This window comes from Lemur catta, chromosome 12 (assembly GCF_020740605.2).
Source record: "Lemur catta isolate mLemCat1 chromosome 12, mLemCat1.pri, whole genome shotgun sequence".
Taxonomy (NCBI): Eukaryota; Metazoa; Chordata; class Mammalia; order Primates; family Lemuridae; genus Lemur; species Lemur catta.
Genome location: NC_059139.1, coordinates 1,297,278 through 1,441,456, shown reverse-complemented (window position 1 = coordinate 1,441,456; position 144,179 = coordinate 1,297,278).

Genomic DNA, 144,179 nt, shown 5'->3' with positions numbered 1-144,179 from the left:
TCTGTGCTCTGGGGGCCACACGGCTCCCGCAGGTGGCATCAGATCTGAGGGCAGAAGACCTGCCCCGTGGCGTGACTGGCACCAGCTTGGCCAGTGGTTCCACCAGAGAATTGTCTTTCTAAACACAGGAAAGAAACACTGGCTCACAAGAAAGATTTGTGAACTGGAAAGGGAGGTGAGACCCCCAAAGTGAAGATGGAGTTTTTGTTAATTGGATGGAGATTTATGATGCCACTAATGTATTTATCGGCATTTTTATTTTTCCATATGCTTAACTCTGAGTTAATTAATTTACACAGCATTGCGCTGAAGAAGGATGCTCTTCTCATTTTTATTTCACAGATGAGAGCCATAAAATTAGCTAAATTCAAATGGCTCACATCAGGGGAAGCTCACGCATTTCCGCCTGCGGTCTGTGAACACAGCAAGAAAAAAAACAAACTAGGTGTGACTACCCCGCCAATCAGAAATCCTGTAGTAAATTTTAGGTAGTGATGACTTTTGTATCTGTCTTGGAATCTAAATTATGTGGAGTCACAAATGACAACTTTCTCTAGAATCTGTTTCCTTGTGTGAAGAATGCACACTCTGCTCCCCGGGGCCCGGCGGGGCTCAGCATTCTCCTTGGGTCACAGGCTGGGTCACCGGCTCCCAGGTGAAAGGTACATTTTCACCTTGGATTTTAAGACTCTGGGAGGGTTCCCAAGTGTGGCAGCATACACCAGGAAGAGATTCAAGTTGCTCGAGGTAAGATTGACATCTGTCCTTGACTTCTTAAACCATTTTCAAATATGTTGCAAGAATAGACCTTACACACACACACCACCCACAGAACACAAGGACGTTTTGGGAGGTGAGGGATACGTTTAGCACCTCGATTGTGGCCATGATATCACAGATGTAGGCGTTTTTTCCGAGCTCATCAAAATCTCCCCATGAAATGTGTGCAGCTCTTTCATGTCAATCGTACCTCAGTAGAACGTAACGATGAAAAAGGCACATGACCCAAACCTGTGAGGATACTCAGCGAAACACACCGTGGCTTACTTTGCACCTGCTCAGGGGATGTTGGCTGCCAAAGGCTATGATGAGCTCCATCAGGGCAGTTATTATGCTTGGATGCCACCCACCACTCTCCTGTTCAGGACACACGTCTTCCAGATGTCGTGTTAAATAACCGGAGGCCTCCTTGTCCCTCAAGATGGGAAGAGCTTAGGTGGGGGAGGGGCACGTCCAGCCCAACTCGCAGGGCCAGTTGCGTGTGCGTGTGCCACGTGGGTCAGGCAGACGTCCCTCCAGGCGAGGGCCCCTCACACTGACCCTTGACCTCGTTGTAGAAAGGCCAGCTGTGTGTGCCTGAGCACATGTCCCCGGAGGGCGTGGCCTGGCGCACCGCACCCCATGCGCCATTTCAGGGCAGGTGGAGATCGGGCCAGTGGCTCCTGTGCTCACTGCACAAGGATGACGTATCCTGTCAAAACTGAATCCCGCAAAGCAACACATGGCCCTAACTTTCCTTCAACTGTGTGGAGGGACAAGTGGGGACGGGCAAGGACCTGTTTCTACAGGAATTCCTCCACCAGGAATCGCCTTCTAAGAGCCGTCCCTCCATGGGCTCTTGCCCTCCAAGTGCAGCTCAAAGAGTGTCTGCAGGTGAGCCATCTCCCATTGGACTGTCCCTGTGGCCAGCGAGGCAGACAATGGCATTTGAGTCCAGGACAGCCGAGTCCCCTCACTCTGTGTCATTCTGGGCCTCACGCTGCTGGGCTGAGGCTTCCGTCAACCTTTGTGACAACACAGAGGAGCCTGCCTCTCTGTCCTCCGGCATCCTCCTCTCCAAGACGGAGTAATCCCTATTCTTTCTCCTCCTCCCAAATGAGATCATAGTGCACAGGAGACGGAGCAGCCGTGACCTATCCTCAATGAGGTGCGGGTGTGTTTCTGCATGCCCCGGTTAGGTGCCCCGCAGAGTGACTCAGAGGGGTGCAGACCGTTCCTCCGCCATCCATCTTTGTGCTCCATTGAGAGCTATTTCCATTTTCCTGGATTCCTGCCTGCAAAGACGCCAGTGGGGCAGCCAACCTGCAGTCTCAACGGGGACGTCTTGCAGTTACCCTCGACGACGATCAGAGCCCGTCTCCAGCGCCAGAGGAGCTCCCCGGGGAAGAAAACCCTCAAGGTAGCAGAGCTCTCCAGACGGAACGCACCCCGATCCCACAGTCCCGCAGCGCGGAAGGAATCCGGGCAAGGCTCTGAGCAAAGGGCAAACCCTGAATGGAATCGCAGCACTGTGTCCCCTCCTGGGGTGGACAGGCCCTAATGACACAGAGTCTTCTGGGGACGCACTGGCCCGCAGACATCCTGGAGCTGTGCATTGTCCCGCACTCTCCGGCTTCGTTGTTTCCCAAGACAAAGGTGCCACAGTGACTTTGACAGTGCCAGCCCCACACAGGTTAACAACCACCCAAGCCAAGCTCATGTAGTTTATGCCGTATAATGACGTCGGTCGGTGACGGACACACGTGGACTGTGGCTCGGTGCGACTGTAATCCCTCGCTCTCACTGCGCCTGTTGCAGGTTTCGCAGGGAGCTGCCGCCAGGTGGGCGGCCAAGACAGGGAGCCGCGGGCGACCCCGGAGTCGCGCACGCGGGCGTCCAAGTCCTGGGAAACATCCGCGGAGGCGGCTGTCAGAGAAAATAGCCCCACGTCTATTTTGTCAGACAGAAGTCTGACCCACGACAGAGGACCACAGGGAATGGGACCCAGGCAGCCACCCCCAGGATGGCCCAGGTGGACCATGCTGGTTCCGAACGTCAGGTCCTGGCTACAGAGCTGCTCACCAAGCCCAGGGGAAGAAGGGAAGCCGCAATCTTCAACGAGCTGTTCCTGCTGTTAAACATCCACGTAGCGTAACCCGAGTTTGACTTTTATCAAAATAAACTAAATTATAAAGAGAAAAACTAAAACCTGGTCTCCATTTACAGATTTGCACTGACTTACACGAGACAGTGATTAATACACAGTAATCTTTTGTCTCTCGGGTAAAGATTATACATTTTTCATACGTCATTCTTACTCTCTCTGATTGAAGACCCGAGTTTGTCTGTAAATCACCGTTAAAATGTATATTGTTAGAATGTGATTATTGTTGATTTTGCAATTCGTCTTTGTTCTCCATTTCCTTATTCTTTCATCCCATTTATTAATTTATTATTCAGCAGTCATTTATTAAACCTTTTGAAATTTCTAATCTACCAAGGGAAAATCACAGAGCTGTCTGGTTTCTTTCCTAAAGTTGTGAAGTGGAAGCAAAGTCCAGGGCGGGCACCTGTGAGGTCGTGTCACAGTGACCAAGGACTGTCAGTGTCTGAGGTCAACACACCGGGCAGGATTTGTGGCATTTGGTGTTAGTTTACCACGTCTCTCCCAAGCGTCCTGCAAGGAGAATTACAGCAGAGCAGGAAGGGCCAAGGAAGGGCCAAGGAAGGGCCATGCTGAAAACACAAGCCCAGCTACATGTCCCAGGGATCTCAGAGCCACCACTGAAGCCACGTGGGGAGGTGGTCCAGGCCTGGACCCACTGGCCCTGCTGAGTCTCTGACCGGAGGCCGTGGGAGGATGGAAATATCGAACACGTCTAGTTTTGGTGTGAGGCTGAGTGTGTGCTTCCTCTGCGGGGCTCCCTGGTATTAGCACCAGGGCACCCTTGCAGCTTACTCTGGGACGCTCTCTGTGCACAGGGTGACCCGTAGCATCTAGTGCGTACAGTAGCTGGAGTTTTGGTTTGGAAAATCCAGATTTTGTGTGGGTGAGAGTGCACAGTTGCAAAGAAGAGAGCCCATTCCAACTTGTAAGAGCAAAAAACGGGTTTGGCAAATGCTGTCAGTGGCCCCCGTACCTTTAGGACAAGTAAGAACCAGGCTTGGGTGCCAAGACCAACAGAGTTGGAGGCGACAACCACTGGGCAAGATTCTTCTTCTATAAACGTCCCCACTGCTGCCTCCAGCTGCTCGTCCCGCCACCCTTGCGTTGGCTGCAAGACGCTGCACGGCCGGTCCAGGAGACGACACCCGCCGCGGTCTTCCCGACCGTCCCCTCACACGCAGCTGCAGACGCCAGCCTGCGTGCTCCGTCTCTGGCTGTGAAGAAGTCTAGAAAAGGTTTCCCCTCTCTCTCTCTCTCTCCATCAAATATTGATGTAACAGAATCCATAATGTGGGAGGCTGTCGCCCTGCTGAAAGAGTGTTTAAACGATTGTGGAGCAGCCACCAGGAGCCTCCCATCCTTTCTGCTTGGAATTATTTGCACTGACCACTTTTATTCAGGATTGAACACCTGAAAACAAAAAAGACACAATCCTTTGAAATTATATATTTTTTTTATTTCACTAGATGTAAGGGGCACAAGTGTGTTGTAGTACCTGGGTGATGGTCCAGTGGTGAAGTCAGGGCGTGTAGTGCACCCATCACGCCAACAGTGGACGTTGTACCCAGTAGGCAACTTTTCATCCCCCACCCCCCAGCCTCCCCCGTCTTAGTTTCCAGTGTCTGCTGCACCCCTTCACGTGACCACGCATGCCTATCCTTGAGCCCCCACCTACTCGCGAGAACACACGGCATTTGCTTTCCCATCCTTCACTTAGGGTAACTCTTCCAGTTCCATCCAGTTGCTGCAAAAGACATCATTTCACTGTGTTTCCTGCCTGAGTGTCCTCCACGGTGTGTGTAGACCACGTTTGCTTCATCCACTCGTCAGCTGATGGGCACTGAGGTTGATTCCACATCGTGGCAATTGTGAATTGTGCTGCGGTAAACATACAAGGGCAGGTGTCTTTATTTTTGGTAAAATGATTTCTTTTCTTTTGGGTTGATATCCAGTAGTGGGGTTGCTGGATTGAAGGGCAGTTCTACTTTTAGTTCTTTGAGGAACCTCCACACTGTTTTCCACTGAGGTTGTCTTAGTTTATATTCCCTCCAACAGTGTATAAGAGTTCCCTTTTCACAGCATCCGTGCCAGCATCTACTGGCCATTCTGAGAAGGGTAAGGTGGTATGTCACTGGGGCCTTATGGTACGTTATGGATTACTTGAGGAAGTCATGCAAAGACTGGGTCTCTCTAAAATTTGCCTGTGAAACCACAGCCACAAAAGACGTTAGACGTCTGGAGGGAGCATCGTATTATTTGGGCCCATCACAAATTAAATTTTTAAATTTTCTTCTTAGAAATAGTCAGCAACTGCTATTAGATGTAGGAACTTCAGAACAGATAAGGGTATGGATATATTCCTAGGATGAAATTATGTTCACCAAACCTAGAAATAACTGTTACCATCCTTGAGAACCTGACATATAAAAATGTAATTATTTGAAGTTTCTCAGGGTTTGAAAATATTCAACCCAAACTTACCACCCCATGCTTTCTCCCCCACTTCAGTATCTTGGAAGAGACTTTACAACCCTAAAGCTAGCCCAAGACGCTCAGACTGGGCTTGGGAAATCAACATGAACCCATGGATTTCTATGGGGCACCCCAATTCCTGCAAGTCAAGACTGTGGCTCACAGAATGATCGGAGACAGCGTCTGTGCCTCCCTGCAGGGCGCGGGTCTGCTGTCGCCACTCTCCACGCCAGCCCACGTGCCAGCTGTGCTGGGGAAAGGAAGGTCCTGGCAGAGCTCGTCTGCAGCGAGGAAGGGTCCTGGCAGCTCTGGGGTGAGTGACGGGCTGCCCCGCACCTGAGGCTTGAATAACTACCAAGGAGGCTTGAACAACTACCAAGGAGGCTTGAACAACCAGCACTTCAGCACACCAACACTGACCCAGGGCTCCACAGGTTTTATGTTTTACTGATTATTGTTAAAAAACACTCACTTTACATTTTAAAGTTTCCTTATCGTTGGATAAAAGACCCAGAGATTGAGTGGTAGTCATTGAAGGGGAGATGGTGGTTGATGCAGAATTGGCTACTTAATAGAGCTTTGCCAATGCTCTTCCAAAATTCAGTATTAATGCAGTTAGGATGTGAGGCAAGATTAATGGGAATCCCAAGTGAGTTATTCTTCTTTAAATGCACTTTAAAGATCATGGGTTCTTTTTAAACCAGAACAGAGTATTTTAACTGCCCGTATTTTGTTATTCTCCTTAATTCACAGTCTTTACTTCATGAAGAAATTGGTCTTTCACCAGAAGGGCTAAAAAGAGAGTAAGAGACCCCTGGCCCCGAAGGAGGGCTGGGAACGTTTATGAAAGTGCGTGTCTCTAAATCTCCCTGACTTCTCCTTCTGTATAAAGATGGCAAAATAGCTATTTCCGAATGTGTTTCTAAATAAAGTATGTGTAATGTCTTCTTTGTAAGATAATTTAGGATGATCTCATTATCTCCTGGATTGTCGTGAACAAACTGGACTGATCAGATGATGTGAGGGGAGAAGCAGAGACTTGCAAGGGCCTGATCTGAGCCTTTCATAAAACACTTGCGTATGACGGCCCTGGCTGACCTAGCCGGTGATTTGCATTATAATAGTTACACTATAAGTGCACATTTTTCTCTGTCACTGTGATATAGAAGATTTTAATACCACAGTGAGCGTGACATAGCTGAGCCTGTGAAAGAAGACATTGAAAATAGAGTCATTTCTGAAGGTTTTATAAATGCCTTATGATTCTTTTATTTGAAGATTGCCAATATACAACCAGAAGTTAATGTGGCAAAATTTTAAGTTGTAGCCTCCTTTTTTCCTCCACCATTTTTCATCTTTAAGTCCGTGGTGGCTGCTCTTGGTGAGGTGCAGGGACAGCTGCAAAGCCAGTCTTCCCACAGTCACAGTGGCCGGGCGGAGCACAGTGGGGACCCCAAAAGCCCGTCCCCCTGGAGGTGCTGCAGGGAGCAGCAGGGCTCGCACACCTGCAGCCGTCACCTGCCTGCGCCCCACCCTCTCCGACTGGCTGACGGTGACAAGCCCAGCATTTCAGGCAGGCCCAAGTGTCACCCAGTGCTATGCACCTCGGTGGCCTTTCAGAACCTAGCTGGTAAGAAGGTTGAAGTTAAGATAGATTTTAAAAAGTTCCCACAAAATGAGCGGCCTGAATTCCTTTGTTCTGGAAAGTTCCCCCGCAGGGTGGAGACGAACCGCCATTGCTCGCATCAGAGTGCAGCTCCACTGACAAAGAGCAGGTCTGTTTACACACTGTTTGCCCGAGTGGAAACCGGACCCCCGCAGGGGTCCTCAGCCAGATTGTTTCTCACCTTAGTTCTATGGAGTTCGGCCACCTCACTTCTCACGTTATGATTTGGGAGGATTTGGGCACAAGCACGTTGGGTGGGAGGTTGATTTTTCCTTAGGAATGTGTGCAGAATTCATGGTCACTGCAGAGCATCCTTCTGTGCTGCTGTAGCAAATACCGCAGACTCGGTGACTCACAAACAGATTCACTTCTCACAGTGCTGAGGCTGAGAAGTCCAAGATCTCAGCACAGCAGGTTCAGCCCACTGCGAGGGCGTCTTCTCGTGGCATCCTCACGTGGCACAAAAGGAGGGAGGGAAAAGGGGTGAGGGCTCCCCCAACCTCTCTTATGAGGTATTGGATCCCCTTCACTGGGCTCCAGCCTCATGACAGAGTCACCTCCTACAGGCCCCACCTGTTAGTGCCAGCACATGGGAAATCGAGTTTCAGCATACGGACGTGGGGACACACATCCGGACCACAGTGAAGGTCTAATTTCTTCCATGTATAGTTTAAATTCATACTATCCAATCATATTAGTGAGACGTATGTAAGGGTTTCCTAACTTTGCTGAACAAACATTTATCAGCCACCTCCTACATACCAGACACCCTACCACGTCACTGGAGTACAAAATGAACGTGACGGCAAGCCCAGGACTTTGTTTGCATCCTGGAACAAGACGGTGGGGGGCTGACGTCTACGCAGCACTCCCCATGCCCAGGCATACCCTCTGGCCTCTCTTGTCTATACCCCATGTGCTGCTGTGCCAGTAGGTCTCCCAGGGTTTGCTGCAGTAACAAGCAGCCTCCAGCGGTCAGAGGTTTGGCATAGCAAAGGTGTGTTTCCTGTTCATGCACCGTCTTTTGTGGGCTGTGGTCTCCCCTATACAGCGCCCTGCACAGGCTGGCCTGGCACTCCTGGCTGGATCACCTTCCGGAAGCCTTCTGTCTACACAGCCTTCCACAATGTCAAGGGCAGGGGCACATTAGGCTGGAAAATAGAGCAATGACAACTAAATGCCTCTCCTCAGAAGTGGTCCATGTTCCTTCTGCTCACATTTCATTGGCCTCAGCAATTCTCTAAAGGGACTGGGGAAGCACCATCATCCTGTGCACACCTGCGAAGACGAGGGAGCCTGCCTCGTGCTCAGGCACAGCAGTGCAGCCCCCAGGTGTGAGCCCCTCTCGTGCTGCCTGATTGAGAATGAGCTGCAGGCAGCTCACACTGCCAGCCGCTGACTGTGCCAATCTTGGAGCCAGGCAGCCCCTCTCTGGAATTGTCCACTCACCCGCTGTGCTAGATTGCACGTGGCATCCCTCCAGAACCCACCAGGTGTCTGGGGTTTTCTGTCCTGGCTCGAGGAGCTTGACGAGGGTGCCCTCCGACGTGGGGTGGCCGTGGTCCCTCAGAGGCGGGGGAGGGAATTGGAGTCGGTGCTCGAGAGCTGTGCCCAGTACAGGGCAGTGTGGGAGTCAGTGGGGATGCAGGGGGAGTGGGGGTTTCTGCATGGCCACATCTAGAACCATCTGTGGGGGGGCCCTGCTCTGGCCACTGCCTCTTGTAGACTGTGAAGCAGCCGCGGTGAGTTGAACTGGTGGACACGCGTAGACTCTTGAATAAAGCTGCTGCTGCACGGCAGGCAGAGGACGGGCCCTGCCCCAGGCTGGGTTCACCTTCTCAGGCTTGTGTTGGGCTGCAGGGGACAGCTTCCCTGACAGGCCAGACACATGTACAATGTTTTTTCATTAGGTTAGATTTTTTTTTTAACCTGATTAGTGTAATTTGACTAATTTCGATAATTATATGTTTCCAATTTTTCCTATATTTGTTACATAGTTTAAAATAATAGTGCTTGAAATTGTAACTTAAAATCCATTAGCTGTGCCTCTGGAATTGGAGTCATTCCTACAGACTGTTCACTTGAATTGACTTTTATTACAATGTTTCTAAATATGTATAAACACGAGGTGGGTATAAGTGCCTTAAGCTTATGTCATCCTCACCACCCTCAAACTAAAACAGATTTTTACATTAAACACAAAATTTCAAGTCCTATATAACTCAAATTGCAACACAGATCTAAGGTGACAGATGAGATTGTTTTGCCGAAACACCACTGGAGAAGGACAGGAAGGTCGGCCTAACCTGTAATCCTGAATTAGTCGTCCACTGCACCTGTAATCACATCTCAGAGAGTAATACAACTAACATTCAAATGTCCAAGGAGAGGGAACACGTTAACTCATTTTCATCAATCAATGTCTCTGCTCTGTAGTTCTGGGAACACCCAGGGCCTCTGGCTCCACAAATGTTTGATTCTGACTTTACCCTAAGAAAAAATGTTTTTTAAGCTCTAGATTTAAACTAAGGCACAAACCAATGCATTGTAAACAAAATAGAACCCACCGGGGAGGCTGACGTGTCACCGAGCAGCTGCGGGCACCTGGCTTTGTCTGGATATGCCACTTCCTTCCTATCTGTGCCCACAGTTAGACTTGCCCGTGTGATCAGGAGTGCTGGGGGACTACTTGATCACCTTTAAATTAAAGCCTGTGTCTATCTGCTAATGCAAAATCGCATACACTTCTTGTGTCACCTAATAGTTCTGCAAAAAACAAGTAACACATCCCAAATAGTACAGCACACATTCATGAATTTTTGGGAGCGTTAATACCTCTTCTTTGACCTTCAATAAGCAGAATCAGCTCAGCTGAACAACCTAGGGTCACAATGTCGCGATGCTTAGACCCATGCTGTAGGCTAGTGGGGAGATGGAATTTTAAGAAACAAACAAGCACAGATTCTGTTTGTTTTGAAACTCTGAGCAAATATCGGAGCAAGGTCAACAGTGAAGTCTCTGAGATTTATTAAAATGACGTTGGATACTCGTTAAGCTACATCTGATAAATATTTTATATGAAAGAATGAAGATTCAAACTGACTGTGGAAATACATGTCAGATTCGTGGACTCACTCTAAATCATGTACTTAAAAAACACAAGAAGTTGTTTGGTGCTATTGGTATCTTCAGCAATTTAACGTTGGAATGGGAATATCTCTCCATTTTCAAGCTTCTACATTAGTTCAGTTGAAGCACAGCTAGAATTTGCAATTTGAGCAATTGGAAAAGTTGCTACCAGCTGCAGCTGCTTATTTTCATAAGTCAGAAGATTCTTGATCCTGTGCAAGCTGAAGAAATTACCATAAAAATGAGTGATAAGGCATATAGGAGTCCAATTAATAACCCTAATTAAAAATTTGTATTAATCAAAACCTCCCAATTTTCTGATTGATTGACTTTTGCTAAATGTTAATATAAACTTGAACATGTCCAATTAATTTATATGACTCAAATACCATTTTTCTCTCTTTTTTAATATCATGGGGCTTTAAGAAAAAATGATTTTAAAAAAGTTATGCTGCAAAAAATAAAGTTTGAAATACGCTGAAATAATGTCTCTTGAAAAGCAAGGACAGAGGTAAGAGAAATGAGGTTTAAAATAAAGAACGGGGTCATTTTAATTAGAGTAAATGAAATAAACACAGAATATTATGGAGAGAGCAAGCTTACGGGCAGAGAACCAAGAACTTCTTAAGACAGCATGTGGGTACTGGATCCTGGGGTGGATGCTAGGTCCTCCTGAAATCCACATGTTGAAATCCTGACCCCCAAAATGATAGTATCAGGCTGTTGGGTATTTGGGGAGGTTATTAGGTCAGGGGGATGGGGCCGTCATGATGAGATTAGTGCCCTTATAAAAAGGACCCCAGAGAGCTGTCTGCCCCTGGCACCACCTTGGGACACAGCGAGAAGATGCTGTCTAGGATCCAGGGAGCTGCCCTCTCCAGACACCGAGTCTTCCGGCATCGCGATCTTAGACTTCCAACCTCCAGAACTGCAAGATATAAATCTGTGTTTTTTAAAAGGCACCCAGTTTATGGTAATTTGTTATAATAGCTTGAAAAGGCTAAGACATTGGTAAGAAAGGCAGAAGCATCAGCATGTAAAATACCCTCTACCCATATCTCTGAGCACGTTGAGATCCTAACAGAGACCACCCAAGCCTAGACCTCGTTTGGTGGTGAGCTATAAACGCACTTGACGCAGTTCTGAAATTAACAAAGCCCCAGTGAGAGAATGTGAGATGGCGGATACACCGTGGTAAACTGACTTCATTCTAGGGATGCAGCTCTGTTTAATATTAAGAAGACTATTAAAATAAGTCTTCACATTAACAAGTCAATAGGCAAAACATACAAATAGATGCTAACAATATGTTTCAAAAATAAATCTTGTTTGTACCCCCATAATATTCTGAAATAAAAAAAAAATCTTGGTTACTAACCCAAAATTTCTCTTACTAATCTACAAATTATCAAAAAGACACCTGCACAAAAATGTTTATTGCAGCATAATTCACAATAGCAAAGATGTAGAATCAACCCAAGTGCCCATCAATTCATGAGTGGATTAACTCATGTGTGGTATAGGTACACTATGGAACACTACTCAGCCACGAAGAAGGATAAATTAAGGCCTTTGCCACAATTTGGATGGAACTGGAGACCATTATCCTAAGTGAAGTATCTAAAGAATGAAAAAATAAACACCACATGTACTCACTATTAAATTGGAATTAACCAATGAGCACATCTGTGCACAGAGGGAAGTAAATCTCAGTGAAAATCAAACAGGGAGAAGGGTAGGAGGGGAGGGGAGTGGTGAAAACCTACCTAGGGGTACAAAGAACACTATCTGGGTGATGGGCACACTTATAACTGAGTCAAGTATAACAAAAGCAATCCATGTAACCCAAAACATATGTACTCCCATAATATTTTTAAATAATAAAATCTTTATACAAAAAAGGAAATTATAATCTCTTAATATTTTTTTAAAGATCTCCATCTAAAATAGCTAAGGTCAAACATGTTAAAACAAGAGAAATTTATGTTAACTTTAAAAACAAGACATGATCTCAGTTCATAATGTCACTCTTCCTGTCATTTCAAGCCAATGCAATAAGGCAAGAAAAAGACATGATTTGTGACTAGTGGAGACAAGGAAACAACTTGTAAGTATTTGCAGAAGATAAAAAATGTCTACCTGGAAAAAAGACTTTACCAAAAACTATTAGAACTAAAAGGAGAGGTGGTTTGTTAAGATAATTACATATAAAATTTACATGTTAAATCTATATATCAGCAGATACATAAAACATGTGGAAGAAGAGATAGAATCAGTAAAGATGTACATTCATGCGCAAGTGTGTGTATGTAGGAAAAAAGAAAAAAATTCAGAGATAAATGTAAGGAAACTGAAACAGCTTTACTGATGCACATTAAAGGAGATGGTAAATAAGTGAGAAGACATAAATAAGCTTATGAATGCACTGTCAATATTTTTAATGTTAAATATTATAAATCAGTTTATATAGCAAGTGCTGGTACAACATAAATTTTATCTAAATTTGCTGAGAAGACGACAACATTCCTCTAAAACTTACTTGGAAGAATAAATACATAGCAAATTTTCACTTTAAAAAGCTGAATGATAAAGCACCTTTCCAGGGCATGGTAATGAAAGCATGGAGGGTGTGTGGACAGGTGGGTACCTGGATGGGTGGATGCGTGGATGGGTGGATGGGTGGATGCATGGATGGGTGGATGGGTGGATGCCTGGATGGGTGGATGGATGGATGGGTGGATGCCTGGATGGATGGATGGATGGGTGGATGGGTGGGTGGCTGCGTGGATGCCTGGATGGGTGGATGGGTGGGTGGGTGGATGGGTGTCTCCTGAAGCCAGGCAGAGGCCAACCATCAGTGAGCACGGGGTGTATCTCGAGTCAGCTTGCCGATTGTAGGAAACAATGCACTATTTAAAAAAATGTTTGGAGCTATTGTCTAATCATTTAGAAAAAAATGAATAACAAAACAAATTTTAGATGATGCATATATATAAATTCCAAATTTACAAATGAAAAATAAAATACTCCAGAAGAGTTGTGCAGTAGAAATGTAATGTAAGCCACATGTGCAATTTTAAATTTTCTAGTGGCCAAATATAAAAAATAAAAGTGAGTAGGTAAAATTAATTGCAATAATACATTTTATTTACTCCAATAAATTAAAAATTGTCATTTTAACATGTACGGAATATAAAAACTATTTTTAAGTTTTTTTTACCTTCTTTTGTTCACACTAAGACTTTGCAACTCAGTCTGCACATCTCACTTCAGAGTAGCCACATTCTAAGTGCTCAGTGGTTACATTGTATTGGGCAGCAGAGGCTGGAAGATAAAAACAGGTGAGTAATTGCATATATGATCTTCTGTAAGAAAAGTCCTCCTAAGCACAACACCAAAAGCAAGAAGTACAAGGTAAAAGATGAATATACATGTCCATATTCTATTAAAATCATCTCTATGTAGAAGGTTCTGAAATGACACAAATATTTATAAGAACAAGTAACACTTTGACAGAAAAATGAGCAAAGATCTCCCAGCAACTCACAAAAGTAAAACACAGTAAGTAAGTCAATGAGCAAATGAAATGACAAAAAAAAAAAATTGAACAAAACCAAAACTAAAAAAGTCATGCAAATTCAAATTCTGGACACCTTTTTCAAAAATCAAATTACTGACATACATTTGAGAAGTCCTAGCATTAGCCAGGTTTCAGGGAGAGCAGCTCCTGCACCCAGGTTCACCACTATGCTGGGGGTGGGAGATGCTAGGGGTGGGCTTGTCCACACTGCTGAGGGTTGTGGAGCAGCCATCTTGCCAGCGTGGGCTTGGAGCCCAGGGCCCCTCACATCTGGGTGACCTTAGACAAACTAGTTAATCTGTCTGATCCCCTCTTGCTTCCTCTGTAAAATGAGAACAAAAATAACAGTCGCACCACATGGCTATTGTAAGGATTAAATGAGATGGTGCACGTCTAGAACCCTGAATACAACAGGCAAGAAATAAATATTACCTCGTTACCAGAGACTTTTTTTGATAACTAACATGCATTGAGAATAATCACTTGTAAATTAGAATTATTTACCTAATCATTTAGCCTATTAAAATAATCTCCTTTTTCTAGCACACTGCTCATTTTCTGTAGGTAACAATTTAATTGGAAAAAATAAATGTGGATTGCATCCTCTTATCTATCTCTGGGTTCTTTTCAGCCATTATTTGTGAATAAATATGATTTTAGAGAAGCCTTAGACTGTTCAAATTCACCATCATGAACTAATGCATTTACGGAGCCTGCTTTCATCAAACCTGACAGCAGGTGGGTGCCCGTGTGTGTTCCAGTTCCTCTGTCGGCTGAAGACCAGTTATAGGTGGCCGACCCTGTAGCTGGTCTTTACAGAGAATGATCACTATAGCGACTTCTCAGAGCCAGCTTACGGCTGGATTTCCACACTCACGTGCTGTTTCCGCTCCCGTCCTCAGTGCTGTCCGTGAATGATAAGGCACTGGGATATTAAACACGTTTGAATGTCACACAATGTGCAATTAACTGTAAAACTCGCAATTTAATTATTATTCTATCATCACACACTTTTGGAACTGAGAGGCACTTAGAAAATATTTAGTCCAAAAATACCTTTTTAAAACAAATTTGGGAAGCAAATCTCTAGATGCACCGGGTGCCAAATCCGGGGCTCCCCGCACCCGGCAGCGGCTCTGTGCGGCACTCCCTGTGAGGAACATCCTGAGGTCAGCAGCCTGGGACCCTCGCAAGGGGAATTCAGTTTCACTGTCTCTTTAATACCTTGCGCATCCCCGACGGAAACATTTGCCACCGGGATCTCTAGTGTGAACCTGGGCAGAGGTGCCCTCATGCACACACTCAGACCTGTGCCCACATCCACCTGACTTTGTCTGGGAAACATGGGTGAGCTTTCAAACCTTCACGATTACGGAATTACTAGACCCTGTCAGGGGCTGGAAACAGAAATTACTACCTTGCAGGTGCCCACATTTGGTTAAGTCTCCAAATTAACTGCTTCAAATAAGGACTTAATTTAGGTTTAATAGGACAGCCAGTGTATGCTAATTAAAGACAAAATGATTCTTGAAAAGGCATTTACTGAGGGTTTAACAGCTATGTAATGGAAGCAGGTCCGTCACATACTGTGGCTGCTGAACTTCCATAGCCAGGTTTTTATTAATCAATTGAGGTTTAATCACCAGGAAAGGCCCGTCCGGGCGAATCACAGTCACCGTGCAGCGCGGACTCCCAGCTACCCCAGCAGGTGTCTAGGTTAATTGTTCATCTCGCGTCACGGGCACTCAGGAGGTTATTCTGCCATAAATCACGGGCGTTTTACTAGTGGATATTCTTTTTTCCTTATCTCTTTCTTTATTTTAAATGATACCTTTATAAATTCTTGTACTTTATGTTGGTTTCTATATTTTCAATTTATATTGAGAAATTGAAATTAAAATTAAAACTATTTAAGTAGATTTGTATTTTTATGGTATGGATATTTTTATCTGTTGTGCAAAAATCCATGTTGAAAGAAATGATGCATCCTCTAAAAGTGTGGTCCCCAGCCTTGGGCCGTGGACCGGTACCCATCCGTGGCCTGTTAGGAACCGGGCCGCACAGCGGGAGGTGGGAGGTGGCAAAGTTTCATCTGCACCCACAGCCGCTCTGTGCTGCTCCCAGCACCTCTGAGCTCCGCCTCCCAACCACACCAGCCCTGGAAACCGTCTTCCATGAAATCCATCCCTGGTGCCAAAAAGGTTGGGGACTGCTGTTCTAAAATACATTCAAATGATTACACTTTTGTGAGTCAATAGAAACATTGTTGAGTGAATAAATCAGAACGTGGTTGTCTTAGTCTGCTTGGCTGCCCTGACAAAATACCCCAGCACGGGGGCTGAGCAGCAGAGGTTTGTTTCCTCCCGGCTCTGAAGGCTCGAGGCCCGTGGGCTCGGCTGACAGGTGGACGTCCCTAATTCAACAACGACGTTAACGTGCTTAACTTTCTGTTGTTTTCAGTTGAGCAAAACCAATTAGCTTCATGAAGAAGTTTTGCTACTTTTTCAACGTGAGTGAAGATTTTAAATATTAATATAATTTAATTCATCTTTAAACATAATAACGGTGTTTTGTTAACTCATTTGTTTTTGGAGTCTGTCGTAGCTCAATCTAATTATTAAAAATCAAGTTGCAGGATATTTGACTTAAGGAAGTGGGGTTTTCACGCATCCTTACAACTTGCAGCGGGGCCAGGGTCGTGCACAGGCCGCGGGCGGCGGCCTCCTGCCCCGCCTTCACTACCGTCTCCGCGGACCCTGCGGGGCTCGGACCTCCCACTCCCGCGGGTCCGGACGGGAGAGCGTGCTTCGCCGAGGGAGCCCGGGGTTCTGAGACCTCGTCTGCTGCCCCAGATGTCACCTCGCTGTTAATCTCTGCTGCATGATCCCACACTTTGTCATCATCTAATAATGAGCGGATTTCAAATATGCGGAATTGCATTTCGCTGCGGATGGCCTTCAGAGCTACAGCAAAGGCGTCATCTTGCCCGCGCCTGGTTGCTCAGGGTGCGGGGAAGAGCCTTCCTGGCGCGGTTCAGTGGGGCACACGCAGCGCTGCGAAGATTTCAGAAAACCTGCGTCCGCCTGGGGAAGCAATAATGCCATTTCATCCCGGGGCGGGGCGGGAGCTGGCAGTCGCCGGGGACATTCAAAGGCTGCTGTCAGCCAACTCATGCGTCCCCGGTGGGTGAGGCTCGGGGCTAATGGGAACATCTGTCTTTAGAACGGAGCCCACCGCAGAGACTAAAAGAGACGTTTCCCCTGCCGATTGCTCGCGCGAAAGCTGGCCGGTGGGCGTTCTCCTCTTGCCCCTCACTCGGAAGGCTCAGCTCACGCGTCTCCTCTGCTGTCAGCCGAGCAACTGAGGCACGCTGCCCTTTTCTGCCTCGGAACCCGAAGCCCTGGGAGGCGACGAAGCGACGTCACGCTCCGTGTCGGGGCCGCGGAGCTGCGGCCTCGCTTCTGCGAGGAACTGGGGCGCACAGCTGGATCCCAGTGTTCCCTCCTCAATTATTGATGACGCAGCTATTAAACTTTAATGGCGGGTTGGTAAGTAATGGCTCGACTGCCATGTCACTTGATCGTTCCTAGAGCAAGTTGCCCGGAAATGTTTGGGATGTTCTATCCGCACCAACATCATGGAGTTAAAGGGATGCGAAGGAAAGCGGGTTTAAGGAAGCTTCTCCTCACTGAGAACTAAGCAAAAAAAAAAAAAAAAAAAAAAAATTTACTTGGAAAAGGTTAAAATTTATGGAAACATGACAGGTCTGGACACGACAACTCAACTCACTGCCCTGCACCCCCAGCCCGCCCTAACTGCCAACGTCACGGTGTCTTTGGACGGTTTGCCTGTTTGGGCAGCTTTGGTGGAGAAGGAAGAAAAACAGGCACATCCTGAGTCGGTGCAGAATTGAGAACTAGGGCAGGGGATAGACGTTTCCGGAAGGCAAATGTGTCTCACATTAGAAGACTTTTCTGATACAGTCACCCATGAAAGCATGAGCCCCTCAGGGGTGGTGCCCAGCGAGGAGGAAACTGAAAACGTGTTCGTGGAGGGTGTGAATCCGCGTGTGCGGCTCCCTGGGAGCTGGCCGTGCCAGGGGTCCTCCGGCCGCCGCCGGGGCCTCACCGCAGGTCGGGGGCTGGGGCTGCTCGTCCCGGGGCTGTGAGCACTTGGCACAGGCAGGGACTGCAGGGGTGGGTGACACTGCAGGGTCAAGGCCCCCACCCTGGGTCTCGGGCCTTTCTCAGGTTAGAAGAAAGATTTCGGTATTTTACCTTTACATGTGATGTAACCTGTAGGGTAATTTTTTATACCATTTGTCAGTTTAAAAATGTTTCCTTCTATATCTTAGTTGCTGAAATTTGTGTCAAGAAGATGTTAAACTTTTCACATGCAATCTTTACACCTTGTGAACAGGTTTACATTCTTCCCCTTGCTTTCGTTGAAGTAGTGCAGTGTATTGATTGGCTTTCGTATGTTAAACTCAATCTTATACTCTTGAAATGAACTAAACCTCATTGTGGCATTCTCTTAATTTTTTGTGTTGATGGATTTATAGATAAGGCTATCTGGGGCTGAGATTTCTTTGCCAGAAAGTTTTTAATTATGTATTTAATTCCACAGTAAATTCGGGGCTATTACATTTTTCTGTTTTTTCTTGGGTCACTTTTGCAAAATTGTGCTTTTGTAGTAAATTAACTGTTTCATTTAAATTTTCGAATTCAGTGCCTTACATGGTTTTTCATTCACTCTCAGGATCCCGCAGAGTCTGTGGCATCTGTAGTGATATCACGTTTTCACCACTGACATGGGTTCTGCCTTCTCCATCCGGACTCTCCTGTCCCCCTTGTGGTCTGTTTGCTAAGTGTCTGTTAAGTTTTTTTAGTTTAGTCAAACCAACTTTTAGTTTTAATAATGTTTCTATCATATTATTAGTTTGCACTTCATTACTTTTAGCTCATATTTTTATTATGCCCTAATTTTTTCCTAATTTCTTGATGCACAAATTGTGAAAAATATAATAAATGCCATTCCTTTTCTGTAGACAACACTTTAGATGTATTACTCAGATTTTGACACAGCATTTTTATTTTTATTTAGTTGAAAATATTTTAATTGGCGTCATGACTTATCCCTTGACACGTCAGTTATTCAGGAGTATGTTGCCTAATGTTAAAAGTGGGCATTTTCCACTTTCTTTTTCTCATTTTTGATGTCTGGTTTGCTTTTGCTGAAGTCAGAGTAGGCACTGTGAATTCTCTCAGGTCTTTGAAGTTTGCTGAGTGCTGTTTTATGGCTCAACATGAAGCCAGTTTTGTAAGTGTTACCTGGTCCCTCAGAAGACAGCGTATGTTTCTGTTGCCAGTAGCAGGTTCTGTGTGTGGTTCGGGACGTGTTCCTTAGTCGCCTCATTCAAATCTTATTCTCTACTGATTCTTGCTGCTTGTTCTATCAATTACCGTGAAGTGTGGTGCACTCTACAAATACCATTTTGAAGTTTCCTATTTCTCCTTTAAGCCCTCTCACTTTCTTTTTTATATACTGAACCTTAGCATATAAAAGGATTGGAAAGTGATCTGTCAATTTTTAAAAACTTATTCTTTCAATTTCTGCTTTTCAATTAGAGGGCTTGTCCTTTTACTGTTAAGATAATTACTAATAAGGCAGGACTTATACCCACCATTCTCCCATTTCTTTCTATTAACTCTTGTGCCTTTTCCTTTCTCTCTTCCTCCTTTCCTGCCTTCTTTCATGGTAAGTGGGCGTTTAATACTCTCCTAATTTCTTTTACCATATATTTCCAGTTTCTTTCTTTCTTTTTTGTGGTTTACCTAAATTATAGTTAACATATTAATTTATAACAATTTTGTTTGTTTTAATACCAAGCTAACCACAATAGCAACTAAAAACTTTGCTTCTATTGTTGCTCCATTCTTTTCCCCCCTCCTTTGTCCTGTTATAAATGGCATCTCTATACATACACATGCATGTACAACAAATGACAACTTTGTGCACTGCATGTCTACCAAAGCAGATTTTTAATTTTTTGCTTTAGGCAGTTTTTGTTTCTATGAAATAGAAAAATGGAGTTACAAAGTGTCACACTCAGTTCAGGTTGCTATAAGGAAGTTCCATAGGCTGAGTGGCATATTAAAAACCACACAGACACCTCTATGCCACAGCTCTGGAGGCTGAAAGTACAAAATTAGGGTGCTAGCATGGTCAGGTTTGGGGAGCACCGTCTCACAGATGGCGGACTACCATCTTCTAAATCATACCCTCACGTACAAGAATGAGGGAAGGACAGCTCTCTGGAGCTCCTTGTAAAGGGTACCAACCCCATTTCTGAGGGCTCTGCCATCATCACCTAATACCACCTTGTTTGGGGTTAGGCTTTCAACATGTAAACTTTGGGAGGACACAAACCTTCAGTCATATATATTCAGATAAATTCAGTCATTTTCTTCCTTCATAGATTTTAGCTTATTGTCTAATAGCCCTTCAATTCATCCCAAAGACTCCTGTTAGTATTTCTTATAGATCAAATTTGCCACAAATAACATTTCTTCATGCTTTTTAAAATTTTTTATTATTTCCTTTTCACTTTTGAAGAACAGTTCTTCAGGATGTAGAAATCCTGGTTGACAGTCTTTTGAATATTTCATCCCACTGCCTTCTAGCCTGCATGGTTTCTGATATGAGATCAGCTGTTATTCTTACTGATAGTCCCTTGTACACGATCAGTTACTTCCTTGCTGCTGAAAGCAGAAGCTCTTTGTCTTTGTCTCCAAACAATTTGATTATAATGTGTCTTGCTGTAGATCTCATTGAGTTTATCCTACATGGAATCTTGTTCAGTTTCTCGAACATTTAGATTAAAGTATTTCCTTGAAATGGGAAATTTGGGGGCCATTAATTCTTCACATTATTTTTTTCTCCTTGCTCTCTCTCCTCTCCTTCTGTAACTCCAGTGATGCCTATGTTAGTACGCTTGATGGTGCCACAGGTCTCTAAGGCTCTTTTTATTTCTGTTCACACTTTTTTCTTTCTCTTTCTCATATTGGATAATCGCAAAGGACCTTTCTTCAAATTCATGGATTCCTTCTTCAAATCTGCTGTTGGAACTCTAGTAAAATTTTCATTTCAGTCATTTTACTTTTCAACACCAAAATATCTACTTTTTTTGGAATTTATACCTCTTTTTAAAACATATTATCTATCTGGTAGGCATGATTCTCATGCTATCCTTTAGTTATGTAGACATGGCTGCCTGTAGTTCTTTGAACATATTAAAATGGATTTTGAAAATGCTTTGTCTATTATGTTGCACATCTGGATTCCTCAAGGACAGTTTCTATTTACTGCTCTTTTTTCCTTCATGTGTGAGCCATACTTCCTTTTTTTCCTTGCATGTTTCATATCTTATTGTTGTTGCTGTTGTTCTTAAAAATTAGACATTCTATATTACATAATGTGGCAACTTTAAAGATTAAATCTTCCTCACCTACGTAGTTTTATATTGTTGCTCTTTAATGTTTTGTTTGTTAATTTACTTTTCTTAACTAATTTTGTAAAGTCTGTATTCATCCTGTGTGGCCACTGAAATCTTTCCTCAGTTCATTTGGTGGTCAGCTAATAACAGAGCAAGGAGGGGTTGGGAATTGTGGAAATTAAAATGCACAAAGCTCTTTCTTACTGAGGTTCAGCTGTTTTTCTTGAATAAACACCCTTTGGATTGCTATGCACCTTTGGTTAATTTCCAAAGTTTTGAAAAAAATTGATTTTAACCAGTCTCATGCAGTGTTCTCCTTAGTTTTATGAATGAGAAACTTTTGAGAGGTCCTTACTTTGCTATTTTCACTGATGTGCTCTTTCCTCACTTGACTTTTAAAGTTATGTCCATGGCGTAGAATTCCAGTTTGCCAGTTGTTTCCCTCAGTGTTTTCAGTCCATCACATAGTGCATTGCAGCTTCCATTGTTCCCACCGAAATGTCAGCCACTGGTCTCACCATCTCTGTAGTTTTGCAGTTGGTGTGACCTTTTTGCTCAGAGTCTTTTCAAGATTTCTTTGTTGCTGTTGCTGCTGGTGGTGGCCCTCTCCTCTGCCACTAAGAGCTATTTAGATTGTATGGGAGCACTTTTTTTTTTTTTTTTTTTTTTTTTTGCTGTCACAAACACTGGAATCACTACCAGCATTTTGTTAACAAACACCAGGAATAATACAATTTCTGTAATGCATGGTAGAGTCCCCCAATGTACCAAATGATTTTCAACTGAAGTTCCAACGATGCTTCATTAAGAAATTATGGTGAGGAGGGTTAAGGAACTGGAAAGACACCTGCCCTGGCACCATGGCCTCCAGGCTGTGGCATTCCATGATTTGGACCCTCCACTGATGGGGCAGAGATTCTTAACATTCCCTTTTTATGGACAACATGATCTCAGGAGCTGAAAAAATCCAAGACTCCAGGAGAAAGTCCACAGAGATGCCTACAGCTGGGTATCTTGGGATGCCCCCACTGGACCCCTGACTCAGAGAGAGAACTACAGAGCAGGGAGTAAGATGTGTTTTCATTCTGAAATTGGCAGTCAGATAGAGTGAATGATAAATTCTTGTCCAGAGGAAGCAATACATCAATTAAATTCAGTAAGGAGCTTCAGTTTTGAGGTGTCTTTATAGATTCCACTGTGGAGAGCTTGGGTGGTTGGATCTAGAATTCAGGAAAACATGCTCTGTCCAGATTTGCTTTTCAGAAAGTTACTCTGTAACAATAGTTTAGATGGACTACAATTGGAATTATTCTACCTGTCTCTGAAATAAAGACTAAAACTTGGAAAAACTGTCCATAGTTTTTCACCAACCAACTCTTCTCATTTTTCCTCCTGTGTAGGCAAAGATGGACACTCTTCACATAAATTGTTCAATTTGAAGAATTCATAAGATGTCAAGTTCTAAAAGGGAAGGAACTCATGAAAACCATTTCACGCCTATTAAAAGTCCTAATTATGAACTCAGGGTCAATTTACTTCCTCCTTGTGAAATCTAGTGTCTAGCTAAACAGAAATTTGGATGATGAGGTACTTTTTGTCTGCTGGTAGTGAGGCATTCCTTTTCATCTCAACCTTGTCCTTTGGTTCAGTAAATAGAGAACATCTAAGATGCATAAAGTTTTCTCACTAATATAATTTTGCAAGGGAAAAAGCAAATAAAAACTTCCTGTGCAGCCAATATACAAACAGAGAATCCAAGTTAGTGCACCCCTGCCTGATGGGTTTCTGTAGATAAATTCTTGGGGACATAAACGTGCCCAGTGAATTATTTTAGACTGATACGGTTATGGTTTTGTGGCAGCCTAAGTACCCACCCACGTATCAGGGTTATCTCAAGGAATTATGCACTCTGCATTGTTGGTCTTCTCAGCCCAGATATATTTTCTCAGTGTTACATAAAGTCAACCTATTACAGCATCCTCTGACCCCACTCCCAAGCAAATTCCTTTAATTTCTGATGTCTGAGCCAGTCACCTGAAATTCACCACACACGCTCCCCCTTTCTTCCCGTAGCAGTCTCAGTGTCTAGAAACTCAATTCCTGCTGCTTTTTTAGGAGAATGAATGTCATATTCTATGTCCTGCAAGACAGGATGGCAGGAACAGCCCCTAGAGAAAAGGGCAGCTTTTGTAACTCAGGAGTGCTCCAAAAATTTGCATAGGTAATTAGATTCTATTGCTGCGAGAACAACATGGCCATTTAATGTGGAGGACAAGGGTTTTAAATAATAGAAACTCTTATTAGGTGAACTTATGAAGAAACTGTGAAAAGTTGTAACAATAACATGTGTCCTTCAATACATTCACTCGGTGAATGCATAAGTGGTCCTGAATCATTTATGCCAACATGCAGGAAACTGATAAATTTTGAACAAATTAAATTGAAATCACCCCTGGAGAGAGTGTGAAGGCAGGATTAGATGTAATGGTCTCACCGAGCATCGCGGCACTAGACTGCTCCCTTCTGAAGTAGACTTTTTTTCCCTAAATAAAAGATTCCAAACCTCAATCAAGAATGAATGTGAGTTTAATCACATCTTAGAAATGAAAAGCGTGTTACTCCACCATGTAATGAGACTTAAAGAAGATGTTTAACCAGACAAACCACAAAGTGTAGCTTTGCTTTAGTAGCAGGACACAGAGAAGCATCTGCCCCATTGGGAAGGTGACATCGCTGCCTTCATGTCCCAAGCGTGGGGGTTCCGCCCCGGATTCCCACTTTCAGAGGGACGTCTGTGTCCCAGGGCATGACACTTGCGTCTCCACGCAGGCATCACGGCTGGGCCCAGACAAATGGCTCATTCAGAAAGTGCCACCTGTCAAACCTAGTAGTTACAGACCCCAAACTGACACACATCTGAGTGGGCAGCGAGGTGGGCTGGATCTTCCAAAACACAGAAAGGTCAGGTGACAGAAATTCCCTGAAACCCAAGCACTCCACCACGTGGGGAGCCCCGTGTGGTCTCCCGGGTGACCACAGAGCCAGCCTCAGCTGGAGTGGGGCTTCTAATTCTACGACAGTCATTTGTGCAGCACGATGGGCTCACTGAGCAGCCTCCATCTCTTGTGGGGACCTGTGTCCTGGGAGAGCAGAGTTCCAGCTGCCCACTTGGCACATCCGGAGCTTTGCTCAGGGGAGGAGGCGTCTTCCGTCTCGCCAGGGCCCACGGGAGGTGGGGGGCTGCCCTTGGCTGGCTTGTGTGCGGCTGGGGACCAAGACCTTGCCTCGTCACCTTTCTGACAGCCTCTAAGTGGGATGCCAAGACCAGGAAGGGGCAGGAGATTTGTTCACTCAGTTTATATTTTAGAGTGATTTTTGTAACACCAGCTATGTGCCTCCCAGCCTGAGGGCACCAGGCCAGCAGGGCTGGGCCTGTCCAAGAGATGGCGTGGGGGGAGGGGCCAGGATGCTCCGTCCTTCACCCTCAGGGGTCCTGGGACCCTCTGTCAGAGGAGCCGGCCTTGTGGGACGCCGGATTTGCAATCCTGAAAAGACCGTCTGTGCTAATAGGACATCACGACCAGGAACGAAACTTCTTTACACGGGAAATGGCCGTTCTAGAAAAGGTAGACGCCAGCCGGAGGTTTCCGCACACACAATGCGTCATTTCCACACGAGAACAGAGTTAAAACATAAAAACCAAAACCAAAACCAAAACCAAAACCAAAGCCCAGTTGTTGCTGGTGTCAGGGAGGAGGCAACCGCTGTTGTTTCTCTGCCCCTGGCCCCACGGGTGGCTGAGGGGCTGGAGGCCTCAAGCACCCGGTGACGCCTGGAGCAGGAGAGAAGCCGGAGCCCAGACTGGGGACCCCGGGACCCTCAGTCTGGGCTGTGCCCCGCGGGCAGTGGGGAGGGCGGCTGCCTGCACACAGAGGTCGCATCCGCCACAGGTGAGGCTGAGTGCACCCGCCGTGCGGGACGGGGCCAGCTACACCCTCACCCCCGATCAAATAATCCTAATACTGAAACACCAAGGAGAGGGGCCCAACTGCTGTGGGAAGAGCTACGGACCTTTCTCATTTCAAGGAGAACCTCGAATCTCAGTTCTACAGAAAAATAGGGAAACGATTGCAGTCCCTGCCACGTCCTTGCCACGTCCTCCAGGTTTTATTTTCTGCAGCTTCAAGTTCCATTTTACCGATTCTGCCCCATAAACACGCATCTCTCTTCCTCTCTCTCCCCCGTGTCTTCTCCCCCACACCATCAACCTGTGTCATCTCGGGTTGTCCGGTCCTTCGAGTGAGCACCGTGCCTGGCAGAGGCCAGGAGGTGGCACAGCAGAGCGACCTCCACTGAGTCCACGTCCTGCCCTGCTGCGGTGGAGCCAGGCAGGGAGTGGGAGGCCAGAGAACCCGCAGGGTCCCCTCCGCACGGCTCGGGCAGACCTGAGCCAGCCGCAGTCTGGGCCCCCTCCACACGGGGCTGGGCCTGGCCCAACTCAACTCACCAGGGCTTGTCCTTGGAACCCGGATCCCGCATTTTAACTTCATTTCCAAATATAAAGCCGTCAGCTGTGGCAGGCACTTTGATTTCCCTGGATGTCAGCTCGATTTCCAAATGTAAATGTGCCCCAGGTTAGTCTTAGTAAGTTACCTGGCCGGGGACCAGGCGCACACCTGTCAGGTGCAGCGCCTTGACCTTCCACCTTCATGTAATCCTTCATGTTCCGCTTCAAAGACGCCCTCCCGCCAGCCCGGAGCTGAAGGCAGAATTATTCTCAGAGGAATTTATGACAAATACAATAATTCCTTTTAATGCAGGGACTGTTTTATCTACCAGCACATTAAGCACCGTATACCACCAGGAAACAGCCATTATGCCCGCGATTACCATATCGTATTTAGGGAACACAATTAATCCTTTAATTGGAGTGAGAAGTGCCTGGTTCGCTGCAGCTCCTCCAGCGCTGATCTGCGGAGAAGCACAGATGCCCGAGCGCCCGCGCGGGGCTGACCGTTCCCTCGCAGGCCTGTCCAACGTCCCGGAGGCCGTCTGTGGGGCTGTGAAGCAGCCACTAAGACCCCCGCCCCCCACGGAGTTTTCCTTCCTGCCTACATCTAGGGCCTCCCACTGCGATGTTCTAGGTCAGAAGTGCGCGATTTCTCAGCCTGGTTCTTCTCCTAATACGACGGCGACGCCCATCAGACGCTCCTACGCCTCGAGTCCTCTCCACGCCGGCATCTCCTCCCCGTGAGGAAGGGTCCCAAGACCACCCCCGGAATCCCACGCACCCCGAGGCTTCGCAGTCAGCTCGCACTCTCCCAGGACCCCAGGCCACACCCAGGTCTGGGAACTCACAGTTGGTCACTTCAGGAAGAGAAACGGGTGCCCCAGGGTGGCAGACTGGCCTCGTGACTTCCCTTTCGTCACAGATGTGTGCTGGGTGCACTTCCACACCACCCGTCTCCCTCCAGAGCTGTCTGTGCCGTGTCCCATGGCAGGACGGGCACCCCGTGTGACCCCCCTGTGGTCACGGGGCTTCTCAGTGCGCTATGGACTGACCTGTGTCCCCCCAAAGTCTCATGAAGCCCTGGACCCCGAGTGGATGGTATTTGGAGAAGGAGCCCCTGGGAGACAGTTTGGTCCCGATGCAGTGTGGGGGTGGGCCTCCCTGTGGCACCTGTGCCCTTGCATTAGAGACACCAGGGGCTCACTCCCTGCTGTGGGGAAACAGCGCGGCGGCCACAGCCGGAAGCAGGTCCCCCACAGACCCCGGCCACGCAGGCACGCTGACCTTGAACTTGCAGCCTACAGAACCCTGGGAAGATAAGTCTCTGTGGTTTGGCCCCAGCTTAGAGCACTATGCCGTGGCAGCCTGAGCTGACGGGCAGAGACGGTTCCGGTTCCTTGTCACTGTGAGACATGGCCCAGTGCATGTACGGCCACTGTTTTCGGTTTACAATCTATCAGGAGCATTTTCCCTGGCAATTAATTATACTTAAATATAGGATCTTAAGGGGTTTGGTTATGAAAGCAGTTCTTGCAGCGATTTGTACAATTGAGAAAAATATTTTTAAAAAGAAAAGTAAAAGTAACCCATAACCTCACTTCCTTGATTTATTTAAACACGTGAGGACGGTTTTCTCTTTAGTCTTTTTCCTTCTGTACAGAGATTTTGTTTTCTTTTATAAGTTGGAGATCATTACATCATTTTTTTAAAAAGTCTAATTTTTTAAGTGTTCATGATATGGGAAAGTCTGCCTGCCGTTATGCAGTATCTCGTCGTATATTCCCAGCAGGCTGTGTCGGTTCCTTTCCTGACCGGTGGGCCTGTCCACGTCTGTGGGTTCTGAGCTACACTGCGACGTGCACGTGGCCATAAACCCACTTGGGCTTCCCGGTTACTTTCATAGGCTGTATTTCGTAAGAGGCGATTCCGGAATTTAACCAAATAAACTGATACAACAACATTTTAGGTATCTGCAGTATCTTCCACCCTCTGAGAAGAGACACTGAGCCAGTCAATGATCTGGCCGGACACGGCTTCCACCCGGGCAGCAGAGCCGAGCGGAGGGCTGCTAACCCCGTCTTCTCGCTCGCTCAGACACCAGTTTGCTTCTAAACCAGAGGATGGGGAGACCGAATTGTCAGGACTTGATCCAGGTGAGACTAAGCACCACACCAAAACAAACAGACAAGCAGAAATAGGACGTAGCTATGGCACACTCGTCTGAGGGCTTTGACACTTTCACAGATGAAGAATTGGGGCTACCTCGAAAGCTAAGAGGAAAGGGGGCCATGGGTGGGGCCAGAGGAGGTGGAGTGATACTTTCTGGGGGCCCTTTACAAGGATAAGCTAGACTGGCGTAATTTGGGGGCGGCCTCACTGTGAATTGCACAAGTCAACAGGGCTCGTTTGCCTCAGGCCCGGGACCTGGTCCTTCCGGGCAGTTGTCCCCAGGGGCACGTCCCAGCCGCCCGGCCGTTCCCCCTCTCTGCCACCTGCTGCGGAGCAAGAAGTCCAGTGTCGGGTCTGAGAGTTACTTTTGGTTGCTGTTTGTGCACTCACTGGTTTTGAAGTTTCTTTCAAGATTATTTCCTGCATGCGTAATGAAATGGAACTAGCCCTCGGCTGTTGCATTTGGAAAAAGAGAGGGTTTGGGTAATGAAGGTCAATGGTAAAGGTGATTGTTTTCTCCTGGAAGAACATCCTGGTGAGGTGGCCCCTGCCAGCTGCTGTCCCCAGGGACGCCAAGTAAGAGCCGGGGCCACGGAGAGGGAGCACCACAGATAAAAATCTACGCTGCGAGAGGTTTGATAAACGCCTTTTTTTCCTCTTTATTGTACAATTGCAAGTTCATCTCCACATGAAAAATGCAGCATCGCTTTGAAAATGTTCAAAGACATTCTTTCCACATTCTCAGGCGGTCTATGAAGGATCTCTATTACCGTGTGCTGTGGGAGTGGCGTTTTACCGGGGGCTTCATGTTAAATATTACAAATATACAGGAGAAATACCGAAAAACAGATAGTTATGTTAGTTATTGCGTCAAGCTGGACTCTCCAAGAGCCCGTGTTTGGGTGAGAGTCCAAGGTTCACGACTGAGAAAAACGCAGCGTGGTGTAGAGGTGGGAATGGAATTATAAAGAAAGGGCTTTTTTGATCTTTAAGTCCATCCATGTTAGTGATTCTTGACTGTAACAAAATCGTTTCCATGTACAAATGCATATAACGCTTGTTCTTACCTTTGATTTTATTTAAAGATTCTGTGGGCTTTATTTCACATCAGATGACTCTAACGAGTTTATGCTCGCAAAGTATGCGATTAGATGAGATTCTAATCTTTCTAATTAATTGAGTTACCACCAGGGTAAGAGTAATGTTGTAAAAATATGTGTCTGTGGGTGGTGTTCCCTTTGGCAACGTACCGTGCACACAAGACAAAACCATGATCAAAAAGAAAGAAACATTTAATTTGAAATTAAAACAGCACATCACATTGTTTAACAAAAAGAAAATGAAAATCCCATAGAGCTTGCATTCTCCACAGATATGTTTATGTTTATTAGGTATGATTTCGCCGACAGCAATTTCAGACGTGAACACCTCCCGATTCGGGCCTTTTACTCTCTTCACCCCTCTGACCCCAGAGGACGAGTCAGGCAGCACAGACCTCTGGGCAGTGCGAGTTCGGGCTTGACCGGGCAGGGGCCACAGTGCCGCTTCTCTGCCCAAGCACCAAGTGCACGTAAACCCAGGCTAACCCCTCCTGCAGACGGTCTTCTCTGCATAGGTGCAGGGACAGGAACCTGTCAGGGGCAGGAGACTGCCCTTGGAGAGCATGTCTGTATTTTTATTTGTTGTACTGTATTTGCTTGTTGTTGTTGGATCTGTACACGTTCTAGACATGATTAAAAAGACATTGTCGAAGTATTTTTTTCTTCTTGTCTCGTAGCTAGACAAGACATTCGTCAGGCTTGGGACGTTTCTGGCGTGCAAATAACATGCAGCCGGTGCCGACGGCAAACCTTGCGTGCACTGCCAATGTGGGTGGTTGTGTCCCACAAACAGCCACATCTAGTCACAGCACGGACTTGGCCAGGTGGGCGCTACTGCCATTGTCTCTAGTTGACAGAGGAGGACATTGAGGCTTTGGGAGGTTGGCTGACTTTTCAAGGTCCCGAGAGCCAGGGCAGGGTGACAGTGGGACTTCGGCGGGCCCTAGAGTGCTGCCCCTGCCACCCCGGCGTGGCGCAGCCACATGGTGCACATCTGGGCTGGGCCGTTCCTCGTGGGGGGGGCTGCTCCATGCATTGTGGGTTGTTCAGCAGCATCCTGGCCTGCACCCTCTAAGTGGCAGTAGTGCCCACCAGGTCTGACAGGGAAGAATGTCTCCCACCGTCCCAAGGTGCTCTGGGGCGAGGTTCCTGGCCTGGAACAGTGGGTGCCTTCGCTGCCCGCAGACCTGCAGGTGTTACCTCTGACTCAGGCTCTTCCTCCCAGTTCTGGGACCTGGCCCTGAGCTTCAGAGCCCGGATGGCGACCTGACCGTGGTGCTGAGTCATCCCCCCGCCTGCCACTGTCCTCAGGCTGGAGAACGGGCCTTCCGAGAGCCACGGGCCAGTCCCCAGAACAGCTGCTAGGGCTGGAGCCTCCTTCACAGGGACAGCTCAGACCGGGATCCCTGGGCCAGGGCGTGCTCCTGCGGCCTAGAAATTCCCAAGTGCTGCTCTTGGTGGGAAAGTACAGCCAGGAAAATTTGGACCAACAATCTGAACAGAAATACAAAAGCTACACGCATTGAAACAGGACAGTTCATGCCCTGACTTGGTGCCTGGGGGACAAGGAGCAGGCACCGATGGCGCTGACAGAGGGTGGCCGTGGGAGAGGCAGGAGGACAGGGCAGAGCGTGGCCTCCCGGACAGCAGCAGCTGCTCTGCCCTCGGGGCCTCCTGCCTGGCCCCTCATCACGGACCGTGGGAAAAGGTGCGGAACCCACGGTCTTGCTGGAGACGAGCAAAGCCCTTTCCCTCGAAGGCGCGGGGCTGCACAGGGCCTTGGGATTCTGGCGACACCGCATCCCAGGGAAGGGTTTTGCACACCACGGTCACCACGGATACCTGGGCTGAGCAGTGGCCTGACCGCCACGAGGAGAAAGACATTCATCTGTGAGCCAGAAACATCACCGACATGGCGTCACCTGAGCCAGAGGCGTGAAGGGATTGACAGCCGCCGGACCCCAGGGAGGGGCAGGGGGCAGAGAGAGACACGGGGTGCGGGGGGCGTCCCCTGGCGGGAGCAAACGGAGCCACGCCGGGTGTCAGGCTGCAGGGAGAGGCCCTGCCCTTTCCAGACAGCCGTTGTCAATGCTCTTGGCTGTGATTATTGTTTATGTTTTTTATTTCCAAGCTCCACGTTGACAGCACCGGCTACCTGGCTCTCGTTTTCATTCACCAGTTTTTCCTTCCTCCCACCTGGCACGCAGCAATTACAGAGAAATCCCCGGGCCTGGAAGTAGCAATGTTGGGGTTAACGCCCCTGCGGTTTTCAGTGGGGTCATTCAGGCCCAGCTCGTTTTCTTAGTCAAGGACACCGGGCAGGCAGGGTCATGTGACTGGCTCAAGGTCACACGGTGCCAGGTGGGCAGGGCCCGGGATCCAGGCAACGGCCCCACTCACGGGCTCACCGAGCCCACCTGAATCAATTGCTTTTTAAAACATGCATTTCCATTTAGTGATTCATGCTGGGTCTAATTCACTTGCTGTTTAATGTCACTTAGAATCGTCCAGGGACTAAAACAGCCCCACAGAGAACAGATTTTAAAAGTATATTTTAAAGATAAAGATGGGCTTTAATATTCTACAGGATTTCAAATCCCTGGACAAAGAATGTCAGCTTACATTTGAAAGGAGCCCAGTAATATCTGTCTCTGAGAAGAAAAAGGCAACGTGGGCCCTCAAGACAGCAGAGGACTCACCTTTTTCAAATTACAGTTTTCAAGTCTGATACAGCCAGATAATCATCAGCGGCTCAAATAAAATCATTATTTTGTCAGAGAGAAAAAGCATGTTCAAGGGGAAAATTAATGACAGCAGAGAAAGAACAAAGTTGAGTCCTAACAAGGAGACTTTTTCCAAGATTAAAGGAGCACTTGCACTTAATTTTGCTTCAGGTGTTAGCCAGAGTCATGTGAACGACTGCGGGGAAATCTTGCCCCGACAGAAGCGGGGATTGGGAAACCCTTTCAGGACGATGAGACCGTAGCCCCTCCCCCAGCATAACTTCAAATGTTCAGGTAAATCTATTTATTTTCACAGGCTGTTAGTTCCCTTTTAATCTTAACTATCACAACATTGTTCTAACCCAGGGGGCAAACTCAGAAGTAAAATTTATGGTGACCCCAGAACAGCCTGCCCTCCCAGGGGAAAAAAAGTTCATTCCTGATGATTCAGAAGGAAATTTAAAGGGGCATCTAAACGTTTTTAACCCAAATTCAAAGTGCAAACTCTTTGAAGTGCTGTGGCCAGATTTTGGCAACCAGCTCTTCACTACAACATCCTCTGGTTTTCATTCGGTGACCACAGATTGGGAGGGGTCTGGGGGGTCTTTCCCCACGGGCCCTCCCCCGTGGCATCTCCCTGAGGGTCCCACACCAGGAAGGGTCTCTCCAGGTGCAGCGGGCCGGGGGCACGCGGCTGTCTGAGCCCCCGCAGACCTGCTAGTTTGCCGACACTCCTGCCAGGACTCCGCTACAGGCCACAGTCCGTCTCCAGGAGGTCACATTTATTGTCCTGGCCACACTGTCACCGTCTCCATCATCCCCTCCTCCGGCAGATGACCGGCTCTCCTGGCCTGGGCCTGGCCGCCTGCCGCTGTGTTGAAAGCTGGAGGCCGATTGGGCAGGCACGAGGCTCGCGGTGGGTGGGGGAGAGTGACCTGGGCAGGGCACAGGGGGCGTCTGGTGCCTGGTCCCCACGGTCCCTCAGCGGTTTCCCCACTAGCATGATCCTTGGCTCCTCCAAAACCTCGTGGGGGACCACGCTGGGCCGTCGTGTGGTCACTGCTGGACAGCTGCCGGGTCTACTTATTTTATTTTCTGCTAAGAGGGCAAGGTTGCTCGAAGAGACACAGTGCCAGGATGTCCCCTTTCAGCACCTTGCGGAAGCCGAAGCTGCCTGTTCCTAACCCTCACGCCTCTGTGCTCGGCAAAGAGCATGATCCGACACGAAACTATCCTAAGAGGGTGATTTTATTCCTTGCTTATATACTCAGATTTGGGACAAGGAAGCATATCTGATATTTGAATCTGTGAGTGCACTCCATGTGAACAGAATAAAATAATTATTATCATTATAAGATGGAAAACGTGAGCGTCGTCACTTTGAGATGTGTGCACTGTTCCATTTCATTTTTCCGCTACATTCAGTGATTCGGCCTCTGTGACCAGCACCTACGTGTCCCGCAGCTAAAATGGTTTTGGGTAGCCCAGTTTTCTAGACTTTTGACTCTTGGTAACATGGAAACATTTATTCAAAACAGCTTCTAGAGAGTTCTGGATCTGCAGGACGGAGTTAGAGCCTGAGGATTTCTGCTCCGTTAGTGCAGAGGCCTGTAGGTGGCCGCACACCCAGACACAGCTGGGCGTTAGCACAAACACCGGGAGCAGCACCCCACATCCTGCCCATGCACGGGGCTGAGCATCACTTAACGTCCCCGCTGGGGAAGGAAGATGTGCAGAGTCACATGTAGAAACTCGCTTGTATTTCTAGTAATACTGGACAGGTTAACTCGCACTCGGGTCCCAGGGATGTTACTCAGGGTCCAGGTTGTGCTTCCACCCGGAGGATCAGTGAACTGACTGCTGGGGCAGAGAACTGCACCGCGGGCTGTCCAGGGAGGAAGAGGAGGAGGAGGGGAACAGGGGGAGGCAGCAGGGTGCCCGTCCTCCCCCCGCATGTCCCCACCATCAAGGAGCTGGACAGGTGCACCTCTGCACGTGCAGACCTCGGGGTCCAGTGGGGGTCAGTCACGGAGAGGCTGAGGCCCCGGGGTGGGGAAGCGAGTGGCCCCGAGGGCTCGTGTTCATTGCACAACAGGCTGATGCCTGTTCCATACGGGATGGTAAGTTTAGACATATTTCACATCTACTAAGTTTCTTCTGAAAGAAACAAAAAAGCAGCTTTAATTTTAAACCATATTTGAAATCTAGTCCCATTTGCATGTTCTTTATTCAAATGTGAACAAAGTAGCCAGAGTTGGATATCAGCTCGATTGCTTGCACAGGAGAAATTTACTTCTCATGAAAGATTTTGGCATTTATAAAGAGGAGAGAGAGAGGGGGAGACAGCACACATCTTACAAACAAGTAATGAGCTTGACAGGGGCACAGAGATCAATGGTATGCAAAATACGGCTAGAAGTCTAGAGTGCACCCCAAGGCTGCCTGCTGGGGCCTGGGGTGCTTCACCTGGGACCAACACTTCCCATATCTCAGCCCGTTAAAACAGCTTTTCTGACCTGCTGTGTTTGAAAATGGGAGCTCAGAGGAGGCGCTGGTGGTTAATCACGCTGTCTGCTCTTAGAATACCAAATGAACAGAACGAAGGAGGAGCAGATGTGCATTGCAATCCGGAAACACGGACGTTAAACCAAAGGGAAGGAGTGCCTGGGAGAGACCGGCCTGTTCCGGAAAGTGTCCCCTCGAGAGCTTCCGCGCAGAGGAGGGGGAGCTGCCACAGAAATAGCTGAAAACCTTCCAAAGCGTGAGCCAGGACCACGCGTGTAAGTGTGTAAATGTGTCCAACCAGAACCCCTCTTCGCCCCCAGAGAGCTACTGGGCAGACTCACCCCGACATGTATCCCGTCCTTGCAGGGCTTCCTGGGATCCGAGCACAGCACACCGACACGGAATCCTCAAAGGCTCTCTGGGATCTTTAAAACCTATGGCACTTGATCACTTGATCTACGCAGCAACGTGCTGCTAGCAAGCTTGTGAACAGTGGCAGGTTCAGAACGGGGTTAATCCCAACACCGTTCACACCCATTCTTTTTAGGGGATTATTGCCTTGCCGGGCACTCATGGCAAACATCCTAGCTAACTCAACGCATTCCTCCCAGCCTGGCGTGTGATATTTTGCTTGGAACTGACACACGGTCGCGTCCTAGGAGTGGTGTGTGCAGAATGCTACTTTACTTTTGCAAAGCAGCCATAATTGTCACCAGTTCCAACTGGATGATGGATATGCTTAAGGCTCTTAGCAGGCTTTGGCAGGCATGTTTACTTTCCGGGTAAGCGCAAACATCATGCCATTGTCAGGACTATGAATAGAGCTTTTGTGAGGGTGTTATGGGAATTATAGTATTTAATGAGACACATCTTACTCAAAGATAACTTTTAAATGTATTTAAAGTGCATTTCTTGACAGATTGTTATTGTAAGTGGATCTGGGTAAATCGCCCATACTTTTAAGAATTCAGCATCATGAGAGGCTGCTTTGCAACGCGACCCTTCTGTGGGAGTGCGGGAGACCACAGGAGAAGGTGGAGGGGGAAGAGGTGTCTGTCCTCTCTCCAGCTTCTGCACAGATGTAGGACCAAGTTTAAAAGTCTGGGCAGTGGATTTAGAGCAATGGGTTTTATGACTTACTAGTGGAGCCACAGTCCCCACACACCCAGGAAGAGAAGGTGATGCGATACCTTCTTGTTGATGCGACCCGTTTGGGAACAGAGCTCACCCCACGGAGGGACCACCCCGTCCCCCCAGGGGAAGGATGATGCAGGCTGGGCAGAGGCGTGGCGTGTGGGAGCCAGGTGGACGTGCAGCCTGACTTCCACACGGGACTTTTCCACTCCGGAGGGACACAGAAAGTACTGTACACATTTCCATAGCAGTGAGGGGTGGGTAAGAAATTGAAAACAGAACAGGAACTTTGAGGGAAGCTTTTAAAATACCTGAATTACTTAACTGGATAGAAGAGAAAGTGCTGTCTTCCTTCTTTTAACACATCCAGAAAACTGTTCCGAGAAGGATCAGCTCTCCCTGGCTGCACGTTCGAGGGAGGTTGTGAGCCGCATCTGCAGGTTACGAGAGGACTCTGCCCGCATGTGGCTGTGGAGGCAGGAGACAGTCCCAGTGTTCCTTCAGACCCTGAGTTATTGCCCAGTACTACCAGGGTCCCCATCTTACCCGCACTGAACATCAGCCGGGTGTCACTGCGGCAGGGGGCTCAGGGGAAGGGAACTAAGGGTGAGTCCGGGAGAGGGGCTGGGGGGGTGGGACGTGGAGGGGGGTGAAGAGCAGGTTTGGGACAAGTTGCCGTTTATTACACCAACCCTGACGACTTTACCACCAGGGTGAGGGCAGCCGCTGCCCCCACCTGCAGGGCTCACACGGACACAGCCTGGCACCTGCCAGGCGCCCCGGGAGTCCCCACTCCCACGCTCACCCCTTCCTGACCTGGGTGTCCCCACGGCCACTCTGCCACCTGTCTGAATTACAGACTTTAAAATATTTATTCCATATGGTTATGAAAACCCGATACTGGCATACAACATTTGATCTTGTTCTTTAAAAAAAAAAATCAAAGGATTAGAGAGGAATGGAATTGCATCCCGGACGGCTTCCTTTAGGAAGCCAGTGGCCAGGGAGGTCACTGCCACAGCACCCTCCGCCCTGTCGAGGTCCCCAAGCCCCAGCTCCTATGACAGGGATCGGGTTAGTGAGCAGGAGCTGCGGGGTTGTGTGTTAGATGAACGTACTGACAGCCAACGTCAAGGCAAAAGGGTCCCTTATTCAGAGCAAAGAGCCAAAAATAGGCACCGCTCAAGACAAATGGGGAGGCGTGAAAAGAAGAAAATGAGCAAATTAACAATTTGGCATAAAAATGTACAAAACTCGGTTCGATCCATAAATGGAAAGGGTAGATAAAATGCCATCGGTGCAACCAAAGAGTGTGTAAGCATTTGCGAGGACAGCACACACCATTGCAGACGTGTGACTGCAGGATTCATCCCTGCTGTTGCTGCTACACGTGGCCCTGGAGGTGACGGGACCGGTGGCAGCCTCGACCCTGTGACTGTGGCCCCCGCGGCTGTGGACCTCCACTCTCCACAATCACGACATCTTTGTAACCACTGTGCCAGAGAGAAACCATGACCAGACGAAACAGGAAGTTTAGTGTCCTCTAAGGGGGGTGCACATCTTAACAGCCAGGGCTGGGGACATTTTCATGTTGGAAGCCACATTAATTTGGCTGCAACAAATAAGGCCCCATTCAAGAAACTTCAATTGGATACACTTAAAAATGTACATTATTTTGTAAAAATCTACCTACTGTGTCCTTAATAATTTCAAAAAATGAAAACTGTAAATTTTAAAGTTAAATAACCTTTTAATGACTTTGTAGTGTCTGCTTTTTGTTGGAAAGCCTTTGAATATTTGGTTGCAGCATGGAGGTCCGCAGGTTCAGTTGACCCTCTAGGTGGGTATCAGTCATCTGTGACCTTAAGGGCACCTTGATTTGGGTCAGGTAGGAGAATGTAGATTCCCAGCAATAAGGGGTTGAAAAGTAAGAAAGCTTTTTTCAGGCATGTTGCATAAGGCATGGGTGTTCTATTGCATTTTTCCATATTTCGATTGCATCTTTCTTAGCCTCAAACAATGACTTCAAAATGTCATCTACTGAGAGCTCAATCAATTCCACCTGTAGTTCTTTAGGTGCCTTGGTGATACCAACTAGGGGAGGCTGAAGTGCTAATTTGAGTGTGATGTCATGATTCTCAAAGTCAGTGAACCTTTCATTGTATTCTCTAATTAATAGTCTATAACAGCTGCATATTCTTCAAATGACTCGCATATATCATCCTGGTCATCAGTGACCTTTGCTACCTGGGGAAAATGTTCATCCGAAATTTCCTTTTGAAGAAGTGTTTTGAAAAAAGATAGCTTTTTTTTTGAAATGCTTGGATTTTTTCCCAAGTCATATATAGACTTAATTTTGCCTTGCTAAGAAAAATTCAAGTCTTTTTGATTTGACATGATATCACATAGAAATGCCACATTCCTATAGAAATCTTCTTTCAACAATTCACATTGCTGATTCTGTTCTTCATAAAATTTAACTATCTGTTCTCACAGAGATAAAATTTCGGCTAACACCTGTCGTTGCAACAACCAACTCACTTTAGAATGATACGGCAAATCCACACTAAATACCTCATCATTCAACTTTAACATGTTATGAGACTGATGATGCCATGTTGCATTTGCATGAATATATGTAACAATGCTTATAACTTGTTGCAAAGTGTCACTTAAAATAGTAGCTTTAGCACTAATTTTATTGCTTTTAAATACTGCACTCAGTATTACTCATCCCGAGACTGAGTTTGTTGGTGTCCCTTACACGTCCCCACCTGGTCCTGGCTCCTGCAGGATTCAGTCTGTGGGGACAGAAAGATGGGCCTGACCGCTGAGGAGGCTGCGTCAGAAGGTCGTTTGGTTCACAGGTAACGGGCTCTCCCAGGCACCCCGAGAGCTACGTCTGTCTGGAGATGCCGACCTTGGGGGGTGCAGAGCTTGGCGGATGCCCAAGGGCAAGGTCTGCCCAGCAGGCAGAGTCAGACTCTCTTCTGTACAGGTGCGGGGGGCGGGGGGGGCGCCGGGGGAGGGAGAGGAGAGAAATATCGTCTCCAGGAGCCAGGCTGGACCCCAGACTGCTGTGCTGACAACACGGGACAAGGGGAGACCCTCCCCCATGCAGCCCCCCACCCCAAGCCATCCTTCCTGCAGGCACTGGGCTGAGAGCAAGTGCCCCCAGGAGGGGGACCTTCCCTTCTTCTCCTCGTCTTCTGTCACCTGCCCAGGCTGGGCCCAGGGAGGTGCCGAGTGACAGTGTGACGGAGTCACTTCTCACACAGCCTCTCCTTGACCCCTGCTCCCGCAGAGCCTGAGTCCCCCTCCCTCTGTCCTCACATGGTAACACTAGCCCTGTGGCTGCACCGAGGTGACCCCTGGCCAGGATCACCAGCATAAGAGTGACCCGGTCACCGCTGTCCCTGGAAGCACATGGGCTCCCTACCTGGGAGCAGGGCCGCCGCTCTGCGTGGCCGATGGGCTGCGGGTAACAAAACCTGCACCGTGCTGAGGGCCCCGACTGCATGAGCTCTGCACTGGCTCCCGGCACGCAGCAGCGACACGGGTATTCGATAAAGCATCACCCGCTTCCCGCTGACAATTGTTGAACTTTTCTCTACACCATGAGGCGAGTGTTCTTCCCACGGTGTGACAAAGCTCCACGCACGCGCTGGGAGACGCTGCCACTGAGTGTCCGCTCTGATTATGGCCGCCCTGCGAGGCACAGTCTTCTTCTACGCGAGCTTCCTCCCTCCAAGAACACGGGTGTAAGTCAGCGATCAAAGAGGAGTGAAGACAGGCGTTGTGTATCCATAAACCCAGCCAGGAGGGGCCTCGTCACGCCTGGCCAATTTGGAGTGTCCGTGTGCGACCTCTCGACATACGCTCGCTCAGAGAGTCCCCATCACGGCCACCCGCGGCCCGTGCTGACCACCTTAGCAGATTATTCTCCTCTCAGCTGGCCACGTTTTAAAAAGTGAGTTGCTGCAGTCTCAAGGCGAACACGGCATTTGGCTACTGTGCTCGTCCAGTGCAGCTGGGACCTCAGCCGCAGCTGCGAGGGCTGCAGGCCTGGCCACCCTGACTGCGACCATCCGCCCTGGGCTTCCTGAGTGAGAAGTGGTGCGTGCTCAGCGCTTCAAAGTCTGTTCTCTCTGCTTAAACAGTATTTGTTTAACTGATTCTAATCGTCTACGTTACATGGCACAGAAAACTGTCGCATCTGTGCAGGGACATAGCGAACCAGCTCACGAGATCTCCAAACTCTGCCATCGACTGGAAAGACACCGTTGGATGGACAGTTACTCTGAAGTCTCAGGAGGGGCTGGCTGGGTCACCCAGTTGTTTGAGCCTCAGGTTTTGCCTATTTTAAATATTGTAATTTCAGCCTGCGCGTTTAGAGTGTCTGAGGACTGATTGCATTGTGCACTGGAGTCTCCGATTTCGAATGTTCTGGGTAAAGCTAGCAGAGAAGCCATGGGCCTTCACACCAGTCCCCTCCCCTTAATCTTCCCCTTAGGGCTGGAGTGTCATCCAAGCCTCCCCTGTTGGCGCCAAAGACCCCCAGGGCTGCAGGGAATGTCTGCTCCTGACAGCTGGGTGGGGGTCACGGAGAGAAATGAAGGGCACACTCGTCCCTCGGATTGAAGGCGTCACCTTCAACCTGCACCCATCAGACCCCCCACCCATTCGATGCAGCACCTGTGGTTGCCCTGAGAGCCAGTCGCCAGCTTGCCCTCCTGCCTCAGCACGTGTGCGCACACACACACACATACACACACACACACACACACACACGCATGCACACACACACGCACACACTTGCAGACTGAGCTCTGCACCCCCTCCCTCCCTCCTGCAGGGCTGGTGGGGGGCTGCCCCGCCTGCCTCCTGCCCTGCAAGAGGTTGCACCCAGCCCTACTCACATAGAGACGTGTTTTCTCCAAAGAGGCAGAGCCGCACATTTAATCTGACAAACACACAACTCTGCATTTGTAAAAGTATCTGAAGTTCTTAAATGAAAAGATTTCTACTAATTTAAAATGCAAAACAGATTCCAAAATTTCCCCTTTGATATGTGTTTTTTCTGTGCGGCTGTGTGCATGCCCTTCTTTGTTTCTAGAGGGTTAGGTGATGTGTTTCGAAGTAGCAGCACGAACAATGACTGAAGAACTTCTGCTTCTCTAACTGCAGTCTCTGAGATGCTGGAGCACCACACCGGGCTGCCCAAGCAGTAATTCTGCAGCCACTTTCATGCTCCTGGCATTGAACACAGGTCGCTCCGCATCAGCTGTGCCAGAGCTACACTGTAAAGTCTTGGGAAACTTTGCCAACATTACTCAAAACAGGCAGCTAGGTTTTCTTGTTTGTTTGTTTTTGGGTGTATTTTTTTTTTATCATTTCCAGGTGCATTTGGGGGATAAGAGAGCTCTGATGGATCTAAATTGGCTGTATGTTTCAAACTCCAAAAGTTATACTCACACGTTTCAAAGAGCTGCTGCGTTGGAGACATAAGGGCAGACGATGAGTCCCCAGATCAGGCGCACAGATCCGCAGGCCTCTCCGCGCACTTGCAGCGATTGCCCGAACACTATTTCCTTCCAGATATCCTTATCTCGATGCTACTTTCTGATCTCAAACTCTGGGAAGGGGCGGCCCCGTCGCCAGCCAGAACAACCTGCAGCGTCAGGTTGCACAAATGCTACAATGTGCCGAGGACCCAAGATCCAACGTAAGAACCTGAGCTGGAATGTCACTCGCCACCCACAGGCCCTGAGGCTCCCCCAAAGCTCTGGGGGGGCAGGGCACAGGCTCGCCCAGGGTGGCAGTTATGTTTTCCTGCTTGGGAGACAGGTTCGGCTAACGGTCCTCGTTTTGGACAGAGCACTGAATCCTAACTGAAAAGTTTAAAAAGTTGAAATTTAACAACGAATTATTAATAGCTTCTCACGAAAATGTTCCCTGGAATAGGTCCATCAAACCAAAAATGTGTGTGTGTTTGTACGATTTTTGTTTAATTACGAGGAATTTAGCACAAGAAGGTTGAGATCTTTTATTTCGATACTGGGTCTGGGAGTAGGTAGATTTCACCACTGGAAAGGTTGTACCTTCCCCTTGGGTTCTCGGGAGCATGAGCCCTGGCACAATTGGTGTGTTCAGAGACAGTCTGAAGGAGAAAGTTCAAAACCATAGTCTGGTCTGTCCCTGCTTCCTGGCCCCATAATTTGGGGAAGGAGGCCCAGCATGTTCTCCTGGGCGGGCTCCATCTCTGATGAAGGACTCGGGCAGCCCATGTTAGGAATGTACAGTACAATTGCTGGGGTTTTTCCAGTAATGACAGGTGAAGTGTGGTTGGTGCATGTTGTCAAGAATCCCATCCTGTGATCACACGTCTGTGTGTGGATAGAGCAAGGTACCTTATGGATGTCATTTTAAGAGGAAATTTTAAAACTGATTTTTTCAGGAGTTTAGCAAAAGACAAGATATTTGGGGAATGATCTTGAAAAAATAATGCTGAATGAGCATCCAAAAGACCACATCATCTATGTGGAATCCAGACACTGTTGAGTGTAAATGTATTTAGTGTGTGTGCACGTGTGACTTCCATTCACCCAGCGAGGTGAGCGGTGGCCAGTGTGACGCAGTCTCTGCTGGGGACACTCACAGTCACATGCTGGCACCACAGGGCACAGCCTCCCTTTTCCCCTCACTAGAGAGGGGAGTTGACCAGACAGACCCACTGTGACGGGGGCACTGCAGCCCTGGGACCCACAATCAACCAAGCCGCCATGCCGCACCCTGGGCATCCATTTGGATGGTGGGTGCGTGTTTGACTTCCAGCCTGAATGTCCTATTAGAGAGCGAGAGCGAGAGAGAGAGAGAGAGAGAGAGAGAGAGAGAGAGAGAGTGTTTTTGGTTTGTTTTTACTGAATTTCTTGCCAATCCAATAGTGAGGTGAAAAATGGGCCTCTTATGTATCAGAGATGGTCTATTTGTGGAAAATATATATATATTTTTGATTCTAAGAACTCATGCAAGGACTTGCAACAGCACAATGCGGGTGTCCATTCAAGAGCATCTGTGGGAAATCCTTCTACCTTCTTTTCTGTCTTGGACTCCAGTGTTCCCTTCATCTCGCAAATAACATCAAACCCACCTATAAATACCGGCAACGTGACAGAGCACAAAGAGCACGTGACATTTGTCAGCCTGTGCTGGGCTGGATCCCCTGGAAATTAAACACTGAGTTCACAAGACGATCTCATTAGTGGGCGGATTGAACCACACGGCAGCCCCAACGTGAATCCCGAAAGAGCGTATTCAAGAGTGGTTGAGTGTATTTTGTTTCTTAGGAAATTGAATTAATCAAGTGACAATACACGTATCAGGAATGAGAACAAGTTATTAAAAATATCCTACAAGGATTTATTGCACAGGACCGTGCACCGGCACGTCTGGGTCCCGGGATGCAGCTGTGTGAATGCCAGGGCGAGTTCCAGACCTCATAGTCCTCGTCATCGAGCGTCATTTATTTTCCATTTAGAGTAATTCATCTCCTCAGCTTCTTTATTACCAGTTCTTTATTGTGTTCTTATGGTTATTATACTTTACATTTTAAAAAACAATAACATTTAGCCACACTAATTTGGTGTCACTGCTTGCTTGGTGGCTTAGAAAGCCCAGCTGTGTCTTGGAAATGACTACAGAAATTCGTGCTGCGCCCTAGCACGCCTGACGTTCTGAGGCTTCGACCACATCCAGGAAATCCGATGTAAGTCAAATTTATAAAAGTGTTAAGGAGTAAGATTGCCACTTTTTTATCAAAATATTAAACATAGAGTTTCTTTAAACAACAATGCCACAGACTGGACTAACATATTATTAAAATTGTATAAATTTATGTAAATCGACTCCTCCCAATTCCACAGCAGAGACTGTCCAGGTCTACACCACCATCCATGGGGGTCCAAGTGCCCAGGTCTGTGCCACCCACGAGGAGGAGACAGAAGGGGCTCGTCCTCGCAAGCGTGTTAGCGTGTGCGGCTGGGGTTTGCCACCAGGGCTCAGCTCGGGCAGCCTCCTGTCACAGGCAGGTCCCTGGCCTGGTCTGGGCAGTGGCAGGATGACCTGCTGACCCCTGTCCACAGGACCAAGAGGTTTCCCAGCCTCCACCTGGGAACGTCCCAGGCAGATGGGGCACGCTCCCTCTGCCCCCACCACGTCCTGCAGAGCAGGCAAGTGCACAAAGCCGCCCCGCCGCAGGAGGAGAGGAATCGAGTCCGTTTCTCCGTGGGAGGAGTGGCAAGAACTGTGCAGCCACCTCTGCTCCACTGCACACAGCACAAAGAGAGTCCTGAACACGGGGAAATACATGGAGGGGAAGACTCAACTACTGCCAGGAATTTCTCCCCAAGTCATTCTATAAATTTAACACAGTTGCAATTCAAATCTCTAAACTGTCTTTTGGGGAAGACTCAAGTACAAAAATAGCTGCTAGATGCATGGACACATCACATAAAAACAGAAGGGCACTGCCAGAGTAGAGACGGATGAGTTATTACGCCGTGTCTAAAATTCATTACCCGCGTGGAACAGGACAGTGAGATTAGATTCCATCGCACACAAAACCACACCACGGAATCTCAATGTGCAAAGCAGCATCCTAAAACATTTTGGGGAATGTGTAGGTGGTTACCTTTATGATTTAGGAGCAAGAAATGATTTCTTTTAAAAGACACAAAAGCAGTAAAGGGGTAAAGAAAAAGAAACATTTCATTGCATTAAAATTAAGGACTTTGGGCAAAAAGAACAAAAGCCTAAGCAAAGAGAAAAGTCATAAATTATATCATAATTACATATGTGAAAGATTGGTTTCATGAATTAAAAAAAAAGTTTTTCAAGATACAGAATCTCACAAAACCATCTGAAGGCAAACACAAGCAAACAGAGGAGGAAGCACAGAAGGAAAGTGTGCAGCACACCGAGGAGGACCCGTAAGACTGGATACACGAAAACTAAGAGATCAGACCACGCTCTTCAGTTTGGCAAAAAGGTTTCAAATCTGACCCTAGGAAGATGTGGTGAGAAAGTGAGCACCCGAGCATCTCACACTCTGCTGGTGGAAGGAAGGACAGCGTAAGTTGGTAAAATAGCTTCCAAGGCAAATACAGGAAAGCTGAGGATATCGCTCTACGTGAGCCTACTTCTAGGCATGTGTCCTAAGAATGTTTATTTCAATATGGTTTGAGATGGAGAAAAAAACTAGAAACAATGTAAGTACCTCACAAAAAGAGAGTGGATAAATAAATTATGCAATGTTCATGCAACGGAGTACTACTGTGTAGGAGTTTCAATGATAGACTTCATCTACAGCAGAAATCTGTAAACTATAGCCCACAAACCAAATCCTGCCGGTCCCCTGGTTTTGTAAATAAAGTTTGACTGGAGCAGAGCCGAGCCCACTGGTTTGTGTGTTATCAATGGCTACTTTCACATCAAAAAGATACAGTCGAGTAGTTGCCCACAAAACCTAAAACATCCATTATCCCCCCTTTACAGAAAAAGTCTACAGCAACATTTCAGAACTTAGCATGGAGCAACCCCAGAGCAAATTGCAGAAAGACATCTACAGTATGACGCCATACATAAATAAAATGCAACTGTATGTAAAATAATATGCTACAGTGCTCACAGATAAGTAGATGTGTAGCAAACCTTTAAAAAGAACAACCGCCCCCACCCCACCCCCAATGAGGAACACCAATCCCTGGTGGAGCAGCCTCTGGGGAAGGACAAAGGACACTAAGGTGGCAGTGGGGAGCCCAGCGTGCTGCCACCGGTCAGTCACTTTCTATGTATTTTTAAATGATCTGGATAATCTGATCCAATTCCAGGGTGAAGGTGGAAGTGTGTTGGATATAATGCGTTCGCCACGTCATTCCCCAGCCAGTTCAGGAGAAACTACACAAGCAGAAGACCGCGGAGAAGCACGGCCAGGCAGTGCACAGTGGCCACGCCCCCTGTACCCCCAGTAAGACGTGCTCACAGGAGGGACCAACGAGCCCTCAGGGTGCCCTAAATCCCCACCAGGCTTCCTTTTGTTTGTTTCCCTGGAGTAACAGGGAAATAAGTTTGTTGAAGATGAGAAACATGCATAGATCGGTAACAAAATACAATCAGGCTATAAGCTGGATTAAATAAAACGATTTCTACAGCACCTGGTCTGTTTCATTTAAAAAGTGTCGATGATGCTTTCGAAGTGTCAAAGAAAAAAATAGAAGTGGCGGCCGCAGTTTGAGCTCCCCAAGGCCAACCAACCACAGCCAGGTAACCCAAACCTAAGTCATCCTGATTTCCCCAAAACTGTAATCATAAACAGAACATGAAACATAAATGTTACATCCTTGCCTGCATGATTCAGTGAAATTAAACCAATCTGCTATAGACAGATTAGCTTAAACAGTTCTGCTTGCCTTAAAAAACAATGTTAGTGCATGACGGCCAGTCACAAAAAGGTCAAAATGCCTCCTCTGTATGTGCTGTGACTTCGAAAAGAGGAGCTTCTTACCACTTTTGGTTTGAAGTCTCTGGGTTTGCAAACTGTTCTTTTGTGTGCACAATAAAATACACTTTATAAATTCGATCTGATTATATTAATATTTTTTGACAGAGATAAATATTTGCTGGAAAATGACCTACATTCTAAGCAGGCTCATTTTGGTTAAACATTATTTATCCTTTTATCCACAGATTGATGTATATTTCACTTCTGAGATGATTTTGCCGTGGGAGGTGGGCACATAACGGGCAACATGAGGAGCTTAGGCGAGAGAGGGACGGTGCTGCGGGTTGGGACTGAGACAAGGGTGCAGGCCCGCGGCAGGGAGTGCTCTCGGACTGGCACCTGCCAGGAGGCTGCAGAGCTGTCTCCACAAAGGCCGGGCTGAGCCCCTGCCAGATCCAAAGTGAGATGGCTCTTTAGACTTTTCTCAAGTTGGGGTTAGGATGCTGGTTGCTCCTAGAAGGGGGTGACTTGGGGCGGAGCGGTTCTTTGCATGTGAGCTGATCCGTGGGGAAGGCTGACTGCTGGCAACCGTGTGCTGGCCTCATTCCCAGCCACTGGGGAAGTTGGTTTCCACCCCTGGGGGGTAGGTCTGGATGGCACCTCCAGTGCCACTGTCACTGGTCTTATATAAACAACAAACCTCCGGGCTAGCAAAATCCTAGAGCACTTTTCACTTTAAAAACACAAGATTAACGACTTTCAGTAAAGGTGAAGTTACCGAAAACCAAGGCTCCTCTAGTTCGGTATATCTTCTAGACTATTTTATTAGGGGTTCAATTTTGTTTTATTGAGCTTTATTGGGTAAGTTGTTGTTTGGAAGTAATTTCGATTATTAGAGAAGTTAGATGGAGTTCATATCTTCCTTCCTCGAGGGGCCACATGATTCAATTGGATTCCGCCTCCTCCAGCTCGAGCGCTGTGTACTGCGCATTTCACTCGGCCAGGCAAGCCTCGCCCGCCCGCCGCACCCCCGGGTCTCCGTTCTGTTCCCAGACCCAAACTGGGGAGCAAAGGTCATCTCCTGAAGGTGCCGTCCTGTCTCAGAGCTCCGATCAGGCATAGCAGAGAGGATTTGAAAGGAGACCAGCTGCAGCTTCAAACCCTCGTCTCTCTTGCAACAGTGCTGGACTGTCTTAGCCCCTCTGAAGTTTTCGTTTTCTTGGAAAAATTTGGAGTCGATGCTCCTTTCTTCATGGAGCAGTTGACAAAATCATACTAGATTACACATATTCAGTGCCTGGAAAGAAGTGCTGAAATGATACAAGTTTTTTTTTCTTTTTTTTTTTTTTATCCTGTTCCTTTAAAATTCTACTGGATCCCCCTGTGACATTGGAGACAGTTAAGCAATTGCCCTCACATTACGTTCTAAATAGATCTTTCCCCAAATAATTGCATATATTTTTAAATTTAAACATAAAGAACTTACACACCCTGGGGTCAGCCCCTGGCTCTGTACCCTGCTCCCCTGCCGGGCTTGTCCACACCTGCGCCAGCGCCGCACCCAATCCGTGGGTTCCCTATTGTTTCAGTCTGGTCCGATGACACATGGGAACTTAGTTTTGGGGCTGGAATTTTCAACAGAGCCTTGATCTTGGACTCGGGTGTCCTCTGTGCCTCTGGGACCATCCTGCCGGTGCTCAGGTCTGCGCTCTCTCTGCTGTGGCTACTTTCTGTTTTCTCCCCGGGGCCCAAGGGCGTCCCAGGAGAAATCCACGACAAGCTCCGGTTTGTCCTCGCAACGTGCTGCTCCAGCTCTGCACTGCCGCTCATGTCCCCGCACTGCCGCTCATGTCCCCGCACTGCCGCCCATGTCCCCGCACTGCCGCTCACGGCCCCCGCACTGCCGCTCATGTCCCCGCACTGCCGCTCATGCCCCCGCACTGCCGCTCATGCCCTCGCACTAATGCTCATGCCCCCGCACTGCCGCTCATGCCCCCGCACTGCCGCTCATGCCCCCGCACTGCCGCTCATGTCCCGCACTGCCGCTCATGCCCCCGCACTGCCGCTCATGCCCTCGCACTAATGCTCATGCCCCCGCACTGCCGCTCATGCCCCCGCACTGCCGCTCATGCCCCCGCACTGCCGCTCATGTCCCGCACTGCCGCTCATGCCCCCGCACTGCCGCTCATGCCCCCGCACTGCGCCACCGCGAGACCAAGTTCGCCAGGGACGCAAGCGCTTCCCTGGTGTCTCCTCCGTGCCCGGCACGTGCGCAGTGCGCGGCCTCCAACTTTACTAAGAAAAGTAGGTGCACATTTGTCCTCCATTCTCCAGGTCCTCCCTCAGAGGGTCTCCTCCGTGCCCCCATCCTTGCGCCCCTGCCCTGCCCACGCTGTGCGCTCCCGCCCTGGGAAGGACACCCCTGCGGAGTCCCCCACGGACGCCCCGGGAAGCCTCTCCCACACTGGACCCCTCATCCCACCGCGTCTCCTCCTCCGGACACCCGCACCACCCCTGCAGTCGGACCCGCCCTCTCCTCTGACAGACGGCCTCCCTGTGCTCGGGTCCGGTCGGCCTCTGCCCCACCACCCTCTCCTCGGCTTCCTTGGCCTCCGTGCCTCGCCTTCCCCTCCTGAACTCTCTCCATTTCTGCCCCGTGGCCGCCCCATCCCAATCTCCCTGCACGTGCTCTGCGCTGCAGATGCGACACCCTCACCATGGACGACGAACCTCCCTGACCCCAGGCCGGCTCCCAGACTGAAGCTTCTTCCAGCGTCACTTGCGCTTCTCTCTCGTCTAAGTGCACTTGACTGTCGCCATCCCGCATGGAGCCCCCACCTCCCCGCAGTTTGGACTCCACTTCCGGTAGGAATGCTTCCCCCACCTTCCAGTACTAGTGAAATGAGTATTCTTGGGCTCATACCTCCAATCCCGGCCTCTCTGTTCACTTCCAATTCCCTATTTGCAATAACTCCCGGACATTTTCCTTTGGATGCCAGAGCTTAAATTCAGCATGTCAAAAACAGAATATATCTCCCCCCTTCGTCTAACCTGTGACCCAAATTCCCATTTCCTTTAATAGGAACAAGGTGCCAGGTGTGAAAGTGTGACCTGACCTCTAACACCTTCTTCCTCCCCTAGATAAACTTTCCCTCCCCCAACAGAGTGTGAATTTCTGGAAACAAGAGATTATATCCTTTCTCCATTTTAAATGTATAACAGGGGTGTGTGCATAGAAATATCTTACTCATTTTGAGCTGTTGAACTAGCACAGTCAGCACAACTTGCTATGTCTTCTTTTCCACTGTGATGGCCCTGTACCCGCCCAGGAAGCTGGGGATGCTGTCCTGCTAACCCCACCTCTGGCCTCTGCTGTGTCTAATCCACAGTGTGTGTGTGTGTGTGTGTGTGTGTGTGTGTGTGTGTGTGTGTGTGTGTGAATTTTCCTATAAGGACTTTGCAATTATTTATATCTATATAATTAATTTTGAAACTAAGCCACAGTCATCCCCTCGGCCTATTGTGAACTGTGTGGGCCTTTACTTTGTGTCCTCCTGTGATAACCACCCTTTCGCAGTTCTGTGTCATCGGAGTATCCGCTTGAGATGCCACCAATTCTCCCATCCAAGACAGTGATTGTTTTTCAGACAAAGTAGAACCTAGGACAGAGCCAGCGGGCGTCCCTGGGGATTCTTTTCCAAGGTGGCACGGATCCACTAGTTCACACCCTCTATTTTGTCAGACGATATGCCGAAACCCAGATCCTCCATTAATAAAAGATACTGTTTATAACAAGCTGATTGTGTTGATAATTTCATATACTAACGGTATTGAATTCCTAAAAGAATTGCTGACATGGATATTATTGTCCTTTTCAGATGGAGAGAGAACCTCAGGAGTGACTTCAATAACACCATGGGCAGGGACAAGTAGAGGCTTCTATTCACTTTCTTTCTTTTCTTTTTTTTTTTTTTTTCCTTGAGACAGGATCTCTCTGTTACCCAGGCTGGAGTGCAGTGACGTCATCACAGTTCACTGCAGCCTTGAACACCTGGCTCAAGTGATCCTCCTGCCTCAGCCTCCTGAGTCACTGGAACTACAGGTAGGTGCCACCACGCCCAGCTAATTTTTTTTTTTTTTTTTTTTGTAGAGAGGGGGATCTTGCTCTTGCTGAGGCTGGTCAGTTCCCTAATGCCACGGCACACACGTCCACCTCTTCAGCTCTGTTCCAGCCACTCAGCATGTGCCCCCTCTACCCACCAAAACTGCATGAAACTCTCTACCTCCCGAACACGTGCCCTGCCCAGCTTTGCCACATCCTCACAGTCCCTGCTTTGACTGTGAAAGAGACTGGCTGAGATGATATTCTGGGGCTGTTACGAGAAGGAATGAGACAATTTATACGCAGCACTTGCATCGCCTTCCTGGTGTAGATGTTCAGGGAGGGTGACCACGTCGCCTTTTCCTGTTCTTCCTCCACAGCTACTGTCACTGCAGCCTGTGCCGTTCGCTCGCAGATAAATCATCCAGTAACTTTGTAGCATCGGTTTTCTGTTGTCATGAACTCTTATTAAAGCGTTTTATTATTATGGGGGTTTTTCCCTAAATATTTACGGCTTTGACAACTAGAGTAGAAGCTTCCTGGAAGCCAGAGGAAAGAAAGCGCCCGCGGTGGCCCTGAGGGTGCAGCGCAGCACTATAGCAGCCAGAGTCCCAGCCTTTCCCTGCAAGATGATGCCAATTTTTCTGTGTGTGCACCCATGTGTTTACGCACATGTATGTACACACAGCTTCCTAGTTCTGCAGTGCCTTTTCTGAAGTCAGTTATAGAATTAGAGTAACCTGTATTTAATTATTCATGCTTTCTCTAATTTTTCAAATTTACATCATAAACGGTGCCATTTTTATAATTATAATGTAAGAACACATCCTGACATGGAAAAGCATAAAATTCACTATGTCTAGCTACACCGTGTCTGACTATTTGCTAATGAAAAGATGGAGACGTAAATAAATGTCGATTTGTGACAAAACATGCTGACAATGCTGAAAAATGAAAAAGAAAGGAAGAACAAACAGTGCCCTTTCGGCTCCACGCTGTGCCCCCGTCTCACTCAGGCCTGCTGGGCGTCCGGCAGCTCCCGTGGTTTGCTAAGCCCCGTGAGGAGAGATGCGTCACCAATCGGCTGGGGCTGGCTGCTCGTGGACACAGGGCCACCCTTCCAGGGCACCCTGCCCTCCGGCATGAAGGCTCCACTCCTGAACGTGTCTGCACTGCCAAGCCCCGAGCCTCTCTGGCTGTCAGGACGCGTTGTCCTGCGTCTAGACAGGGGATGAGGGCTCCGGGAAGGTGCAGTCTACAGGGGAGGGCTGGTTTCTCTGGGAACGTGCCCTGAGAGAGCACGGGTATGCGTCTGCCGCGGTGAGACAGGAAGAGGGACGGGAGGAGACGGGGCGGGGGGCGGGGGGTGCTGAGACCTTGGGATGTGGGTGCCGTCGGCACGCGTGTGGCAAAAGCAGGCTCTTGCCATTCCCCTGGACCAGGGCAGGGTCCCCAGTCAGCGGTCGAGCGGGCCTGCCCAGGCTGGGACAGCAGAAAGAGCATCTCCCCTGGGCCCAGGGTTATCGCCTCCCTACCGGCAGCTGGGCGTTCTGCACGGCAAAGAGTGTGGATGGAACGTAGCTTCTCTCGACAAATACCTGCATGAGTTTAGGGGTTACTGTTCACGTCATAGACTTCGAGGTTTATTTTTAAACTTATATTTCATTAATAAATCTTCATAGAAAAGGAACACAAAGTGTTTTCCTTGTCTTTGCTCCTTCCTGGCCTGTGTGCGCTGGGGAGACCGAGGGCAGCCGGGCCCACACAGTGCCCGAGCCGCGGGTCCGGCTGGCAGGGGCTGCTCCAGCCAACAGACAAAACGCACTAGCTAGTCCTTACGATAGATCCTGTAGAAGTCTGGCACGATATTTTGTTCTAAATTGAGTTTCCTGATCTCAGGGTAAGTTCTCTTGGTTTTCCAAAAGTTTCTTTTTGTTATTTCTGGTAAACATGAGGTGCAAATGCCAAGTTCTCGGGCTCCGATGTGAGGGCATGCCATGCGCAGCGCAGAAAGGGCAGGAGGGACAGCAACTCTCCAGACCAGGGACAGCTGCGCCCAAAGTCTGCTAGGAGGTGGGTGTCACCTGTCCCCAAGCCAGTGCCCTGAGGCTAAGGATGGCTTTCTTCTTCTGCAGTGCAAGTAGATTGAAGCTTGACTAGGTGATAATATTTCTCTCTGGTCTGCATTCCAGAATGTTCTAAAGCATGAGCAAGGAAGAGGTGGAGGGGAGCTACATGCCTTACCTGTTGAGGGTGCTGAGCTGTGACGGTCCCTCAGTAGACGTGTGTCTCCCCCACCCCCAGCCTTTCATCCCTCCGCACGGCTCCTCTGGTGTCATCCATGTCTGGGAACTTCTGTGGCAACCAGCCTGCCAGCCAGCTCCATGCCACAGGCCCGTGGAGGTCCCTGGATGCTCCTGGTGGCACTTCCAAGCTGCTCCACAACCTGCACCACTGACCTGAGGGAGGTCTGGGCAGGGGCTCCTGGGCAATCATATCTTTTTAAATAATTTTCAGTTTTCACTGGCAAAAGTATCACTCCATTACTTTTACATGTACATATTTGATTGTGAGGCTTACATATTTGAATAATCATATATATACAGATATACATACATATGTGCATGCGTACACATATATACACACACATATATATATAAAACATATATATGTATGCACAGGCCTATGTGGCATATATACACGGGCAGGGTGCTGCCTCAGACAGCAGTGCTGAGCATGAGGGTTATTTCTCCCCTTTTAAAATATTGCGAGCCCTTGTGTACTTGACGTCAAATAGACCTTCATTTCTAACCTGCATTGGCTGTGCAGTGGCCTCTCGCCATGTACTCTGCTCTGTTGAAAGCCACTGGACCCGGCAAGGGCGTTTCTTCATTTGCTGAGACAAGAGCCGGGCTGGGGCGGGGGTGGGGGGCCTACCCTGGGCTCAGCCCAGCACCCCTGTGACCGCCGCCCCAGGCTCCTTTCTCTCCCCCGACCCGCTGGCTCGCGCCTCCTGACCTGTGACACCCTCCAATTGTTATCTAATCAATTCAGCTGAAATTAAAAAGGTGTATTTGTATTTGCTTTGACACCCTTTGGCTCGGGTGTTTGTGGTGGTGACCTTTCGGTATTGGATTCTGGCTGCGGAGAGCACACTGCCTGCCAGATTGCCTGGCTAATAAATAATGAAGCACCTTCTGCGGACACAGAGGCTGCAGGGGCTGAGCAGGGGCTGCCCCCGCCCAGGCTGCGCCCCCCTGGGGAGCGCTGCAGCCCCCGGATGGCCAGCGCAGTCTCAGAGGGCTGCTCGGGTTGCTGCTCGCAGTGCATTCAGCTGATTTGTGGGAGGCTGGTTTTTAATTTGTTTTTATAGTGGTAAAATGCATAGAACATAAAAATTACTGCTTTACCCATTTTTGAGTATACACTTCAGTGGCATTAAATTCATTCAAAATGATGTGTGACCATCATCACTATTTCCAGAACATTTTCTTATCATTTCAAACAAAAACTTTGCACCCATTAAACAATACGCACCCATCTGCTCCCTCCACCAGCCCCGGAAATCTCTAGTCTACTTCTGTCTACCTCTGTGAATTTGCCTATTCTGGACATTTCATACAAGAGGAATCATAAATGTGTCCTTCTGTATCTGGCTTCTTGCACTTGGTTTAGCATGTTCAGGGTTCATCCATGTTTTGGCATAAATCAGTACTTCGTAACTAGGAGCGTGAGTTTTTAGTATTTTCACTTCTTCTGCACACACAAAAAGTTAAGAATTATTAAAGAAAAATGAAAAACATTTTTAATTTGTTTATTTAGTTAGTTATTCTATGTCAAAATATTACAGGGATACAAATGTTGTTGGTGACAGGGATCGCTTTTGTAATGCTTGAGTCAGGGCTGTAAGTGTGTCCGTCACCCAGATAGTGCTCACTGTACCCGATAGGTAGGTTGTGGCCCATCCCACCCTCCCCCCTCCCACTATCCCTGCTTGATTTGTCGTGAGTTTTTCTTCCCTCTGTGCACTTGTGTGCTCATCAGTTACTTCCAATTTAATACTGAGTACATGTGGTATTTGCTTTTCCATTCTTTAGATATTTCACTTAGGATAATGGTCTCTAGTTCCATACAAATTTTTGCAAAAGGCATTAATTCATTCTTTTTTATGGCTAAGTAGTATTCAATGATATACATATTCCAATTTTGTTAATCCACTCATGAATTGATGGGCACGTGGGTTGATTCCACATCTTTGCAATTGTGAATTGTGCTGCAATAAACATTCAAGTGCAGGTGTCTATTTTTTAAAAATTCAGGATATTATGAGGGTGTCTTTTTGATAAATTGACCTCTTTTCCTTTGGGTAAATACCCAGTAGAGGGACTGCTGGATCGAATGGTGGGCCTACTTTTAGTTTTTTGAGAAATCTCCAAGCTGTTTTCCATAGAGGTTGTACTAGTTTATATTCCCTCCAACAGCATATAAGTGTTCCTTTCTCTGTGCATCTATGCCAGCATCTATTGTTTTGGGGCTTTTTAATAAAAGCCATTCTAACTGAGGTAAGGTGATATCTCATTGTGGTTTTAATTTGCATTTCCCTGATGATTAGTGACATTGAGCATTTTTTCATGTTTGTTAGCCATTTGTCTGTCTTCTTTTGAAAAGTTTCTATTCATGTCTTTTGCCCACTTTTAAAGGGGGGTGTTTATTTTTTTTCTTGCTGATTTGCTTGAGTCCTTTGTAGACTCTTGTTATTAGCCCTTTATCAGATGCGTAACTTACAAATATTGTCTTCCATTCTGTAGTTTATCTATTTGCTCTGTTGATTATTTCCTTAGCTGTGCAAAAGATTTTTAATTTAATCAAGTCCCATTTATTTATTTTTGTTGTTGCTGTCATTGCCTTTGGGGTCTTTTTCATAAATGCTTTGCCTAGGCTGATATCTAGAAGAGTTTTTCCAACATTTTCTTCTCCAACTATGATGTTTTCATGCCTTATATTTAAGTCTTTATCCACCTTGAAATGATTTTTGTGAGTGATGAGAGATATGGATCCTGTTTCATTCTTCTGCATGTGGCTATCATATTTTCTCAGCACTGTTTATGGAATAGGGCTTCTTTTCCCCAGTGTATATTGTTGTCTGCTTTGTCAAAGATCAGTTCACTGATGATTTGTGGATGATTTTATATCTGTGTGCTTTGTTCTGTTCCATTGGTCTATGTCTCTGCTTTTTGTGCCAATACCATGCTGTTTTGGTTACTATAGCCTTGTAGTATAGTTTGAAGACAAACAATCCTAAATATTGTATTTATTTACCTAACACAGGCACACAAAGATTCATAAAGCAAATTCTACTATATCTAAGCACAGAAATAAACAGCAGCATCATAATTGCTGAGGACTTCAAAATCCCACTGACAGAACTGGATAGATCATCCAAGCAGAAAATAAATGAAGAAACATTGGACTTAAACAGGACTTTAGAAAAAATGGGCCTAACAGACATTTATAGAACATTCTACCCCAAAACTACTGACTATATGTTCTTTTCAGCTGCACATGGAACACTCTCCAAGACTGATCATATCTTAGGCCACAAAACACATCTCAACAAATTCAAAAAGTAGAAATCATAGCATGTATCTTCTCAGACCTCAGTGGAAGAAAACTAGAAATTAACTCCAAGAGAAACACTCAATTCTCAAAAAAATGCAAATTAAACAACCTTCTGGTGAATGATTATTGGGTCAATAATGATATTAAGATGGAAATCAAAAGATTCCTCAAACTGAATGACAAAAGGGACATAAGCTATCAAAATCTATGGGATTCAGCAAAAGCAGCCCTAACAGGAAAATTCATAGCCTTAAATGCCTACTTGAAAAAGACAGAAAGATCACAAATTAACAATCTAATGACACATCTGAAGGAACTAGAAAAGGAAGAGAAGACCAAACCCAAAGTCAGCAGAAGAAAAGAAATAACTAAGGTCAGAGCAGAGCTAACTAAAATGGAAAACAAAAAATCAGTACAAAGGATCAATGAAACAAAAAGTTGGTTCTTCAAAAAGATAAACAAAATTGATAGTCCTCTTGCTAGATTAACCAGGAATAGAAGAGAAAGGATACAAATAAGCTCAATCAGAAATGAAAAATGAGATATTACGTTATCAAGTACAAAATGTCTGATTTCCTTAATTGCTAAGTTTGACAGTTGATATCTCTGACATTTCACTTTGACTTGTTTTATTTTTATTGTGAAGGTACATCATCATTCTTTCAAATGCATGGTGTGGTTTGTGATTGTCTTTCAAATTTTTTAGAGCAATTTTTGTAAAACTGTTGGTAAGTCAAAAACGTGTTATTTTCAAATATGAGTTCTATCATGGAAACAATGCAGCATAGACAGCTCCAAATATCAACACAGTGTTTGGGAAAGATGTGGCTAATGCACACAAGGTATGTTGATGGTTTGAGAAATTCCATTCTGGTGATTTTAATCTTGAAAATGAGACCAAGGTGGGTAATGATGAGCTAAAAGCTGTAGTGGAAGCAAATCCATCTCAACCTACATGTGAATTAGCAGCAAGGTTTGATGTTACTATTCCAACAATACTGGAGCATTTAAAACAAATAAGCAAGGTAAAGAAGCTAGCTAGATAGGTACTGCATGAATTAAACCAGTGTCAGAAGAGAAATTGTCTCAAAGCTTGCCTTTCTTAGCTATCACGACATAAAGGTAAACCATTTCTACACCATATTGTTACATGTGATGAAAAATGGATTCTTTTTGACAATTGCAAGTGTTTGGCACTGGTTGGATCAAGATGAAATGCCGAAACACAGTCCAAAACTGAATAGTCATCAAATAAAGCTAATGGTGTCTGTTTGGTGGTGCAGTGATGGATGGTATTTTCCACTACAGCTTCATGAAACCTGGTCAATCGATTACAGTGGATGTCTACTGCAACCAATTGGACAAAATGAGGAAGATGCTTGTGATTAAGCAGCCAAGATTGATCAATAGAGATAAGCCAATCCTCTTGCAAGACAATGCTTGGCCACATGTTGCATAAACAATGCTGCTCAAACTACAGAAGCTGGACTTGGAAACTCTCTTGTCATCCACCATATTCACCAGACTTTGCACCAACTGACTACCACTTCTTCCAGGCTTTGGACTACTTACTTCTTGTGAGGAAAAATATTCAATTCTCAACAAGCTGGGGGAAAATGCCTTTTACAATTTCATTGCCACTTGCTCTCCAGGCTTCTTTGCTGCTGGCATAAACAAACTACCATTAAGGTCTCAAGACTGTGTTGATAGTTTGGTCACATACTTTGATTAATTATACTGCTTCTTGTTTGAGATATGATAAACCAAACTTTTGATTCAAGATCAGATATTTAATATTTAATGACTATAAAAGTGATACCACAGAAACACAAAATATCATCAAGGAACTAGAAAAGGAAGAGAAAACTGTGAATGCTATGAAAATCTCTACACATATAAACGCAAAAACATAGAGGAAATGGACAAATTCCTGGAAACACACAACCTCCCAAGACTCAAACAGGAAGAAATAGAATCCCTGAACAGACCAATAATGGGCATAGAGATTGAAGCAGCAATAAAAAAATCTTCCAACAAAAAAATGCTCCAGACCTTATGGATTCACAGCCAAATTTTACCAGACCTACAAAGAAGAGCTGGTACCCATACTGCAGGAATTATTCCATCACATTGAGAAGGAAAGAATCCTCTCCAACTCATTATATGAAGCCAGTATCACCTTGATATCGAAGCCAGGAAAGGCCACAACAAAAAAAGAAAACTACAGACCAATATCCCTTAGGAATATAGATGCAAATATTCTCAATAAAATACTAGCAAACCAAATTCAACATCACATAAAAAAAATAATAATAATTCACCATTACCAAGGTGGACTTCATCCCAGGGATGCAAGGATGGTTCAACATCCATAAATCAATAAATGTGGTTCACCACCTAAACAGAAGCAAAAACAAAGCCACATTATCATCTCAATAGATGCAGAAAAAGCATTCAATAAATTCAGCACCCTTTTACGATAAAAAAAAAAAAACCTCAAACAACTAGGCATGCAAAGAACATATCTCAGAATTGGAGCTGGAGGTGACAGCACTTACCAGCTTCAGGACCGCTGCCTTTTCAGGCAGTCACAACATCCAGGCTCCACCCACATGGCCAGGATGGAGGTGGCAGAGCTTCCTGACAAGTGTCAGAAAAACCACAGCGAGGCCTACAGGGGCCAGCGGACGGCTGGTCCTCCCATGAGCAGGGGCCAGTCTGAGCAGCACAGGCGCTGGACGGGGGAATTGGAAAGGGACATCTAGGGCATATCCTCAGAGGACAGGTCTCAAGGTGGGTCAGAGAGAGAGACTACGGTGCAAAGCTGGAGAGGGCAGTTCCAGCTGGTGTGAGCAGAAGGACTCCAGGCTGCTTTGAGACCGGCATGGGAAGCAGAGGCTTGGTCCACCTGGAGGCCAAAAGTGGAGGCTCATGAGCTGTAGCCGGGTGGGGAGATGGTGGCTTGGGCAAGCAGAGTGACTGTGGCCTCGGAGGGAGGCCAGTGGACTCTGAGTTCTCCAAGAATCTGACGTGTAGTATGTAAAACTCACTGGTGCCTGGGGAAGGGTCTAGAACAATACCCTGCCTGGGTTCTAAGCCACTCCAAGCCCAAACCATGTTTGTGTTCATCTGTTTCTGTTCTGTTTCCTTCAGCACAGTGGCCAATGCTGGAGCTGATTAGAGGGTGGGCACACCTACCCAGCCGCTCCGACAGGACTGAAGACCCTGCCCTGCCCGAATAGTAGGGCTTCTGTCACCTCTGCCAGGATCCCCACGTGGAAGGGCTGACACCCCAGGACCATACGGAAAAGGTCACACCGAGAACGTGCGGGTGGTGACTACACCTTGACCCTTCTGCAGGACGTGGGCACCTTGTCCCCGGCTTGAGCCGTGCATACCCTTTCTGCCTCAGCATCCCCTCCTGCCTTCCACACTGACGGTGGAGGGACAGGGCTCTGTCCACGTGCTCTGAGCCTCTCAACTCCAGGAGACAGAAGCGGCTTAACTCCGCCCCCTCCAAGGAGAACTGATACATGCACTTCAGGCTGGAGCACTTTGGGGGCAGGTGGGGACCTTCCAGAACTCTGTTCTCTCAAGATTAGCAAAGTTGGCCCCTCCCTCCCGGACCCCTGCATGGCTCTGAGGAGACGTAGCCCACTCACCTGAAAGGAGCCCTGTTGCCGTAGCCACTGGGGTGTGGGTTCTCTGTTCCTGCAGCGTGACTTACCGTCTCTACCTGAGATGGCAGGTGACGGCCAGCTGACACTCTGCCGCCTTTGCACGCTAACGGCATCCTCCTCCACATCTGAAATAAAAGGAACAGTAGAAGTAATTCCAAGGCGGCACTGGAGGCAAACCCGTTGGATCCCAGAAGGAGGCCTGTCTATCGTCACCCTGCTGGGGAGAGGGACAGGCACAGGGGCAGGGCGAGTGTCCCAGGCCAGCGGCTCTAGCAGGACGCGGAGCAGCTCACATCCCGCTCTGCTGGGTGTGGGGACACCCTCCTTCCTCACATAGTCGCTTTCTGCAACATCGGTGGCTACGTCTCACCAGAGGAGGGTTGTGCCTTTTTGATTCCGAGCCAGCGCAGTGCTCTGTGTATGGAGTGGCCGGGGCCAGCGCCATCCAGCCTGGGAAACAGAAGTGGGAGTGGGAGGGACGCTCCCCGCCCAGGCCAGTGGTGGGACAGGCCAGGGAGGGCAAGCCGGGGCACAGGAGACTGAAGGGTCTGGGAGGGTCAGTGAAACAAAATGAAGGAAATCACCAGAGGGTGGGAGACGTTCGTGTCAGCCTAGAGAGGGACTCGGCACACCCGCACCGCAGGAGTGTTCCCGAAACTCTTGACTGCACCAAACTCAGGACCAAACCCTGTAAAAAAGAAGTGGATTTTATTTTAAATTTTATTTATGTATTTATTAACTTTATCTGATGAACTGTATTTATTTAAATATGTTTAAATACATACATAGATTCACATGTATCTGTATCTATGCATACATATGCAAATACATACATACATGCTGTTTTCCTTTCTAACCCTGCGTTCTCCGCGATTCGCACTGCGGGAGCCGCTTGGGCTGGCAGCCCCAGGCCAGGAGGGCGCACTCTGGGGGATCTGGGCCGGCCCGTGGGAGTCACGGGCAGAGCCGCGTGGGTGGTGGGAGTCACGGGCTCTCCACGGAGGTCCCGCTGGGACTGGCATCCTGACGCTGAGGATTGGGCAGGTTCAAGTGTCCTCGCAAAGCGCTTAATGTGGGAAGATCCCAGGGACCCCACTGTCTCTGTTTGGATTCTTCCAGCACCTGACCAGCCGCCGGGTGTCAAAACAACAATCACAAGAGCAGAGAAGCCAGGTGAGTTCGCGTTTCCAGGTCATGGTCGTTCAATGTCATGTTTTGGTTTCCCTGTATATGCCTTTGCCCCCGGAAACCGTCCAGATATCGTTACTTTGTCAGAAACAGCCAGAACATTAAATGCACTCACTATTTTAAAATCATCGTTTTACTTGCACATAAGCAAGCGTAAACACAGTCACAGAGCACCACACGCACAGTGTGTTTCCATTATGCGAATCTACATTTGAATTTTGATTCTGTTTAACACAAATGGATTCTCTCCAATTTGGGGGTGTATCAATGCAGGAAAGCAGGACGCTGCTGCAGCTGGGTGGTGTGGGTGCATGATTCGGGGGGCCCTGTAGGCCGCTGAGGCTGCAGAGCAAGACGGAGGCCTAAACCGCGCCGGGACTGACGTACTCTGCAGAGCGAGGCCCTGGGATGGCCACTCTCGGGCAGCAGCAGGCACCGTGCTTGGGCTTCCGAACAGCAAGTGGAATAGTTCGTGTTTGGATTCAATTTGTGGCTAAGGTGCATTTTATTACCAATATTTTAATCTTCCATAGTAGATCAATAAAATTCAAATTAATTGGCCAAAAAATGCTAATGATCGGTTCTTCCCAATTGCTATCTTACTTATTGGGAATTAGGTGAATTGAGAAGCTCTGCTAACGGCATCATTATTAACGAGGAAACATTTAATAACAAAATCTGTCCAGTCTGACGTGCAGTACCTAGCCTCTCCCCGTATCATCAACAAATACTCACGACGCGCTCGGAGAACTCACCTGCTGGCGAACAGCACATTAAAGATGCACTTTCTCCAAATTTAAGCGGAGACGCAAACATTTCCCGTGAGCGCTCAGAAAAGAGTGAGAACATTGAGTTTAATGATGGAGAATCATAAGCAAAGTCTGTGCAGAGGAGAAAAAGTGCAAGAATAAAAATTGCCTTGTGTTGGAGGGAAATTTGTTATTGCCCCTGACGAGATTAACCACGGTAATTGGCACTATTTTTTTTTCAACATATTGTGCAGCCCCGTCGTGGCGGCGGTAATAAATAATGTGCACTTAGCCGCGCCATTGGTCATCTGCAGCCCTATCACTGCTGCCTCCCCCGTTCAGGGAAGATAAATGTGATTTAAATTAATAGCCAGTCCTAAATAACTCCTCAGCTGGTAAACGGCCCATTTATCAGGCCCAGACAGGCAGTGTCCTCTGATTCATGGCCCCTCACAATGTGAAGGGTGCGTACAAAAATTGTTATTACTTTTTAATAAAGTGTAGCAGTCAGTCTTCAGTCATTTATCAGAAACCCTGGCATTCTGACAAACAGAAATATCTTAGCAGGGGATGAATGAGCGGGATAAAGGACACATTTCTCAACAAAAATAATCGCTGCCTAAATAATCTCATAAAAGTCCATTTTTAAGTACCTTGAAATAAATGCGTTCAGGAAGATACAGCCCGTGTGGATTGTTGAACTAAAAACTAAACAGACTGTTTTACTATTCACCTTTGCAGGGAGGAGCACCTGGCTATTGTTGCCGGCTCTTTGTGTGGGAAGGATCCAGAGGCAGGCAGGCCCAGCCACAGACCACCGTGTGCACGGAGCCAGCTCCAACCTCCCACTGCCGCGGGACGCAAGAGAAACCCATGAGTGTGCGGCGTAGACACGCACGAGCAAATCAAACACCAGAGACGGGCAGCAAGAACCAGTAACGGATAACAACTTGCTACGTTCTTAACATTGAGATTCTGCTGTTGTGTTTAATTTTCTCCTCTTACATAATGTTCAGAAGGCGAACTCGGTTGGATCTTGATCTGTTTTGTGACTGATCATCCTCAGACCGCCCTGCCTTTCCAGATACACTTGCAGTTACCCACATAATCGGATTGGTCAGCAAAAATTACGGAGGAAGCTCAAAGCCTTCTCTCCACTGAAATCTGTTCCCTCTTAATTAAAGAACAAGTACAAACACTCCAGTGTCAGCGGGTCCCCCTTTCAAAGCCATTGTCAGGGCGGAGGGTACTGACTGCCGAGGGCCCCTCGCTGATGTCCTCTGTGCGTGCGGGCGGGCGGCACACCTGGGGCCTTTCCTGACACGTAACCACGTCCTGGCACATAACCAGCATCGTCCAAACAGACTTTTCTAGGGCACACAGCGACCATAACCAGAGAGTTGGCAACGTCAGAAAGGCTTAGGAGCGGAATGCTCTTTGCAATTTGTAGCGCTTGGGCTGTGACACCGTCTCCCAGCCTCACCGCAGTGGGACTTTGCCAGGAATTGACATATCTTAAGGCAGCGGTGACTGGAAATCAATTTAACCCTTAAGAGAAACTTCAGTTTCTCTCCTTCCCTCTGTCTGTCTCCTTTTCCTGCATCAGTCTGATCATAAAGGATTTCACTTCTTTGGATTACTTCAAATCTTTAGATTTTAGTTCATCAAAAAATTCTTGAAATCTACCTTTGATAGGCATTTTTAAATGAACTAATCTTGGTAATGAATATATGAAGCCATCAGAACAGCGCCCAGCAAGTACCACACTAGTGTTGGGAATTAAGGGCGCCCACTCAAGGTCAGGGCGTGCAAATGCAGCAAAAGACAAATGTGGCTGAAACAAACAAAAGTGAAAATCATTGGAAAGGGGTGTGCACGTCACATCCTTCGGGGCATCCAGGGTTCTAACACATTTCCCATGGCTGACACTCCCAACAGCCATAAACACGCAGTCGCATCAACTCACGGGGCTTCCCCTTCCATAGGTGCCGGTTCCGCGGGGCAGTGCGGCTGTACCCTGCACAACAGGGTCGGTTCATCCGCTCCCTCCTCATGTGTCCACCCTGTGAGTTTCCAGGTCTACAATTTAAGCTCATGACACAAAAGAAACCCCAGGGCTGGCACTACAGCGCAATGTCACCAAAACACACATAGGTATGTTTGCCTGAAATGGCCAAAGAAAATAATTTTGTTTTCCTGGGGCATATATTCCCGCCTGTGAAAGTGACTGAGGAATTCTGTTGCTCTCTCCCAGTCTCGGTTTACAACGAAGGCTGCAGGCAGCGTCTCCCTCAGACGTAGGTGCTCCTGGGAAGCCAGGTGCTCACGCAGGTGACAAATAGTAAAAGTTTCCTTCTGGCGGGGCCAGCACGTGTCCCGGATTTTCTGGAACCGCCCCACCGGGCAGTGCAGGGCGTGGCCGCCAGATGAGGCACACGTTGGGCAACACGCCCTGCCATCTTGCTATTTCTCTGGGAGAACGTGATTCCCGGCTATTCCATTAAGAGGTTTCACGGGAAGTAGCTCTTGAGGGAGACAAGGAGTGGGGGCACCTGCTGCTGTCAGAGCTGTATTTGGTTTCTCTGTTGCAAACCAACTTTTCCTATTTGTCATTCAACATATGCTTTCCACCTGTGGGTTCCTGTTTTTCCACCTATGGGTTAATGTTTTAATTTCTACACCCCAGACCCCCACGACTGCCGATTATACTGAGAGACTCGTCGCACCCAGTCGGTCTCTTACATGTGACCAGGTCGTTAGGAATGAACCAGAATGCAGGGCCAGGGGACAGGGGCCTGTTCTGTCACCAGCCAAGTTCTTATATGCAGAAATAGTGTGGCTATAAAGACGTGCACTATTTCCTTGCATATCTCTTGAAAATCAGCAGGCCAACTGGCCCCCCAACGCGAGGCTCCATCACGCCCCTCATTTAGTTCCACGCTAAGAGCAGAAGCACCAGAATCCCCCGGAGCGCTGGCAGGGCGGCCTCCTGCGCAGGTAATAGTCAATCCATTAACCTTCGCTTGCAGCCCGACCCCGGGCCCGCGCGCCCCGTCGCCCCCTTTTAATACCTGCCCTTGACAGTGGCTCCCGCAGCCGCCGGGGGCAGAGCCTCCCGCGCCCTTCCTGCCCCGCCGCCTGCCTCACGGCAGTGTCAGCAACCATTTTTCTTTCTTTCTTTCTCCCTTTTTTTCCAAGAAGCTAATCTAGAAAGAGCTGCGGAGGCAGAGGTCGTGTTAAACTGCAGCGCAAATGCTATTCCTCGATTATCTGGCTGGGGTAAATGTCAACCGCTCGGGGCTAAGGCAATCGGAGAGCCAGGGAGGCTGCGGCCGCCCGAGCCCTGCGCTCCTCGCACGCGGCCGGCGCGTTTTCCTCTCCCCCGAACCTTTCCCTGCACGCGCCTGTCTTTAATAAACACTCTGGTAAGTTAAGGCTGTCCCCTGAATGTCACATGTCCTCTTGAAGAGCAGGGTAGCCTTTCACAACAAAGGCAGCGTGTGCGCCCCACGCTCGCGCACGCACGCAGGTGTTTAGAGGTTTAATGCAGCAAACTCAGCACGTCCTACAGACTAACAGGAAAATTGTTGCACTGAGAATAAAGCCTTTATATTTCCTATGAAAATGCATATTTTATATTCCAGAAAACCAGTAAGACCTAAAAGGAACGGAATAAGTAATGTCCTGGAGCCCTGCCGGCTGGCTGGTGGACAAGGGGAAAGTGGAGAATGAGGAGGCGCCGCCCAGCTGGGGGCCGATGACGGAACAGGGGGCAGGGCCACCCCATCGCCCCATCCCCGGCCTCCTGCTGTGGGAACCAGGTCGGGAAGAACCCGGCCCTCACTCTCCGTGAAGAAAGCGCCTGGCTTTGCAATCCAGGGCTCGCACTATCTCGAAGCCCCCGTTGTTGATGCTCCTGGCGGGGAGGCCACAGGGCACCCCAGTCTGCCCCATCCGGCCGCCCAGGACCGGCACCTGGCGGGGGTCCCACCTGCCAGGTGGGGGGCACGGGGTTGCGGCTCGGGGGCCTCCAGTGTGGGTGTGGAGTTAGGTTGCACGTCTGCTCTCCTTTTATTTTTTCCTTTTGTTTTGGGGGGGCCAGTCCCTGGGTGACAGGGAAATCTTATGATTTCTGTCTAATTTGGGGTGTGGGGATCCAATTATTTACGTATTCATAATTTAAAGCCAGGCGGTGGCGGGTCCCCTGCTGCCAGATGACAGTAGAGGTGCCCTGGGACGGCTGGGCACCCACAGCCCACGGTGGCTCCCAGGCAAGGTGGCTTCGAGGTCTTGCTTCAAACCCACTGTTCTCCTCAAGGCACCCCCCTGGGGGACCCACGATAGGACCCTTTTCAAAGTGCCTGCTCTGGGCAGAGGCCCCAGAAGTCCCCATGGAGCCGGTGGCCACGGGGAGAATGAAGAGGTCGCTGCCCCAGGGCGAGGCTGAGCTGTGCCGAGGAGGTGACACACCTGGGGACAGTCCTGGTGGCCCCAGCGGCCCCACCAGAGTCCTTGCCCCTCCAACCTGCTCAGGACCCTCAGCACCGGCCTGCAAAGGGTCGGCCCCCCTCGCCACCCTCCTGCGCCATGTGGAACCAGACAGGAGAAAACACTGACCCAGTGCTCACTCCTCACACTGTCCGTGGGGAAGGCCGGGGTGGGGGAGTATTTTCCAACTGATGTGTATAATCACTTTGATAAAATATTTTTTAAAAGTTCCTAGTAAAAGGGAATTTTAAAGTCATAAAATTCCATGCTCACATGTATTTTGGTATTAGATTCAGCAGACACAAAATGACTCTAATTGCTAAGAACTATTTTCCACGTGCCGCCTCCCGCGCCTCCTCGGGACCTGGCAGCAAGTCGACCCAGAACAGCTTCTCCCACTGACGGCTCACGGTCATCAGCCAGGCTGCCTTCCCGTTACTGGCCCAGAAAGGACAAACAAAACCGAGGTCCTGGCGGAAATGGCAACCGTAAAGCCCTCGGCGCCCCAAGCATGGCCAGTGTCTCGACTCCACACCGACGGCCTCCTACTGAATCTGCACAAAACACGAGACCTTTTTTGTGATCGTGACCCTACTTCAGACGTCAGCGCTAAGGCACAGAGCAGCCTCGGCTGCCCACAGCGAGGTCGTCGTGACAGCCAGGCAAGGGCTTGTGTCCCTGTCCTGGCCGCAGCCCTCCTGAGGCACAGGACCCGGGGTCCTGTCCCCGTGTGTCAGGCGGCTCAGGTGGCCTCTTGCCGGAGACCAATTCTTCCACCCGCTGCCGGCACCTGCCTTGGTGTAAACAAGGCAGCGTTTACCTCACTTCTTTAAAAAAAAAGTTAAAATACATTTAAAATTTTTTTCAGGATAAAAAATTGTATCCATATACTATTTTTTAAATGCTGAGATAAATATGACTTAAACACAAACTGATGATGATTTATCTTTTTCCCTGTTCCAGTGAATATTAGATATTTGAGCATTAAAATATAGAGGAAAGATTTAAATTTAATTCTAGCTCTTTCAAACCTTTAATTGTATTTTAATTTTAAAATAATAAATTAAAAGGTTATCATGCATTGATACAACATTTTTCTTCGAGGGAATTCCTTGCATTTGTTGAAGGGAAAAAAAGAAATAGGCTTTGTTAGCTTCCTGCAATGTATTTCGGTGAGATCATTGCAGATGAATTATTTTGTGTAGAAATTAGCATAGAGGACACTGCCCAGGGACACTTGACTATTTTAAAGCATTATTTATATTGCTCTCTTCCTAAAAGGTCTTTGCAAATATTTATGAAACTCCAACATTAGTGTTGCTTCTTTTTGTCTTTCTATTCACCCAGCCCTGTTACAGCCTAATTGAAATACAATAATTATAAATGGGCTTAGTTCCTCGATTTAATTTCCTTGCAAGCAGTGCCATTTATTTTTTTTTCTTTGGCTTTGTTAACATGCTTTAATTAAAAGATTTAACAAAGCTAAGGAAACAAAATGCCACTGGGGCATTGCACCCTGGGTTTCTTCTGCAAAGCAATGCTGTGACTGCTCAAGTTCATCTCCTAAAGGGCAGGAGAGGGAAGTCCTCGTGCACAGAATGAAGAAAACTGCAGCCTTGAGAGCCCTACATACGCAAGGCGCTGATTAGTTAGAGGCAGGAGCAGCCCAGAGCTCAGGAGTTCGAGCTCCAGCGTCCAGCCCTGGGCTAAGGCTGCCAAGTGCATGGGTGTGTCTGCGGGTGGGCAGTTAATTTGAGCCTCCACTTCCTGGGCTCTTACACGGGGCAACAGTATCCACACCGCAGGGCTACTGTGAGTAATGACTGTCCTATTCCGATTAAGTTCTTACTTAGTGTAAGTATCTAGCCCAAGGAAGGCCCTTAATAACTAGCAAATATGCTTCTTGAATTTAGATAATTTAATTCAAAAAAATTTAAGTGTATCATAATATCAATAAAACATTCTGAAAAAAATATATTTCTACATTTCTTGAAAATGCTAAAGATCAGCTAATACTAAAAGATGTTTTGTTTTTTCCCGCCTACGTTTAGGGGATACAAGTGCAATTTCATTACATGGATATGTTGCCTATTGGTAAAGTCTGGACTTTCAGTGTAGCCATCACTAAAATTGGTCATCCTCACTACTCAGTGTACATTGTAACAAATAAGTGATTTCTCATCCCTCTTCCCCCTCCAACCCTAATATAAGTGCTGCCATCCCACTACTGCGCAACACAACGCATTCAGGTCAAAACATCGCAATTGTAGGAAAAGGACCATGATTGCAATCATGAAAGATGCCGGGAATATCTCCTTATGTCTTGAAAATGCCACTTCCCTGGCGGCACCGTGGGGAGACGGAGGTGCTGGTGTGCTCTGCTGCGGTCTTCCTTGCACACAACCTTCTGGCAAGAAGCACCGAGCAGCCCAGCAAGGTCCAGGTGACGTGCGAAATACTTTCGTTATTTTGGTTGGTGTACCTGAACAGGCCACACCACCGATCACTTTCCTTTCCGTGAATCAGAAGTCGAAGAACAACACACTGTTGCTGCAGATTGAGAGGAAAACAAGACCATTCCTATTTTCAACTGCTTGGATACGATACGTGACACTAAAAGGAAAGGTAATTACCTCTGAAAAACACCACACTCTGGATCCCACACACAATGATTTTCTAGAGCACATCGTTGACTTAGAAGTTTTTGACAGGATCAAACCCAAAAGGACCTTGGAAAAATAACAACTAACTTACTGCATTTTTTAAACAGTTGAAAGTTGCTTGATACTTTTTTGGTAACCTCTACTATTGTGATAAACTCACTATTATTGCACAGATATGATGTTATTTTTCTAATATTCTACATTACCTGATAAAATGGGATATGATGTGTTGCCTGTGGATGTTGCCTTTTATTCTTTTTTCCATGGTCTCAGACAGGAAAACAAAATAAAACAAAACGCTGATGGAAAAAAATAACTCTAGTTATATCCATTCGCCAAATATTTATTGGGGGCCTATCCTATGCCAGGCAGCTTTGGGTAGAGGCTGTGTTTGGGCGCTGGGCTTGGTGGGGCGGAGGGAGGCTGAGGCTAGGAGACAGGAGTTGAGTGCTGAGGAAGATGGTGCCAAAGCTGTTAAAGAAGGAATAAAAACTCAACAGCAAATTTTAATGCAGAGAAAACAGGATGTTTCTATTAAGGAAAGGATTAAATTTGACTTTAAAACAATTTGTTTAGGAAATTGGTGCTATTGATAGAATGAAATAATTGGTTAATATTATAGGCTTTGTATTCGATATGTTAAGTTTATTAATTTATTCAAGGATCATTTCTAGAAAACCCCTTATGTGCCAAGGGATGAAAAGAAAAAATGAAACAAAGTAAGAATATTGATATTCAATTTGTCTAGTGGGCCAGATAAAATAACTATATAATACTGTAGGATAAAGTCTGAAAAAGCAATTCATAGAAAAAAATCTACTAGTAAAAGGGTGATATACAGAGATATAGGAAAAATTCAGTACGTTCAAATAGAATAATAAATATATAAATAATATATATGTAAATGGTTACTATGAATAAATATACAATATAAATAAAATATGCAATATAAATATAAAAAATATATACATATATACACACATATACACACACACACACACACATATAACCCAGAACAAAAGAAATGGAGACAGAAAGACAAAAAACAGAGGGACAAACAATAATAAAACGGTAGATGGAAACGCCACCATATTGACAATTACATTAAATGTAAATGGTCTAAAAGTCAGAGATTATCAAATTGTATTTAACAAAAACAGACTTGGCTTTATGTTGTTGTAAAAAACCCATTTTAATAATAGCAACATATATAAGTTTAAGTGAAAATATTTTTTGAAAGTTGTATTCAAACACTAATCAAAAGAAACCTGGAGTGGCTATGTTAATACCAGAAAGAGGAGAATTTGGAACAAGAAATATTGCCAGGGATAAAGAGGAACATGACATAATGATAAAAAGTCAATTCACCAAGAAGATATAATCATTATAAATGTGTCTGCACCTGACACCGAGATTCAAGATACATAAAGTAAAACCTGACAGAATTTCAAGAGAAAATATGTAAATCCAGCTATAGCTGGAGACCTCAACACTCCTCTCCCGGCAAACAGGCAGGACTCGCACTTGGACCCGGGGAGGGAACCTCTTGCCTAAGGCCACATGTGTCCTTCCAGGTCCTTGAGTGCGGCCTTTGGACTGAATCCAAATTTTTCAGAACAAATCCTTTTATTTGTATTAATACATTTTGGTTCATTTTTTATATTTTTATTTCATTTTTAACATTAAAATATTTAAAATACCAAATAATAAAATGAGTTTTGATGAAATAACCCTCTCAGATTGACCAGCACAATTAGAACGTTAGTAAGTCATAACGGCTAAACTGACGGCTACTAAGCTCATGATTTGTTCTTATTTTCTTTTTCTTTCTTTCTTTCTTTTTTTTTTTTCTTTTTGAGGAGAAGGAGAGAGGAGTTTGTTAATTTGCTGGCAGATGAGGCGGTTGGTAGACCCCTGTCTCAAAGTACTAATGTCCTGCCTCTGAGCAGAAGTGCAGAGCTTTGAAAGGTTCTGATTAATCTCATAATCCCATCTTCGGCTAAGACAATCTCGTGCCTCCAACCCTAACTTCCCCCCTGACTGGCTGCACTACCTCAGGAGGCAGGTTGGAGAGAGCTTATGCGGGTCCAATACGCCAGTCTGTTATCAGCTTTTGTCAACAGTGCACTGCATTTTTGTTTGAAGTGGAATTTGTGAGTAGTTGCACAGCTCAACAGTATTTTTTAATTCTGTCTGCTTAACAGCCCATCATGTCAAAGAAGACCAAGAGAACACTGAAGGAAGAAAACAGATTTTTTAACAAGGATTGGGAATTGCAATATCATCTTGTTTCTGCTAAAGATAAGATGATTTGCTTGCTTTGTGATACTGCAATATCAACATTAAAGAAACACAACACTCATCAGCATATAACACTCATAAGGACCACAAATATTTTAAATTAGAGGGAGAGGTGCAAAAGGTTGTATTGCAGAAATTAAAAGATGAAAAGCAAAAGCAAAGACAATTCTTTCAAGCAGCAATAAGACCTGGAAATAATTACCACTGAAGCAAATTATAAAGTAGCTTATATATGGGAAAAAAGAGAAGCCATTCTGTGATGTAGAAATTGTGAAAGAATGCATTGTCAGATGTTGTAGGATGCTTAGACCCCAGTAACGTTTCCAAGCACAAACAACTGCCTCTCTCAAGGAGAACCATAACTGATCGGCAACATGAATTAGCTTTCAACTTAACAGAGCAACTTCATGCAATACTTCAAAAGGAAAATATGTATTATTCAATCACTTTGGATCAATCAACTGATATTTCTGACATGGTGCAGGTTTTATACTTCATTCAGGTCATAACAGAAGATTTTCTTTGCTGCAATGAGTTACTTGCTTTGGGCACTCCTGTGAACAGAACATGGGGAATAGATATCTTCAACAACTTTCAAAATAAATGTGAAGTTGGACTGAATTTGGCAAATTTAGTGAGCGTATGTACAGATGGTGTACCTTCCATGACAAGAAAACATGAAGCGTTTATTGCACAGATGAAGAAAGTATTAACAGATCCAGATGCTCTCGTTTATTTTTATTGTATTAATATCTTTCATCTGCAAAATCTCTGTGCTAAAGCTACTATTTTAAGTGTCACTTTGCAACAAGTTGTAAACATTGTTAACTATATTCATGCAAATGCAACACGGCATCATCAGTCTCATAACATGTTAAAGTTGAATGACAAGGTATTCAGCGTGGTTTTGCCGTATCATTCTAAAGTGAGTTGATTATTGCAAGGATAGGTGTTAGCCAAAATTTTATCTCCCCAATAACAGATAGTTAAGTTTCTTGAAGAACAGAGTCAGCAATGTGAATTATTGGAGGAATATTTCTATAGGAGTGCAGCATTCTGTGTGATACCATGTCAAATCAAAATGACTCGATCACTTCTTTGCAAGGCAAAACTAAGTCTACATATGACTTGGGAAAAAAATCCAAGCATTTCAAAAGAAGCTATCTTTTTTCAGAATATTTCTTCTTCAAAAGGAAGTTTCAGATAAACATTTTCCCCAGGTAGCAAAGGTCACTGATGACCAGGATGATATATGCAAATCATTTGAAGAATATGCAGCTGTTATAGGCCTATTAATTATAGAATACAATGAAAGCTTCACTGACTTTGAGAATCATGACATCACACTCAAATTAGCACTTCAGCCTCACCTAGTTGATATCACCAAGGCACCTAAAGAACTACAGGTGGAACTGATTGAGCTCTCAGTAGATGACATTTTAATGTCACTATTAGATGCCAAGAAAGATCCACTTAAAATATGGAAAAATGCAGTAGAATACCCATGCCTTCGACAACATGCCCAGAAAATGCTTTCTTGATTTTCAGCCACTTATTGCTGTGAATCTACATTCTCCTGTCTAGCCCAAATCAAGACGCCCTTAACGTCACAAATGACTGACACCCATCTAGAAGATCGACTGAAACTGCGGACCTCCATGCTGCAACCAGATATTCAAATGCTTTCCAAGAAGAAGCAGACAGAACAAAGTCATTAAGAGGCTAGTTAACTTTAAAATTAACAAATAGTTTCCCTTGTTTGAAATTATTAAGTACACGGTAGTAGATTTTTACAAAATAATTTGCATTTTAAAGTATATTTAAGGTTTCTTGAATGTGGCCTTATTTGATCACAGCTGAATTAAGGCGGGGGTGGGGGCCGCAGGCATCAGTGTCATCAGCTCAGCCCGGCGGGGGCTTCGTGTTTACGTGTGAGAGCACAGTCGCCTCCCACCGCCGCGGTGTCCCTCTCTTTGTCCCCATGCGGCACTCTCAGATCAGGACAAGCCGCGTCACTGACAGGGGCAGGGCACATTTAATGAAAAGATGGTGTCTGGCTGATAGCGGATGAGTGGGGCAGGGCAGCCCCACGTGCGTCCAGGCTGGGGACATCCCCGCAGCAGCTCCAGGAGGGCCCCCGCTGCTGAGGGCAACGTCCCTGCAGCTTCATGAGGTCTCGTTTGACTGTGGAAGTGCCCAAGTCACCCTCCTAACCTACAGCCACGTGGCACGTGAGACCCACCCTGTTCATGTGACACCCAGCATCTCGGGGCACCATCACCTGGGCACTCAGTGCCCGCGGGCCTGGATCCCACGCCTCGTCCCCTGGACCAGGCGTCACCCCCAGATGCACGGGACTGTTTTCCTTGCTCCTAGTTGGCCATTCTGAAAATGGATAAAGTTACACTATGAAGTGAGTAGTAAATTCAAAATAAAATAAATAAAATAAAATAATAAAATGGAGAGTTTTGCAAAGCCTGAAAAATAAAAATACTTCTATCAGGGTGAAAGCTGGGATTTTTTTCCCCCCACACGTGTATTTTGCAGAGATTTAGAAGCCTCTGCAAGTCCTTTCTGATTCTTCTGCAGGTCGTGTGCATTTCACGTGCAAAGGGACGGCTTGCAGGAGGGGACCCCGTGGCTCTCAGGCAGCAGGTGCAATTCGCTTCTGGAAAAGGAGGGAGGTGCCCGCCGCTCCCCCCTTCCCAGGCTGGGCTTTGGCCCTTCGTGGCCGGCGGGGTCTCGTGGGAACCCAGGGGCAGAAGCCCAGGGCAGGAAGGGACAAGGCGGCAAACAGCAGGAGGGGACAGGGCAAGCGGTGACTCTGCACTGACGGGAGGGGCCAAGCACAGGCCACCCACAGCTCTCAGCTCTCAGGGCCTCTGCAGCACCTGTGTCTCCCGGTCAGGCCTGTGCTCAGCGCGTCCCCTGCCTGCAGCTCCCCGGGGCTCTGGCCCAGGACGCTGGGACATCATCTGTGTTTCCTCTGCCTGGCAGACCCCAGGGAGCCACCCCCAGCTGAGCACCAGGTCCAGGGCGGGCCGGACATGGCAGGAGCCACCACACAGGGCCGTGGGGACAGGCCAGGGCACCTCACGCCAGCAGGGCAGCCCAGACCGCGGCTCTGGGTCCATCCATGTTCTCTCACGGTTTGGTTCACGGGCAACACGGGGCCCGTGTGTGCGATGAGCGGTTTTGCAGATTGAGCCTGCAGAGGGGACACGAGCAAGTACAGCCCGCTCTCCCTGCCTTCGCTCTCCGCTGAGACGGCAAAATGAAGGATTCGCTTCAAAATTTGGGGGGTGGGGAGTGGGGGTGGGGAACAAGATTTTTCTAAACCAAAAGTGATTTTTCTAAAACCAAAATCCTTCCCACTCTACTGACCGTGGAAGTCTGAGGCTGCTTTGGGGCTGCCTTTGGGGGCTCTTGGGGGTCTTGGAGCTTTACTGGTTCTCAGGCAAACACACCCACTCTCCTCGCTGTCTCTCAAAGCCAAGTCTGGGAAACCCTGACCCCTTAGAGCCTTCAGGGTCCCATGTGTGTGACACTGTCCTCGCGCCATCGGTGTCAGTGTGCACAGTGACTTTGGTAACTGGGAATTTTCCTATGGAGTCAGGTCACCTGAGTGAATGTCTGTCACAGCCCGCGATGTGACACGAAAACACTAACAACATCCGTGTTGACACGGCTCCTTTGCAGAATGTTATCAGCTGTGGTTTCGCTTCCTAGGAAATAGGACTGACGCCTGTTTTGTGGGGTCACAGTGAAGTCCAGACTAATTTAAAACTCTAAAAACCAGATACTCTGTAGATTACCGAGAACTACTTGTGAACTTGAGATCCCAGACGAGCAGTCATGGTGCTATTTTCTCAGGAACTTGTGTCACACAAATGAGTTTCTTTGCACACACATGAGTCCAAATCCACTCGTGAAAAACCGCACATGCGTGGTTTGCTCCTCCTTGCAGGAGCTGCCCAGGGCGGGTGCATCTACCTTCTCAGAATGGTCTCTGCACGCAGGCGCAATGTGAGCTAGTGGCAGGACTTGGTGTCGTCTCTGTAAGTATCGAAACGACATTTTAAGACGGGTTCAAAAGACGTCTACGGCTCCATGTGATGTTTTACAGAAGATGCTCCTTCCTTGGGAAGCCACCTGCAGACTGGCCACAGCGCAGAGGGCCCTGGGCCGAGTGACCCTCCCAGACACACGGAGGTGTGGCCTGCGGGCCTGGCGGGAGGTCAGACCTCCTGTGCACGTGGAGAGGCCAGGCAGCCTCCGACTCCTGAGGTCCAGCGCCTTCTCTGTGCAGCGGTGACGTGGCGCCCCTGCTCTCGGGCTCTTTCCAGAGCAGCAGGCACCGTCAGACTCTCAGGTCAGTTAGTGGACACAGGCGGGCTCAGGCATTGTGCTCTGCAAACCCAGTCGTGCCTGGCAGGAGAGTGTTAAAAACACGAGGAGTTTTTAATTACATCTCCGCATTTCAAAGCCCGCATGCAATATGGACGTTATGAACAGAGAGATGCACAATCATTTCCACATTAAGTCCGGGCTGGAAAGAACGGACCCAATCACTTCCGCCATCAGACATCTTCAGGGTTCAAACCACACTCAGGGTGGCCGCGAGATTGTATCCCGCAGTCGCTGTGCGAGAGATCGAGATGATGAGCAGGAAATTGAACTGTTCTCGTGCAGGAAATAACAGCACTCTGTCAAAATCTACACAGAAACACGTGTTCAGATTTTCCGTCAGCGCCCAGCCTATCTGATCAGACAGCCAGACGGCGAGAAGTCCCGGGAGTCCTGGAGCCGCACCCGGGCCACGTCCTGAACGCAGCGTCAGTGCCGGGCGCCGCGGTCCACAGCCCCGGGCCGGAGGAGGGCAGCGCTTTCTTCAACAAACATGCAACGTCCCTAAAATTTGCACATATACATTACCTGTGTGTTAAAGTTCTCTAACGACTTGCTAAAGTCAGATTTTGAAAAAAATAGCCATAACTCCTGGTTATTTGTGATTTATAACCAAAATAAAGAAAAGAGCTCCAGACAAAGTGAGGCAATAAGCATTAAAGATTGCTGAAATTATATACAGATGTATGGCATTATATTCAACGTAATCTATTACGTATTGTGTGTTCTATGACATATCATGCTACATGTTACCTCTTACATACCGCCACATGAATTGCATGCTATGCAACATATACTGTATTATATTTTGTATAGCATATGTCCTATGTCATGTATCATATATTACATGTCACACTGTGGTCACACCAAATGGTTGGACCCCGAGGTCCAAGGTTTTTGAAAGTTACGACTCACTTGCTTCCTGTCTGAGCTAAGGTGGAGCCCTGCACTCGGCTCACCACCCAGTGCCTGCCCAGCTGTGCCCTGGTCACCTCTCCTGAGAGTGAGGTGGCCTTAGCACTAGCGCCACATCCTGGAATGCAGCCACGCTCCTTCCTGTTTAGGCAGACGCTGCTTGGTCACGGACAGGTTTGGGTCCTGGGTTAGTGCCAAGAAGTGTGTGCGTGTGTGTGTGTGTGTGTGTGTGTGTGTGTGTGTGTCGATGCACACTCGGTTGTTTTGTGTGGCGGCTGGTGTGAATGCTGCTGCAGTGGATGTGTGGGCACAGCCACGGCACTGACCCTGTGTCCTTTGGGGACCGACCCAGGGAGGGGCTGCTGCATCGTATGGTAGATTTGTCTTTAATTTCTTTAGGAAACTTCATGCTGTTTTCCACAACGGCCGTGCCAACCTCCATTCCCACATGCAGTGCCCATGGCTCCCTTTCTCTGCACTCTCACTGACACCTGCTATCTCTTGTCTTTTTGGTAATAGCCATTGTTACAAGTACAGGGTGATATACCGTTGTAGGATTTTGTATTATTTATTTTTTAGAGACAGAGTCTTGTTCTGTCTCCCAGGCTGAAGTGCAGTGTCGCAATAACAGCTCACTGCAGCCTCAAATGCCTGGGCTCAGGTCATCCTCCTGCCTCAGCATCCCAAGCAGCTGGGACTCCAGATAAATGCCACCATGCCTAGCTAATTTTTAAATTTGTTGTAGAGACAGGGTCTTGCTATGTTGCCCAGGCTGGTCTCAAACTCCTGGGCTCAAGCGATGCCAGAGGGGAGTGCTGGGCCTCCCAAAGTGCTGGGATTACAGGCGTGAGCCATGGCGCCCAGCCTCGCTGGGGTTATGATTTGCATTTCCCTGATGATCAGTGACACTGAGCACCTTTCCTTGCACATGCGGGACATGTGTGTGTCTCCTGTGGAGAAACGCTTCTTCAGCCGCTCTGCCCAGCACGACACATCTTAACCCATCCTGCAACCTCAGCCTACTGAGTCTTTACAGTTAAGGTGGATTTCTGATGGTCAACACCGAGTTGAGTCTTGTTTTGTTGACTCTGACAATCTCTTTCTTTTAATTGTTGCATTTATATCATTCAAATTGAAAGTGATTATTGACGTATTGTATCAGTTTCAACCACATTTGTAACGTTTCTGTTTGCTACACTTGCCTTTTTCTCCACTCCCCCTTTCTGGCTTCTCTTTCATCCTTGCCCCGAGCTGGGCACATAGGGGAACGCAGAGGAGTTATGGGGAACTAACCTTCGGGGCACTCTCCCGCCTCTCAGTGCAGGTGCTCGGGACAAGGACAGGATGCCCAGAATGCAAACGGGAAGCAGCAGCCAAGAGGTCGTAACTCAGCGTGTGCTGCAACAGCCTGTGGCCCTGGGGCGAAACGGAACCCACTGTCCTCCAAGGAGGAGACACCTTAGAGAACACAGGGGCTATGGACAGGGACTCCGGAAGGCTCCCTCGGAGCTAAAGCTAATGAGACACAGGTCAGTCAAACTGGTCTCACCAAAGCCTGAAAATCTGTCCAGCCGGACTGAGCCACAGACGTCTGTCTGCTGGCAGTGAAACTGCAGCCTCGGGGCAGGAGTTCCCCACAGAGGGGTCCAACATGTTTCCATATACGGTGTCTAATATTCAAGCAAAATTACCAGGCATTCTAGGAAAAATAATAGAAGGACAAAATAGCAAGAGGAAAGAAACCATTAATAGACTCAGACCTACAGGTGACCCAAATATTGGAGTTCCCAGACATGGGATTTAAAAATGCGTAGCATTAACTCATTCAAGAACAGAGGGAAAATTTTAACACAAAACTAGAATCTATAGAATAATAACATTCAAACTTTTAGGACATAAAAGTATACCAACTGAAATTAAAAACTCAATCGATGTGACAGAATAAGAAATCAGCACAGTAAAAAGGCAGTGGAAATATCCAGATTAAAGCATGGGGGAGGGTGGACATCCAGGAAGAAAGCAGGAGAGCCCTGCCCTGGGCCCAGGGAGGCCGTGTGTCGGGGCGCTCCTGCTGTGGCACTGTCCTCGCGCTCCAGCCAAACGCCACCTCCTGAGAGCCACACCCAGGCTGGTCCCCGTGCCCCCGGCACACACGTGGCCTTGAACATGGGTGCAGCTCCCACCAAAAGGTTTACTTGCTCTGGCAAGTATCTCTGTTTCTTGGTAAACAACCAAATGTTTGGGGACCAAAATCTCCAATTTTAGAGACCACAAATACATAGATAAAAGGAGTGAAAATGGTGTGAGGGGGTGGGGGGAGAGAAAGAGAGGGAGGGGGTGTTCCAACACTGGGAAGGAGTCCAGGGGCTCTATGCAGAGTGGAGAAGGGTTTGTTTATTCTCTGCTATTTCTGCTTTCTTTCAGTGCTTTGCCTCCAGAAGGGTGGTTGCCCCCAAGGATGTTATATTTAGAAAAGCAGTTGGAACGAGCAGGTTACCTTTCAAATCCTCCAGCAAGTTGATCAAATAGAGCCTTCCCAGCTCTAGCTCTGAGGCACAATTATGTGTAAGCAGGACCCCCTCTGAGAATTCAGTTCGGTGCAAACCCAGAACTGGGCTGGAGTGGGAGCCCATTTGTGGTTTGTGTTTTATTTAACATAATTATTCCAGCGCTAATCCTCCGCTAACACATCTGTCCTTGCCTTTCTGTGCGTGGAGACAGGAAATCATACACTTACATGTGTGAGTTTTTTCAGCTATGTGCACGTCTGTGTTCTGCTATTGGAACAATTCCTCTGGCCTGAGGGTGACATTTTAGTGCCGTGACACTGCCACCGTGTAGCAGAGCAGTGGCTGCCCCCCATTTGAGTAATACTTTCCGTTTTCACAGTGTTTCATCGTGCAGCCCCAGCCCCAGCCCTGCGAGCTGAGCTTCGCACAGAAATATCCCACATTAGACGTTAAGAGCATAATGACACATAGAACATCTGCTTGTGGGCACACAGCCCATCACAGTGGCCTCAGCTCCAGACATCGGACCCCAGCAGGGAGGATGGGCATGAGGGGGCTGGCTACCGCTGCCTTGTCTCAGGAAGCTCAGGTGGAGACAAGCTCCTCCTCCTCCTCCCCTCCTCCTCCGTGGCTGAAGGGCTCCTTTCCCATGGATCCCGTCCCCAGCCTGGTGCTGACCTCCTGGGCAAAGGCACACCTGGGCGTGCTGGGACCTGACACATTACTTAGGGGTTACACACATCCCCACCTGTGAGCACTAACTTGGGGTAAACCTATAAACAGGCTCAGTGGCGGCTGCATTTCCCCAGTGACATGGCGCATGGCACTTTAGGAGGTAGGCCTGAGATGAGCCACCTCACGTTTTGGCATTGTGGAGTGGACAGATGGGACCCCAAGCAGCATCCTGAGAGCCTCATGTCTTAGCACTTGTCCGGAGCACGCCAGGGCTTGTACAGCCCAGAAGACAGACTCCCTCTGTGTGGCCCCCAGACTAGAGGCCTGTGGGGGGGCCAGACAGCCCCTCCAAGGGCTCCTGGGGGGTCCAGTAACATTGCCCTTGGTCCTGGGACTCACCCTCATGACTAGGAGGAAGTGGAACACCTGAGGCTGGACGTCCGCCATCCCCAAGGTATGAGCGGCCACTCGAGGAGTGAACTTGAGCCACAGCAAAATAAAGACTGTGCATCCACTGGGCCTCTGGATCCAGATACCGAGATTCATGCTCCTGTTTAAATAAACAGCTGAAATAAACACTGGGGAGGTGGGTGGGGCCCAGCACTCTTTGGTGCCATCCAGACCTTGGCTACTCAAAGCACTCTCCATGGATCAGAGAGTCGAGGTCACCTGGGATTATTAGAAATGCAGAATCCCGTTTTCCCCAGACATAAATAAGAAACTGCTTTTTTTAAAAACGTTTTTTTAATTTTTTTACTTTTTTTTACCTCTTCTTTTTAATTTCAGAATATTACAGGGGTACAAACATTTAGGTTACATATATTTCCTTTGCACTGCCTGAGTCAGAGCTACAAGTGTGCCCATCCCCCAGACAGTGCACAACACACCCATTAGGCTTAGATAGAACTTACCTCAAAATGGTAAAAGCCATATATGACAAACCCACAACCAACATCACACTGAATGGGGAACAATTGAGAGCATTCCCACTCAGAACTGGAACCAGACAAGGTTGCCCCTCTACCACCACTTCTATTCAACAGTGCTGGAAGTCCTAGCCAGGGCAGTCAGGCAAGAGAAGGAAATCAAGGGCATCCAAATTGGGACAGAAGAGGTCAAACTATTGCTCTTTGCTGACAATATGATCTTATATCTAGAAAACCCCAAATATTCTGCCAAGAGATTACTGAAATTGATAAATAAGTTCAGCAAAGTCTCAAGTTACAAAATCAATGTATACAAGTCAGTGGCATTCCTATACACCAACAACAGTCAAACTGAGAACCAAATCAAAGACTCAACACCCTTCACGATAGCAACAAAGAAACTAAAATACCTAGGAATGTATTCAACTAAGGGAGAACTATGAAACACTGAGGAAGGAAATGGCAGAGGATGTAAACAGATGGGAAACCATGCTCATGGGTCAGCAGAATCAACATTGTTAGTGTCTGTGCTACCCAACGTGATCTACAGACTCAGTGTGATCCCTATTAAAATACCAACATCAATTTTTGCAGATCTAGAAAAAATAATTCTATGCTTCTTATGGAACAAGAGAAGACCCTGAATAGCCAAAGCAACTTTAAGCAAAAAGAACAAATTGGAATGCATAAATTTACCAGACTTCAAGCTATGCTACGAGGCCATAGTAACCAAAACAGCACGGTACTGGCACAAAAACAGACATAGAACAATACATCAGAACTGAGAACCCTGATATAAAACCAGCCTCATATAGCCACCCGATCTTTGACAAAGCAGACGAAAACATACACTGGGGAAAAGAAACCCTATTTAATAAATGATGCTGGGAAAATTGGATAGCCATAGGTAGAAGACTGAAACAGGATCTGCACCTCTCACCTCTCACAAGAATCTGCTTTTAAATGAGTTCCCCTGATTCGCACATCATCAGCGTTTGAGAAGCCCGTTGTTCTGGGAGACCCCAGATGCTCCATCCACTCCGAACTGCTCTCCGTTGTGACCGTGTAACTCATCCGCTCAGCTGGTGCTCAAACTGCCCAGCGCGGGTCGGAGGCTACTTAAATATTCCGTGAAGGGGCAAACACTGCTAGCAGTGGCCTCCTAGCCTGAGAATTGCTTGCGCAGACAGGCAGAGGGAGACATGACTCCCGGAGGAAGGTAGTCTATGAAAAATTAGCCTGATATATGCTTCCCTCAGGGAAGACCCTGCCCCACGTTTCAGGCCTGCTGCAGTCTCCAGGGTCCAACCTTCCACGTCCGCCACGTGCAGATTTGCCGCTCAGAGGGGACTGGCCGTCCCTGCCTGAGCACAGAGCCACACTCGGCCCTCACCAGCGGCAGCACTGGGGTGCTCAGTGGGGGTCCCGTTTGCTCAGCCCACCTGCTGCGAGCCCGGCCTTCCGTAAGGCACCCATTCCACACAGGAAACAATCCTAAAGCCCTCTGTCCTCGCTGGTCCCAGAAGCAGCAGCAAAATTGCTGGAGGCAGATGCAGCAGAGCAGGGACCAGGGTGGCAGGGTGGGGACAGACAGAGTCGAGGGCAGGGCCGGTGTCGGGTGACATTTGAATAAAGGCAGACGGAAGTGAAAAAACAAGCCATGAAGACACTTGGGGAGAGCACTGTGGGCGGAAGGGCAGGAGATGCAAAGGCCCTGAGGTAGGAGCAGCTGTGGCTTGGGCCAGGAGAACAAGGCCAGGGCACCAGGGCAGCTCAGGGGGCTTGGAGGTGACAGTACAGTGGGGGCCACCAGGGAGTTTCCAGCACAGGGAGGGCGTCCATGGTGGCCTTCTGCTCCCAGCGTGCATTTGGGGCTGGGCTGGGGAGAGGGGAGGTGGCCTGGGCTGGGTGACACAGGGAGGGTGGAGAAGGTCGATATGGCAGGGCTGACTGTGACTTCGAAGGACGAGAAAGAGACCAGCCGAGAGTGACGCCAAGGTTCAGCCTGAGTGGCTGGGACGGTCCGACTGACCGCTTTCCATCCAGGCAACAGAAAGGAGCAGCAGGTTCTGGGAAGTGACGGGTGTGGGCAGCTGAGCGGCCGCATGGCATGTGCCACGCTGTATCCAGAAAGGACGCTCACACGAGTGATGACTTCATCCTTGAGTCACTGACGGATGAACTCCGGAGATGCCGTGCCATTCCCGGGTCGTGATCCTCCCAAACTCCTGCGGCCCACGAGGGTGCTGAACTCCGGAATGAAACCCAGTTTATGAAAATCGCTGGAAGCCGAATACCCAATTATCACACACAGGCGCACTCTCCACGGAGCCAGTGGCCCAGTTTCTTAATTTACTGACTCAGTTACATCAGCTGGTGGTGGAGATTGGTTTGGCTCTTTGGAGAGTTTCTTCTGACTCCATTGGCGACAGAGGGTGGTGGAGATTAGGGCTTTCTGTTCCAGATTCTGGGGGCAATTCCACACCACCTACGAATGTGAAATGAGAGCTCAGGACATGCTCCTGGTCCAGATAAACCGAGAGTACGATTTTCTCCAACTGCAAGACAGGTAAATGGAGGCAGGAGTGTTCGCCCTCCCTCTGCGCCTCCCTCCCTCCCTCCCTGCAGAAAGTAAACTCCCTGGTGCCAGGCAGGCACCTCCAGGGGAAGGTGAGCAGTTTGACCTTGGACTTGAGCGCAGAGGGACCCAGAAAATGTAGACGCAGTGGGGCGGGGGCGGGGACAGGCAAGTCCCTGGGCCTGGGCTGCAGAGAGAAGCACTTCGCTGTAGTGAAGGCGAGACAGTCTGCTCCTCACGTCTGCAGCAAGAAGGGGGGGTGTGAGGACAGAAGCGAGTCCCAGGCCACACCAGCTGCCGCCGCTGCCCTCCCCACCCAGCGCAGAGCCCTGGGCCCGGCTGGCAGGCAGAGCAAGCTGTTGACATCGCCGCGGCTGCTACTTGGGGACAGCGGGCTGACGAAGGCGGCTCCCGTCTGGCGAGGGGGAGCAGATTCAGCGCCACAGCGCGAACAAGACCCACACGCGGAACAGATGGCTGGGTGCCGCCCGGCTCTGCTTCTGGGGCTGTTTACATACGTAAGTGACTAATTTTGACATGTTATACTACCAGTGAAGTTTTTCAGTGTGACCCAGTAAACTGCGCCGTACAGACTGGCCGCCGGCTGGCTCCCGGGCCGGCGCTGTTTCTCTTCTCCCAGCGGCCGTGAGCGTGGGCCGGGCTGGAACAACAGTGACCAGGGCGTCACCGGGAGGGGCGGTGGACAAACCTCCCTGCGACGCCTAATCACGGTCTGACCCCCTGCGTCACCGGGCGCAGCGTCTGAGCAAGCTGCGTCCCGCCGTCCCGTGGGACCGCGGAGGGCCAGCGCCACCGCGGTGGCTCCCCCAGAGCCAGCTGGCAGCTGCCGACGCTCAGGGTCACTCTCTGTGTCTGAAAACCGAGCCTCCTGTGGGCAGGAGCCGGGCCCGGCGAGGTCTCCCACACAGCACGGCGCGCCGGGCAGAGAGAGCTGCTCTCCCGACACGTCGCCGGGGGTGCGGCAGTCCGGGGGGCGGCCAAAGCACACAGCGCACAGGACAGAGAGAACCGCACTGAGAAAGAGGAGACCCGTGAACTGATTTGAACCGAGTGGGGCTCTGGGCAAAACTTCAAGCTGCTTCTTAAGTTTCTCAGGCCGTTCGCAAGCTCTGACTCAGCAGCCAGTAAATCAGAAACACCAGGGAACCGGCCGTGGATCCCCCGCATCCTGGCTGGACCCCAGCTGCACCCTGGACCATGCAGCGGGCACCCTGTACCGCAGCCGTTCCGTGCAGGCCTGGGGGACAGCAGGGCTCACTGCTGTCACTGTCGGTCATATGAACCTGCCCCCGGTCCAGCTACTCACAGAAATAAGATGGAGAAAGTACAGAAAGGGCGTCAGAGGGAGCCTCTTGCAAGGCGGACTTGAGCCAATAGTGTCAATCACGCCGAGTCGGAGACCAGTGAACTCCCTCTTCACCACCCAACATGTGCCCTGACACACGTGTGCATGTGTGTGCGTGTGCGTGTGTGTGTGCACACGCATGTGTGTGTGTGTACATGTTCATGTGTGTGCTGCTCTTTATAGGTGTGGATTTGCTGGCATCCAAAACATTTTCATAGCCATACTTAATAATTTAATTCTTACTAATTTTACTAGCTAATTAGAATGAGTACGACTGCTCTACTTATGTATATGAAGAATTTATTTTAAAAGCCAATAGCTTATTGATTTTTATGAAGTCTTAATAGAGACCCAACTTTTTATTTCATTCATTTATTTCTTTTGTTTTAGAGACTAGTTCTTTCTCTGTCGCCCAGGCTGGACTGTGGTGGCACAATCACAGCTCATTGAAGGAAAACAAAGTTTTAGAAAGTTATATGAAAAATAAGAGATTTTTCGTTGGTGTGTGAGTGGAAATGCCTGACCCAGGCAGATGGGTGTAAACACGGAACCCGGGTCGCACGGGAAAAGGAGGCATAAGGCAGACCCGGCGGCCGCATCTCAACAGAGTGCAGAGGAGATAGAAGAAAAGCTCCGTGCTGTGCAGGATGTCACGTGTGGGGAGGGCACTCGTGACGGGGACAGGCCTGCCTGGGACCCGGAGCGGCCCTGGGGCAGCATCGAACCTGCCGTAGCACCTGCCACCTGCCCTGACTCCCACTGCACCCGCAGGAGTTCGGGAGAAATTACCAAGAAGGTGTTAGATGCCTCCTTGCCTTTGCTTTTCAATCAGGCACCAACATCGGAAGTGTGTGACATAGCACAACCCAAGGGGCTGGAAATGAGTTAAGGCAGACGAGGCTATTGGGGTTTGGGGGTCGTGAGTCCGCGTGTGTCTTGGGGTGTGGATTTGTGACACCAGGATCCAGTCCCTCGCCCCATGCGCCTGCTACCGGGTGGGGTTCAGCCTTCCTTCCCACACCAGGGCAATGAGGGAGGAAGCTGTGAGCTCACCAGGGGCTTTTGCTGAATAAAGTCAGTTCGGGCCTTGGACTTGAGCGCAGAGGGACCCAGAAAATGTAGATGCCAAAAGCCAAGGATCACCTAAGCTCTGGTCGAGCATCATGACCAGCAGGTAGACATGGTGTCTAGGATATTTCAAATCTCCCTAAAGAAAACACCCACATGCAAGGACAAATTTTAAATTGTCCGTCTTGCGGTGGCTGTAAAGAGACTGGGAGGGTGACTTCACCAGCCAGAGGGACTCATGACAAATGAGCAGACACAGCAGATGCTACAGCAGGTAGGTGACACTTGCTGGGTACCCGTGACAAGGGCCACTGTTGTCTTTATGCAGAAAGACAGACAGACAGACAGTGGACCGAGGCCAGGCCAAGGCCTGAGGGACCCAGCCTGGCTCCTGCAGGTTCCTGCCCCGGGCCAGGCACGGCACCTGAGCGCTGTGGCCCCAAGCAGCACTGCCCCCGTGGGCAGACACGCAAGCAGGGAGCTGAGTGAGCCGGCGGGGAGGGGGCGAAGGGGCCGCCGGCCCACTGTGAGCTGGCACGCGCTGCTGGCTGCGGTTCCGCCCAGGCCTGGCTGCGCTCGCGGGGTGCCTGCTGCAAGACCCAGAGCCTCAGCCGCGGCCAGTGCCCCAAAGAGGGAGAATTCAAGGAGAAAAAGGAACAGTAAGAAAGCGAGGGGTGACCTTGGAACGCAGGCACCGCGTGCACCGAGCCCGCCTGTTCCTTGCAGCTACACGTGAGCACACCGTGGACCCGGCTCTCCATCTGCCCTGTCTGTTCCTGCCCCCCGCCCGCACACGTCCTGTCGTCACCGCTGCTGGCAGCCTGCAGAACAATGGATGACCGGGACCCACGTGCGCTCCGCCGCCAGATGTTGCAGCCCCGGCAACACCTGGAAGAGCGGCAGGGCGGAGAGCAGGTGACCTTCAGGCAGCCGAGACAGCTGCCTCCTGAGCCCTGGGCGTCCACCGACCGCGGCGTCCGCCAGCCCCTCCAGCCGCAGGCACCTGTGTGTGTCCGAGCAGCCCAGCGTTGCCACGAGGGCACCGCGGAGCCGCCATCTGTCAGGGGCTGGAGGGGCTCCCGCCTTGCCTGGGCAGCTGGACTGAACTCCAGACCCTTTCGACCTCACAGCCGAGGGTCTGTGGCCACCACGACTCCAGGTGTAGCTGGTCACTGAGCACCAACGGTGTGTTCAAAACGGTAGTGGATGTGTTAGCTACCGTGATAGTTTTCTAGAAACCTGGGAGGTGGGATTTCCCTCCCCTGGTGACCCCAGAGAACACTGGAGGTAACGAGTTGATGGATCTGCCCAGCTCTGTGCAGCAAATAAGCCACCCACGAGCCCACGTCTCCGGGACCCAGGTTCCCCTGCGTCCTCTCGTGTCCCGTGCAAGAACTCCTGGGCACACCCCGCCGGGCGCGGAAACGGAGAAAACCACAGATCCTGACTCAGAGCTGCGACATGCAGTTTTGACACCAGATTAGGGAGAGCACAGAGTAACCGGTGAACATATTTCTGAAACTAATGTTGGTCCTCTTTCAGCCTCAAAACTCAAGTACTACCATTCTAGGTGGCATTTATTACTCAGCAAACCACTCTGGAAAAGCACCCAGATTTTAGACACTGACACAGTTTCCAGGCTGGTGGGATATCACCAAACACTTGCAGGGAAAGCCTGTCCCTGGAGGTGACCCTGTGGGGTGCTGACAGAACGTGAGGGCTTGTCTGCAAAATAGTGAGATTTTTAGAAATGCAAAACCCCACCGCCTGTGCCTTCCGAGCCCGGCAGCCGTGCTGGAGAGAAAGTCTGGACCGTTGAGGAGCCAGGTCCAGACTCTCAGGTAAGGGGCTCCCAGCACCCCACACGCTGCAGGGGTGTCGGGGCCACACCCCACTCTGTCACGGGGTGCAGACGCAATGATATGGGGCCACCCAGCATCGGGCCGACGTGGGGCAAGTTACCCGCCTATCACAGGCCAAGAGGGCACGGAGGAAACACCTGCGTGAGGCCAGCACACCCTGCCAACGCCAGGCCTGGGGGGCCACGGCCTTCGGGAGCGGCCCACAGCGCACGGGAAGGATGGCAGTCGGGAGCGTCTGCCTGCCATCTGCACTCCCAAATAGGACCCAGGTGTGTGTGTTTGCTTAATTAACAGCCTATATTCTTTGAGTAGTTTTAGATTTATAGAAAAATGAACAGAAAGTCCAGAAAGTTCCCATATATCCTTCAACATCCCCCACCCCCCTAGCCCCAGGTCCCCACTGCTGGCATCCCGTGTTAGTCTGGTGCACAGGCTGCAGCTGGGAGCCACCTTGCTGATGACGCGGTGCCACTAACTGAGCCCGTGGTCTCCGTGAGGCTTTGCTCTCGGTGCTGTGCAGTCTGTGGTTCCCAGCGAGTCTGGGGGCCTGTCCAGCACTGCAGTGTCACCTAGAGTGGCCTCACCGCCCCGAACGTCCTCTGTGCTCCCTCACCCAGCCCTCCCTGAGACTTCTGGCAACCACTGGTATTTTTACTGTCTTCACAGTTTTGCTTTTTCTAGAATGCCACAGAGTTGGAGTCAGAGAATGTAGCCTTCTCAGACTGGCGTCTTTCCCACCGTCCTATGCATTTCACTGTCCTCCGTGACTTCCTGTGAGCTTTGACAGCTCATTTCTGTTTAGCACTGAATAATATTCCATTGTCTGGAGATACCGGTTTGTTTATCCACTCATTCTCCTGCTGAAAGACATCTTGGTGCTTCCAAATTTGGGCAGTTACGAATAAAACTGCTATAAACATCCATGTGCAGGTTTTTGTGTAGACAAACATTATCAACTCGTGTATAGATATGAAGACGTGCGACTGGAGGATCTTATGGTAAGAGTGTATTTAGTTGGTGAGAATTGTGCAAACTCTATTCTACACTGTCGTCAGGAATAGCTCTGCCACTTTGCACGGCGCGGAGCCCCTGTCAGCCGTCTCTTCCCAGCCTGTAGTGCCGTCAGCACTGCGGATTGTGGCCGTCCCGACAGGTGTGTGGTGGTATCTGGGTGTTGTGTTAACACGTCGTTCTCTCGAGACAATGCTGAGTGTCCTTTCATGTGCTTATCTGCCATCCGCATAGCTTCTTCGGTGGGATGTTGGTTCAGATCTTTTGCCCATCTTTTAACTGAATTGTCTGCCTTCATATTGTTGAGAGTTAAGAGGTTTTTTTTTTTTTTTTTGTATATTTTGGATACCAATCTTTTATCAGATATATGTTTTGCAGATTGTTTTATCTCTGAACAGTATCAATCGTAGATCAAAAGCTTTTAATTTTAATGAGATCACACTTACCAGGCTTTCTTTGATGGACTGGCTTTTGGTGTCATAGCCAAAAAGTCACCATCAAATCCAAGGTTACCCAGATTTTGTCCTATTTTATTTTCTAGGAGTTTTATAGTCTTGTGTTTTACATTTAAGTCTATGATCCATTCTGAGTTAAGTAAACCCAGGTTTTTTAAGTTCTAACCATATACAACATGGGGAACCAGCTTTACGAAGAGAACGTGAAGTTACAGCCACCACGATAGCTGCAGAGTCTATGCAGTGGCCACTGGGAGGGAAGGGCCCTGGGAGGGGGACTTCATTAGTGCTGGGGGGAGCCCACCTCGCTTCTCAGGTGGGGGGTTGCAGCAGCCCAGGGGTGCTGCTGCAATGACCCTGACACCCAAGCAGCCCCTAAACGTAAGGCTGCCCGAGGTGCAGACATGGACCACGGGAGCTGCTCGTGGCTGGGGTGGGTCGCTGCAATGTCCTGCCACTCTAGGGTCCCCTAGGCTCCAGGGAGGCCTCCTAGGACTTCTGAGTCAACAGCCTCCTGCTCCGTTCATCTCTTCCTGCTCCAGGATCTCGCAGTGTCTCTACACCATCAGGGAGCGGAGAAACCACCTGTGCAGACCCCCAGAACCCCGTCTGCTGCTGGAGGGCAGGAGCCTGGCACGTAAGCTCCTCCAGCATCTGCACCAGCCACCCTTTCTCAGCCCTCACACGGTCTCAGTCCAGTCCCTGAACTGCTGGGGCTTCGCTGTGAGTGGTGGGAGAGGCTTGCTTGGAAAGCCTGGCTGCTCTGTGAGGCACCTGAAGTCTCTGGCATTTTTCTCAGCAGGTGCTTTCTGTGTGCAATTGTCCCCTTACCCCAGGGACTCTGAAGTGGAAAGACAGGCCAGTGCTCCTTCTTGGGCACCACCCTCAGGCTCCTGCTTGTCTGCCGGGACTTCGTGTGGGGAATCGCCAGCCAGCCTCTTCAGCTTGGAGAGCGGTGTGCTTACCCGCTGAGCCCCGGGGACAGGCTTTGGGTCATTTAATGACAGTAATTTGGGCTTGTGGCCGGTTAGTTCATGAAATCTTGGTTTCATTGCATGGTGAACTCTTGATCAGTTTGGTTTTAGCAAAAAGTTCCACTGACCAGCATACCTGTGCTTTTATTCTGAGAATCTGGCCCTTTAGCCGGGTAGAGTGCGGTGGGTGCCTCGACAGGAACCCTGGGGAGGGGTTGGAGTTCAACTACGGCCCCTGAGCCCACGAGGCCCTGGCTCTTCTGTGGTAAGGACTGGAGACCCACCGACGTCCAAAGCAGCAGGAGGAACAGGAAAAGGAAGGAAATCGTCTCAGCTGCTGCCTTCTAACTTCAAATCCTGTAGAGACTTGAACAAAACCTTAAGAAACAGGACCTGAGAAGAAAACTATCGAAGCAGCACGCTCTTGAATTCAAAGTCTGGTGCTGGAGAGCATCCTCCAGGTCTCCAGGTTGCTTTGAAAGCGTTTGCAGCCGAGCGTTCGCGGTGGCGTTTCTGAGCTGCTCTGCTCGCTGACGTCGATGGAGAGTCTGCCTGGAACTCAGAGCTCCCTTTGTCCTGAGGCTGAGGCCACGCGCTGAGGGTCTCAGCTCCTGTCCTTGGAGGATCTGCGGGCTGGAGGGGTGGGCATTCTCCCCATTAACCTAAAAATCTACTCAAAATCTCTGTGCCGGTATCATCTCTAAACAGGAAACAAGAAAGATCTGCATCTCTGAAGTCTAACAAGATATTTTGGGTCAAATTCAGCAAACCCCCATTTACTGCAAACCTGTCTTTTCAGAGCCCCCTCTTTCCTGCAGACGGGGCAGGAGCACCTGGCCGGACACCTCTGGAAGCACCTGGAGCCCTTGGCCTCCGGGGCCACAGGGCCAAGGGTTAGTTCTATTGCAAAGGATCCTTTGAGGGAACAAAGAAATCTGTTGCAGAGTTAAAAAAAAAAAAAAAAAAAAAAGAAAGAAAGAAAAAGTATTATCAACAATAAATTAATCCAATGCAGACACTTTATTTGAGAAGTTATAGACTATTTCTTTCAAAAAAGAGTTCTTGGAAAAGTGAACAATGGTGAAATTAGAGCAATATCAATTGCTTTGTTTCCCTGGGTGAAGCCTCCATGACAGCAGAGCGGTGATGAGGGGACCTAACCGGAAGGGCCCTCGGGGGTTCACAGGCTTTGCATGTTCGGGGAGCCCGGCGGAGAACCCTGGACACGGTGGGTATTAAATACAGGAGAGTCCTGGAGTCCAAAGGCTGTGATCACACAGCGTTTCCTCTGGGCACTGTCCCTGGTCCCCCCAGGACACAATCCAGCCCCTAATTCCTGATGCAGTTTCTGCCCTGGTGACAACCGTGTGGTGTTCCTTCCTGGGAGCTGCCACTTTAACGCAGAACAACGAGCATGCAGCACAGATGTCTTCCACGCGGGAATTCCGCTGCCGTCCCGCCCGGTGCCAACTGTGTTTGCCTCTGACTCCAGCGCAGTCGGCCATTCATTTAGCAGGGGCCGCTGGGCCTTCTGCGGGCTCGGGCAGCTGCCCCTCCGCGCCTGGAGTGAGCGCGCAGCGCCGGCCGACCTTCAGAGGGCAGGCGGGCGGGGAAGAATGAAGCTCAGCGGTTGATTCATGAATCGCCACGTAAGACTGAACATGATGGAAACAAACTGTGCATAAAGGAGCTGTGGTCTGGACGTGTGGCCATTACAGCTCGGAGCTCCAGTTTTCAGTATAACACGCTATAAAATTAGCTCATGTGGGGTAGGCAGTGTGGTTTTCTCTGCTAGGCCATGAAACAGCCCAGATTATTGTGTTTGCATGTGCTCACGCAGTTGGGAAACTCTTTCACATCATCGGTTTCCGCGGAAGGGAGGTGCAGAGGCTGGCAGCCTGCAGCAGGACTGAAGCCCGGCCCGGCGGAGGCAGGACCCGGCCACAGGCAAGGGCAGCAAGCAAAACGGAAATGCCGACGGCCTCTGTTGCTCAGGGAGCCGCACCTGCGAGAGTGAGATTCTGTCTGTGGTCTGTGTACACGGCCGTCGCCCGCATGAAGAGAGTCTTTGTTAGCGCCTGGGACAGGGACCACGCCTGGGACAGGGACCACGCCTGGGTCAGGGACCGCACCTGGGACAGGGACCACGCCTGGGACAGGGACTGCACCTGGGACAGGGACAGCGCCTGGGACAGGGACTGCATCTGGGTCAGGGATGGCACCTGGGACAGGGACCACACCTAGGACAGGGACCGTGCCTGGGACAGGGACCACGCCTGGGACAGGGACCATGCCTGGGACAGGGACCGCACCTGGGACAGGGACTGCATCTGGGTCAGGGATGGCACCTGGGACAGGGACCACACCTAGGACAGGGACCATGCCTGGGACAGGGACCGTGCCTCAGACGCTCAATGGTCAGGTTCCTCCCAGAGGGCTCTCCAACAAGTGTCGTTTGGGGGTTTATCTAACCTTCTTTTTAAAGCAGTAATGTGCATTTAATATGCCTTAGGAACGAGGGATGCTCAGGTGGGGTTCAGGGTGCCAGGAAGAAGCCCAAGGCCCCTGCTGAGCAGAGCAGACGTCAGGCCGGGGGGCTGCGTCTTCTCCAGGAGGAGCAAACTGGGGGAGGCTGAGCAGCGGCCGTGCCCGAGTGTCTGTGCAGAGCCAGGAATGCACCTGAGGAGGGGGCGTGGCACGGCAGGTGGCCTCGGCGTCCCCCACCCCACATGCCGCTGGGAGCCCCCCACTCCAGGCTCTGCAGACAGGCTTGAGCCCCCACGTAGCTCTCACTGTTGTCTCAGCGCATGTCAACACTCCAGCCAGGGAAGCCGATTCCACCCTCCCTGGGGTCCACATTGTGACGGACTCTTTGTGGTCCCTCATTGACCCTTGTCGTGACTCTAGGGGTGTCCCTGTCATTATGACCATCGCACAGGTAAGAAAATGAGGCTCTCAGACTGGGAGCTGTTAAGTGTCCCTCCCAAGTTCGTGTGACTCGGGCGAGGGCCAGTGAGGACCCACCCCACGCCCAGCCGCGAGTGCTGGGGCCCCCCGGCTCTCACACCCCGTCCTGGGACCCGTCCCACCGTCTCCTCGAGTAAGTGTTGGAGGCTCCCGGTTTGGGGAAGCCGTGATAAAAGTTGAGCCCTTCCCAGAACACTTGGGACAGCTGAGCACACAGAGCCCAGCCCTGACCGACACTGCCCAGCGGGGGTGGTGTTTCTCCTTGAAAGGCGACCAGAAATATGGAATCCAAATAAAAATAATAGTAATAAAAGGTAAGTTTGCCATCTGGAAGATCCTCACTCCATTAGCCATTTTTGAAAGCTTTGTTACTAGAAAGGAAAATTCAGAAAAAAGAATCTTTAGGAAAAAGTAAACGCCCTTCCCTTGATCTGAGAAGCCCGTGGAAATTCCTCAAGGAAGACAGGCCGGCAGTCCCCACACCTGCCACGTTCCTGCACCGGCTCATTAATCACGGCCTGTTACTGTAATTTTAATGAATGTTGATCTTATTTTCTTTGTGTAATCCAATTACTTTTGTTTTCTTCGCCAGCTTCGGGGATCTCTCGGTTTCCAGCACTCTGCCAGCCAGTGCCCTTCAGACAGGACCAATTCAATTCATTATCATTAAGCCTCTGCTTTTAATACCACTTTGGGGGAAAATCAGTGAAAGAAAATCCGTCTGGCACAGCCTTTGCCCAGTGCAGGGGGAGGCGGTCCGTTCCGAGCACCTGAGCGGTCCCCAGCCACCGTCCTCCCGGGCCCTAATGTCATTCTGAGCTTGCAGCTCATTAACAGCCCCGTCCTCCAGCATCCCCACTTGTCAGGAAGAAATGAAAAGTTGAGTTTGAAGGTTGTGAAGTGGTCAGTCTGGAGGGATGGAGGTGGGTCCACCACTGGAGCTGCCAGGCTGGGCCGGGGAGGAAGGAGTGCCCCGTGTGTGTGTGTGTGTGTGTGTGTGTGTGTGTGTGTGTGTGTGTGTGTGTGTGTGTGTGTGTGTGGTGCATGCAAACAGGAGGCCACCACGCCGTCCCAGTGATCCTGTCCCTCTCCTATGACCCTGGCTGCAGCAGAGACCACAGGCTCACAGCCGGGCAGACCGACCCTGTGTGCTCACTGCAGTCAGCCAAGACGCAGCAGCCTCTGCGGCTGTTTCCCTGGACAGATGAATGAGGCTGTTAGAAACCTGTTTTCCTTTTCTCTCTCAGGAGCAAATGCTCATGGACTCAGAAACTGGAAGCCGTACTGACGTTCCTTATCCTGCTTACCCAGCACGGCCTGCCTTGCCGGTCCTGCTCCCTGCGGGGGAGGAGATCTGCACTCGCTCGGTGTCCCCAGCCCCTCTGTGTCCTTCCTCCTGAGCCACCGGCATCCAGGGCCGTCCTGCTGACCGGATGGGCGCAGCGGGCAGGTGCAGGGGCAGCTGTGAGGCCATCGTGCAGCATGGACGTCCCCCGGACTCAGAACGACACAACTGAGAGTGGCCGGAGGCCTGGGCAGAGGCAGTGGGAGAGAGAAGCAAAGTGTCTCCTCAATGCCAAGTAACCTTGTTCCAGCAGCAGAAGTAACCGAGAACCCGATTAACCTTCGGTGGCCAGCAATCGCGCAGAAGGTTAAGGTCTAAATTTACGGGGTAATGGCTTAGCCCAAGGAAAAGCAGCAGGGACCCGCCTGGGGGAATTGCAGGGGCCGCCGGCTTGGGAGGACAACGGGGACGGAGAGCTTGTGCAGAAATGTCGGAGTTCACAGGGAAAATGAGTAAAGATTAAGGGTTTTACTAGCTAATAAACACTAAATTATGGACCATTCCCGAACAATTAGTCGTTCCAAAGAGCACAGCATCTTTTCACAGGGACACACTGGGGGCTTCGTGGAAAGCGTGCGTGCTGGGCGGCCCCGGCAGCGAGGGACGTCAGTGCCCGCTCCACCCAGAGACCCCGGAGAGCGTCCCTCGGACGGGCCAGCAGGACCCCTGACCTGAGCGCGCACTTACGGCTTGGCCGGGTCACTCCTGTTGCACACGTTTCTGAGGAAGAGACGTGTCACAGACGGGGCTACTGCTGGGAACCGCAGTCGGGGTCTGTGTCGGGCTTCTCACCTGCCGTTTATTAAGGCACAAGAGTCCCCTTCAATTTTCTCAATGTCTCTGAACAATGTGAAGATAAAGGACATGATTCACTTGAAAGGACTGTTTAAACTCTGAAGCACTAAGCAAACACAGGGAATTGTTATTATGAAAACATTTTTGTGTTTTTAATTATTTCATTAAAATCCAAAAGAAGCTGTGAGGTGGTTTGCACAGACGTGGGCAGAGAAACCTTCGTGTGTGCACAGACCACCTCGGGGGCCGCGTTAAAATTCGAGTTCTGATTCGGCAGGTGGGGTGGACGAAGCCTGAGACCTCGCACCTCTGACACGCTCCCGACGATGCCGCGCTCGCCCTGGACTGGATTGTGAGCAGCGAACGTTCAGAGGACGGCCCCGAAGCCGCACGCCCCTCCCAGCCTCGCTGAGCACGGCTGGACCAGAACCTGCTGCGCGGAGTTGCGACCAGGGTTGGAGCCCCTGAACACAGCACGCACCTGTTTTCCTACCTGACACAGACCTGGCAAAAAATATCAGCTGTCGCTGATGCTGTTGAGTTTTCTTTGTTCAATCATTGGGTGGTGCTAGATATATACTGATATTTGATCCTGGTAAAAATATTGCTTATTTCAAAGCCATAAGTTATTTTGTTGTGAACAATACGTATAAACTAAACCTTAATTTTAATGACCTAAAATATATTATTCCATATTAAAAGTTTGATAAATAAATTACTGCATTTTATTTATACTGTTTAAGAAGCATTCTTTATACTTAATTAGATTAATTTTTGCAAAAGCAGTTTTAGAGTAAGTCTTTACCTCTAAAAAGTAATGTTATTTACAGCATAAAATAAACCACCACCGTCTTATTTGGTTTTTCCAGCACAAATGCGTACACGGCTATTAAATATCACCATATCAGACGTAGGATTTCTCCCTATTTTGAGAGTGTTCTTCTCTTTAAAAATGACAAATTTTTAACTTGAAGTCCCTCTATTTTTATTAAAGCTTACTTTTATATATTTTTGTACTCATATATACCTTAGGGACAGAAGTTGGGGTTGCAAGAGCCCGGTGGTGAAACTGGAGCCGTATACACTTGACTTAAGTCCTTTTCATACAGATATTGAATCCCTGTCTTAACTCTCGCTGCACTACCATATACTTGTGAAACTTCTAAAAATGTCAATGCCTTGTCCTCACCCAAGAATTCCAATTTACTTGTCTGGAGTGCGGCCTTGTATTGGTATTTTCTGGGATTCCTAACGGGGACCCAGAGTTTAGAGCCGTGGCCACAGCTGGCTTCTCTGATGCACTTCTCTCGTTTTATCCCCATCGCGTATGTCTGGAAACTACCAGAGAACCCGGTTCCCATGATCCTCCTGACACCATCACAACAATCCAAGGTGGACTGGACAAAACATGCTTTTAGTCACATCCCACTCTCAAACGCTACAGGTGCAGAATGTGCATTAAATCTGTCTACTGTCCACATGCATTTAGTTTATGAAACTTAGCAGAATATTTTGCTGCTATCTTTGAAGGGCTTAGACAATAAGTGGAAAAAATTCTAATGGGCAGTAGTTTCTTCCACACTGGGGATTTATTCTCTTGCATATGCCCACAAACTTTGGAAACCTTATTGTGCCCGGAATTTCAGACCTAGAATGAGTGTTTTGTTAAAGATGAAATACCTACAGAGACCATGTAGACGTAGAGGAAATCTGGTCCAGCCAGCTTACTCTCAACATGCATGTGAACCGTGAGGACCGTGCACAGCAAGCGCAGCACCACACCTGCACAGACAGGGATGAATCCCAAGGACAACAGATTAAGCATGTAGCTTATTACGCAGCAAAACAAATTAAAAAAACCAACACAAATAATAAAAGGAAAACACATGATTCTTCTCACCTGGCATTGTTTCTCTGTTCTTCACCAAGGGAACGTTGAGCTGGCTATCAAAATCCAGACCATATTCTGCCTTTGCTTTCCAGGCTGCAGTGATCTTGGAAGTGTTGTTTGTTGTCTGGTCCATTGATCTGGCCTTTTAATATATGTTGCTTTGTGAGAGCTCTTACACTTTTCATAGTAGTCTCGTTTGAATATGTTCTTAACAAACTTTGCTTGTGTTTGACTTTGGTTCCTCCCCCAATACTGTATAAATTATATTGCAGAATACCTACCTTTTATGCATTTTATCTTTCCATAGTAACTGACACAATAACTTGCGTAACTGGAGTATTAAGAAAAATTGCTTTTCTTATCCATTTCAAGACACAGAGAAACAATTAAAAACTATCCATAGGCTTAAAACTAAAAACTAAACGTTTCATCATTGAAATTAACTAAGTTGTGCTCTCAGCAAGATGGCGGAACAGGAAGTCCCCCTCACAGAAAGTCTGCCCAGCACCTACCCAGAGACAAGAGCACGTTTGTGAAAAATCTCAGACTCGAGGGTGCAGCTGAGATAGGCCCTTAGACCACAGAACTGAGAACTGCTGCATTGGAAGGGCGAGAGGAGCAGTCCCACCTTGTCCCGTCATCCTGCCCCCAGGCCACCACAGCTGCACACAGAGAGGATTCCCCGGGGCCTGTGGTGTCTGCAGAGGGGAAAGTGAGCCCAAGTGGACACTCAGCTTCCCCGGGATTCCGAGACGCTGTGCAGGAGGCTACGTCTCTCTCAGCCCACAGGGAAGGCTGAGGGTGTCTGCAGGGCTGGACCGTGGGGGCCAGCGGGAGCCAAGCAGAGCAGTGGGACTCACAGAAGCCAGCACGTGGATCCCGGCAGTGCCTCTGTGTTCCTGTCAGGGTAGCACCTACCAGTGGTGCCAGCAACAGCATGGCCCACCCACAAAGGCAAGCTGGTTGCTGCCAGGACATGGTTGACGCTTCTACCTGGCTTGAGCACCTCGCCAGCCACCCTGCCCAGCCTCAGAGCCCAGCCCGATTCTCTGCCCAGGCAGGGATGCCAGCTGTGACCATGCGTTCCTGTGGAGCACAGTCTCTGGCATCAGCCACCCTGAGCTGCTGAGCAGTGACCTGCCCAACCTCAGAGTCCAGACTTCAACCCTGCCTAACTGCAGGATCCAAACAGTGGTGCCACCGGGACAGGGAACACAGCCTGCGGTCCTGCCTCGTCAGAGGTGAGGGCGGTGCCCAGCCGGCCGTCCTGCCCGAGGCAGAGCCCGGCCAGTGGTCCCACAGGGCCGCGGACCCAGTGAGCAGCCCCCCACCCACCCTGAGAGCACAGGCAGTGTCCCGGCCCACCTGGAGAATCTGACGGCTACCTCTGTGAGCCCCCAGTCTAAGGCCACGGAGGTGAACCGGGCGGCGCTCCTGACCTCACCGAGGTTGTGGCCCCGGGCCAGGCGGTGGACACGGGACGCGGGGAGATGAGAAATGACCGTTTGGTCCTTAGCCGATTGCTGGGACAGTAACATTGAGAGAAAAGTAGCTCCAGCCGGGGAGGGCAGGGTCGGGGAGTTTAGAGAAGGCTTCCTGGAGACGCGGTGCCTCGGTGACGTGAGGAAAATTAGCCGGAGTGGCACGTGGGTGAGGGTTACTGAGGGCCACAAACAAAAGGTCACAGGCACAGTCAGGGGGCTTGAGGCGGGCGGGAGGTCACCAGGGGCCAAGCAGGCAGCCTCTCAAGCCACCTTAGGGGTCAGACCTATCCTAAGGAGGAGGCTGGCCTTGGCCACGGATGCCCCGTCACACGGGCACTCAGGACAGCTGCTCTGCCTGCCGTGAGCGTCCTCGTGCCCAGGTGGGAGCTGTGGCTGTGGGTGCACGCGGAGGCCGCGGGGGAGGGGCTGAATGCTGGGGGCACTTAGGAGTCGCTTGAGTGTGACGACACACGCCAGCTTTGGGCACCAAGGGAGGAGATAAGCCCGATTTCAGACGCCATCGTGGGACACGTCGGCGGACCCCACCTGGAGAGGACAGTGGTCTCTGTCCACATGGCTCAGGAGCTCAGGGGAGAGCATGGGAGGGGTCAGCCACCTGTGAGTGGCCAGCAAGGACAGGCGGGTCCAAGGTGGCAGCCGGTGCCATCAGTGGGCGAGGGTGAGTGGAGAGGTTTGAGCAGGTGCTGCGATGCCAGGGCAGGCAGAGAAAGAAGGGCGCTGAGGCCGGGCGCGGTGGCTCAAGCCTGTAATCCTAGCTCTGGGAGGCCGAGGCGGGTGGATTGCTCGAGGTCAGGAGTTCGAGACCAGCCTGAGCAAGAGTGAGACCCCGTCTCTACTAAAAGTAGAAAGAAATTATCTGGCCAACTAAAAATATATATACAAAAAATTAGCCGGGCATGGTGGCTCATGCCTGTAGTCCCAGCTACTCGGGAGGCTGAGGCAGTAGGATCGCTTAAGCCCAGGAGTCTGAGGTTGCTGTGAGCCAGGCTGATGCCACGGCACTCACTCTAGCCTGGGCAACAGAGCGAGACTCTGTCTCAAAAAAAAAAAAAAAAAAAAGAAGGGCGCTGAGGAGGGGCCATGGAGGGGAGCCACGGGAGTGAAGTGTGCAGATCCGTGGTCACCAAGCAAGCTGGAGGAGGGATCCAGGGCCACGTCCACCAAGAGGACTCAGGAGATGTTACCCTGACCCCAGCTCTACCTGGAACTGTTGTCCCTGAGAGCTTCAGGGGCTGATCTGTGTAAGACTGGACAAGAGGACGGCAAAGTTTCAAAGCTGCACATGAGTCCCCATTCTGTGTTGAGAACCCCCTTCTTCACTGGGGTAGGGGGTGATGGGTCATCCCTGGGGGGCATGAGGGACTGGGTGGTCCACAGGCTGCCTGGAAGGGGCACGTGAACCTGACACATGGGACATGTCACATAGCCCCTGTGGTCTTCAGTTTCTAGGAAGGACAGACAAAGCAAAGCGAGAAAAAGCAATAAATAAAGGGAGAAAAAGGAAGGAAGGAACGGAGGCAGGGAGGGAGGAGAGAAAGATGGTGCCTCACTATGTCTCCTTGAATGTCCCTCGCATCGTATTTTGATAGTGCATTTCCGCTGGTGTCTGCTTCACCGACAGACATCACAGGACCATTTCCAAATGCGCCAGTCACCCTGCTGGCTCAGGTCCTGGTGGTGACAAGCTTGCTGAACTCTTTCCAGGACTCGATGCTGAACTCTGCTCCCTGTTGTGAAGAATAGTACTGTGTGCTCACTGCTTCCCGCTCACGTGACGCACGCGCTCCCTGCCATCCCCCCGGGTAACTCAATCCCAGCCGCGTGCCGTGCCTTGGGCTGGGAGCCGACCTCCACCTCCCCAGAGCACCCATGTCCCCGTGGCCACCCCCGTGTGGCTCTCACCACTGGGGCCACCTTCCCTTGCAAGTCTCGAGCAGTCAGAGCCACCCAGCCTCCCTGAGCAAATATTAAAACACCAGAACCAATAACACTACTCGGCACACACTAAAAACATCAGCCTTAATTATGTTTGATGTTTGCACAAATTTTACACATTTGCTTTATGTTTTCACGTGTATATTTGCTTCAATGTTATCTCTTTTAAATTGTAAACTAGAAGGCAAGAGAAGTATGTTTTTAATGATGTTTGCACAGGACTTAGCGCTAAATCTCAACTAGAAGAACAAGGTCAAATCAAGTAATCTGTGGGCGTTCAGACATGTACATTTTTCCAAATCAACAATTTAAAGTGTTTATTGTGATGCATCCCTGTCGGTGCGGTGCTCGCTGTGTGTGCATGCCTTTCGGAACGCGTGTGTTGCACACAGCATATTAAAGGCCGGCGCTGTTTCCGCCTGCCCCCGACAGAGCAGGCCCCTGACACCCGCGGTGCAGAGCTGCGTGGCCACTTTGCTCTGCCAGCGAGGGGTGGAGCCAGGGTTTGAACCTCCCCGGGCTGGAACCGAGAGTCTGTTCCCTGACCTTTCTCTCTGGGTCAGTGACGACATCGTATTAAGTTCCTACGCTGACGAACAAGTTGCCACGAACATAGTAACTTAAAACATACCTGTTTCTCATTTCACAATTTCCGCAGGTCATCGGCGTGAGCGTGGTGCGGCTGAATTCTCTAACGCAGGGTCGGCCAGGGCTGTGGTCCCATCAGGGGCTCAGCGGGAGGAGGATCTGCTTCCAAGCCTGCCCGTGGCCGGCAGGTCCGTCTCTCTGCAGTTGCAGGAAAAAAGACTCTGTTTTCTTGCTAGCTGCCAGCCGGGACCACGCTCAGCTCCGAAAGGCCACCCTGTATCCCTGACACGTGGCCTCGCCACGGCGGGGCAGGTTACTTCTCACAAGCCACCGTGGGGGTCTATAGATAAATGTAGGAAAAATAGATACCTTTAAGATATTGAGTATTCTAATCTATAAATATTTAGTATCTTTCCATTTATTTAGATCTTCTTTAACAAAGAAATTCATCTGCAACAAAATTTTATAGTTTTCCAAAGATTACATGAATAATCTTTTGTACGTGAGTGCACTAGTGTATTTTAAAATTTATACCTTTAATTTTTTTGCTGATATATTAAGAGTTTTGATATTGAATTTATATGTAGCAAATGTACTAATTTCTTTCACGGATATAACAGTTTGTAGATTTCCCTGCATTTTCCATGTAGAAAATTACATTAATAATATTAAGAACAAGAACATTGTAGCCTCTTCCTCTACAATTTAGTAACTGCTCTGTCTTATGTGGTTGTAATAACCAGGACTTTCAGTAAAATATTGAAATAGAAACCTTGCTAGCGAATGTCTTCAACTTGCTCCTAACTTAAAGGGGGCTTTTAATGATTCACATCTACCTTTGACATTTGCTGTAGACTTTCTAGTAGATACTCTTTTTCAGGTTAAGAACCTTCCTATCATTCTTAATTCAAAACTTTTTTAAAAGAAATTATGATTCATATCATGTGCTTTTTCTGCATCTATTGTGGTGGATACATGCTTTTCTTATTTAATTAATATGGCAGATTGCTTTAATACATTTCATAATGTTAAAACACCTTGCATTTCTGTAATAAGCTCAACTTGTTCAAAATATATTATTACTCCTTCTCAAATTAAATTTTATTGGATTCAGTGTATTGATATCTGTTTGGTATTTTGAGCATTCAATGGTGAAATTGGCTTTTTTGCTTTTTATTTTTTATAATATCTTCATTTCATTTGTGCATCAGATTTTAGCAGTCTGACAAAATTACCTGGATAATGTTATTTTTTGTTTCTTTGGAAATGTTGTATAGTGATCTGATTTTTGAGTGATTGCTAGAACTTGCCTAAAAAATGTCCCAAATTGCATTTTTTTAAAGTGAGTATTGAACTATTAACTCTAGTTCTCCAGAGATTTTGTATTATTATAAAATGTTATGTCCCCTCACGGCAGTTACAGCAGATATTTTTTAATAAATTATCTAATTCAATCTCAATATTTAAGTTTATTGGCCTGTTTTTATGTTTTTATGAAATCTTGTATTATTTTCAAATGTCTACTGTGGGTACAGCAATCATAGTCACCACCTTTTCCTTCTAATAGATCTGAGCCTTATCATTTTTGTGGATCAATCTTACCTGATATTTTCTATTTGATTTATATCTTAAACCATTATCTTATACATTTGTTGTTACTCTATTGTACTCTTATTTTTAATTTTATGTTGTTATTTTCTCCCTTCCATTTGATTTGGGTATCCTTATTTAAATTTCTCAAGTTAAATGTTAAAATGTTATTATCTTAGCTTTTCTTATACTTAGAAAAATATGAGCAAATAAGAGTATCTATCTACTGCAATATATCCCTTAGATACTTCTCAAATATTTTGACATGTGCTATTTTCATATCAGTCTATTCTATTTAAAGATGTTTACTGGGTATAATTTATAAAACTCACCAATTTCTAATGTTCAGTTGAATGACTTTTAGTAAATTCATAGAGTTGTACAATAATCACCACAATTCAGTCTTAGAAAAGTCTCTCTACCCCAGAAGTCCTCTTGTAACCCCTTGCAGACACCTTTGTGTCTAATCCTAGCCTCAGGAAGTGACCGAACACTTCCTGTCTTTACAGATTTGCCTTCTTAAAAAGTTTGTGTCTGTTGTACACACCAGAGGTGTTTAGGATCAGGAGCTCTGACATCTTCTCCTCCTATTTATATAAACATTCAGAGCTGTACTGATGATAGGAAATCCATAATGTCAAAGGATTTCTGAACTAAAGACGGACAGGGGTGTGTCTGTGTGTGTGTGTGCTTATAAGATGTGGACTCTTGTGTCGGGTTTCCTCTACTTAAAACAATGTCTCAAAGGTCATCGTTGTAGCAGGTGTTGACAATTTTCTCCTTGTTACTGCGGAATGGCATCCCACTTTCCGGATGGGCAACATTTTACTCATTCATGAGTTGACGGCCTCTGCTCTTCCCAGTGTTTTGCTTCTATAAATAATGCTGTTATGAGCATTGACGTACAACACTCAGTATGGACTTAGGTTTGCAGTTCTCGTGGCTAGATTTTTAGGAGTGGAATTGCTTGGACATCTGGTAAGTACATGTTTAATATTTTAGGAAACTGTCAAACTGTTTCCCAAAGTTTCTCTAACACCTTTATTTCTGCCAGCAATGGATGAAGATTTGTTTCTTCTTATCTGAAGCAACACTAGGTACTGCCAGTCATTTTGTTAAATAGATTTTAGTTTTTAGAGCAGTTTTAGGTTCACAGCAAAGTAGGGTGGAGGATATGGAGGATACGGAGATTCTGTACCTCCTGCCCTGACACGTGCACAGTCTCCCCAACTGGTCAACACCCCTCCCCCTCCACAGAAAGGCCGGTTTGTTACAACTGATGAATCTACGTTGAAACATTGTTATCACCCAGAGTCCATGGTCTACGTGAGCATTTGCTCTTGGTGCTGAGCATCCTATGGGCTCGGATAAGTTTATAACGAAATGTATCCACCATGACAGCGTCACACAAAATGCTGTCACGGCTCTGGAACTCTTCCACGCCCGCCACTCATCCCCCCCTTCCCACGAACCCCAGCAGCCGTGGCTGTTCTTCCTGTCTCCATAGTTGTGCCTTTTCCAGAATGTCGCATAGTTAGAATGACACACCAGAAATCTTTTCGGGTTGGCTTTGTTCACTCAGTAACATGCATTTAAGGTTCCTCTGTGTCTTGTCATGGCTTGATAGGTCATTTCTTTTTAGCACCAAATGATATTTCATTGTCTGCATCCCACAATTTATTCATTGTCACCTCCAAGTTTGGGCAGTCATGAATAACGCGGCTATGCACATCTGCGTGTAGATTCTGTGTGGACGTACGTTCAGCTCCTGTGAGCAGACACAGAGGAGAGTGGTTACTGGGTCACGTAAGGGTATGCCCAGGTTTGCAAGAAACTGCCAATTTCCAAAGTGGCTGCACCATTCTGCGCTTCCTCCAGCAACGAGTGAGAGTCCTGTGGCTGCACATCCTCACCAGCATTTGGATCTGGGCCATTCTAATAGTACGTGGTGGTACCTCGGTGTTGTTTTAATTTGTATTTCCCTGATGACGTGTGACCTGCGGTGTCTTTTTATATGTTTATTTTCCATCTGCCTATCTTCTTTGGTGAGGTTTCTGATAAGGTCCTTGGTCCATGTTTTAATCAGGTTGTTTGTGTTCTTATTGTTGAGTTTTAAGAGTTTCTTTGTATATTTGTGATACCAAACCTTTATCAGATATGTCTTTTGCAAATATTTTCTTTTAATCTGTGGTTTTTCTTTTAATTCTCTTGACAGTGTCTTTGCAAAGTAGAAATTGTTTGTTTCAGTGAAGCCCGGCTTGTGAGCTGTCTTCCATGGCCTGTGCCTTTGGTGCTGCGTGCATCTAAGTAGTCACCACCAAACCCAAGGTCACCGGCATTTTCCCCTTTGTCTGTCGTCTTGACTCTAATCACTGGAGTATCCGTGCATTGTTTTCGAATCGCAGTTATTGTGCTTGCAATGGTTTCGCAGTGTTACTTTGCATTACTCTAATGACTAATGACGTTTAGCATCTTTATATGAGATTATTAGCCATTCACACCTCTTCTTTGGTGAAATGTCTATTTTACATGTCTTAATTTCCCCAGCATTGTTGAGGCATAACTGACAAATACAAATTGTATATATTTAAGGTGTACAATCTGATGATTTGATATATGTACTTCCTGTGAAGTGATTATCACAATCAAGGTAATTAACATTTACCACCTCATATATTAGGTTGGTGCAAAAGTAATTGAGGTTTTAGCACTGCTGAAATTTGCCATCTGATATTGGAATACATTCTTAAATAAATGTGTTTATGTTCTACATCATTTAAATACACATTTCTTGCTTTATGTATTTTGCTCATGACTTATTACTTGCTGTTTATTTTCTATTTATTTTAGACTATGGAAATGATGTTAGACAAAAAGCAAAATTGAGCTATTTCTTATTCCAGTTCAAAACGGGTCATAAGAGCAGCAGAGACAACTCGAAATATCAACAACGCATTTGGCCCAGGGACTGCTAACGAACATGCAGTGGAGGGGTGGCTCAAGAAGTTTTGCAAAGGAGATGAGAGCCTTGAAGATGAGGAGCGCAGTGGCCATCGGAAGTTGACAATGACCACATTTTATGTTGTTGTAACAATTTACACTTTTAAATATTTTTAGCCATTAACAAATTATTGCAGCTGTAATTATTTTAATGTTTTTGTGTTTTAACCTAACTTTTATATGAGAATTACAAGTGATTTAGGCCAGGTGCAGTGGCTCATGCCTGAAATCCCAGCACACCGGGAGGCTGAGGTGGGGGGACAGCTTGAGCCCCGGAGTTTGAGGCTACAGTGAGTTATACTCACATCACTGCACTCCAGCCTGGGCCACAGAGTGAGATCCCATCTCTAAAAATAAATAAAAATTTTAAAAGTGATTTATGCCCACTAGATAATACACCCTTTGATTTTTGTATTGAAACCAACCGTGCGTTCCTGGCATGAGTCCCACGTGGACATAATGCACAATCCTTTTTATGTGCTGCTGGATTTAGTTTTATAAAATTATGTTAAAATTTTTTGAATCCATATACATTTGGGACATTGGTCTGAACTTTTCTTTTCTTGTCGCATATTTTTACAATTTGAGTATGTGGCAAACCCTGGCCTGATAGAAGGAGTTGGGAAATGCCTCATTCTTTTCTATTTTCTGAAAGAGTTTGAGTAGAATTGACTTTATTTCTTCTTTAAATGTTTTATAAAATTGACCTATGAAGCCACTTGGGCCTATTTTTTAATGGCGATTGACTGGTACATATTTTTTTGTCAGTTGACTTCAAACCAGTTTGTGCCTTTTATTATATATACTTAAGATGATTTGATGTACATTTTTGTAATGAAATGATTACTCTAGCAAGAAACTTAACATAAATTTTCACTGCTTTGCATAGTTACCATTTTCTGTGTGTGTCAGGGCATCTAAAATCTACTCTCAGAAAATTTCCTTTTGTTTTTGTCAACAGTTTGCCTGTGATGTAGGTAGGTATAGAGTTCTCTGTTTTTATCCTGCTAGGAGTTCCCTGAGCTTCGTGGATCCTCAGACTTAATTTTTTAAATTGAGCTTGGGATTTTTCAAGCCATTAAGTTTAAATATATTTTCCCTTTTCCAATTTTCTCCTCTCCTTCTGGTATACCTGCTGCATATGTGTTGGTCTGCTTGATGTTGTCACAGACACTCTTCTCTGTGGCTGGGACTTAGAAAAGAGGAATAAATATATTAATATACTTCTTTGGGTACTTGGAGAATTTGCAGGTAATGTCTGTAATGAACTCTAAGCTTCTTAAAAAATAATCCTTGCAAAGTCATGCAGGGAGACTCATTATAACAGTGTCCTCAGGAGTAGCTAGGCCAGGTGAGGAGTGTGTGGCATTATAATGATGTCCTGGTGGCAGGTAGAGAAACAGACCCCCGTGGGCACAGCTGAGCAGCCAGTACACTGCACAGAGGTCCGGAAAGGTCATTTCAGCACCGTGACTGAGGGTGGTGCTTTCATCTGCCCAGGTGCAGCCCACACCTGTGTCGTGGAGTCCTCTGTAGGTATCTCCAAACCTTCGTCCATGCGTGCAGTTAACAAACTCCTGCTGAGCTCATTCTTTGTGCACGGTGAGGAATAGGACTGTCCCTGCCTCCAGTTCACGTGCAGCATCGCATGGTAACACTCATATTTAAAGACAAACAAGTCAAAGGATGAAAACAAAAACACTCCTGTAAGGCCTGTGACCCCTGCTGCTTGTGTGGACGCGCCTTTCAGAAGTGCCCCAAACCCCAGGAGGGAGAGCGACCTGCAAACAGAAATCCCTGCCCCTGAGGCTGCGTTAGAGAACCGCAGAAGCAAGAGTGATGTTGTCACTGTGTTCAGAACTGGGCGTTTCCATAGAGGAACGTCCTCAAAACGGTTCCCTTTCTGAGACAGGAAGGTGACTGACAGGCTTCTCGACAAACTCACGACTCAGAGCTCTGTAAGCAGGCACCTTGACTCCTCTGCCTCAGTTTCCCCATTTGGGGAGTGACAGGGTTGCTGTGACACTCCAGCACACATAGGTAGTGAGTGCTATATCATTCGCTCTCAGTAATGATCAAGTCACGCACCCTTCGTGTCACTGTCCCCTGGTGTGCTCAGCGACAGCTGCCTGGAAGGCGGGGAGGGTGGCGGGAAGGGCACCTGGGCATTTCACCAGGTAGATGCTTTTCGCGAGTCCCCTGCAGCCTCCGTGCGGGATGCTGAGGAACACGCCGACTCGCCACACGCTCAACGTCTTTCTCTCAAACCTCACTGAACTTGGAGAAGCCCACGCTCACGCCCATTCTGAGGGGTGCCAGGCGGAGGCGGCCGGCCGAGCTGCACCCTGGGACCTCCGCCGTGTCCCAGCCATCCTGGCTGGGGCTTGGCTCTGAGGCGTGAAGGACGCCCAGGTACAGAGCGTGCCGGGCAGCGCACCACGGCCAAACTTTAGCGGTTATACAAAAAACCTGGTAGGCGCCACACCTTTCTAGGTGTGATTTTCAGTGTGAAACACTGTTTTTAAATTTAAATAAACCATTGTAAACCCCCGTGCGTGTTTAAACTCTGCACCCGAGAGAGGCAGGCGTAGGGACGAGGGGTGCGCGCTGCCGTGCTGAATGTCATCCCTCACGTTCTGTGGTGCCAGCCGCTCCTCCCCCGTCCCCGCGTCCAGAGCGGGCATTGGGTGAGGGTCTCTAATTAGCAGTGCTGGGATGAGGCTGGGCGCGCAAGGCTTTCTTCCTCAGTAATAATTAAAAACCTAGGACCAGATATTTAAACTGTTTTGCAGAGACGACGGCCACCGTTCCCCTGGAAATGTCAAGAGTGCAGACGTGTGATTTTTCGAAGCACTTCTGCAGAGTTTGCAGGTGCCGGACGTGGCAACGGAATTCAAATGAGTTCTGTACTCAAATGACCGGGAAAGAGGAATTTATGCAAGTTGGGGAAAATGCATTGTTCACAGTTGTAATACGGACCTTAACTATATTTAAGGTGTGTTACTTAAGGAATGACAATAAATAGCTTTTATTAATATCCAAGTGAATAATTATTTATTTTATTTATCACAATTTGCATAATTTTTAATAAGAGCTACAGATGGAAAATTGAAGAATAAGCTGGATCCATTTCCACTTAAATAGTTTTATCTTGTAGTGTGGATCTAAAAATACTTTCCCAGCACAAATGTAACATTTCACCCTCACTAATAATCAGGTAAGTAGTATATTTTCTGCAGAATAATTGTATCTTGTGTAGGCTAATAAAAACTGATATGCTTCATAAGTGTCTATAAACTTTTAAAATTAAAATACTTGGCTCTAAATATAAAGCATACATAATATCAAATTATAGCTTGCTGGTAAATACCTTGATTTTATGCATGTAAATCAATAGCAAGTGGATCTCCTTTGACCTATGTGACGTGTGTCTCTAATGAAGCAGCACTGCGTTTACACCACAGCTACCGTGTCCTCCTGAGTCCTGACTCAGCAGCTCAGCCCCTCCTGAAACTCACTGTTCGGACACTGTGAGGCCATAGCCCGGCGCTCTGTGTGTAATGTGCCCCGGGGGTCGTCCTGACGTGGCCCAAGTGTGAGAACCTCCCACGGTAGAAACCCGGGCGATGCTCAGGGACTGCAGTTCCCCTGAGATCAAGAACGCTGCCAGGTCCCGGAAATCTGGTATCACCCTCTGACTGCACACACGGTAAGACTTCCTGCTGGAACACATTTTTCTAGAGGTTTCCTTTACACAATTGCATCACTTGCTCCGTCCTTGCAGAGTGAAGAATCAGCCAATTTTAATGATACCAATCTACAATTAAATCAATTATATTACAAATATTGACAATAAACACTCCAGACTCACCGTTTTCTAATTGTTTTATAACATTTTACCGTCATCCACGTTTTCTAGGTTGTGTGTGTCTCTCACCTATGTGATGCAAATACCGTGTCGCTCAACACGGAGCCACACCACGTGACAGCTTGCAGGGGCCACGGTGGGAGTGTTCGCATGACCGAAACTGGCAACCACTGCACTTCAGGGCTGGATTTATCATCGTATTGATGACAGACTTCAGAAAGTGATGTAGAAATGTTAACAATGCAGATTAAACTAAAAATGTGGTGTTTCTGTAGCCATGATGCTGCAAACTGCACAGAAAATTGAGGAAACATTCTTTCTATTTGAAAACCGTCACAGCGTCAGGCAGCGAAGTTGCTCTCACCTGGTGTTGATGAACAGGTGAGGCCCTAGCGTGTCTTTGCTGTTTCTCGTTTGTCCTGCTCATTAGTGTGAACGAAAGGTCATTGCACGTCCCCGTCAGGACCCGGTTCATCAAGCGTGTGTTGGCGCCTTGCGTTTCCGCGCAGCCTCCCCCGACGCACCTGTCCACTCAGCTCTGCTGCTGTCCGCGTCGGGACGTCCGACGTTCCCATTCCCGTGGTAACAGCGATGTGTCGTTTCTGTCGACAGGAGAGTAAAACCAGGTTACACGGATGCGCTTCCTCAGTTTCTGTTGTCTCCGTCCCTTGTTGCTTCTCTGTCCCGGGTCTCAGAAGACCCTGCACTAAGGGCTTCCTGGGTGTGCAGGGCGCTCCCCGGCAAAGTGCCTTGTTTGTGTTTGCTGTGTCTGGGTCCCAGGGGCAGTTTCCAGTTTCTGCGTTGTACTGACGTGCGGCCACCTCACAGCCAGCATCCCCTCTCCAAATCCCTCGCGCTGCACCCAAGGAGGCCAGAGGTAGACAGACACGGCGGGGCGCGTCCTTTCTCCCCACTGCACAAGGACAGCTTCTTGGGACTAGGATTGTCGAGGAAAATGGACTAATAGCCTGAGATTCTCCACCCGCAGCCAGGACTAAAGGTTAACATAACACTAATGAGGAGATCCCTTCCAGGGGTACACGGGGTTTGTAGCCCGGCACCCTCGTCTGCCAGATATGGGGGCAGAGGGGCTCCAGGGACAGAGCAGTGGGACCCCTTCTTCCCCAGGTAAACTCCTCTCGGCTCACTCTGAGGGTCCTGGGACATGTTTACTGTTTCTCCTTCCGTCCCCTGGGGGTCTATTTCTGCTGCTGGCACCAAAACCGGCAGCTCCAATGTGGGTGCCCCTCGAGGGCAGTGACACTGGGGCCGCTGCTCACGGATGCCTGCTCACGGCAGCCCACACCTCGTGCCAAGGGTGCTGTGGTCCAGGCAGGGCTGTGCCCAGCTGCAGGAGGACCTGCTGTTGCCAAAGCAGTGGGACACTTGACATGTCCCTGTGCCACAGAGACTGCAGAAAAGTGTCTCCTTTCATTTTTATCAGCTGTTCCATGCGGGAGTGAGGCAGGAGTCCCTGGGGTTTGGGCTGGAGGATTCTGAATTGACTCTTTTCCGGAGAGCTGTAGAGCTTACACCCCAGCCCCTCGGGGGTTCCAGAGGCTGCAAACCCACCAAGTGCCCCTGCCTGGCCAGGGCTGGGGTGCTGTCACGGTGCAAGCCCTCCACCCTGTCCAGGGGCAGCGCCAGCACTGTGTCATGTTTGGTCATGGGATAGCAAGGTTAATGCTTCTCACACCTTTCCGCTGTGGTGGACTAGATTTTGTCTCCCCGAGATTTATTCCCTGACATCCTAACACCTGGCACCTCGTAATGCGGCTATGTTTGGAGACAGAGTCTTCAGGGAGGTAACTAAGTTACAATGAGGCCACTTGGATGGGCCCTGATCAAACCCCGCTGTTGTCCTCATAGGAAGAAGACATTAGGACACAGACTCGTGCCAAGGACGACCCTGTGAGGACACGGGAGCAAGTGCCACCTGCTCTCCAAGGAGAGAGGCCTCAGGAGAAAACACTTCCGTCTTGAACTTCCAGCTTGCAGAACTGTGAGGTGGTAAGTACCCTGCTGTCGTTTAAGACCCCCGGCGTTTGGTACTCTGTCATGGCAGCCCGAGCAGGCCACCGCTGCCACCAAATGTCCCTGAGTACACTTATGTTCCAGGGGCCTGGGTGTTGCAGCCTCTAATGCAAAAGTACCTGGAAGTTCATGTTTTATAGTTTAACACATTAACGGCCCCATGAGTTGTATTTAACTCACACTAGTTTTGAGCCCAGGGCCTCGTGAAATGCGTGTAACTCAGGCCTCTTCACCTTGGGAGCCACGTGAACTATTTTTCGAGTCGCATATAACTTGTGCACAGCAAACAATAAAAAACAACACATTTTTCATTAAATTAGAAATCATCACTTTGTTTGCGAAGTTTTTATTCTATTTTCACACTAAAACACTGTGGCCCCAAGGAAAAACTTTGTTTTCTCTAGTGGGCAGTCGATGATAACACTGAAATGTGCTTCTTGTCTGTAACTTACCACGTGCCTACCTTAAGGTACCTTTAGTTTCCCAAAATATCTAATTAACGTGCAGTTTTGGAGGCGCATGTGCACGGTGTGGAGTGGTGTGAGGAGCTCCGTGCATGTCACGCCCACAGCCGGAAGCGCACATGTCAGAGACGAAGGAGGAACATGGACGCACGGGCCACGCACACTGCCAGGTGTGAGCGTGTGACGCAGTCTCCCGCGGTGGCCGTGGTCCTTCAGGAAGGAAACTGCCGTCTGTATCATTTCACAGGGTAGTTTTGCACATCAAAAATGAAGCGAATGTGGGCAGAATCAGCCTGCTTTGTTCTTTTCTATAGCAGCCAAATGCAGACCAGACTGAGGGGTGCGGGCCCTGTCGGGGCACCTTCCAGGGGGCTGAGGAAAGGTGGCCGCAGGCAGAGCGGCCAGTGTCCCCGAGCACTGGGACTGACCTTTCCGCCATTGTGCCCGCCTGACACACAGCCCTCAGGCGCGGGGCGGGGAGGCCCTTCCCGCATCGTTACAAAATGAGCCTTCTTTCAAAGCGAAGCGGCATTATTGATCAAAGCGTAGGTGGCTCCGTGTGTGAGGAAGAAACAGCTGGTGTCACCCTGTGCCACACGCACACCCTGGCGCAGACGCCCCGCTTATTAAAAATGGGTCAGATTGCATTCCAGGTCCAGCCTGCAAAATTAATGACAAGCTTGCAATAAAGTAGCAGCATGGATTTGAGCCTTGTACTACAACGTGATTACGTGCGTTCTTTATTAGCGGGTCTGAGCAGCAGGGCTGGCCGGCTGGTATTTGACACACAGACGGGGATGTTCCCGGGCGCTGCGCGGCCCACTCACTTCAAAGTCCCAGCCCTGCTGGCTCAGTTTACACCTGAGCCAATTAGCCCCGGAGATCAGAGGCCCTGGAAGCGGAGCCGTGTCTCGTTCCTGGGCTGGAGAAAGTCACTCGATCCAGGTAAATGACACCAGAGAACAATGGCAGCCGGAGTCAGGAGGAGCAGGCGCGTGGCGTGGCCGTGTGGCACCTGCTCGCAGGAGCTCCGAACACAGGGACCCGGGCACAGGCAGAGCACTGCGGCCCGGCCTCGCTCAGGGTGTTTGTCCGGCCTTTGTTGGCAACAAAGGGGCTAATTGAAATGAAACAGTCTGCAGTCTGTTTGTTGGCACATCAAATATGCTGTAAGATATGCTGATTCGTGCTCCTCCTGAATTATTGAACGCCGCGGCTGGCTTCCAGAAATGAGGCAGAGTGGGGGGGCGGCAGGGAGAGGCCTGACAGTGGCCCAGCCTTCCAAGCCATCGTGTCAGGCGTGGAGGGTTTCAGGGCTCTGGGCACCCTCGGGACTCCCAGCCAGACAGAAACTGCAAGACGGGCCTGCTCTCAGGGCCAGGGGGCACGGCCCATTCCCGGGTCTTGCCATTCACGGCGGAAGCCCTGCAGGTGGGCCTTCCCCACGAGGGTGGTCTTGCCGGAAGGCAGTCAGGACGTTTGCACCTTGCACCTGGTCGAAGAACAGGAGCTGTTAGAGTCAGGCCACGTTCTGAACACCTTCTGGGATGAGGCAACAGTTTTTGGCATTGCAGACACCTGGGTGGATGAAGCAGGGCCCTGCCACCAGGACGCGGCTGCTGTCTGCAGAGTGACAGACACAGGCACCTCTCTGCCAGCGTCACACGGTCACTGCAGAAACAGAGTGACACTGGAGCTCCCTTTAGAAAACTGTAAAAAGAAGCAGAATGTGTATTAACAAAAAACAAAACAAAATGGCGTGTATGTGGGTGTGTGCACCTGTGCGTGTGCACATGTGAGCGTCGGTGCAGACATGTGCGTGTGTGGATGTGTGTGAAGTCACGAGCAGGAACATGTCAGGCGAGCCGTGTCCTGGGGACTGCCGTACCGCTGCCAAGACAACTCACTTATTGAAAGCCCAAGGTTATGTCTTGATTAAACTCCTTAATAACTCAAGATACATTTTTATTTCCCCAGTAAGTTGGAATTACGCTTTCGGAATTTTGCAAAGCCACAAAACTCTCAGGCAGTTCTTTTGTCCATAATGAGTGCCGGTGACCACATCCCTGGAACGTGTAAGCAGCTCTGCACACGCGGCGACAGAGGTCACTCTGCAGGTGAGGAGCCCTCTGTGGACAGCACTGGGACGTTCCCCAAGACGTGCAGGACGATTTCTCTAACAAAGGGACTGTGGGGCACAGCACCAAGGAGCCCTGGGAGGCGGGAAGTGCACGAGAGACCTTGGGTTGAGACTCTGTTTGAGAACACTTTTGAATTTTACTTTTACATTTGAAACCTTAGAGAATGCTTTAGAAGTAATGGAACGTGCCTGTGTGTGCATGTGTGTCCATGTGTGCATGTGTGTCCATGTGTACATGTGTGTGCATGTGTGTGCATGTGTGCAATTGTGTGCATGTGTGTCTGTGTGCACATGTGTGCATGTGTGTATGTGTATGTGCCTGTGTGTACGTGTGTGTGCATGTGGGCATGTGTGTCTCTGTGTACATGTGTGCCTGTGTGCACATGTGTGTGCCTGTGTATGCTTGTGTGTACATTTATGTGCATGTGTTTATGTGTGCACATGTATGCATGTGTGTGTGCATGTGTATGCTTGTGTGTACGTTTATGTGCATGTGTTTATGTGCACATGTGTGTGCATGTGTGCACATGTGTGTGAACACATTATTGCTCCAACTGACAGAACCCAATGTGAAGACCATCAGGGATCCAGGACGCGTTGCCTGGCTGGTCGGTTTTCTCAGGGAGGAAGGCTCCAGCCTCCGCCAGGACCCTTGGAGCTGAGAGGAAGCGGCTGGAATGTGCCACCCGTGCAGGTGCCACCAGACCACTGTGGCTCTTGGGTGGGCCCCGCTAGAGACCCCGCTCCTGTGTTCCAGACCCTCTCGGTGGCTCTGACGCCTTCTGGGTGTGGTGGTGCCTGTCACTGGGTCCCCCTCCGGGGCTCGGGGTCAGCTCCCTGTGTCCCCAGCGAGTGCCCTGTTTGTCCATCCAACTGCAGCTTCCAGGCCACCTGCCGAGGTCTGGTCCCCTCTGTGTCTCATACGTCCGTGCTTGTTTCCATTCCTTAATCTTAGCAGCACTTGAGAAAAGGAGACTTAAGTGTGTCTGTTCAGAGAAATGGGATAAACTGGAAGCACATCGCACGCTAAGAAAAATAAAAAATTTGGGTTTCATAATGTACTGGGCCCTTTCTCCACTGTGTTCTGACAGATGGATCCCGCCTGGGCTCAGAGGCTGCAGACGGCACAGGAGGAAGCCGGAGCCCCACCGGGAGCGCTGCCCTGCACCCCGTGGCTTCCCCCACGTCTGCGTTGAGTCTCCCCGACCTCCTACAGGGCTTCGATGCGGCTGCCAAACAGCAGCAAACACACAAACACACAACACACAACACGCACATGTCCAGGGAACTCCCAGGACCCAGCACTCGCCTCGAGCTATTTCGGGGGAGCAAGGCTGCGACGGTGCCCCCGGCTCCCTCCGAATCCACCGCAGGTCGGTGGGGGGCGGCCACTCCAGTAAAGGCCTTTGTATCTCCATTTCCTACGTGAACTTTTTCACTTTCTTTCTCTGGTTTTCCCCAGGTGTTTTGTCTGTTTCCCTGTCCTTTCCGAAGCATCTGACCTGCCTCTGAGTCCTAGGGGACCTCAGGCTCAGGCCGCTTTGCCGGGGAGCCCTCCCCTCCCACCAGGGCCAGCACCCCGTCCCTCCCGAGCTGGCAGGGCTGCAGGCGCAGGGCTGCAGGCTCCTTCCGTAGTCTCTGGCTCCCCCAGTAGACAGTCACTGCTCCATGCGCAGCGTCCTGGTCGTGGCAGGTTCTGACAAACCTCCCGAGTGAGGGGCCCCGGCTGCAGCCAGGTGCACGGAAGCCCCTGTGGCATACTTCGTCCCCTTAGACACGCCTTGCCCACGGCACGTGTGGACTTTAGAATAAAATATGTTACTCTTCTGATGTCATTAAAAACTAGAGAGTTACTTAACATTCTGCTTGGATTTGATTTATGAAAATGGAAAGTCAATTTTCAAATATATGAAAAATAGCTCAATTCTTAATTGTATGTTTTCTGGAAATTATTATACATATGTTGAATATCATTTTTGTGCTCATCATATTAAATATTAAATTTCAAGTGATACTTGGTACCCATGGAATCCCAATGCATCTTATAAGCATTTTCATGTAATTCTCTTTTATTTATATATCAATATATAATACACACACACATTTTTTTCCTTTTGGTTAGAATGGGAGGAAATCAACTCTGATGTGTGAGAGTGACTTGTAACATTGAATTTTCAAGTTTTTATTGGGGGTGACTGACACCTTCCTCCCTCTTTTCTCCCCAGATAACTCTGTCCACCTGCAATATCTCTGCAATAATTTCACAGGCCCAAGACCTAGTTTGAGACCTGGTTCTTTTCCCAGCCTGAGATTTTAAGGACACACAATACAGAAAATTATATTCTTTGTAAATCTGTGTTTTAAGAATTTGTGTTGATTTATAACTTGTTTAATGCAGCCTATTGACTGTCTTCATTTTTAAGCAGCCGTTGATGGGAAGAGGTCTGTAATTGTGGCAACAACGATTTCCTGGGGTGCAGACTTTCTGACGTGGCAAACGTGTTAATGTAGCAGCTACGGTGATGATTAAAATTAGTAGCTTTTATATAGGAGACTATTAAATTTAAGGAGGGGCTTTTAAAAATATGTTTGCCGTCAAATAATTTTAAGACTTAGATCTCTTTCATCAAATCTTAAGAAACCCCAAATAAACCACAGCATAAGACATTTGTGTTAAATATCAAAAAGAAAGCTCCCAGCACCAGGAGCTATTTGGTATTTGAATAAGTTACCAAGAGAGATGTGAAATTTCTGAAGCTTTAAGCGCAAAAAACGACACCAATTTGCAACTGCTTGATATAACTTAGGAATAAATCCCAAAAGAAAGCCGGGCTGTGACCTGGCAGGCCCCCTCCAGGGCACCGGGCCGGTGGGGCGGAAACGGGCCATCAGTGCCAAGGCACTTTCCACCTGCGGCCACCACAGTGACATCCAGCGTCAGTGTTCCCCAAGGCTCTTCCTGCACAACGTGGCACTGGACTCCCAGTCTCCACCCGTCATCCCTCTCTTGTCTGTCTGTGTGTGACTTATGTGTCACCCCAGATAGGAGGTGCTGGAATACAGGCAGGAGAACCTTCCCGAGTGAATGCCGAGCAGTGGGGGCTCAGACACCAAGACGCCGACTAGCCGGGTGACAGTGGCAGGAACTCCCGGGAGGGGACATCGGGGAGGAGCTGGCCCCACCACGCCCCGGTCCTGCCCAAGCACCGGCCACGGCGCCCGGCCTGGACGAGGAGAGTAACCCAACCTACAGCATGGCTGACGCCTTCCAAAGGAAGAAGCTGAAAGTTTTCCTTTTGATTGTTCATGGCTAATGATGAATTCCAAAACTGAGCAAGGAAAATTAGGAAAACTATCTGGATAACTGATAAGTAGATTACGAAAGACAACAGTGTGCGTATGTGCGCAAACAACCTGCCTTCATTTATGGAGACTCTGAATGTTCCTGGCAGTCTCACCTAAATCGCGGATACAGAACCATCAACAGGACGTAGCCTTTCGTTCTAACCATCAGAATATTCCTTGATACTCAATATTTCTGCCTCCCACGGTGGCTCTGAGTAGCAAATGAGATAATGCACCTAGAACAGTCTGAACGCTGGGAAGTACTTTACAATGGAAATGACTTTTTTCCTCTTAAAAAATTTTTTTTTAGAATTTACTTTTATGAAACAACTATTTTCTAATGAAAGATCTTTACTCTCTAGCTAAATAAGAACTCTTTCACGCATGCGACTTTTTGTGTCACAAGTAAGAACAAAGCACAGTAGCTCTTACGTACGAGACCGCCTAGTTCGGAATGGCCTTGGTTTATCAAGGGAGCAGAGGAGCCCAGTTTCTCCGTTTCCCCAACGTTCGCTGCTCCTCAGGAGCACTCAGGCTTCCCCAGCCTCACAGAAGGTGCTGGAAGCTCTGCCAGCCAGGGAGAGAGAAGCAGGAGCTCCCTGGGCACCTCCCTTTGCATCTGCACACACAAGTCCTGGGTCCCGTCCCCGGGAGCCCGGCCTTTCTTCCTGGCATCCTTCCTGCCTGTGGGCACAGACATGGTGCACGGTGCTTTTAGCACGTCCTTTGTGCCATTTTTAGCGAGGGCCCGTTGATCTGGCACGTGACACCCACCTGGGCTCTGACCGTCCTGCCGATCGCCTTCCTCGGTGCCCGTGGTTGGTGGACCTGTCAGCTTCCTGTCTCCCCTCGGAGAGCGAAGCGTGGCCGGCACAGGGGCTGATCCACTTGACTGTTTCATTCCCCTCTGGAGCATCTTTTGCTTCAACAGATGTTTTGCAATAATTAAGTGGTGGGGATCATGCATTACTGAACGTGCCGGATGCCTCCCAAGGTGCTTCACATTTGTGTGCTCCTCAGCGGCTCAGGGACACTGTGCTCACCTACTGCCCAGCCCACGGGCAGCGCAGGGGGAGGGCAGCCCCGCGGCTCTCTGGTCCTCACAAGAGCACCAGGACCAGCGGCACCAGGACTCCTGGCATCCTGCGTGACTTGGGGGCAGGAAACCACCCAGCTGGTGACTCATCCACAAAATAGTTCCTGGCACTGGGGCTATTTACTTATTCACTTTTAAAATTTTAGAAATTTCACATTCTGTGGTGATAACTTTCTTCCCACTATTCAAATAACTTTTGGTTGGAGAAAATGTCCTTTTGTATTCAACGATTTTTAAAATATTTGAGTCTATTCACTATCTAGAATCATTTTTGTCTCTGTATTTGTTGTTGTTGTTGAGATGGGGTCTCACTGTGCTGCCCAGGCTGGTCTCAAACTCCTGGCCTCAAGTGATCCTCCCTCCATGGCCTCCCAAAGTGCTGGGATGACAGGTGTGAGCTATTGCGCCCGGCCTTGTAGTCCAGCCACAGTCTTGCAGTCTGGCTCGCTCACGCCCTTCCTGCAGTGGCCTTTGCTATTCCCCGGGAAAGACGTCGCATTCCTGGGCCCCTCGGTCTTGGCTGCGGCTGTGGTGAGGAACAGTCCCGGCACAGCCCACGTTGTCAAAATTACAGATTGTAAATAATTCCAAGATGCATATGGGTCTCGGTGATTGAAATACGTTTGTAATTTTCATGGGATTCTACATTTTCTTTCCCTTTGACAGTTCCTTTTGGGGTGTAATTGAAACTTATTGTTAGAAGATATTTGAACGTGGTGATTTAAGTTGGGTCAACCGACACGTTTTCACTTTCTGTCTCAGACCTGCCTGTTTGCCAGACCCTGTCTGGTCAGGAGTGACTGAGAGTGTCACATAAGATGAGATGCTCTCAACAAGGTAAACGGATTCTCAAGTCCATAGAGCTGTTCAAATGCAAGCATACCTTTCTAAAGGAAAATTTCCTGGAAAAACACGTTGTTCCAGAATGCCTTGGCCTTGAGCCTGAAAAAATGTATTTGTTCATGTTTTCAACAGTGTTCACAGGGCACTTCCCTAGTTCCAGGTTCTGTAAATAGAGCTGCAAGTGTGACAAAGGGGCCTCTCTCTTTCATGGAACTTAAACAGACGGAGACAGGGAACCAACAACGTGTCTGTAGGCAGCTGCCTGTCCTCGGCCACCTGCGTGCACGTTGGCCACGTCCTGATGACCACGTTCCCAGTCTCTCCAGGACAGCTTGGCCACCCACCCTGCTTTCCCAAGTCTGAGGGAAGGTGGAAGGTCGTGGTCTAAGCGTGTGCTCAGGGCTCCTGGTGCAGGTGCAGCGTTTTCGGCAGGAGAAGTGGAGGTTGTGGTAATGCCGTCACAGGTCATCTCCTCCCACACCTCTTCCAGGAAGCACCAAGTCCGGGATCAGAGCCTGGACCGGATGCAGGAACTCGATTCAGGAAGAGTCTCCAACTCCAGGTCAAACAACAGGGCAGAAGCCTGAACACTGGTTGGATGAGACAGAGGGAGAGAAAGAGGAAGGAAGAGGAGGAGGACTAAAAGAGTGGTTTTTAAAATACATACTCAAAAGGAAGAGAAATAGTATGCATTTCCTTTTGATATTAAGGTGGCATTTTCTGGTAATAAAAGAATTTTTGACAAATAATGAAAGATCACCATCTAACTCCATGTGCTTTTAAGAGAGTTTGGATATTAAAAATAAGCAACTTTTTTATGCTGGACGTGGATGTTGTGTCATGAAAGTGGCATGGCCAGTCAATACCCTTTAAATAGGAGGCATAAAACTGATGTCTTAAGACATTGATACCCTCAAGATTTATAGAAGAAATTCTTTCAGAGAAAAATGAATACTTACAGAACTTCTGCTTCTGGAAACATGGAGTGAATTTTCTCTGTTTCCTTTGCTAAATATTAATACAAAGAAAAATTCTGGACATCATGTAAGAACCAACACAAAAGGACTCTGCGTGGTGGAAAGAAGACAGACTGGCTGGGGACCTTGGGACCCAGGGAATGGCGTGGTAGTGAGTTAGCGGGGTTTCATTTTTGCCTCAGAAATCCCAGAATTGATACTGAAGAAGTCGGCAAACTGGAAATTCCAACAGGTGCAGGAAAAAAGTCCAATAAAACTGGTCTGTCTACACAAAGGACCGAGAAAGGAGCAGCCTGGGGAGACAGAAACCTTTAGACAATAACCACCCTACTCCAGCGAAATGCCACATAGAACACGGCCCCACCAACCCACGCCAACCAGGGCAGGTGGGGAGCCTGGACTGTCGTCCTCATGAGGCCCTAGCGAAACACCCCAACCAGGTAGAGTCAGAGAAGGCCAAGTAAGGAGACTGGATCCTCATCACCATCAGCCAATAACCAGAACCCCCGACCCAAGATCAGAGGAGACCCCATGGGCATCCTGGACTGCACCCCGAACAGCAGTGCACCTCCCCTCTCCTCAGGGTGGTGTCAGAGGGGCCAGTGAAGGATCAGGACTCTCACCCTACCCAGCAGTGAGGAGCCCACCCACATGAGGGGCCAGGATGCCCGTCCCACCCCGTAGTGACAAAAAACCCCCATCCTTTAGGTGTCAAGGGAGATTGGTGAGAATCTGATAAAAATTCAAACAGCCCTGATAAAAGCACATCAGTGAGCAACGTGCCACACTGGAAACAAAAGCAGAAAGTGGGCAGTCCCAGCAAAGAAACAGAAGATATGAAGAAGAACCAAATGGACATTTTAGAACTAAAAATATAAGAACTTCAATGAAAAAAAAAAAAAAGCCAACAACAATGGGTTTACTTGGCACAAGCGTGGAGAGAACAGAATTGGTGAACCTAAAGACAGAACAATAGAAACTCCCCAATTTGAATACCTGGGAGAAAATAGGCAGAAAAAATCTCATCAGAGCTTCAGGGACCTGTGGGAAAAAGGCACAACGCCTAACATTCATGTCATTGGGGTCACAAAAGAGAAGACGGAAGAAGTGCTCTAAGAAATAATATCTGAAAACTTTCCAAATATGGTGGAAGACAGAAACCTATAGATTCAAGAGGCTGAGCAAAACTTCCTCAGAATAAAATTTCCAAATGAATAAAATCCCTCAGATTTATACCAAGACACGTTGTTGTCAAACTTCTGAAAACTAAAGGCAATTAGAAGTTTAAAAAGGTGAAAAAGAAACAACAATTTAACTATGGGAAAGAGTAATTCAAATTACAGCAGATTTCCTACAGGAAAGTATGGAAGCCGGGAGACAGTGGCACAGCACTCTCCAATTACTGAAAGGAAGTAACTGTGGCCCAGAACCTAACCAAGTGAGAGTGTCCTCAAAGAATGACGTGCATATCTGGAACTCTCAGATGGAGGACAACTAAGAAAAATTGCCAGCAGCTCACATACCCAAAGGAATGGATAAAGGAATTTCTTTAAACAACAACAAAAAAAGTTAAAAGATGGAATCTTGGAATTTCAGGAATAAAAAACAAAGCACAGAAAGAGTAAAAATTATGAGCAAATGCAATAGATTTTTTCTTTTCCTCTTGAGTTTTACAAATTATGCTTGATAATTAAAAGAAAAATTTTAACATTCCTTGATTTCATTCTAAATATTTCCAGAGGAATACTTAGGGACCATTATTTATAAAGGAGGAGGTAAAATGGCATAAAGAGAGATAACATTTCTAAACTTCACTCAAACTGGTGAAATGTCAAAAATTGACTGTGATAAATTATGTATGTAATTCCAAGGGAACTCCCTAAAAATGCTACACAAAGAAATAATCTAAAAAATTATAGATATAGCAAAAATGAATTTGGAAAAAAGTAGTTAACTCACAAGAAAATAGGAAAAAGAAACAGAAATGAAAAACAGAGAGAACAAATGGAAAACAAAAAATAAAGTAAAAGTTTCAATTCCAAAAACATCAATAAATATATTAAATGTAAATGGTCTAAAGATAGCAGTGAAAAGACAGAGATTGGTACAGTGAATTTAGAAAAAGAAAACAGAACTAACTCAACTATATACTGTCTATAAGAACCTCACTTTAAACATAATAACAAAGGCAGGTTGAGAATAAAATGATGATTTAAAACAATACCTATTAAAATCCTAGCAAGGTTTTTCTTTTAATACACATAGACAATATAATTTAAAAAATTGTGTGGAAATAAAAAGAAACTGGGCCAGGGACCCTCTGCCGGGGGCCGTGCCCTGTGCCTGGAGTGTGTGGGCACCGCTCCCCGCCTGTGATGCGGGGCTGTAGTCCCGCAACACGCTGCCATTGGGGACACGGGGCACACGGCATCTCTCCTTGTTATTTCTCACAGATGCACAGGAATCTTTGATTTTCTCAAAGTTAAAAAAAATTTTAAGACAAAGGGTCAGTGCTGAGGCCCCAAGATGAGCACAGGGAATGTGGGATCGGTAGCAAAACGGTACAAAGCAGAACTTTCTAGGCAGAAAGCATGCTGATTCAATTCTTTTCTTTTTCTTTGTGTTAAAGAAGCCGCTTAGAAACCACGTGGCCTTCCGAGAGGACAGCGGGGCCAGGCTGGCAGCCCTCAGGGTGAAGGGCCTCGGTTACTGACGCCCGCAGGTCATTCCAGACGTGGGTGCCAGCCAGCGCCAGGACCCAGAGCCGGCTGGGAAGTTGCAAGGAACACAGAGAGCCTGGCCCTGTTTGCTTTGGATCCCATAAAAGTTATCAAATTATCTGTGGTGTTAAAGGCAGCACTCACAGAGAACTGAAGAACAGCTTCAGCAACCGGTACTTTGCTCTGATTTCTTTGAGCTAAAAGCACCAAAATTCGAGAAGCCGGGGCTGTGGTACGAAAAGTACGACAGACTGGAAAGGGCGCGGCAGACTCGTGGGGCTGTCGTGGCAACAGTGACCTGGAGAAATTCCTCTGTGGGGTGACATGGCAGCCACCCTGGGTCAGCCACGCCGGGCCCACGCCAGCTCCCCACCCACGGCGGGGGGTGGACAGAGGAGACTGGAAAGTGAGCAGACACGCCTCAAAATTAATTAGTGGCAGAGAGAACTAATTATAAAAAGTATCCAGTCGCCAACCAGGTTAATGGTGCAGCCACGGACAGGCCCTCCCGCTGCCTCCCAGTCCCCGCACACTCCGCTGTGACCAGGCCAGGCATCCAGCTGTGTGGAAAGGGTCCTTCTCAGCTTTCATCAATAACGTTTGATGACTGAAAAGTACGTGCCTCTCAGTTGGAAAGCAGGTTGGCAACACTGGCCTTGGAGCTTGCTCTGGGCTTTCCCATGTGTCCGTGTGTCCCAGTGGACTGAGGAGACTTTCTGTTGAATGTAGCATCTGTGTGTTTCACGTTTCTGTTAATTGAGCTACTACCCTGAGCCTTAAAATATCCAGGTTCTCTGTGGCTCTAGGGGCTAAAGCAGGGGCCGGAGCAGCTGGACCTTAGTAACTAATTACACACGGGACAGAAGGGGTCCACGGGGATGGCAGCCTCGGAGTGGATTCTGCAGGAAGCGCCGTGGCCCTTCCATCCCACGCTTACTCTGCATCCTGCTTCCTTCCTCTCAGTATTTTTTAAGTGCAATGGCATATAATTTAGCTTTCCTGAAAATCCAAGCCTAAATTAATTATAGTTCTGCTAAAGGGGGGGAAAAGATATTAGATGCCCAAGCTAAAATCAAATGAAATCAACTTTTTTATTAGATTTTAATGGTATTATTATAATAATTAAGCTTTTCATTAATTTTTCCATGCTTATTGAGTTACAGTTCCCTGCAGATTTGAATCGTATTTAACATATAATTACGGCAGCCCATTTTTAGAAAGAAATTTGAATATGGGGACCTGGGACTTCACCTGGGCTTCTAAAATTAAAAACGGGCAGCCAGGGGCCACGGTGCCCGGAGTGGCCTGGGGAGGCTTCCGGTTTGGCAGGTGGCTGGGCCGGATTTGGGGGTGTGGGGGGCTGCTGCTGACTCCAGCTCAGATTTACCGGGTTGTGACTCAAATCTGCTGTGGAGCCTTCCAGAAAGGAAGAGTGGACCTGCCAATGTGTGCTACTCTACGGCATGTGCTTCCGGCCTTGGAGGGCTTCTAGGTGCAGCACACACATGCGCAAGTTGTCTCTGGTGTCCCCGAATCGGACACTGGGGACCCCGCAGTAAGGCTGTCGGGGAGTCATTGTCCTCTCACGGCCGCTTAGGGACAGGAGGAAGGTCCGAGGAGCCCATACTCCATTTACAATAGTGCGGTTGGCGTTTTACTCTCTCGGTTTGTCTGTTTTTCCGTAAGGAATGGAAACGTCACCAGCTCTGTGCGGAACGTTGGTCAGCACACAGGTGCATCTGGCAACGAGCCCTGCAGTCCCCTTCTCTGTCTAGTCCAGGGAAGGAGGGAGGGACGGGAGGACAGGGGCGGGGGACACCGCAGGGAAACTGAGGTGGCACAAGATGCTCCCTGCTCAGGAGCAGAGGGAGTTTCCCCACATGCAGGGAAACTCCCAGAATCAAATCCCAGAAGCCCTGCCACTGCTGGGAGGAGGTTAGGAGAGTAGAGAGAAAGCCCGAGAGAGAGAGAGAGAGAGAGAGAGAGAGAGAGAGAGAGAGAGAGAGGGAGAGAGAGAGAATGTGTTGTTGGGGCTTATTTGGGAATACTTGCTAATGAATGCAAAGGCACACTTGTTGCCATGTCTCTGCAAAGTGGCGGACGTGCGTGCACTGGCTCAGCCTGCGTGTGCCAATGGTGCATGCACACCTGGTCGGGGATGTCTGTGTGGCTGGGTGTCCGGGCACTGATGGCAGGCGGGGACCCGACACCACTCCAGACGTGGCTCCGGCCCCCTCACGCTCTGCTGGATGGGGGGCGCTGTTTGCTTTGTGTGTGTCTGTTGGGGTCGTGGCACCGGCTCAGCTTCTGAGCACCCTCTCGGTTTAGTTTGCCAGAGTCAGGCTCTGCTGTTTCACAGAGCGCACGTAGCGGGCTGCAGAAGGGCACTCCTGGAGCGCCAGCCGGGCAGCGACGGCACCAGGGCAACCTTGAGTTGCAGCACCTACAAGGTGAACCCGCTGATTGAAAATGGATTTGGTTAGCGTGGCTGGAAAGGTGACACGATGCGGGGGAGGCGAGCCTTCAATATTACCATACAAATGAAACAGGCATCTGGGTGGGTGAAATGCTTGAAAAATGCTTTTTTTCTAAGGAATGGTTTGTAAGTTGTTTTATTTACTGAACCCTCACCTGAATATGTGCAGCGTCTTATTTGGCAGGACGCGTGGTATATCCAGGCACGGCACGCAGAGGGCACAGCGCGGTGACTCACACCGTGGCGGGCAGGTCTGTGGCAGCGTCCTACCTGAATACGAAACGTACGCGCTAATTTGATTTTAATGTAAGGAAGTCCTGAGAGCATCACAGAATGTATGTGTTGACATTTAAAGTGCAGCAATTGACACACAAAGTAAACCCGTACTTGTCCCTGGGTAGGGGAATGACGCAGCAGTGGCTCCTGCCACTCCCCCCGTAAGGACGTGAAGAACAATGACGCAGACCTTGGTGAGCGTCCCTTCGAGCCTCTGTCCTGGCAGGACTCTCGTGCCCTGTGAGTCTGGGGGTGTTCCTGCCCGGTAGGGAACGAGCGAGCTGGGCACAGTGTGGCCTCAGTGAGCGAAAACCGAAACCAGGGGAGGCAGCATCTGCACCCGGAACCCACGGAGATCAGCTCCCACCAGTAACGGGATGTTCCCACCAGAGATCACAAAAATTTGCAAATCAACAACTGAATGCATTTAAGTTACTCCAGATGGGGACATTCTGGAGACACATCTGCAGGGTCACTGGCGTTGGGTTCTCAGACTCAGTTCAAGGTGTGACAGTGACCAGACCAGCTGGGATTGGGACAGTCCTCGCCTCCCAGCTTTCTGGGAGCCCCAATCTAAAGCTCTTCAACCTGCTTCTCGCCCCACCCTGCCCCATCCCCGGCCGATTCCTGGAAGGTTGTTTAGGACGGATGCAGCGAATGAGCAATTCTAGAACAGCCACCGATGGGCGTGCAAGGCCTCACTTTTCTGTAAAGAAAACCTGACATCAGTATCTGACTGCCCAAGGCTGTGGACGGGAGGACAGCACCACGGCGCAGAGCCAGGCTGGGATCCCAAAGCCCCCAGGCAGTGTCCTGGGTGAGCTGTCACCTCCGTGGACACCCTCGGGGCTGCCCGGGTCCTCCCGGCTGTGGCATTTGAAGGTGCCTGGAGATGAAAGTCGCTGCGGAGACGATGCTGCACCCAGGAAACACGTTTCTAAGCCACAGCGCTCGGCCCTGGGCGGGAGCTCACGGCCACTGTCCCTCAGCCTCAACATCTGTCTTCCCTGCCTGCGGCAAGGGTGCCATGCAGAGATGCAGCCCCCTCCTCCTGTGTCTCAGAGTGTGCGCTGACCAGGCTGAGTGTGCAGCTCCTACCCTGTGACCAGCGGGACTCTGACCCACTGTCCCCAAGGGGCTTCAGGGTCCGGTGCCGGGGGGATCGCACCCGTGGAAGAGGAGAAGGTTAAATTCCATTTATTCTTCACAGCAAACCTAACAGCCAAGCGCATCTGCCTACAGGGAGGGGTTCCGGCGTTTTGCTGGTGAGGTTCCCGTGCACAGGCAAGCCCGGTGACAAAGCTGGGCTGAGCCCACGTGGGGCGTCATGCTGAGCAGTCAATGGCCGTCCACCGGGTGTGAGGGCTGCGCTTCACCCACAGTGCAGTACGTCGGGGCACATGGAGTGAGACCTGAGCCCCAGGGGAGATGGGAGCGATCACAGCCCCTGCCCGGCGCCCACGCCCAGGACGGGCACGGCCCCCCCCAGCATCCACACCCAGGACAGGCACGGCCCCTGCCCGGCGCCCACGCCCAGGACGGGCTCACTCCAACACTCCTGCCATCTGCTTGGTCTGCCTGCTCCTCTGCACCAAGCAGGCTGTGGGACAGTCCAGGGTGTCTCGGGGGCCTGAAGTAAACTTGCATCCCCTACCCCCGCTGTTGACTGGTACATTTTAGGAATAAAATGAGCAAGAATCAGCCCTCTGCCCTCCCTGCTTCCCCACGGGGTGGAAGTTGGGGGTCTTCTCTGCTGAGCACTGGCAGGCCCAGGCCCAGCCCCACCAGAGGCCCCTCATCCGGAGAGGGGACCCCTGTGGCCCCAGACTGCTGCCTGGCTGTGAGTCTGGCATGCTCTTCCGTGTGGATGGACAGTGGGAGTTTCTACGGGGAAGGGGGGTGCCGGCCGCAGGCACGAGCCCTGGGCCAGGTGGCGAGGGAGGTGCCGGGCAGAGTGACGTCCCTGAGCCCGAGGTGCCCATCTGCCCCATCTCACGTTCAGCCAGTGGGCTGCAGCCTGGGCTCCGGCCTGGGGTCTCACTCTTCTAGCAGAAGCACCAGGAAGGCCGCAGCACGTGCAGAGTACAGGAAATCATACCCAAGGGCACAGTGTACCCATGTGGGTGACGGCACACTTAGAACTTTGACCCAAGCAGTAAAAACAATCCACATAACCAAACATCTGTACCCGCGTGGCATTCTGAAATAAAAAGGAAGCTTCCCTAAGTGCCCTTCTTCCATACAGTGGTTACAATCTGAATGATTGAAACCAGATATTGTTATAAAATTATATTTCAGTCATTACTTAATCCAAGGGAGACTGTTACTTCCTGTCTTTTTGTGAGGAGGACACTCATGTATCTGGGTGGGCAATACCCCAACCACCCCCCCTTAGTCACTGGCCCCTGTTTCAGCTGAAGCACAGCTCCATGGCTAATGACGCTTTGTGCAGGTGTGCCAAGTCAAGCCCCCACGAGACCAGCAGCACCCATCCAGCCACTCAGCCCTCATTCAGCCACCCACTCATCGATCCACCTACCCATCTATCCATTGATCTATATACCCCTCCATCTACTCAATTGTCTATCCACTCATCCACCCACCTACTCACCCGCTCACCCACCCACCCATCCACCCATCCACCCATCCATCCACCCATCCATCTACCCATCCACCCATCCATTCACCCATCCACCCATCCATCCACCCATCCATTCACCCATCCATACACCCATCCACCCATCCATCCACCCATCCATACACCCATCCACCCATCCATCCACCTATCCATACACCCATACACCCATCCATACACCCATCCATCCATCCACCCATACACCCATGTCTCCATCCACCCATCCACCACCTACTCATCCACCTACCCACTCAGGAATTTCCACCAAATCACAGAATTTTCGCATTACCGGTGGCATGCCCATGCCAGTCCTCCCTCCAGGTGAGTGTGTGGTGAAACATTCTGCCTACAATGTGACAAGGACAGGAGGAAGGAGGGAGCCGCCCTCCCTCCTTACCCCTCCAGGGGAGCCGAGGAGTGTGTTCCTTCAGGGGCTGGAGTGTCCGTGTCTCTTGTGCACAGCAGTTGGAATTGGGGAGGATGTTTCCATCTGTAGCACAAAGAACTTACCGGTGGTGCAACCGGGCAGTGGGAGCCACGGGCCGCCTGCTGACCCGTGGGAAACCCTCCGAGCCCCAGGTTTGTGCCAGACCCGACCTTCTCTGTGTCTAATTAGATGCATACAAGAATTGACATAACCTTCGACACCCAAATAATGAATGCAATGATGCTCCTCGTTATTTCTGCCCATGAGGTCAAACGGAGTTTTTAAATAAATAAATAAACAACCCACAGTTGGGGGCAATCAGTCCGTGGCTCTACTGAGCTGTGACGTCATCCCACTGCCAACGTCAGAGCAGGAGCCCTAATCTGAGGGTCTCGGGCCGAGGGCGGAACCTCATGCCGGGTCCTCCGAGGCCCCGAATCGTGGGCCTGCTCCGACGGACGCCCCGCTTGGTCTCAGCCCTCAGCCGAGGTGGCCGCGCACTGAAACGACAGCTCCGGGTCACTTCTGGGGGTGGCGGCGGGAGGAGGACCAGCGCGTAATTTCATCGCTTTCTCTTCCTCCCTCAGGTCTGCATATTATATTATACTGAAAAGTAATTATGCAGAGAAAGTAAAATGTCACCCAGGCGCTGTCTGGGAGGCGGCGGCACAGATGCGGGTTGCTCTCCCCCCGTCGGGCAGACGTCTCTACACCTCTCGCCGGCGCACGCCACGGTGCGTGCCCGTGGGCCGGGGTTTATGCGCGGAGATGAGATCTGCTGCTTGTATTTTTCCCTCTTCCCCTTGCAGCACCTAGAGCCCAAGCTGAGCTGCCTCGTTGGCAATGATTGATTACCCAATATCTAATTAAACCTGATCCAATCACTTATTATGCAGAGTGGAACAAACAAACTGAAGGCGCTGTCAGCGCAGTGATTGATGATGTGGCCAGCGCGGCTTTTGTGGCTCCTCGTGTCCCGACGCTTGTTACAACCAGGCAGAGCCGCGCCGGACCAAGCGCCTGTCACTCCCCACGGCCCCGGGGCTCCCGCCACCCTCGCTGCCCGTCCCTTCCTCGGAGCCTCGCAGGACCGCGAAGGGGAGCTGGGGCCAGGTGTGAGGACGGGCGGGTCTGCCCGGGGTGGTGACAGGAGGCGCTCCGGCCCCGGTGGAGCCCCCGCTCCGTGGCAGCCGATGGAGGGGTGGCAGCGAGGGTTTGAAGGAGGAAGGCCGTGCGCCTGCGCCGCTGTGCGCGTCCTGGCCATGCACGTCTGTCTGCTGCGTGCCGTGCGCGTCCACCTTGGAGCGCGGTGCGCACCGAGGAGCTGCGTGCGGCGACACACCGGGGGAAGAGTGACAGATTGGACACCTCCGCGGGCCTCGAAGGGCACGATTTCCATTGTCTTCCAGGCAGGATTGTCTCAGCAGCTCTCATTTATAAATTTTTCAGTTTTAATGTTTTAATTATTTAAAATGCAAATAGGTTCAAGAGGAAGGCGGCAGAAAATACAAATTCCCTAAACAAATTCCCCTCGTGCAGGGGCTTCACGGCCAGGCTCGGCATCTGCAGACCCGGGCTCGCCCCGCCACGGGGGCTGCGTCCTGAGACCCAGGTGTTCCCGAGTTTGGGTGCCGGGTCCTTTCAAAAGGTGCACAGTTTGGAGAGGATGAAGGCAAATCTGACGTCAAGACAGAGGATAAGGCCATGTAATAAACACATAATAAACACGTGTGCAGTGCAGGGAGACGAGTGCGTTTGGAGTGTGGGAATGAGGCAAGGCTGGCGGCTCCCAGGCTGCCCGTGCCCCGCAGACCTCACTGTGCACTTGACCTTGCTCCGCACAGCAGGGCGCGGCCAGCTCAGTCCACACACGCCTGACATGCGGGGGCTCCAGATGCACGGGAGGGACCAGGCCCACCCTGCCTGCCTGTGCCGCTGTCGGCAACGCAGCCTCAGAGGCCTGTGCCCCGGCCAGGTGGAGCCAGGCCAGAGACGCCAACGCAGGCGGGAGGGCAGCGTGGGCAGTGCCCACCACGGAGCCCCCTACCCTGGGCCTCGCCATCCCTGGCCTGCTTAGGGTAGGAGCTCCCCAGACCCTCGGATGCCCCGGCAGGTATGAAGGAGCCTGTGGTACCCACAGCCCTTGGGCCCAGCAAGGGTCCACCCTGCACCTGAGCCGTGTGTGTCCTCAGCCACCTGGGGAACCTGCAGAGGGGGTGGGTGGAGAGTGGAGGCTTCACCCAGTGCAGAGTGACTGTTCACCTCAAGTCCTCTGCCCAGGGCCCCTGCCTCTATCCCAGGGCCCCAGAAGGGCCAGGGGACTCCTGGGAACACAGGCAGCATTGGCTTGAGACTGCTGGTCTGTTCCCCTTCGTGCCGGCAGCAGGGACCCACCTTCTCCTGCACATGGAGAGCACAAAGCTGTAAACGCAAATTGCAGGTGTGTGCGTCTCTTCTGGGGAGAAGGTCTACATTTTGATCAAATCTCCAACTGCTTGTGAAGAGAGGGAAGGAAGGAAGGAAGGAAGGGAGGGAGGGAAGAAGGAACGAAAGAAGAGAGAGAGAGAAAAGAGAGAGAGAGGAGACCATCGTCGCTCAGTGTGCTGTGACCCTTCCTCTGCAGACTGAAACAGCCTGGGAGGGGATGGACCCGCCCTCCGTGCCCCTCTCGTTTCAAAGCCAGCCATCCACCTGGGGCTCCTGCAGCTGCTCCTTGGGTCCGGGAAGCCATCCAGCGGGTGCCAGCTTATCCTCACTCTTCCGAGGCGTGGAAAGACACAGAATGTGGAGCCAGAGACCCAGGTTCATATCCTGACTCCCAAATTTGGGAAATTCATCGATTCCCCCCCAAGTCAACATTCTTCATCTGCGAAATGGGTAGATTTGATGGAGCGTTGTGCAGAGAAAGTAACGTAAACAGAAATGCTTGTCACCCGGGAGTGCACGTGAGGTCAGATGGAGGAGACTGCACCGTGGAGGGGGCACTGCAAGGGCCCAGGGCCACCTGGGCACTGTGACAGCATGCCCTGTGCACACACACAGGGTTGGCAATACAGGTAAAGGTCAGTACAACTTATTAAATCTTTCTCATCCTAAACATGAACTTCCACTTGTAAGCAGGCTCCTGAGTTATGCTGGTTGTTAGAAAGATGCAAAATGCCTGAAACGCTCTTCCTTGTGGCATTGAGTCATCCTCACACGGCTTCTCTCCGACCACAGGGAGAGGATTTCTCACTTCCGGCCTCTCAGGTCCAAATGCAGCTTGTTGCCACCTCCCAACCCCGCTGGACTCGGTTTCCTTTCTCAAGTTCGAGCTCAGACTCCAGATCTGGGTTTGACCTGGCTGTTCACATGGCACGAGCCACTGCTTTGCAGAACGTGCTCATGGTTGAACTAAATCGATTGGTGAATTTGATCAAAGTGGAAATACAGTTTGGCCTGGTAGATGCAGCCGTCTCGTCGCCTCCCCCCCAGTGACTCAGCCACAGCCCCGCATAGGTGCCTGCCGAGAGCTCCGGGCCAGTGCCGGCCTGGCACCCTACCTCGCGTCACCACTGCACCTGGGCCCCGGCTCTCCCTGTGCGGGGCCGGGGACAGACGCAGGCGGATGCGCCTTCGGAGCTCTTGGCTGCAAGTCGCTGGGAAGCAGCAGCGAGGACTCAGGAGGGAACAGTGGGATCGAGTGGCGGGAGCCTGGGAGGGGGGTTAGTGGTCCGGGCCCTACGGCACCCTGTCCTTCACGGACTGAGGGAAACCACCTTTGTTACCCGGCCGGGCGTGTCTGCACCCCAGTGTCAGATGCTGAAGGAATCTGAATTCCTCGTCCTGGATCCCGCGTGGGTTTCCTTACATCTCGCGGGACGCTGCCCCCGCGCTGTCTGATTGGGGGCCTCTTACTGTCGCATCTGTAAGTGAAGACAGAACATAAACGGCAGAGAGGGGACTTCGCACTGCGTGGAAACGGTGTCCTCGGAGCTACCATCAGCCAGGGCATCACGAAGCGAGCAGGTGACACTGTCCTACTCCACCTCTGACCCGCAGCACCGGGAGAGGCGAGCGTGTGGCCAGGTGAGGCCAGGACACCGCGGGCGGCAGTAGCCCGAGTCCAGCCGCACACGCCGGGAACCTGGGTGTGGACGCGCCCCTCATGCCCAGCTCAGCGCCAGCCCTGGCTTCCGAGTCACTGACAACCTCTGCCCTTGACACGGCCGTCGCCACGTTGCCAGCGACGGGGTCACTGATGAGTCGTCTGCCAGCGAAGCATGACTGTTTTAATCCTGTTACCCTGGGAGGGAGCTAAAATTTCAAAAACCCGCTGGGAACCGAATGTGGTTCCTCACAGCACCGAGAGTGGGTGTGTGGCGTGAGGTCGCGAGGCCGACAGCCCTGGCTGGAGCCGGCCACCGGCAGGGTCATCTCGGGCTGCACCTACGCCTGCCCTCCACGTCCTACTCCAATTAATCTCCGGGAGCTCGTGTCTGGTCCCGTGACAGTAGCCGCTGGCTCCCTCAGAGTGACTGCGAGGAAAAATTATCTGACACACATCAAACAAGCCGGCAACGACACTGGACGGCATTAATCAAAACTTTCTCATTTCCTGAAGAATTAAGCATTAAATAATTAATCCCGCACTACAGGCACCGTAAAGGAGGCCTCCTGCCTCCCTGCTGGTAGGAATTTGTCCTTGTCTAAAAGACTAGATTGATATATTTATTATTTATCAGATTAATCATGGCCGGGAACATTATAGATTGGCAGCCCGGCCCGGGCGGCCGGCGTCTGGTTCTCACCTGCTCAGGGCGGCGCCCGCCCAGGCCTCCCCGGAGGTCGCGGGAGCAGCTGCCCCCTGCCTCCGTCTGCACGGGACAAGGTGCTCAAACATCGCTGTAAAAGAGAGAGAGAGAGAGAGAAGGAAAGGGAGGAAGAAGAGAGCTGGGGTGAAGATGCCGCTGAGGGGCCATGGGCAGGAATGTCACTGTGGCCCCGTGACACCCGCGGACTCCAGCAGCTGCAGATCCATCAATGCCGCCTTCTGGGGTCGGGAAATCCCACCCGCTCCCCTCCTCCGCCCGCCCCGACGACCCTCCCTGCAGGCAGCCGCTTCCCTTTCTGGCTGGGACCTGTGTGCCAGGCTGGGTCACCAAACAGCCGGTCGGCGAGGCCTGGGGAGTGAGGGCAGCGGATCGAGATGGCGCACGGAGTTGTCATATGGACACAAGCAGAGAGGAGCACGAAACCTTTAAATCTGGTGATTCGTTCACAGGTATTTTAAGGAGAAAAGGGGTCATGCGGGTGAGTCAGATTGGGAACCTGGGTGAATGGGCTGCCGTCCCGCAGGCCTGCCCAGGGCCCCCAGCAGGCTGACGGGCTGTGGGGGCTGTGCAGTTTGCCATGCGATGCCCCCACTGGGGCCCTAGAACACACTGCCAGACGCTGGGCTGCACAGCTCCGTCCCTGCACCACACCCGTCACCAGCCCCAGCCACCTCCTGGCCTGCGGTCAGGCAGGTCCCAGCCTGGGCAGGAGCCAGGGGGATGCTGGCCACAGGGTCCCCCACTCCAGGCAGCTGTCATTTCGAAAGGTGAGTAATAGCCTGTGACAGTGAGGGGTCCAGTCTGGAGAGATGGAAGGACGCGCCCCTTGGGTGACACAGTGCCACCTCCCAGCTCCTGGCCCTGGAACAGTCCTGGGCAACTCCACGGAGTCCAGGGGTCTTCCCGGCAAAGGTGGGAAACTTCCATATCATAATGCCACTCACCATTTTAATTTTCTCAGTAAAACTTACCAGGGAACGTTGCTAACAAATATAGATATGTTGACGTAATAAATAACTATACCTGTTTATTGAAAATGACTATGTGAATAATTCATGCAGAATAAACTTCATCTTCTTAGAATAAAATCTACTGACCTTGAATTACTCAAATAATGGCTTCAGATCCTACCCCGCTGTGCCCCGGGAGCGCGGCTCTAATCCCCAGCTTCTTCCCCCACATGAACACCTGCCCAGACACAGGTCTGTCCACGCGGGTCCCTGACAGCAGCGCAGCCCCTGACACCACTGGCCCCGCGACCCCTCCCGCCCTGCTGATGGCCGACACCACGCCAACCACGGACCACCACCAGGCTGCGCGGCCGGCGTCTCGCTTGGGAAATACGAGGGCTGGAACCGTCAGAGAAGGCTCCGGGGAGAGTCCCTGCGGCTGCAGCCTCCCAGACTTGGGTTAGGGCTTCTCTCTGGGTTCTCACGAACAATGACTTCCAAGGTGAAGTTTCCTTACCTAAGATAAAATATTCTGCCTTACAGATGGAGAAACTAAGATACTAACAGCTTGATGTGACTGTTTTCATTGTCACACCTTTTCCATACATAATTGAACCACAATTTCACCCCTGCTCTCAGTAATAACTTAATTGCTAGAGTATAAATGACACCATATGAAAAAATATATTAAGAGTCCACTCATACCTTTCGGGAACGTGATAGAACTATTACCAGTGGGTTTAGAGAGGGTTGGTGAGGAGCATGAATAATTTAATTTCCATTGCCCAACAAATTTGCAAACGTTTTTAAGTCATCTATTCCTTTTTCCTTTTAGTTTGATTAACTGGGTGTTGCGTTTTCATTATTTTCAATATCACATGTGTTTTCTGAGCACAGGTGTGTGCTGAGCCTGCATGTGGACACGTCCCAGGCTGTTCCCTGGAGCCGGCGTGCAGGTGGAAGGACAGGTGAGCGGCCCTGGCCCAGGGGTTAGCACTGCCCGCAGTGCGGAGGACAGAGGACGGATGCTGTTTCCCACTGAGCAAGGGGCCGGGAGGGACAGGCATTCGGCAAAGCAGGCCGCACTCCAGAGCCGCCCTCGCAGGGGAAAGCAGCCGCCGTGCGGAACTGCAGCCGCACAGACCCAGGCGCGGACACCAGGAGCAGGTGCCGCAGTGGAGCTGGGAGGAGGCTGTGGGGACAGGGAGCTGCGGAAGCTAAAGCCCTTCGCAGACCAGACCTCTCGGCAGGGTAACGTCTCAAACTTTATTAGCAGCTACTTAGTTCAGTACAACTAACTGAAAATCTAGAGACAAATGTCATGGAATTCAAGTATTTTGCGTGGAGTCGGGTTTTGAATGAACTCACTGAAGACGCCCACATTCTTCACACAAATGAGCGATCATGAAGCGCATCGGGTCGGCACGTGAGAATTGCCTCCCCTGGGCACCCCCAGGCCTCTCGTCAGGGTGCTGTCACCTGCTGCCCTAAGTCCCTGCTGTGTCCCCTCAAAATGCCTCCTGGAAATCCAGCTCCAAGGTGACGGTGTGAGGAGGTGGCCTCGGGGCAGGGACCAGGTCCAGAGGGGAACGTCAGGCTGAGGTTAGCGCCCTTGGAAGGGGAGGCCGGGGGCTCCCTCTCCCGCTCTCCTGCCACCATGTGGGGACTCTGCAAGAGGACAGCCCTCTGCCAACCAGGAGGGGCTGGCCTGGACTCCCGGGCTCCAGACCGTGAGAGACAAAGGTCTGAGGTTTCAGCCCCAGCGGTCCTGGGGCAGCTCCTCCTTGCTCGGGTCTGTGCAGGTGGTCCTCCCTGAGACCCCCCGCCTTGCCCCCCTGAGATGTCCCCACTGCTGTCCAAGGACCCATTCGCTGTCCCTCCTCCCCCAGGGTACAGTTATTCTGCTTCGGGCTTTTACTCCACAGGCTGGAGCTGGGCCGCCTCCTCTGCCACCTGCCAGCCTGCCACTGGGGTGTGCTTTTGCTGCTGCTTGTTTTAAGAGTCACTGAAGGTCAACTCAGATAATGTAAGTGACATACTCCTAGCCTCTTATTAATAGATGCTATGAGTGCTAAATACATTGTGGACAACACAAACCACAGACCCAAAATTGTCAGCGTAACTGAAATAAAATTATAATTATTCACTGATGTGATTTCTGCTGCTTTGGCCAAAGGTCTAACTACAAATAATCCAGGGGGTGAAACAGCAGAACACTGGGTGGAGACGTATAAATATTGTTGCCAATCAGAGGCTTTTATGTCAACCTGCAAAGACCATTTATTATAGAATCTGTCATGGGAAAGCAGCAATTCAATTACCAAAAAAAAAAAAATCAAAAAATGAATAGGACCCATGTGAAGAAAAGCATTTTTATAATTTGAGAAATATATAATAGTTTGAGTTAACGGTGATATTGAAAATATGCAAATTGTTTTTAACTTAATGAATTAGCATGGGGACCATTTTGGAGGTCAATGTGACAAAATGCTTTTAAAGAATTATCTGAAATAACAAAATAACTGCTAAGAGGTTTCTCTTCTCCCTCCAATTTTACTTGCCTCTCTTTTTGTCTTTATAAAAAAGATTATTTAATCCAGAAGATTATAAAATATGTTGTAAGGTTACAGTTGTTACTTAAGTTTGACTTTGATGCCAAACTACATACAAGTAGAAAACATGTGCCCACTTAAGACATGAACATTAGCCTTCAGTACACGGTAAATGAGTATTGCAGATAAGTGGTCATCGGTAATTATGATAGCAAGATAGTTTAAAAAGCTAAATATAAAAAGAAGTGAAAACACAGGAATACAAGAAAAAAATGGGGTTACCAACCTCTAGATGCAAAAGGACTTCCCAGATGTGTGTTTGAAGACTGCACATGCACACTGATACACTGGCCCACATAAAAATGAAATATTTGCACACTTAAAAATTACACTAAGTGTAAGACACGCTGAAAAAACATGGCAACAGAAATGATAGAAATACCTTATACATCGAGTAAGAAAAATACTGAGACCTAACGAAAGAGGAGTAAAAAGTGCGGACAGAGCTCAGAGCAGGGTAAGAGCGAGCCCAGGTTCTTACGTAACAAGGCAGAGGAAAGCAGACAATCATCGAAGAACGTTTCTCTTCCATCAGTTTTGTAATTTTTTAAAATAATAAAAATACCAGTGAACCCAGAGTGTGCTAAGATGACTACTTCCATGTTAGTATCATAGATGCATATTCATGTTAACATTTTCATGACATTAATATGCACTAAGGTAAGTATTTTTAATTATAGAATTTAATCAAAATTCATTGTAGAAATTTTTGTTGGGACAAAAGGTAAAAAGAGAACATAAAGATAAATCACATTTCAACCATTTATATTTATTTTTTCTACCCTGTGTTTTGTATGTATTTACATTTATACTTGTGTGTATACACAGATATATTTGCATAATCATATATTTTATGTGTATATGAATAAATATATTTCTACAGCAAATAAAAATCATATTGAGTAGTTTTAATCTTGTCTTTTTTACTTAACAGATATTACCACTTTGACCATTTACTTAAATATTAAGGTCATTAAATATGAAATTCCTGATTTCCAATCGAAAGTGTAGTTTATCATATCTCAAACAAGAAGCAGTATAATTAACCAAAGTATATGCCTAAACTATCAACACAGTTTTGCCATCTTAATGGTAGCTTGTTCATGCCAGCAGCGGAGAAGCCTGGAGAGCGAGTGGAGATGAAGTAGCAAAAGCCATTTTCCACAGCTTGTTGTGAATTGAATATTTTTCCTTGCAAGCAGTGGTCCAAAGCCTGGAAGAAGTGGTAATCAGTTGGTGCAAGGTCTAGTGAATATGGTGGATGACAGAGAGTTTCCAACTCCAGCCTCTGGAGTTTGAGCAGCATTGTTTGTGTGACATGTGGTTGAACCTTGTCTTGCAAGCAGATTGGCCTGTCTCTGTTGACCAATCTCGGCTGCTTAATCGCAAGCATCCTCATCATTTCACCCAACTGGCTGCAGTAGACAGCCGCTGTAATCGATTGACCAGGTTTCATGAAGCTGTAGTGGATAATACCAGCACTGGACCACCAGACAGACACCATTAACTTTTTTGGATGAATATTTGGATGGTATTTCAGCACTTCATCGTTATCCAACCATTGTGCCAACTGCTTGCAATTGTCAAAAAGAATCCACTTCCCATCACACGTAACAGTATAGTGTAGAAATGTTTCGCCTTTATGTCGTGACAGCAAAGAAAGGCAAGCTTTGAGACGATTTCTCTTTTTACTCTGTTTTAATTCATGCAGAACCCATCTATCCAGCTTCTTCACCTTGCCAATTTGTTTCAAATGGTCCAATATTGTTGGAATAGTAAGTCAAACCTTGCTGCTAATTCATGGGTAGGTTGAGATGGATTCAATTCCACTACAGCTTTCAGCTCATCATTATCCACCTTGGTCTCAGGTCACCCACATGACACATTTTCAAGATTAAAATCACCAGAATGGCTCTTCTCAAACCATCAACATACTGTGCCTTCATTAGCCACAGCCTTCCCAGACAATTCCTTGATATTTCGAGCTGTCTGTGCTGCATTGCTTCCACGAGGGAACTCATATTTGAAAATAACTCCCTTGATTTTACAAAAATTGTTCCACAAAAACATTTGAAAGGTTATCACAAGCCAAAATGTGCATTTGCAAGACTGGGGATGTACCTTCACAATAAACATAAATCAAGAAGTGTCAAAGTGAAATGTCAGAGATATCAACCGTAAAATTTAGCACTTAAGGAAATTGGACATTTCATACTTAATAACCTAAATATCTTCGAAGATATTCCCATAATGCTTCACACTATCTTATTTTGAACACATTTTATGACTCCTCCCCTAATGCTGTCTGTTTAGGATTCCTTGGACATTTTGGTATTGCAGACTGTCCTGCAGAGGATGACTTTGAACAGGACTCAGGTCACTGCCTGGGCGTTACCTAGTGACCCCCCAATTCCCAGTGCGGGGTCACATTTCCCGGAGAGCTCTGTGGGGACCAGGAGCCTCGCCCTGTGCAGCCCACTTCTGCTCCCAGGCCAAAAGACAGGACAGCCAGGGGCCCTGCAGAGCCACGTGAGACAGGGACCTAACAAAGGTCTGTCCACCCCCTGCCCAGCGCCTCCCTCTGCCCCCTGCGTGCCCAGTGCCTGGCGATGCGCCTGAGGACCAGGCCTCCTGGCACGGCCACGCCAGTCTCCTTTCCTCAGGACCACGTTGCCTAAAGCGGCGAGCAGATTCGTGCGTCACGGAGCGAAAGGTGTCCTTGCCAGTTCCATGGGCTCCTGCCTCTCAGGGGCGTCCTTTCAAGCATCCTGTGATGTTGGAAATCGTTCTGGCCCCGTAATTACTGCATCTGTCCAATTTCCTAGTTGGATATTGGTATCATGGATTCCGCTTCACATAAATGAAACCCCAAAGCTTTCTCGCTGCTACTTATTTAAATTTAAAAAGAACAAAAAAAGACAAGAAACATAGCTATACAAATTAAGATAATAAAATTAGCGTTTCCATCCACATAAAGAGGTGGCGTTGTGCAACATCCCTTTTGCTTTGATAAGTTGAGAGTGTAATCTTATTTTAGTTTTAAGAAATAGGACATTCATCTTATTAAAAATAAATATTTTATACATGTTTTCATAATTCCCTTTGTAACAGATTGCTGTTGGAATTGTTCATATGCTTCTATCTTTTTCCATTTGGGTCTGGTTACAGAGTTTGATTATTTCTTCATTGAAGTTGTTTCATCCCACCGAGCATTAATACTTTGAATTTGTATCATTAATTTCATACCTGACCCTGAGCTATGTTTTTATTACATTAAAGAGTTCTGGAGTAGACTGTGTTCATTTAGAAATAAGTACCAGAAAAAAATCCAACAGAGAGTCTATTGAAGCTTTTTCTATTTTATCTGCACTTGTTCCTCTTTAAAACTGGGAGCCACTGTCTGACCTGACATCTGCACAAATCTACAGACACGTCCACACATACAGAGACACATGCACATAACACAGATCCACACACATATTCACATGCACAAACACAGAGAAACACATGCACACACTCATGCACATGTATACACATGCACCCACACAACACATGGCCTCTGAGTGTGCAGCTGCTGCCCTGAATGCTGTGGACTTCTGCTTCCTCATGCGTGTGGTGCAGCCTTGGGCAAGATGGTCTCTAAGAGGTGCTGAGTCCCCAGGCTCAGATTCAGTTTTCCAGCTTGACGCCAGGAATCATGACCACTGGCAGCTTCCTGTTGATGAGCTTCCCCTTCACCAGCACCTCTGAGCAAACGCTCACCCACACGCGTGCACATGCACAAGCCAAGGTGCACGTGTGCAGACACAGGCACGCGTGTGGGAGGAGGCAGGTGCCCTGCCCTGGACCCGCAGGCTGCTCACCCCCGGGGCTCTTGCCAGGCTGTTTAGGGGAGACCTCCTTCCTGAGTCCCCGACACGTCTGGTGGGAGCACTGAAAACCCAAACATACACACATGTGTGTGCACAGCCAGCACGCACACGTACACACTGTGCACACACACACGCGTTTGAGCATTTGGCCCAGAGTGTCTGTTAGATAAAATCCCTTTGTGGGTGCTCCTGAAACGACTTACCACCACATACAACACAAGTGTAAACTGAGTAACCCTAGTGGAGACATCTCAGCTAAGATTTATTTTTAAAGACAGACAGGCCGTGTTTTCAGAAATCAGTACGCTTCTCTGAGAGCAAGGGCTGTCTGCAGACGAGTTTTTGGCCTGAAATGTCTTTAGTATGTCCTGCGCAGAGACTTGGGTGCCACCTATGGAATGAAACTAGATCCATGTGTTTCCTCAAAGTGAGAATCGCGGAGAGAAAAGGGGAGAGAGAGGAAGAGGATGAAGAGTTGGAGAAGAAATTTTAAAAGGAAGCAGGTATTTCAGCTTCTGCCTTTTAAGGCAATTTTTGCCTATATCGTAGGAGTTTTTTTCAGGAGGTTTTGAATTTTATTATATCTCTTAGTTTATAGTATAAATTCAATTAAATTTAGCATACAAAAGGTCTGAATATTTTTAAACAAAAGATAGGTATAAAATAAAATTTCATACCATAGCAAAAAATAATTACAGAGATAAGATTTATTCAAAGATGAGCGGGCCTAGCTCTAAGTCACTGTCTTTGTATCTCAGGTTCAGCAAAAAAGAGACTTTTGATGGTCCCAAGTCTCCTCACCCCAGAGCGCAGTAGGACCAATAAACAATTTCACTCTATGTCTTTCGCCGGTTTGCTCCTCTGATCTCCTTGGCTGGCTTTCCATCAATGCCGTGGGAGGAAAGCATGTCTCTCCTGCCCGTTCGCGAAAGATTTCTCTCTCCTGTCTCCTCTCTTCCCCTCCTGGTCTGGAGAAACCGTCTCCTTTTCACGACGAAAAGAGTTTTGACTGCAGCCACGGGCAGGAGTGCGGAGCCCTGTTACCGAAGCCTTCGGCCCGTCACCTACCCTGAAGTTGCAGCTCTCTTGCCCATAATTTAAATCATAATTGTGCTTGCTATGGAAGATACTAGAATGGAAAGCAGAGGGCAGCCTACCACGTACAAACACAACTGCATGCGCGCACGTGCGTGTGCGCACACACACACACACACACACACACACACACACAGAGGGCAGGAAAGAAAAAAGGATGAACAGAATAAAAACAGCTTGTGTCAGTCTTAAAAAAAAACCCATTTGTGATCACAAATGAAACATTTCCAATCTCATAATGGCTGGATTGCTTGGTTTTATTTCCAGCCATGCAAAGCAAGACCTCATCCAAAGGAGTTTTCCATTAAAATAATTTCAAAAAGCTTTTTCTCTCCCATTGAAAGAACCCATTTTGCAAGATGATTTAGCTCAAAATCTGCTGGGAGTAACCCTTGACATAAAGTCATATTGTGTTGGAGTTTAGTCCTAAATTCATACATCAATTATTTACTGTCAACGCCGATTGTATAAGTGTAGAAAATTACTAGGAATGATATTTTCTCTCAGGCAGAAAAAATGTGATACAGCAGATACACCCCACCTAATGTGCGGCCGCCGTCCGGCCCAGAATTATTTATGCATTAGAAAACGGCGTGGCCGACGGGGAAGACAGGGGAGAGAGAGCGACAGACACATTATTTTAAACCTTTCATAACACCCATAAATATTTCATAACAAATAAATAAAGAATGTCGGGCTTGTGTGGAGACAGCTGTAGGAGCACGGTTCAGTGCCCCGCGGAGCTCTGGGGACCCCGCGCTTAGCCCCGGTTAGGCCCCCACTCCTCTTTAATCATCCACTTAGTGCATTCTGGGAAGGGGCTCTCAGGTGAGCCGCGCCGGGGGTCGGGCACGTGAGGGCCACGGCTCATCCGAGCGCGGGCTTCTCTCCCGTGTTCAGACAGAAACAGGAGAATGCACCTTCCTGGTGTGTCTAGAGATCAGAGACCTGTTTCCACGCTCACCCATGTTGCCTCTACAATTTCCCCCAAAGAAGAAAATAATAATTTTACAGCTCTAAGCACCTGACATTCGAGACCAACACCATTTAAACTCCACCACAGAACACTTTCCTCAAAGGCAACCACTGCACGCGGGGAAGCACGGTGTGTCCTTGCCAGAGATTCTTTCCTATTTACTGGCTTTTAAATCAATGGGAACCCTTCACGGCAAAAAAAGGACAAAAGGAGAAAAGGAAAAATAAAGAGGAAAAGAAATGTGCACACATCCGCAGAGCAGTTTGCTTTCATACACGCGAACAGGGCTGTGTGTGTGCGTGAGTGCATGTGTGCACACGCGTGTTTCTGTCCAGGGACATGCCAACCCACAGGTGCTGCCTGGGGCCAGGGGTTGTTCACAGTGAAGCAGAGGAGCCGTTTTCAGGTGTGCAAGGAACCGAGTGTCGTGGGGGCTTCGTCCTCCTGGGTTTCCCAAGGGTCTGAACGGGGGTGGGGGGGCGCTGCAGGACCCTCCCTGGACAGGAGAGCCTCACACGGGCCCTGCTCCCTCCTGGCGTCAGAGGGACCCTGCTGCTCTCACACCTCCCATCCACTCTTCCCGACCGTGGCATGCCGGGCAGGTGTCACTGCAGCCACCTTGCAATAGACTGTCACTGGCGTGGCCACTCAGTGTCTGACGCCCACTGTGGCAGGGCTCGGAGGTGCGCAGGGGGCTCCCCTCCCAGGACGAGGATGCTGCCTGTGGTAGGTCACGGGGCATAAACTAACAGCAGCAAGGGATGGTCAAAGGCCATTCCCAGTTCCTGGCTCCAGGGAGGGCGCCTGCTGTGGGGATGGATGGGCCACACACCGGGCTGCAGCCCCGCCTGGGTCCAGGTGCCTCTGGGACCCCAGGCCACAAAGTCTGGAGCCCCCGCTGACCCTTTCCAGCTCCCCGTGTAGCCGAGGGCTGTGGGCCCAGGAGCAGCGTCTGAGCAGGGCTGACCCGGGTGTGTGTGGCCGGGCGGGGGCGCCTGTTTGCTCCTGGGGCTGGCCCGGCCGTGGGAGCCCCCCAGCGCTGGCAGCTGGTTTCTGTGTCACTGAGGTGGCACCAGCTGCCCTTCCACGGGGTTGCTGAGGGCTCTTCCCGACTCCCCTGCAGCCGTGGACCCAATGCCTGTGTCCCCCAAAACCCATACGTCCAAATAAGGCAACAGCATTTGGAGGTGGGGCCCTGGGGGCTGATAGGTGGGAGGTGGGCCACATGCGGGGTCAGAGGAAGACCCCCCAGCACCCCAGGAGGGGCCGCACCTGCCGGCACCCTGACCGTGGGCTCCCCAGCCCTCAGGGCTGTGGGAGGTGACTTTGTGGCGCCCCCAGCCCGCGGCGGTTTTGAGAAGCAGCCAGGCTGCCTCCTCCATGCAGTCTGTGGCAGACGGCAGCCCCGGAGAGGCCGCCCTGCCGTTCTGGGCCCAGTTCTGCAGCCCGAGCACAGATCCCGGTCCTCCCATGGCCCAGTGGGGCCGGGAGGCCCCGTT